We start from the raw sequence: 144179 nt of genomic DNA, 5'->3' as shown, positions 1-144179 counted from the left end.
GTCCATCACATATATCTTCTATCAGTGGATCTCATGGATAGAACACGGACCAATTATCGTCTATAGGGCTGTACACGTGTTCGTGTGGTCAGCAAAAAATAAAGCAAAGAAATGTTTGTTTTTTTCATGAGTCACTGATCAAAATTACCCATACAGTTTGTGAAAAATTACTGACAGCACAGAATGTCATCTGTGTGCTGTCAATTTTTAACATGGTAAAACGCTCATCCGCTATAATTTTATTTTTTATTCAGTCGCCATGACAGCACCAACGAGACGGGATCCGCCCTTCGGGGACAGGAAACCTACAGACATAAAAGGGCGGTACCTCTCTCCTGCATCAGTTGGTTTCCTGTCCCTGACGGGATCCCTTCAGACATACCTTATGAAGAAAGGTGAAGACTGAAGATTGTCCCAGGCCCGGCAGGCCGGCTCAGGAGGCGTGGGTTCCCTTCCTCGATCTGTCCGGTGTGCTGGAGGTGCCACACCACAGAGGGCTGTGGGGGTAGGCAGCAGCAGGAGAAAGCAGCCTTCAGGGGGAGCGCTTGCTTTAGGTGATCCATCGCCGTGTGTACGAGCCTATGGGGAGGGGCCTCCCAGGGGCATGCAGAGTATGTACCGGGCAGATCACCCGGATTGGCCCTGCTGACCCCGTCCAGGGGAGGTACCTTGTGGGGAAGCCGGCTACATAAGGAATCTGGGCTGCCATGTGCTTCTCGGCCATCTTGTAATATGGAGTTTTATGAGCAAGAAGCGCTGCAGCACTCTCCAGAGCAGCAGTGTCAATAGAAACCCCAAGCAACGGTTACCCAGTGGCGGTCTAGTGACAGTAGTCACCCTGGAGGAGATAGAACCAGTCAAATGTCAGCCTGGCAAGTCCTCAAGCCGTAGGGATGAATCACTGGCTGAGAAGGATCCCCCACAGACTACGGTACCATTTGTTACTATGCCATGGGTAAGTGATCTTCGAGAAAGTTCACTTGGTGATATGTTGTCTCCCCTTATGTTCCCTCTCTCCTTATCTATCGGGAAAAAATGGTCCGTTAAAGCTAAACATAGGGAATGTGCTGAATGTGGGGTTCCCCTTCCAGACGGCCATGCTAAGAAGCTATGCAGACCATGAATTTGATAGCGGAGGGGACACCAGACTTTGCTACCAGCCTAAGACAAATGGTCAGACAGGAGGTCAGGGTTTCGGTGAAGTCCCTGTCTCAGGATAGAGGCTTTAAAGAAAGAGAGCCCAGGTCCCCTATTTCAGTTGATGAGAGTGACTCAGGGGAGCTAAGATCAGACTCTCTCCATTCCTCTTCATCATCTTCAGAAGGCTAATCTGGCCATTCTTGTTTTTCTTTTGACCGGATAGATCGTCTGGTTAAAGCAGTAAATAATACTATGGGGATTGAGGAAACCCAATCAGAGAGATCGGTACAGGATAAAATGTTTAAAGGACTAGACCGGAAAGCTCGTAGGTGTTTTCCTGTGGTTGACAAGATAAGCTCCCTTATTACACGGGAATGGAAGAAACCTGAAAGAAAAGGTTCTCTTCTGCCATCCTCTAAAAGAAAGTATCCATTTGAGGAGGCGGCATCTTCTGCATGGGATAAGGCCCAAAACTCGATGTGGCTGTGGCTAAGGCTTCCAAAAAAGCCTCCCTACCATGTGAAGATTTGGGGACTTTAACCCCTTTCTGCCAGCTGACGGAATAGTACGTCAGCTGGCAGATCCCCTGCTTTAAGGTGGGCTCCGGCGGCGAGCCCACCTTAAAGCCGCGACATGTCAGCTGTTCTGTACAGCTGACATGTACGCGCAATGAGCGTGAGCGGAATCGCGATCCGCCCACGCCCATTAACTAGTTAAATGCCGCCGTCAAGCGCTGACAGCGGCATTTAACTAGCGCTCCCGGCCGCGCGGCCGGAGGTGCTCGCACTGCTGACCCCCGTCACATGATCGGGGGTCAGCAGTGCATCGCCATAACTACCAGAGGTCTCCTTGAGACCTCTATGGTTGTTGATGGCCGATTGCTTTGAGCGCCACCCAGTGGTCGGTGCTCAAAGTACACCTGCCTTTCTGCTACATAGAGGTGATCTGTATGTCACCTCTATGTAGCAGAGCCGATCGAGTTGTGCATGCTTCTAGCCTCCCATGGAGGCTATTGAAGCATGACTCCCCTCGTTCCCAGAGCCATAACTTATTTTTCCATCAATATGGTCATGTGAGGGCTTATTTTTTGCGGGATGAGTTGTACTTTTGAACGATACCATTGGTTTTTCCATGTCTTGTACAAGAAAACAGGAAAAAAATTCCAAGTGTGGTGAAATTGCAAAAAAAGTGCAATCCCACACTTGTTTTTTGTTTTGGCTTTTTTGCTATGTTCACGAAATGCAAAAAATTGACCTAATATTATGATTCTTCAGGTCATTACGAGTTCACAGACACGTAACATGTCTAGGTTATTTTTTATCTAAGTGGTGAAAAAAAATTCAAAACTTTGCTAAGAAAAAAAAAAAATGCGCAATTTTCCGATACCCGTAGCGTCTCCAATTTTCATGATCTGGGGTCGGGTGAGGGCTTATTTTTTGCATGCCAAGCTGGCGTTTTTAATGATACCACTTTTCTGCAGATATGTTTTTTTGATCGCCCGTTATTGCATTTTAATGCAATGTCGCGGCGACCAAAAAAACGTAATTCTGGCGTTTTGAATTTTTTTCCTCGCTACGCTGTTTAGCAATCAGGTTAATGCTTTTTTTATTCTGAACTCGGCGATACCAAATATGTGTAGGTTTGATTTTTTTTTTTTATTATTGTTTTATTTTGGATGGGGCGAAAGGGGGGTGATTTAAACTTTTATATTTTTTTTTCATATTTTTAAAAACCATTTTTTTTTTTACTTTTACCATGCTTCAATAGCCTCCATGGGAGGCTAGAAGCTGGCACCACTCGATCGGCTCAGCTGCATAGCAGCGAGTATCAGATCGCTGCTATGTAGCTGAAATGCAGGGTTGCTATGAGCGCCGACCACAGGGGGGCGCTCACAGCAGGCCAGCATCAGTAACCATAGAGGTCTCAGGGACCTCTATGGTTACCATCCTGACACATCGCCGACCCCCGATCATGTGACGGGGGTCGGCGATGCGCTCATTTCCGGCCGTGCGGCTGGAAGCGGTAGTTAAATGCCGCTGTCAGCGTTTGACATCGGCATTTAACAGGTAAATAGCGGCGGGTGAATCGCGATTTCACCCGCCACTATTGCGCACACATGTCAGCTGTACAAAACAGCTGACATGTCGTGACTTTGATGTGGGCTCACCGCCGGAGCCCACATCAAAGTAGGAGACACGACATGTGCAGTACTAGTACGGCGCTTGTGAAGGGGTCACATGAGTACAGGAATTCTTGGTTCTCATCATAGACTCCAGATTGCAGGAATGCCGCCTACCAGAGACCAAGGTGGACAATATTTGGCGGCAGATGCTCAGGGTGGTTAATAATCCGACAGTCACACTAAAGGAGGGCAATGTCACTGTTAGGGCTTGTTCACACGATCCTTTTTTTGCTGCGGATCCGCAGCGGATTTTCAGCTGCGGATCCGCAGCCGTTTTCCATGCAGGGTACAGTACAATGTTACCCTATGGAAAACAAAATCCGCTGTGCCCACTATCCTTTTTTTCCCAGGCAAATCCGCGCGGATTTGCCTGCAGAAAAAAAGAAGTACCATGCCCTATTCTTTCTGCGGATTCCGCTCCTGTTTTCAACATGCACCAATAGGAAAGTGCTGTTGAAAACCCGCAGAGGAATCCGCAGAAGAAACAGTCGGAAAATCAGCAGTGCTGTTTTGCACTGCGGATTTTCCAAATCAGAACCTGAAAAAAAGGATCAAAAAAAGGATCGTGTGAACATAGCCTAAGGCTCACTCACGTCATGCATCCCGGCCGTCTTTTGGGCCCAGTACCACACTAGAACCCTACAGTGGGATGTACTGTGCAATACTAGTCATCTAGAGGGCCACCTTGAGAGCAGATTCTCCTTGTCTGCCTCTACTATACAATCATTACGTTGGTGGTTGCACATACCAAACCTGCGGACAGGGGTTCCCTGGATAAACCATGTAACCCGAGTGATAACTACGGATGCTAGCCCCAGGGGTTGGGGAGCACACATGGTTGATATGAGGGTCCAGGGGATTTGGACACAATCCGAACAAACCTTATCGTCCAACCTTAAAGTGTTATTAGTGGTAGAACAAGCTTTAAGTCATTTCCTTATGTCCCTACAGGGCCAACACGTCAGGCTATTTTCAGACAACCAGGTAACTGTAGCCTACATTAACCATCAAAGGGGAACTCGGTCCAGATCATTAATGGAAGTGGCGGATCGTATCTTTAAGATAGCTGAGGTTCATCTACTGTCACATCTCTTTACATAAAAGGAAACACAACATCTTGGCCGATTACTTAAGTCGCAACAGACTCAGACAAGGAGATTGGGTCCTGAATCAGGCTGTCTTCAATCAGATCAGGCTTTTATGGGGGTACCCAGACATAGACCTCTTCGCCAACAAAGAAAATAGAAAGATACATCGATTCTGCTCCTTAGATCCCAGAGAAAACCCGTATGCAGTAGACGCCCTCCTAATTCCATGGCATTTCAATCTAGCCTATGCCTTTCCCCAATTGAACTTAATCCCGATAGTTCTGAGGAAGATACGGGAAGACAATGCACGGGTAATAGTGTTGAGCGATACTTTCCGATATCGGAAAGTATCGGTATCGGAAAGTATCGGCCGATACCGTCACAGTATCGGAATCCAATCCGATACCGATACCCGATCCCAATGCAAGTCAATGGGACGAAAATATCGGAATCAAAATAAACCCTTTATACACTTGTAGGTTCATTCTACATGAAGGAAAACAACTAAGAATATTGTAGGATGTATTGGGGGACGTGGCGGAGATATTAAAGGGACAGAGGTTTAGCCCAATGTAATAGAATAGCAGGATTTTTTTTTTTTTTTTATGAAGTTCGGCGTTAGAAAGAATTTGACTATGTTTTTTTTTTTTTTTTTATGTCAGATATTGATGTTTCACTACTTCCACGCCCTTCACCTTCTTTTTTACTTCTCCCACGCTTTCTTCTTAATTATCCTCATCATCAGCTTCTTTGACATCAACTTCTTCACCTTATTCATCTTCTTCTTCATCTTCTACCTATTATTTTTTGGGTTACATTGTTCATATTCTTTTTATTTTACTATTATCTTCATCATATTCAACTTCTTCATCATATTCTTATTTGTGACAGGCATTCCCGTAGTTGTTATCTATAAAAGTTTGAAGATTACACCTTCCGTTCTGCCTGTCACAAAACAGTTACATTTGTCCGCGTTCAGTTTGGCCTGCAGCGTCAGGCTTTATCCAGGGGCACCACGAGGAGGAACGGACTCACCCCCATACACTGCTTAGTCTTCTTCTGCTTATAATTTACATAATATTTTTTGCTCTGATATTTTGTGTTATGCTTAATGTCCTTCTGCTCTTTGTTCTGCAGCCTCTTGTTCTTCTGCTTCTCGGTCTTCCAGGTCGTCGTCGTCTCCAGGGTCGTCGTCTCCGGGGTCGTCGTCATCGGGGTGGTCTTCAGGGTCGTCGTCTCCGGGGTCGTCGTCATCGGGGTGGTCTTCGGGGTCATCGTCTCCAGGGTCGTCGTCATCACGGTGGTTGTCGTCTCTGGTGTCGTCGTCATCTTAGGGGTGGTCTTCTGGGTCATTGTGTTTAGTCTCTTGAACTTGGAAATGTAGCAGAAGGTACAAGAAGGCTGAGAAAATGCCGAGAACCAGCTGATGGAACTGGAACTCGGATGGCTACCCGAAGGTCCAAGAGCCAATGGAACTACCGAGGACCAGCTGACGTTACTGGAACCCGGTTACTAAGCAGGAGGTACCTGTGCTGAAAGCACTACCAAGGACCACCTGACGTTGGTGGAACTCGGATACCCAGAGGGAGGCACCTAAGCCAAAGGCTCTGCCCGGAACCAGCTGACGGTACTGGAACCAGGATGGGGAGCAGAAGGTACAAGAGCAAAAGACACTGCCGAGAACCAGCTGACGGTGCTGGAACCCGGATGGGTAGCCGAAGGTCCAAGAGCCAATGGAACTACCGAGGACCAGCTGACGTTACTGGAACCCGGTTACTAAGCAGGAGGTACCCGTGCCTGAAAGCACTACCAAGGACCACCTGACGTTGGTGGAACTCGGATACCAAAGGGAGGCACCTAAGCCAAAGGCTCTGCCCGGAACCAGCTGACGGTACTGGAACCAGGATGGGGAGCAGAAGGTACAAGAGCAAGTGTCTGCGTGGCTTTTGCAGGACACGATGCCGGCTGCACAGCAGGGGAACAGCTGGCGGTGCTGAACCCCACTGACACATTGGCTGGTGTTTTTCTCTGTGCAGCTAGCACATCTGGGCAAAAACTGGCGGTGTTAGAGCCCAGGGTCAGCAGGAGGAGCAGGGGGAGCGGAGTGTAGGCCGAAGCCTGCACTCGAGCAAGTTGAAAGGAAACCTTTAACCCCCCCCCCCCCCCCCCCAGGCGTTTGTAGCTGAAAGAGCCATTGTGTACAGCACTAATGCTGGAAAAGGTAAACTTAGCTCTTTTAATTATGGTCCTTGTACATGCGGAACCTAACATTTATGAAATGTGTCTCCTCACAGCGTTAAACCGTCCGGTAGGTGGAACTTTCCTTTGTCGTGTGACGCAGCACAGCCATCATTTTTACCCCCTTGGCGCCGTGCGCCGCCTCCTCAGCGTTGTTTGAATCTGTCCCGGAGCCTGCGCTGTTAGGTTAGCCCTTGGCCATGCACACATGTTGCGCTGCCCGTCTTCTGACCTCATTTGGTGTCAGGCTGGCTGCGCCTGTGCGGGTGCGCTGGCCGAGATCCCGCCTCGCAGTGTCGTCTAATGTAATCCCACCGCGGGCCTGTGATCCGTGCCCGTGCGCAGTGCATATCCTCTCCTCTCACTCCCCTCCCTACGGCTTTTTCAGACTGTGCGGTGTCACGGCCGTGGCATGCTATTAGGGACCAGCTGACATCGCACAGTCTGAAGAAGCCGTAGGGAGGGGAGTGAGAGGAGAGGATATGCACTGCGCACGGGCACGGATCACAGGCCCGCGGTGGGATTACATTAGACGACACTGCGAGGCGGGATCTCGGCCAGCGCACCCGCACAGGCGCAGCCAGCCTGACACCAAATGAGGTCAGAAGACGGGCAGCGCAACATGTGTGCATGGCCAAGGGCTAACCTAACAGCGCAGGCTCCGGGACAGATTCAAACCACGCTGAGGAGGGGGCGCACGGCGCCAAGGGGGTAAAAATGATGGCTGTGCTGCGTCACACGACAAAGGAAAGTTCCACCTACCGGACGGTTTAACGCTGTGTGGGGACACATTTCATAAGTGTTAGGTTCAGCATGTGCAAGGAGCATCACGAAAAGAGGCACTTTTTCCCTTTGCATCATTACTGCTGCACAAGGTGGCTCCTTCAGTAACAAACGCCTGGGGGGGGGGGGGGGTCAGGTTCCCTTACATTTAACTTGTTGTGTCTGCGTGGCGGTCGCAGTACACGTTGCCGTATACACAGCAGGGGAACAGCTGGCGGTGCTGAACCCCACTAACACATTGGCGAGGTGTTTGGCTCTGTGCGTACAGCACTTCTGGACGGCAACTAGCGGTGTTGGAGCCCAGGGACAGGTGGAGGAGGAGGAGGTTGGAGGAGGTTGGAGGAGGTAGGAGGGATTGCCACACACACAGCAGGGGAACAGCTGACGTTACTGAACCCCAATAACAGAGGAGGGACTGTTGACTGTGCGTACAGCACTTCTGGACGGCAACTGGCGGTGTTGGAGCCCAGGGACAGGTGGAGGAGGAGGAGGTTGGAGGAGGTAGGAGGGATTGCCACACACACAGCAGGGGAACAGCTGACGTTACTGAACCCCAATAACAGAGGAGGGACTGTTGACTGTGCGTACAGCACTTCTGGACGGCAACTGGCGGTGTTGGAGCCCAGGGACAGGTGGAGGAGGAGGAGGTTGGAGGAGGTAGGAGGGATTGCCACACACACAGCAGGGGAACAGCTGACGTTACTGAACCCCAATAACAGAGGAGGGACTGTTGACTGTGCGTACAGCACTTCTGGACGGCAACTGGCGGTGTTGGAGCCCAGGGACAGGTGGAGGAGGAGGAGGTTGGAGGAGGTTGGAGGAGGTAGGAGGGATTGCCACACACACAGCAGGGGAACAGCTGACGTTACTGAACCCCAATAACAGAGGAGGGACTGTTGACTGTGCGTACAGCACTTCTGGACGGCAACTGGCGGTGTTGGAGCCCAGGGACAGGTGGAGGAGGAGGAGGTTGGAGGAGGTTGGAGGAGGTAGGAGGGATTGCCACACACACAGCAGGGGAACAGCTGACGTTACTGAACCCCAATAACAGAGGAGGGACTGTTGACTGTGCGTACAGCACTTCTGGACGGCAACTGGCGGTGTTGGAGCCCAGGGACAGGTGGAGGAGGAGGAGGTTGGAGGAGGTAGGAGGGATTGCCACACACACAGCAGGGGAACAGCTGACGTTACTGAACCCCAATAACAGAGGAGCGACTGTTGACTGTGCGTACAGCACTTCTGGACGGCAACTAGCGGTGTTGGAGCCCAGGGGCAGGTGGAAAAGCAGAGGAACACAATGTAGGCCGAAGCCTGAGAAAGTCGAAAGGGAACCTTTAACCCCCCCCCCCAAGGCGTTTGTAGCTGAAAGAGCCAGCTTGTGCAGCACAAAAGATGCAAAAGGAAAAGGTGGCTCTTTTCATCATGCTCCTTGCAAACACAGAACTAAACACTTATAAAATGTGTCCCCTGAAGCCGTGAAACCGTCCCGGAGGTGGGACTTTCCTTCGTAATATGACGCAGCACAGCCATCATTACTACCCCCCCGCCGCCGTGCCCCGGCTCCTCAGCGTTGTTTGATTCCGTCCCGGAGCCTGCGCTGTTATGTTATCCCGTGGCCAGGCACACTTAGCGCTGCCCATCTTCTGACATCATTTGGTGTCAGGCTGGCTGCGCCTGTGCGGCCGCGCTGGCCGAGAGCCCGCCTCGCAGTGTCTTCTGATGTAATCCCACTGGGGGCCTGGGATCCATGGCCATGCGCAGTGCATATCCTCGCCTCTCACTCCCCTCCCTACGGCTTCTTTTCCAGACTGTGCGGTGTCACGGCCGTGGCATGCTATTAGGGACCAGCTGACACCGAACAGTCTGAAGAAGCCATAGGGAGATGAGTGAGAGGTGGAGGTTCAGATATGCACTGCGCATGTCCATAGATCCCAGGCCCCCAGTGGGATTAAATCAGAAGACACTGCGAGGCGGGCTCTCGGCCAGCGTGGCCGCACAGGCGCAGCCAGCCTGACACCAAATGATGCCAGAAGACGGGCAGCGCTAAGTGTGCCTGGCCACGGGATAACATAACAGCGCAGGCTCCGGGACGGAATCAAACAACGCTGAGGAGCCGGGGCGCGGCGTCGGGGGGGTAGGAATGACGGCTGTGCTGCGTCATATTACGAAGGAAAGTCCCACCTCCGGGACGGTTTTACGGTATCAGTGGACACATTTTATAAGTGTTAAGTTTTGCGTGTGCAAGGAGCAAAACCAAAATAGCTACCTTTTTCCTTGTGCAGCATTACTGCTGCACAAGGTGGCTCTTTCAGTAACAAACGCCTTGGGGGGGGGGGGACAGATTCCCTTACATTTCAGTTGTTGTGTCAGCGTGGCGGTCGCATGACACATTGCCGGCTACACAGCTGGGGATCAGCTGACGTTACTGAAACCCAATAACACTGGGTCGTATGTTTTCACTGTGCAGACGGCACGTCTGAGCCTCAACTGGCGGTGTTGGAGCCCAGGAATTTAAGTTCAGGTGGTAGAAAGATGAACACAACAGGAGACCTGGATAACGTATACAGTGACCTAATTTTTTAATCAGGAGGAGGAGTGGCAAATTCCTGCGAGATCCAGGCCTTGTTCATTTTCAGGAAAGTAAGCCGGTCAACGTTATCGGAGGATAGTCGCATGCGACGGTCAGTTAGTACACCACCTGCAGCACTAAAGACACGTTCCGATAATACACTGGCCGCAGGGCAAGACAGCACCTCCAATGCATACTGGCTTAGCTCTGGCCATGTATCCAGCTTTGAGACCCAAAACTTGAAAGGGGAAGAGCCGTCTGGGAGTACAGCAAGAGGGCAAGACATGTAGTCTGTCACCATCTGACGGAACCGTTGCCTCCTGCTGACTGGAGCCGTCTGTGATGGTGTAGACTTTTGTGGGGGGCACACAAAACTGTGCCACAGTTGGGCCATACTGGTCTTGCCTTGGGCAGAGGCACTGCTTCTGCTCCCTCTTTGTGCAGAGCCTCCACCACTGCCTGGACGCACTGAGCTGCTTTGGAATGCAGTAGCAGCACTTCTCTCAGTTGGAATGGAGAAGATGATGGAACTGACCAGTGTGTCTTGGTACTCCCGCATTTTTCGCTCCCGGTTCAACGGTGTGATGAGGCTTTCTACGTTGTCCCGGTAGCGAGGATCGAGGAGGGTGAACACCCAATAATCAGACATGTTGAGAATGTGGTCGATGCGGCGGTCGTTTCTCAGGCACTGCAGCATGTAATCCACCATGTGCTGCAGACTGCCAACTGCCCAAGAAACGCTGTCCCCAGCTGGAGGCGTGATCTCTGCCCGCTCGTCATCACCCCACCCTCGCTGTACACACTGAGTACTGGACAATTGTGTAACTCCCTCCTCTGGACGGATGTCTTCCTCCTCCATTGACTCCTCCTCATCCTCCTCACAAACTGTCCCCTGCCTACGCGTTTGTGAGGAACCACGTGGCGCTGACTGTCCAGAAGATGATGGAAGTGGTGAATCCTCATCCTCCACCTCTTCCACAACATCATCCCTTAGCGCTTGCAGTGATTTTTCAAGCAGGCAGATAAGGGGGACAGTCATGCTGACTAGTGCATCATCTGCACTCGCCATCCGCGTGGAATAATCAAAGGGACGCAAAACCTGGCAGACATCCTTCATAGTGGCCCACTCTGTGGTTGTGAAGTCTGTACGGCGCTGACTGCGACTTTTTTGCGCCTGATACAGCTGGTACTCCATTACAGCTTGCTGCTGCTCACACAACCGCTCCAACATATGTAACGTGGAATTCCACCTGGTAGGTAGGTCACATATGATGCGATGTTCCGGCAGGCGGTGTCGGCGCTGCAGAGCCGCAATGCGCGCTTTTGCCGTGCTGGAACGCCGCAAGTGAGCACACTCTAGGCGGACCTTGTGCAGCAGTGCATCAAGATCCGGATAGTCCCTCAAAAAACTCTGCACGACCAAATTGAGCACATGTGCCAGACATGGGATGTGAGTGAGGTTGCCGAGGCCCAGGGCTGCCACCAGATTTCGGCCATTATCACACACTACCATGCCTGGCTGGAGATTCGCTGGCTCAAACCACACATCGCTCTCCTGCTTGATGGCATTCCAGAGCTCCTGCGCTGTGTGGCTACGATTCCCCAAAAAAATTAATTTCAAGACGGCCTGTTGACGTTTGGCCACGGCTGTGCTCATGTCGGTCGTAACAGGTACACGTTCATCACGGGTCCATGTGGAGGTGGACTGTGACGGCTCCTGCAGCGATGATTCTGAGGAACTGGTGTAAGAGGAGGAGTCAATGCGTACAGAATGGATTCCTGCAATCCTTGGAGTGGGCAGGACACGTCCTGCGCCACTCGCACGGTCTGTACCCGGCTCAACTACATTAACCCAATGGGCAGTGAGGGAAAGGTATCGCCCCTGTCCATGTTGACTGGTCCACGCATCGGTGGTGAGGTGGACCTTGCTACTGACGGCGTTCAGTAGCGCGTGTTTTATGTGTCCCTCAACATGCTTGTGCAGGGCAGGGATGGCTTGCCTGCTGAAGTAAAAGCGGCTGGGCACACTGTACTGTGGGACTGCCAATGACATCAAGTCACGGAAGCTGTCAGTCTCCACCAGCCTGAATGACAGCATTTCCAGTGACAGAAGTTTGGCAATGCCTGCAGTCAGAGCCTGTGCTCGTGGGTGGTTTGACGAGAAAGGCCGCCTTTTCTCCCATGCCTGTACTACCGATGGCTGTAGACTGGGCTGGGAGTGTGTGGTTGACTGGGAAAGTGGTGCTGCGGGTGGAATGACAGCGGGTCTCTGGACAACAGGGCCAGAGGTTCTTCCACGGCGATCCTGGGAGGAAGCCGAACCAGCTGCGTGTGAGCTAGAGGAAGAGGCAACACGAGCTGAAGAGGTGGTAGCTGCCGCTGTTGGTTGGCCTAGCTCTTCAGTGTGTTTGTCTAACTCCGCCGGGTGCCTGTTGCGCACATGTTTCCACATGTTGGAGGTATTGAGGTTGGCGACTTTTTTACCTCTTTTGATTTTTTGATGACACACCTTGCATCTGACATAGCAAATGTCATCTGCAACTGTGTCAAAAAAGGACCAGGCACTGCAAGTCTTGGGAGCCCCCCTTTTGACTTTTGGAAGAGACATGCTCCTTACGGGTGCCAAAGCGGAGGCTGCAGGATCCGCAGTCTTCCCCCTCCCTCTCCCTCTTTGGGCCGTACGGGGAATCTCTTCCTCAGAGCTGCTCCCACCACCTTCCTGTCCCTGACGCCAAGATGGGTCAAGGACCTCATCATCTACACTACCCTCTGCCCCCAACTGCTCCTCCTGGGTAGTCTCAGCAGCAGAGCACGCACCAGTAAGTGGCACCTGAGTGTCATCATCAGCTGATGCGGCCTGCGAGGTGGTGACCGGAGCCACTGGCCCACCCGCCTCTTCAGAGGAAGACAGAAAAAGCGGTTGGGCATCACTGCACCCTGCCTCTTCTTCCATTTCTCCAATGCTGCTTGGCTGGCCCCCTGTTTCCAAGCCAAGAGATGATTCAGAGAACAGAAGTAGAGACTGCTCCTGTCCTGGGATCTCTGTCTGCCTGGGCAATTTTGCAGGTGGTGAAGAGACAGATGGCTGCTCTCCAGTGCTCTGTGTCTGAGAGGATGTGGCACTAATGGAAGTTGATGCATTAGCTGCCATCCATCCCACAACGGCTTCAATTTGGTCTTGACGCAGCAGCGGTGTACGGCGCTCGGCGACAAAGCTGCGCATGAACGACTGTTCCCTTGTGAAAGTGGGTGCTGATGACTCACCGGTGCCCGCAGCAGGCACAGAATCCCCACGTCCCCTCCCTGCTCCACGCCCACGCCCACGTGCCTTACTCACTGCCTTCTTCATCTTGGTTGACTGATAAAGATAAGCAGAAAAGTACTAACGGCTTTGTGTGCTTATTCCTGAGCAACTCCTCCTAACAGGTATAAGACACACTAATTTTCTAAAGTGTGGACTAGACTTGAATATGAGCTAATGTGGCCTACACAAATGTAAAGTGGTGTAACTGGTGTGTTTGGTGAACTTTATTATTTATTTATTTTTTTGGGGCTGAACTGACAACGGATAGAGCTGCAGTCACACGGAGACCGTGCAGACAGACGTAAACGGCGCTGCAAGGCCCAAAAACCCTCCTCTACTTTATCCTATGTAGTGTTTTTCCACAAATTAGCTGGAGACGGGTGGAAAGACACTAATAGGATTTTTTTAAATTAATTAGCAGCAGACTACACTACTTGAAAACAAAATGAAAATTGATTTGGCGGTATGACGCAGTGAACAACCCTGAGCTGGAGACAACCAAGCTACGGCTGCTCACAGACTACAGGGCGAGCTGCAGTCACACGGAGACCGTGCAGACAGCCGTAAACGGCGCTGCAAGGCCCAAAAACCCTCCTCTACTTTATCCTATGTAGTGTTTTTCCACAAATTAGCTGGAGACGGGTGGAAAGACACTAATAGGATTTTTTTAAATTAATTAGCAGCAGACTACACTACTTGAAAACAAAATGAAAATTGATTTGGCGGTATGACGCAGTGAACAACCCTGAGCTGGAGACAACCAAGCTACGGCTGCTCACAGACTACAGGGCGAGCTGCAGTCACACGGAGACCGTGCAGACAGCCGTAAACGGCGCTGCAAGGCCCAAAAACCCTCCTCTACTTTATCCTATGTAGTGTTTTTCCACAAATTAGCTGGAGACGGGTGGAAAGACACTAATAGGATTTTTTTAAATTAATTAGCAGCAGACTACACTACTTGAAAACAAAATGAAAATTGATTTGGCGGTATGACGCAGTGAACAACCCTGAGCTGGAGACAACCAAGCTACGGCTGCTCACAGACTACAGGGCGAGCTGCAGTCACACGGAGACCGTGCAGACAGCCGTAAACGGCGCTGCAAGGCCCAAAAACCCTCCTCTACTTTATCCTATGTAGTGTTTTTCCACAAATTAGCTGGAGACGGGTGGAAAGACACTAATAGGAATTTTTGGAAAAAATGTGCAGCAGCCTGCACTACTTCAAAAAAAAAAAAAAAAAGGACAGTATGAGGCAATGAACCACCCTCCCTGAACTGAATACAACCAGCTATGGATGGCCTATGTGGCTGCACTCAGACTAGAGAGTGGGCTGCACTCACACACACACACAGAGAGACCTTGCAGATCGCTGTGAAAACAGCGCTACAAGGCAAAAGGAAGGTGATTAGTAGGTGAACACAGCGGTTGCTAAATTAGCCTTTGGAAAGCACAAAGAAGCAAATCGCTATCTCTAAACTGTCCCTCAGTCAGCAAACAGCGTCCTGTCACTAACTGAATTCACAGCAGAGTGATCGCAAAATGGCGCCAGCGACTTTTAAACTGCATCATGACATCATTTAAGCAGCCAATCACAGCCTTGCCAGTAGTTTCATGCCCTCCATGCTAAACAGGATGTGCCCACACTTGGAATCTTTCTCATTGGCTGAATTTCTGAATTTTGAATCATGGAACTTCCGATTCCGGTATCCGATACGCGCCAAGTATCGGAATCCCGGTATCGGAATTCCGATACCGCAAGTATCGGCCGATACCCGATACTTGCGGTATCGGAATGCTCAACACTAACGGGTAATCTTAATAGCACCATTCTGGCCCAAGAGACCATGGTTCCCTTGGCTGAGAAAGATGTCCGTTTCTCAACCCTGGATTCTTCCGGGGGCTTCCAGACCTCCTTTCCCAAGGTCCGATTCTCCATCCACGAGTGTCCAATTTACATCTGGCGGCATGGAATTTGAAAGGGCGTTACTGAGAGAGGGGGTTTTCTCAGGAACTTGTTAATACCTTGCTAAAAAGCAGGAAGGCTTGTACAACAAATATTTATATTAGAATCTGGAAAAGATTTTTGACAGAGGGTTAGTCAAAAAGCCTGTATTAGTAAGATTTTTGAATTCCTGCAAAGGGGTTTAGAGATGGGACTAGCTACAAGCATTCTTAGAGTTCAAGTATCAGCTCTAGGAGCACTATACAGTTGTAATTTAGCTAGCAATTACTGGGTTACTAGTTTCATCAAGGCAGCGGCAAGGTCAAGACCCATTGTCAAACAAAAACTAGCTCCTTGGGATCTAAACCTGGCACTTACAGCTTTAACTGAAGCCCCATTTGAACCTATTGAATCTGCTCCGATAAAAGTCCTGTCCTTTAAAACAGCCCTTTTAGTTGCCCTCACATCGGCAAGGCGGGTTAGTGATCTGCAGGCCCTCTCTAGACAGCCTCCATATATTCAGTTTAGAGAAAATAGAGTGGTGTTAAAAACAGATCCTCTTTACCTTCCAAAGGTAGCGTCAAATTTCCACAGACTACAAGAGAGAGTTCGCTCCTCTTTTTGCCCTAATCCCTCCAATCAAAAGGAAATCAAACTTCATTCATTAGATGTAAAAAAGATGCCCTTGGAGATTTGGGTGCTAAGATGACTTTGACCAAGGTTTCAGACCTTAATTTGTTGTTAGGGTTATGGCTTGTTCACTATCATCGTAAGGAAAGGCTAGGTTGTGCAAATTTCCCAGCTTTATAAAAAATCAGCCTCTTCTAACCTTATGCCAAAAAACAGCAGCCATAAGTTTCTTCTAAGCAGCTCCCTAGGGTTATGTGCCCACGATCCAGAGTTGCTGCGGGTTTGACGCTGTGTACTTATGCAAACCCGCAGCGACCAGATGCTACAGCATAGTGGATGGGATTTCAAGAAATCCAATGCCCACTCTCCATCCACAGACGCCCGCGGCTCACGTGCAGAGACTGACATGTGGCGTGTCTTTCCAGACCGCAGTATGTCAACTTCTCTTGCGGAGAAACTAGTGAACAAAGTGAAGGCTCTGGAGTGGCCATCTCAGTCTCCTGACCTCAATATCATTGAGCCACTCTGGGGGAGATCTCAAGCGCACAGTTCATGCTAGACAGCCCAGGAATTTACAGGAACTGGAGGCTTTTTGCCAAGAAGAGTGGGCAGCTTTACCATCTGAGAAAATAAAGAACCTCATCCACAAAAGACTTCAAGCTCTCATTAAACACTGTAGTTTTACAATAAATGGCTTCACCCAACCACTAACCATGAGTGGAGAAAAGGTTTTGGTGTTATCATTCATATTCTCAATCAAGAAATCAAAAATTAGGCCGGGGTATGTAAACTTTTGAGCATAACTGTATGTGACTGCAAGCAGTAGGAAATTTACTATTTTTATTCTGAGCTCAGTATCAGAAAAAGAGCTTCAACGTCATGTTAAAGTAAACCTCAACAGATTACATACCTAATTTCTTAATTAGTAGTAGTCTTAGGTAAACTGAAGACCGCGCACACGGTGTAAATTTTTAGGTGATTTATTGAAGCCTACGCGTTTCAAGAGCTTTCCTGCTCTCTTCTTCAGGGCATATAATACATAACACAATATAGGGTGTATTTATACACAGGAAGGAAAGGGAAAGGGGGAGGGGCACCAGAACCGTTATACTTAACATATACATGATTAAAACCAATAAGAATACATTTAAAAAACATTCTCATTATTATTTATTCATAACCTAGGACACTAAAAAATATTAATAACAAAAATAGATAACTTAAAATGAATTAAAAACAAATCCTGAATAAAATCACAAATAGTAAAACGGAGTATTCGAACCTGTGAACTTCACATAGTAATTCCATTTTGTAGGTTATTCTAGTCATTGTGCCACGGCATACTGATACGTTCTTTCCAATTTCTCATGAGCAATACTAGAAACCCCCCATGGGATCAAAAGTAAGTTGTTTATTGGAGTGAGGTTTAGTGATTATCACCACACTTTGGTTCAAGATTTTGTTAAGTCATAGAATATCTGACATTACATTTGACCCTCCAGGCTCGGTTCGAGATTTTGTTAGGTCACAAAATATCTGACATTACATTTAACCCTCCAGGCTCAAGGGAATTCAGGGTATATATCCAAAAAACCTCTTTCTTATTAAGTGACTGTGTACGATTGGGGACATGTGCAGGAACATGATCAATAGGGTGAACCTGAAATAGTGAAGGATTGCAGTTATGTGAAATGCTAAAGTGTTTGGAAAGACCATGTTTAAGGTAACCTATTTTAATATTGTGTCGGTGAGAATTCATACGGAGGTGAAGTGGTTGTGTTGTCCTGCCAACATATATCTTGTTGCAAGGACAGGTAATAATATAAATGACATAAGAAGTGATACAGGTGAAATGGTGACTAATTGGAAAAGGGTGAGGGAAAGAGGGATGTTTAAATGCTGTACTGGTATGTGCAATGATACCACAGCACCGACAATTCTTATGAAAACATTTGAAAATCCCTGGTTTTTGTGCAGATAGTGGTTTTTTTCGTTCCTCAAGAAGTCTGCTAGGTGCCAGTTTGTTTTTCAGGCTGGGTGCTCTCCTAAAAATAATTTTAGGATGTTGCGGCACCAGCTTACCCAATATATTATCCCCTCTCACTATGTGCCACAACTCATTAATGGATTTTTTAATGAATTTGTGGTCTGTACTAAAGGTTGTTATAAAACTACAGGTATATTCTTCTGAGCTAGTTGTAATATTAGCTTTTTCTTTTTCTTTGTTAAGTAACAATTCTTGATTAAAATTCTTATCAACGTGCTCAAATGCTCTATTTACCAAATCCTTGGGGTATTTTTGTGCTAGAAATTTATTTTTTAAAATCTCAGATTGGTCCTTAAAGTCACTATCAGAAGAACAATTCTTCCTAATACGCAGAAATTGACTTTTTGGAATATTACAGAGCCATTTGTCAAGATGGTTACTGTTATAATGAACATAGCTGTTACTGTCTACTTTTTAAAAAAAAAATTTTGTATGAATCTCTCCATCTTTAATAAAAAATGTTACATCTAAAAAGTTAATAGTGGTTTTGTTAAAAACAAAGGTGAAATCAAGACCCCAGGGGTTATTTTTGAGCTTTGACATTAAAAATTCTGGAGGTTTAAAAGTTGTGTCCCAAATAAAAACAAGATCATCAATATAACGTCCATAAAAAACCATACTATCAGTAAAAGTACCATTATAAATGAAAGAATTCTCAAAATGACCCATAAAAAGGTTAGCATAAGTTGGTGCTACCCGTGATCCCATTGCCGCGCCACGTGTTTGGTGATACAGTTCACCCAAAAAAGTAAAATAGTTATTTTTTAAAATGAACTCCATTCCCGATATTAAAAACTGTTTTTGTTTGTCTAATAATCTCGGATCTGTATCCATAAATAATTTCATACTTTCAAGTCCAATTTCATGTTTGATATTTGTGTATAAGGAGCATACATCAACTGTAACAAATACATAACTATCTTTCCATTTCACATTTCTAATGAGTTTAATCACATGTGCAGAATCCTTAATGTAGCTCCTCAAATGGGTGACATGTAATTGCATAATGCTATCTATATAGCTGGATAAGTTTGAGGTTAAAGAACCAATACCCGAGATAATAGGGCGACCGGGAGGATTTTTTAAACACTTGTGGATTTTAGGAATATGATACATAAAAGGTACGCTTGGATTCGTTATAGAGAGATATTTACTCTCATTCTCATTCAAGACTCCACTGTCAAAGGCATCTTTAATAAAAGTATTATACTCCTTTTGCATTTCTGAAAAAGGATCATGAGTTATTTTGGAATAGAACTCATGATCAGACAAGATATTATAGGCTTCTTTTATATAGTCACCTCGGTCCTGTACCACTATATGAAAATTACTATGTGAAGTTCACAGGTTCGAATACTCCGTTTTACTATTTGTGATTTTATTCAGGATTTGTTTTTAATTCATTTTAAGTTATCTATTTTTGTTATTAATATTTTTTAGTGTCCTAGGTTATGAATAAATAATAATGAGAATGTTTTTTAAATGTATTCTTATTGGTTTTAATCATGTATATGTTAAGTATAACGGTTCTGGTGCCCCTCCCCCTTTCCCTTTCCTTCCTGTGTATAAATACACCCTATATTGTGTTATGTATTATATGCCCTGAAGAAGAGAGCAGGAAAGCTCTTGAAACGCGTAGGCTTCAATAAATCACCTAAAAATTTACACCGTGTGCGCGGTCTTCAGTTTACCTAAGACTACTACTCTCAACATCCTTGTGGATTTTTGTGGAGACCTGCTGCTGCGGTCAAGCACACATGGGAGTTGTGACCTAGGTTCACAACTCAAATAGGTGAGTACATTCCCTGCAAAGGGTTGTATGTTTTTTCTCAACAGTGTGACACATTGGGGGCGCCTTGTGTTTTTTTCATTTACTATAATTTGTTAATTAGTTCTATTTAGTTGAAGTAAGATATTGGAGGTATTAATTGTGTCACTTAAGGCTTTTTTTTTATTTACCATGTTCACTATATGGTATAACTGACAGGGCAATATGATTCTCCAGGTCAGTACAAGTACTTAGATTCGAAAGATGTATAGAGATTTTTTAAGTGGTCAAAAAAAATCAGAAATTAAAAAAAATAAAAACTTTACTTGTGCCACCATTTTCCGAAACCCTTAACGCTTTCAATGTTCAGGGTATAGTGCTGTGTGATGGCTTATTTTTTGTTCCCTGAACTGACATTTTTACTGATAACATTTTGAGGTAGATACAATGTTTTATACCTTTTATTGCAATGTTATGGAGGCCAAAAAGATGCAATTCTTTGATTTTTATTTTTCTCATTGCGCTATTTACTGATTGGATTCATTTACTTTATATTTTGATGGATCTGACTTTTACGAAAGCAAGCGATACCAGATATGTGTATTTTCAAATTTTTTTCGGCTTTTTTTTTTTTTTTTTTTAAACCTTCTACTGTATTTAATAGACCCCTTTGGGGACTTAAATCAGCCATCGCCTGATCACTTGTACTATAAATAACAGTGCATAATCACTGCTATGTATAGTGAAAATCATGATCTATTAACGCCAGCTACAGGCTAGCTGTCATAGGAGAATTATCATGAAAAGTTCAGCAGACCTCTGACTGTCATGGCAACCTATAGGTGGCCAGCGATCACGTCACGGGTGCACCGATGGGCGCATGGAATGATGCACCCCCTGCCAGCACATATTAAATGCCATTGTCAGAGATTGATGGCGGCAATTAACAGGTTAACAGCTGCAGGCAGAACTCCACTCCCCCTGTGGCTGTTAAAGGCACATGATAGCTGATTAAATCAGCCATCATCCACCAGGAAAGATGCGAGCTTGCACGCCAAGCCTGCATTTTAATCAGGGACATGGCATATGATGTAAATATATGTCACGATTGGGTTAAAGGGTGAAAAGTAGTCATGGTGCTTTTTGGTATGGTGGGTGTGGGTACAACACTGAACATGGACAAAATAAAGGAAAGAATTCTCTCAGGAAAATAGAAAGAAAATGTTATCAAACAAACATGTTAAAGGTGAAGGCTATAAGATCATCTCCAAACTGCTTGATGTTCCTGTAAGGCCGGGTTCACATTAGCGTTTGAGTCCGCAACGTGGTGCTGCGGACTTTCTTCCTTAGCTCCGCCTACTTCCGCATGCATCATGCGTACATATCTTTAACATTGGGTACGCAGGGACAAGCGTTGCATGCAGATGCGTCCACGTGCATCGTTTTGACGTGCCTGCCGAAAGCAACATGTTGCATTTTCTTGCGTTCAGCAGGCATGTCAAAACGACGCACGTGGACGCATCCACATACAACGCATGTCACTGCATACCCAATGTTAAAGATAGGCATGCAGGATGCGGAAGTAGGCGGAGCTTAAGGAAAGAAGTCCGCAGCACCACGCTGCAGACTCAATCGTGAATCTAGCCTGACTATACCTCTTTATACGTTTTATTCAGAAGTTTAAGTACTATGGGACTGTAGCCACCCTCCCTGGAAATTTCATAAAAAACTGAAGAGATGGATAATACGAATATTAACAAAAGAGCCCAGAACATTTTTCAAAGAGTTTAACCCCTTAAGCCCCAAGGGTGGTTTGCACGTTAATGAACGGGCCAATTATTACATTTCTGACCACTGTCCCTTTATAAGGTTATAACTCTGGAATGCTTCAACGGATCCCGGTGATTCTGACAGTGTTTTCTCGTGACATATTGGGCTTCATGATAGTGGTAAAATTTCTTTGATATTACCTGCGCTTATTTGTGAAAAAAATAGAAATTTGGCAAAATTGAAAATTTCACAATTTTCTAATTTTGAATTTTTATGCCCTTAAATCACAGAAATATGTCACACAAAATACTTAATAGTAACATTTCCCACATGTCTACTTTACATCAGCACAATTTTGGAACCAACATTTTTTTTTGTCAGGGAGTTATAAGGGTTAAAAGTTGACCAGCAATTTCTCATTTTTACAACACCATTTTTTTTTAGGGACCACATCACATTTGAAGTCATTTTGAGGGGTCTATATGATAGAAAATAACCAAGTGTGACACCATTCTAAAAACTGCACCCCTCAAGGTGCTCAAAACACATTCAAGAAGTTTATTAACCCTTCAGGTGTTTCACAGGAATTTTTGGAATGTTTAAAAAAAAAATGAACATTTAACTTTTTTTTCACAAAAAAATTTATTTAAGCTCCAATTTGATTTATTTTACCAAGAGTAACAGGAGAAAATGGACCCCAATATTTGTTGTACAATTTGTCCTGAGTATGCCGATACCCCATATGTGGGGGTAAACCACTGTTTGGGCGCATGGTAGAGCTCGGAAAGGAAGGAGCGCCATTTGACTTTTCAATGCAAACTTGAGATGGGACGCCATGTTGCGTTTGGAGAGCACCTGATGTACCTAAATATTGAACCCCCGACAATTGACACCATTTTGGAAAGTAGACCCCCTAAGGAACTTATCTAGATGTGTGGTGAGCACTTTGACCCACCAAATGCTTCACAGAAGTTTATAATGTAGAGCCGTAAAAATAAAAAAATCATATTTTTTTCACAAAAATGATTTTTTTGCCCCCAATTTTTTATTTTCCCAAGAGTAAGACAAGAAATTGGACCCCAAAAGTTGTTGTGCAATTTGTCCTGAGTACGCTGATACCCCAAATGTGGGGTAAACCACTGTTTGGGCGCATGGCAGAGCTTGGAAGGGAAGGAGCGCCATTTGACTATTCAATGCAAAATTGACTGGAATTGAGATGGGACACCATGTTGCATTTGGAGAGCCCCTGATGTGCCTAAACATTGAAACCCCCCCAGAAGTGACACCATTTTGGAAAGTAGAAAGTAGTTCCCCTAAGGAACTTATCTAGATGTGTGGTGAGCCCTTTGACCTACCAAGTTCTTCACAGAAGTTTATAACGCAGAGCCGTGAAAATAAAAAAATAAAAATGTTTCCACAAAAATGTATTTTTTAGCCCCCAGTTTTGTATTTTCCCCAAGAGTAACAGGAGAAATTGGACCCCAAAAGTTGTTGTCCAATTGGTCCTGAGTACGCTGATACCCTATATGTGGGGGGGAACCACCGTTTGGGCACATGGCAGAGCTCGGAAGGGAAGAAGCGCCATTTGGAATGCAGACTTAGATGGATTGGTCTGCAGGCGTCACGTTGCATTTGCAGAGCCCCTGATGTACCTAAACAGTAGAAACCCCCCACAAGTGACCCCATAATGGAAACTAGACTCCCCAAGGAACTTATCTAGATGTGTTGTGAGAACTTTGAACCCCCAAGTGTTTCACTACAGTTTCTAATGCAGAGCCGTGAAAATAAAAAATCATTTTTTACCACAAAAATGTTTTTTAGCCCCCCCAAAAAAAATTTATTTTCCCAAGGGTAACAAGAGAAATTTGACCCAAAAAGTTGTTGTCCAATTTGTCCTGAGTACGCTGATACCCCATATGTTGGGGTAAACCCCTGTTTGGGCGCACGGGAGAGCTCGGAAAGGAAGGAGAACTATTTTACCTTTTCAAAGCAGAATTGGCTGGAAATGAGATCGGACGCCATGTCACGTTTGGAGAGCCCTGATGTGCCTAAACAGTGGAAACCCCCAATTGTAACTGAAACCCTAACCCAAACACAGGGTTAGAGGTGTGTTGGGGTTAAGGGTATGGTTGGGATTAGGGTTAGGGACCCTAATCCCAACCACACCCCTAACCCCAACACACCCCTAACCCCAACACACCTCTAACCCTAATCACAACCCTAACCTTGACACACCCCTAACCCTAATCCCAACCGTAAATGTTATCCAAACCTTAACTTTAGCCCCAACCCTAACCTTAACTTTAGCCCTAACCCTAACTGTAGCCCTAGCCCCAACACTAGACCCAACCCCAGCCCTAACCCCAGCCTTAACCCTAGCCCTAATCCTAGCCCTGACCCTAACCCTAGCCCTAATCCTAACCCTAGCTCTAACCCTAACCCTAGCCTTTACCCTAATGGGATAATGGAAATAAATACATTTTTTAAGTTTATTATTTTTCCCTAACTATGGGGGTCATGAAGGGGGGTTTGATTTACTTTTAAAGCGGGTTTATTTAGCGGATTTTTATGATTGGCAGCTGTGTCACACTAAAAGACGCTTTTTATTGCAAAAAATTGTTTTTGCGTCTCCACATTTTGAGAGCTATAATTTTTCCATATTTAGGTCCACAGAGTCATGTGAGGTCTTGTTTTTTGCGGGACGAGTTGACGTTTTTATTGGTAACATTTTTGGGCACGTGACATTTTTTCATCGCTTTTTATTCCGATTTTTGTGAGGCAGTATGACCAAAAAGCAGCTATTCATGAATTTCTTTTTGGGGGCGTTTATACCGTTCCGCGTTTGGTAAAATAGATAAAGCAGTTTTATTCTTCGAGTCAGTACGATTACAACGATACCTCATTTATATCTTTTTTTTTTTTTTTTATGTTTTAGCGCTTTTATACGATAAAAACTATTTTATTAAAAATAATAAATTTTGCATCGCTTTATTCTGAGGGCTATAACTTTTTTATTTTTTCACTGATTATGCTGTATTGTGGCTCGTTTTTTGCAGGACAAGATGACGTTTTCAGCGGTACCATGGTTATTTATATCCGTCTTTTTGATCGCGTGTTATTTCAATTTTTGTTCGGCGGTATGATAATATAGCGTTTTTTGCCTCTTTTTTTTTATGGTGTTCACTGAAGGGGTTCACTAGTGGGACAGTTTTATAGGTCGGGTCGTTACGGACGCGGCGATACTAAATATGTGTACTTTTATTGTTTTTTTTTTTTATTTAAAGAAATTTATTTATGGGAACAATATATATATTTTTTCTTTACTTAGGAATTATTATTATATTTATTTTTTTTACACATCTAAATATTTTTTTTTACATTATCACATTGTCCCAGAGGGGGACATCACTATATAGTGACAGATCACTGATCTGACACTTTGCAGAGCACTGTGTCAGAAAAGCGATCTGACATACACTGCTCCAGGCTTACAGGCGCCTGCTCTGAGCAGGCGCTTGTAAGCCACCTCCCTGCAGGACCCGGAAGTAGCCCCATGGCCATTTTGGATCCAGGGCCTGCAGGGAGGAGACGCTCGGTACAAGGTGAGCACATCGCCTTGTACCGAGGGTCTCAGGGAAGCCAGCAGGGAGCCCCCTTCCTGCGCAATGCTTCTGTATACCGCCGGAACACTGCGATCATCTTTGATCACAGTGTGCCGGGGGTTAATGTGCCAGGAGCGGTCCGTGACCGCTCCTGGCACATAGTGCCGGATGTCAGCTGCGATAGTCAGCTGACACCCGGCCACAATCGGCCGCGCTCCCCTCGTGAGCGCGGCCGATTGCATATGACGTACTATCCCGTCACTGGGAATTAAGTCCCAGGTCACCTTGACGGGATAGTACGTCATATGGGATTAAGGGGTTAAAGGTGAATTCCAAGGTCAAGGTATATTTCCTTGGAAAAATATTCATTCCGAGAACTTTTCCACATTTTTTTATTTCATACTACACTTACAAACTTAAATGTATTTTATTGGGATTTCATGTGATATACCAACAGAAGGTAGCATGTATTTGTGAGCTACAAAGGAAACCATGATACACGGTTTTCTAACTATAATTACAAAAAATATTTAAAAAATATAAATCTGAAAATTGTGACATGTATTTGTATTCAGCCCACTGTAGTTTCATACCCTTAAATAAAATCCAGAGTGACCAATTGCCTCCTTAAGTCACATAATTATTAAATTACGTCCACCTGTGTGTAATTTATTTTCAGTATAACTGCAGCTGTTCTAGTCTTAGAGGTTTGTTTGAGAACATCAGGAATCAAACAGCATCATGAAAATCAAGGAACACACCTGATTGGTCAGGGATAAAGTTGTGGAGAAGAGTAATGATGGGTGCGGTTATTAAAAAAAAAAAAACAGCTTAAGTTTTCAATATTTCATTGGGCACTGTTCAATCAAGCATCCAAAAATGGAAGGAGTATGGTACAACTGCAAATCTACCGTGACAAGGCAGTCTATCTAAACTAACACCCCAAGCAAGGAGTGCACTAATTACAGAAGCAGCCAAGAGGCCTGTGGACACTCTGGAGGAGCTGCAGAGATCCACAGCTCAGGTGGGAGAAACAATTCACAGGACAACTATTAGGGCGCAGACTTTATTTCTCTTGCGAGGATCGTATCGCAGTGCATAGACTGGCCTGGCACCTCTCCTGACCTGAGCATGATAGTGTGATATATTTCTACGCAGCTGTCACGCTCCGGTCAGGAGAGTCGATGATCAGTCAAAGGATTGCAATGAGATTCTAGTACGAGAAAGACGTCCATTTGTCTGTGCCTTTAGTCATATACTCCACAAATCTGTCCTTTATGGAAGAGTGGCAAGAAAGCCATGTTTGAAAGCAAGCATAAGAAGTTCCATTTGCAGTTTGCAAAAAGCCATATCAGGGACACAGCTAGCATGTGGAAGAAGGTGCTCTGGTCAGATGAGACCAAAGTAGAACTTTTTGGGCGAAGTGCAAAACAGTATGTATGACGGAAAAATAACACTGCACACACACCACCTTGAAAACCCCATCTCCACCATCAAGCATGTTGGTGACAGCATCGTGCTGCAAGGATGCTTTTCTTCAGCAACAATTTGCATATTTCTTTAGCATGGACAGAGAAGCTGGTAAGAGTTTATTGGAAGATGGATGAAGCTAAATACCGGAAGATCCTGGAGGGCAACATATTAGATGCTGCAAGAGACTTGGGACTGGGACATAGGCTTGCCTTTCAGCGGGACAATGACCCTAAGCATATTGTCAGAGCTGCAATGGAATAGTTTATATCCAAGCATATGCATGTGCTTCAATGGCCCAGTCACAGTCCAGACCTAAATGTTATTGAGAATCTGTTGCAAGATTTGAAAATTAATGTTCACAGACGCTCTCCATCCAATCTCACTAAACTACAGCTAGTTTGAAAAGAAGAATGGGCAAAAATTTCAATCTCTAGATATGCAAAGACTGTAGCAACATACCCCAAAAGTCTTAAAGAAGTAACTGAAGTGAAAGCTGCTCCTACTGAGTATTGACTCGGGAGGCTGAATACAAAATGCATGTCACAAATTTCACATTTATGTTTCTAAAACAATTCCAAAACCATGGATAATTTCCTTTATACTTTAAAAATACTTGCTACATTGTGCTAGTATCTACTATATAATTGTCTAAGGGTCACTTCCGTCGGTCTGCCTGTAACGGAAATCACACGTCGCTGATTGGTCGCTGCCTGGTGGCCTCGACCAATCCGCAAAGAGCACAGTCCCGCCGAGAATTAGTCCCTCCCTACTTCCGTCCAGTCAGTGCCCGGCGCCCGCTCCATACTCCCTTCCGGTCAGCGCTGATACAGGGTTAATCGCAGCATTAACGGACCACGTTATGCCGCGTGTAACACACTCCATTAACGCTGCTATTAACCCTGTGTGACCAACTTTTTACTATTGATGCTGCCTATGCAGCATCAATAGTAAAAAGAGCTAATGTTAAAAATAATAAAAAAACAAAAAACCTGCTATTCTCACCTTCCATCGTCTGCAGATGCGTGCGCGGTTGCTGCCAGCTTCCGTTCCCAGAGATGCATTGCGAAATTACCCAGAAGACTTAGCGGTGTCGCGAGGACGCTAAGTCATCTGGGTAATTTCGCAATCCATCACTGGGAACGGAAGCAGGCGGCAGCAGCGCGCGCATCGGGACAGCTTCGCTGGACGCCGGCGGGTGAGTATATAACTATTTTTTATTTTAATAATTTTTTTTAACAGGGATATGGTGCCCACACTGTTATATACTACGTGGGCTTTGTTATATACTGCGTGGCTGCTATATACTACGTGGCCAGTGTTATATACTGCGTGGGCTGTGTGATATACTATGTGGGCTGTGTTATATACTGCGTGGGCTGTGTTATATACTATGTGGGCTGTGCTATATATTACGTGGGCTGTTATATACTGTGTGGCTGCTATATACTACATGGGCAGTGTTATATACTGCGTGGGCAGTGTTATATACTGCATGGCCACTTATATACTGCGTGGGCTGTGTTATAGACTGCGTGTCTACTATATACTACATGGCTCCTATATACTATGTGGCGTGTGCTATATACTATGTGGCTGCTATATACATGCATACATATGCTAGAATACCCGATGCGTTAGAAGCGGGCCACCATCTAGTATCACATAAAATCCCAATAAAAATGCATCTCAGTGTAAAAACAAAACCCCCCAAAAAAAATGCAGAATTACATTTTTTCAAAATTTCACAGCACTTGGATTTTTTTTCCATCTTTCAGTACATTGAATGGTAGAATGAATGATGTAATTAAAATCTACAACTCGGCCATGAAAAAAACAAGCCCTCATATGGCTATGTTGACAAAAAATAAAAAAGTTCATGGCTTTTGCAAGAAGGGGAGGAAAATCGGAAAGTGCAAAAACGGAAAGTCAACCAGTCGGGGATGGATTAAAGCCACCAGAAATGTCACTCGGCTACACAACAGAAAGTACCAGAATGCTGGCCCATTCCTTGATGTCACTTAGCGTTCTATGGATGTTGACTAACATTGAGCATCTTGCTCAGATAAAACCCCTACATTCTTGTCCAAGTGCAAGAAGAAACAGTATTACTAGTATAACTTGCCAAGTAATTTGAGTGAGAAGGAGAAGTCCTTGGAGTCAAGCAACTGTACAATACGTGAGTGATTGTTGTTGTCACGGGTTTACCGCAACAGAGTGGAGCCAAAATACTGCAGCGTCTGATTTCTCCTACACCTGCACTAATTAGAAGCACTTCACCTTCATATTAAACCATGTATATTTATTTTAGTAGAGCAGGGGTTAATCTGATCAGTTGAGAGCTCCTAAATACTTTCCAGTGTTGAGGCTCAGGTGTGCCACTCCCATCTTTTATATAATCTGGGCCCTGGCTGGCATTCATTGTCAGATGTAGCTTTTGCTCCTTGGCTGGAGGTTGTTGATGGTTATTGTTAGAGAAGGCGTTTGGTGGATTTATCTGTGACTGTTGCAAGGTTTTCGGTGTCAAAGAACCACTATAGGACAGAAAAATGCGCAAATAGGGTCTTATCCGATGGTTATTTGTAATTTCAAATCAGTTTGCACTCACCTGATATTTCTTGATATTAGGGCATATAGACTCATCAGAGTTGACAGCTACTGCAGCTCCACAGATAAATCAATGACCAAATCATAGTATTGAAATAGGACAATTCGTGGATACTATCCGTGCTGCTGCGCAAATAACAGTCCAGATGATAAATAGATTAAAAAAATGGTGTATTTATTCTCTCCAGAATAATAATAAATACACCATTTTTTTTATCTATTATACATCTGGACCGTTATTTGTGCAGCAGCGTGGATAGTATCCTAATTCAATACTAGGTTTTCAGTGTGTGATAATTCCCTTTCTTCTCCTACTTTGGTTTAACCCCATCCTCCACTCCCCGGTGAATTATGTTGTCTGCGTGATCATATTTGTATGATTGGTATTTTCCTTTATACCTGTTTGTATTACCTTGTTAGTCTGGTTTGTGTATTACGGCTCACTACTACTTCACTCTTCCCTGGGTGAGAGTAGGGTACAGAGGGCGGATTCAGGAGCTAATGCAAGGTATGTGGCCCCGGCATCTTCACTATCAGAAGTAATCTGGGGATGCTGTCTCTAGCGTTAGGGACAGGGAAGGAGTCCTTGATCCTGGGACACCCGACAACAGAGTTGTGATATTTGTGTTCTGTTAAATAATGCTTGGAACCCCATTTTACCAATTATGAAAATTTGTCCAAGGCTTTATTTTAAGACTACGGTCAAATCCCGTTTGTGATATACAATATGTTAAGCGTGTACTGCAGTAAAAGATTCCCAAATCAATGGCAAATATTTCCATAGGGTGACAGTAATGTGATGGGATCAAAATAAGATTATAGCTAGTATACAACAGTATCATATTATAAAAAAAAGCATTCATATTTGCTATTCTATACCATGGTGTCCAGTTTAATATATACTTTTTCTCAGTGAGACCTGATGGGTGTTTAATGTATACTTTAAAATGGAGGTCGCAAATGTGGTGTAAATGTAACAAGGTGGCGTGGGGTGGTAGTCATAGCCGAGTCCACTAGGTCACAGTCAATGAGCACCCTGGCCTATTGCACATGAAAAGGCAGATCTAAAATGTGGTCGCTCCCAACACTGGACCAGCGTCCTCCGGATAAGCCACATGCCATGCTTCATTTCCATTTTTAACTTTTTTAAAAGGGATGGGATAGATGAGGTGAATTAAGTAAATGCAGTAACAACTCCTGAGCTGTCCCTATTCAAAGATGCTGCTCCATCGGCAACAGCAGCAGCAGCAGCAGCTCCCAATTGGCTTCTGGGAACTAACAGTCTCTTGGAGGGCACCTCCTCTGTCCTAGTGCCCGTTCCTACTGCCCGACAGTCCTGTGGCAATCCTTTCTCCAGTCGGGGGTCCTTTCTGTCCAAAACGGGTCTCAAGTATTACCCAGACAGGGGTTCCATCTGTTTCAGAGAGGGACACACGTCCTGCCTCGGGCAATCCTGCCCGGGCTCTTTTGCAGAAGCAGGAAATTGCTGCTTCTTCCAGATTGCTAACCCAGACCCTTATTGTTAACCCTTACCATCGCTGAACTAGTCATGTTCAATACAGTGAACCTGAAGACCCACCTCTTCCGACAAGCCTACAACCTGCAGTAACCACCGATCCACCAAACCGCTGCACGACCAGCTCTACCCTCGCCTAGCTCACCCATCCCTTGTAGATTGTGAGCCCTCGCGGGCAGGGTCCTCTCTCCTCCTGTACCAGTTGTGGCCTGTATCGTTTAAGATTACTGTACTTGTTTTTATTATGTATACCCCTCCTCACATGTAAAGCGCCATGGAATAAATGGCACTATAATAATAAAAAATAATAATACAACACAAGGACCGGAAATCAGGTAAACATCACACAGTACACGTACAGCAATAAAACAGGAGTTCATAACAGTAATATGTTTATACATAGCCAAACTATCAGAGCACCGCATGGGGAACACGTGCCTGAGATAACGGAGAGAGGAAGCAACTGAGGGTCCCCACCACCTCTTTACATAAACAGAGTTAGCCAACCCTACCATCTGATGGGGCAATCAATTGCTCCTGCATGTTGGGTGATGCAATTCCTGTGGCAAGCTTGTCGCACCCAGGAAAAATGTTCATGGTATAGCGCATGGTACAGGTTACATCAAGCATCTCAGCTTGTCATGTTAAGTTATGTATTTCTAATCAAAGGGAAACAGTCAAAAAGGTTTAAAGAAAAAGAAACACAAGAAATGGAATAAATAGAATAATAAAGTAGGCTGAGTCCAAATCTCGGATTCTTTATTTTTTAACTTATTGTAAGCAGTATGTTTTTCTATACAGAGTTTAATCCGATTTTCTTTTATATAAATGTTAAGTGAATTGTTATCTTTACCCTCACACATCACATCACATCAAACCAATACCAATATTTGCTTCAAGTGAATGATATTCAAAAAAATATATATCGGATTGTTGTCTTGATATCTTGTAGCTTTCCATTATCTTGCTCACATCTACACTCTGTAAATAATGGGCACGGTATCAGATGCTGAAACTTATTGTGACCAGTGAACACGACAGACTCGAGGGACTGCAATCTCCTGCAATGTAATAGAACACAACTCAATATGCATAAAACAAATCCTACTTGCTCGGCTTTAGCTGATAGAATCAACTACCTGTGTAATAACAAAGCAGAAGAAACTATTTCTCTTGTGACTCAAGAATTCTCCTTGTGATCATTAATGTAGCTTACTCTATACATCTTGGTAATTAGTGATGTGGCCACGAGTTTCAAAAGTAATGAGAAAAAAAAATTGATTGCCATTTATGATTGTTGTGTGTTGTATCTACTCATGTAGAAAGAGGATGGCTGTATGTCTTATGAAACCAGATAGAGATTTCTATGTTCTGTAATTATTTTATCTTATAAAATGATGATGGACTCACTGCACCCCATGTCGCAATCCTGTGTCTCCCTGTAAAGGCTCTAAACACATTAGACCAGGGGTGCACAACCTTTTTGGGTCCGAAGTTCACATTGAACCAACCCTAGAGGCCACAATATCACTAAAGTATTACCTCCTGAGACACTTAATGGATAATGAAAGTATGTGCCATAAATATCTAATCGGTATTGTGAAAAGGAAGATGAGAGACACCAGACCCAACAATGCAGATGAGCTGAAGGCTGCTATCAAAGCAACCTGGGCTTCCATAACACCTCAGCAGTGCCGCAGGCTGATTGCCTCCATGACACGCTGCATTGATGCAGTAATTGATGGAGAAAGGAGCCCCGACCAAGTAGTGAGTGCATTTACTGAACATACATTTCAGTTGGCCAACATTTCTGATTTTAAAATCATTTTTTCAGGCTGGTGTTATAGAATATTTTAATTTACTGAGATAATGACTTTTGGGTTTTCATTGGCTGTAAACTGTAATCATCAAAATTGACATAAATAAACACTTGAAATAGATCACTCTGTTTGCAATGATTCTATATATGAGTTTTACTTTTTGTATTGAAGAACTGAAATAAATTAAGTTTTTGATGATACTCTAACTTTGTGAGAAGCACCTGTAAATGCTGATGACACCCAAATATACATGACATCACCCCTGCATTACAACAAAATACCAGTGATTGTCTTTCTGCTGTCTCTAACATTACAGTCTTGCTCATCGTTATTGGCACCCATGAAGTTTAAGTAAGTCTTTTGTGTAGAGCACACCTGTTAAATACATAATGGAAAATGATAAACAATAATTTAAAACAAAAACAATGGGAGGAAAAATAGAAAAACCTAAAGCTTGCTGTGACACTGGTATTGGCACCTGTGATAACACAGCATTTTATCTTAATTAACCAGATGTCTATTTTCAGTAAGGGTACTGTCACACAGTGCAATTTTGATCGCTACGACGGCACGATTCGTGACGTCGCAGCGTCGTATGATTATCGCTCCAGCGTCGTAGACTGCGGTCACACTATGCAATCACGGCGCTGGAGCGATGCCGAAGTCCCCGGGTAACCAGGGTAAAGATCGGGTTACTAAGCGCAGGGCCGCGCTTAGTAACCCGATGTTTACCCTGGTTACCAGCGTAAACGTAAAAAAAACAAACAGTACATACTTACATTCCGGTGTCTGTCCCCCGGCGTTCTGCTTCTCTCCACTGTGTAAGCGCCATAGCCGGAATGCAGAGCGGTGACGTCAGACGTCACCGCTGTGCTCGCTTTCCAGCTGGCAGGCGCTCACAGTGCAGAGAAGCTGAGACGCCGGAGGACAGACACCGGAATGTGAGTATGTACTGTTTGTTTTTTTTACGTTTACGCTGGTAACCACGGTAAACATCGGGTTACTAAGCGCGGCCCTGCGCTTAGTTACCCAATGTTTACCCTGGTTACAAGCGAACACATCGCTGGATCGCTGTCACACACAACGATCCAGCGATGTCAGCGGGTGATCAAGCGACGAAAGAAAGTTCCATACGATCTGCTACGATGTACGATTCTCAGCAGGGTCCCTGATCGCTGCTGCGTGTCAGACACTGCGATATCGTATGGATATCGCTGGAACGTCACGAATCGTACCGTCGTAGCGATCAAAATGGCACTGTGTGACAGTACCCTAAGTGAGGAGGAATAGACTGTAATTTATATCTTGACTTTTGAATTTATGCGTTTGTTCTTCAGTTGGGCAGGAACCAAACACTTTTGTCATGGGTCTTAAACGTTGAGTTTTTATATTTTTAAATGACTAATGTTTGCCTCTTATAACAGCTCCTACAACTTATTGTCTACTATCTTTGCAAAACAGTGATGCATGGTCATTAAGCAATGTATGTTGGCTTAATATGTTGAATGACCACTGTGTGAGTTCTGTGGCTTGTTGACTTGTAAAGCAGAGGAGTAAAAACTATGTAAATTGATTAAATAGCCAAACAATGCGAGTTAATCTCATCACATCTTCCTTTGGAAGCTAGCCTGAAGGACAAGAGTTGTGAGCTATATAAGTGGGATATGCCTCTGTAAAAGATGAGCCAAGAGATCCAAAGAGACAGAGACTCTTTAAAAAACCACAACCAGGAACATTCTACAAGACAGCTGCCAGAAACACCATGGCTCCATCACGAGGGACACAGATTTGATATTCTATAGGATGCCAGCTTAGGGGACCATGGCCCCAGCTGAAAGAATACAGTTCTGCTCCATTGGCCATCAGTGAACCCATGGATACGATTGGGCTAGTCAGGATTTGGACCCACTGGTCACCTAGGTACGGACTGGGACTGAAATTCAGCCCTGGCATTTGAAATCACACAAGCCCATGCTGTACCTGTCCCCTAAGCATCAGATGGAATGTATTATTAATATTACTCTGGATGGAGGAAAGCAAGATTTACTACAAGACCAATATTTCTAATGATACCCATGGCCTGCGGCCTGCTGGGTTAAGTGATGGAGTCAGCGACTTTGTGCTCCTTTACAACTCTTAACAATATGGGTGTCTTGAGAACACCAATTCTGTTAATAACGTAGCAGACAAGGCGGCCCACGACCAGACAGGCCCTTCTGGCATTTGCCAGATGGCCAGTCCTGGGGCCCTGCCTGAGCCCCATGGATATGTTTGGGAAAGTCAGGATTGGGACCCACGAGTCACTTGGTTCAATGGAGCTGTTCGGAGAAGCCAGGTTGTGAGCTTCCGGCCAACTGGCTTTGTACCTCAATGGACTGTCAGCTTCCTAAGCTTGTCGTTATCTCTTCAGGTGGACAGTCGGCACTGGAAGCTCTGAAGTCACAGTTGCTCTTATCCCAACGACTCAGCAGAAGAGTGAGACTAATGTTCTATCTGTGATTTGCCTGGTTTGTGGTTCAATAAAGTATTGCCATACTGTTATACACTCACCCTGTGTTGTCTGAGTAGTATTATGCCAACGGTAAAAGGTGAGCAGGCGTTCGATGAGATGATCCCTGGTCTATGCGGTTTCAGCTAGAGGATTAGAGCACCCACTGACCTCCGTGTCTCTTCTGTTTTACCCTCACCCTGTGTTGTCTCAATAGTATTATGCCCCCCGTAAAAAGTGAGCGGGCCTTCAATGAGATGATCCCTGGTCCATGCGGTTTCAGCTAGAGGACTAGAGCACCCACTGACCCCTGTGTCTCCACAGCACACTTTACATTAAATTAGTAAAGAAACACATTTTGACTCACCTGTGGTAAATCAAAAATGAAAATCACCTGTGATTGTCGGTGCCCATGTGACATGAAATGAGAATGAATGATGACTTCAGTGTTTTAACCACATGGTAGGCCCTGTTCCTTTGTCACAATAGTGAAGACAAAGGAGCTGTCTGAAGACATCAGAACTGCTATTAATAGCAAATACAAGACTTCCAAAGCGTAAAACGCCATCTCCAAAGACCTTGGTATCCCAGTTTCAACAGTGTGCAATGTTATTAAGTAGTTTGCCAAGTATGGAGCTGTCAAGAACATCCCTGGATGTGGGGGAAAGAGAACAATTGCCAAGAGATGTCTTTGAAGGTTGGCACGAATGGTGGAAGAAACACTAGGTTAAACATCCAAAGACCAGAAGGCTAACCTGTAACAGTGTGGGGTTGTGGTTTCAACACGTACCAAACACCACACAATAAACCAGGTAGAGCTTTATGTGCGAAGGCCGAGGAAGAAACCATTGCTGAAGAAAACACATAAAAAGTCATGACTGATCTTTGCCAAAGAGCACCTTGTGAAACCACAATCCTCCTGGGAAAATGTTCTGTGGACAGATAAAACAAAAATTGAGCTCATTGGTTGTGTAGTGAAGCCAGTGAGCTGTCAATCAAGAATAGGAAAGTGGTGATGGGCAGGGGAATAGAGCAAGGGAGGCAGAGACTTCGGATGTGCCCTGATCACGCCCACAACACTTAAATCTCATTTGCTTCTAAGTTAAAACTAAGATTTACCATTACCATTCAATGCACTAAAAATTTGAAAAAATGTCAAATGGGATCAAATTGTGAAAATAAATTCAATTCCATTATTGTTTTTTTGGTATAGTTTTTATGGCAATCATCACATGTGATGTTTTTTTTTTCTCTGAGACCTGTAATGTTTTATTTTTCTGTTGACTAAGAAGATTTAGAACTTTCCTTTTGCGTGGCGACCTTATGGTTTTACCAATTTAGAGTACATACAGTTGTGCTCTAAAGTTTACATACCCTGACAGAATTTTTGCTTTCTTGGCCTTTTTTCAGAGAATATGAATGATAACACCAAAACTTTTTCTCCACTCATGGTTAGTGGTTGGGTGAAGCCATTTATTGTCAAACTACTGTGTTTTCTCTTTTTAAATTATGACAACCCAAAACACCCAAATGGCCCTGATCAAAAGTTCACATACCCTAGTGATTTTGGCCTGATAACATGCACAGACGTTGACACAAATGGGCTTGAATGGCTACTAAAGGTAACATCATCACCTGTGACCTGTTTGCTTGTAATCTGTGTGTGCATAAAAGCTGAGTGAGTTTCTGGGATCCAGACAGACTCTTGCATCCTTCATCCAGCCCCTGACATTTCTGGATTGTAAGTCATGGGGAAAGCAAAAGAATTGTCAAGGGATCTACGGGAAGAGGTAGTTGAACTGTATAAAACAGGAAAGGGATACAAAAAGATATCCAAGGAATTGATAATGCCAGTCAGCAGCATTCAAACTGTGATTAATCGCTGAATAGCGCAGATCGCATGGTCCGAGTGCTGTGCAATATTTTTCCCGCACTTATTGACTTACATTGGCGAGTCTCGTCTGAGAATCGCTGCAATACGCAGCATGCTGCGATTTTTTTCTCAGTCCGATTTCAGCTGAGAAAAAAATCGCAAATGAAATGTCACCTATTGAATAACATTGGTCGGAGTGCAATCCGATTATTTATCGGATTGCACTCGTCCGTTTTTCTCGCAAGTGGAAATGAGCCCTTAGAGTATATATGCAGATTCCAATCACAGGTCAACACATTTTCCCCTCATTTTGTCTTGGAGGTTCTTCAAGGGAATAAGAAAGCAGGACCCTTTTGTCAAGATATATTGGAGGGAATAGGGGCCCTACCACCCAGCTCTGCATTGGAGCTACACTTGGTTCCATGAATATTAGTATTTTTATCCTCCACATTAAAATTATCTTGGTGTTAAGCTTTAGGAATAAGGCTGCTTTCAAACATCAGTTTTTCACCATCAGTCACAATCTGTTGAAAAAAATGGATCCGTTGCAGATTGTGGAAAAACTGAGATTGTGGAAAAACTGATGCAACGGATCCGTTTTTTCACCGGATCAGACTAGCTCATACAGCTAATTGGATCCTAAAAAAATCAGAGCATGCTCAGTTAAAAAAAAAAACAGAATCAGTCCCTGGATTCCGTCATTTGGTAGATCCAGCGCCATAGGCATCCATTTTAGCAAACGACGGATGCGTCGCTGTCCGTTTTTTCGACGGACACAAAATCAGTTACTATGTCTGTTTTCTCCGCCTGCCAAATAAACAATTTTCGACGGATCCGGCGAACGATGGGTGAAACGTGAGGCCATCCGTCGCTAATACAAGACTATGAGAAAAAAACGGATCCGGCGGCAACATTCGCCGGATTGAGACTGACGGCAAAAGACTGATGAAAAGAGGCCTAAGTAATATTTTATAGGGCCGCTTTTTGGGCTTTTTTTCTTTGGCTGATGGGAATCTGCAATATTACTTTATTTTTGGGTTTTTGCCTTGCAGCATGAGGGCTGTGGGGCCAGCCACAAGAAATTAAAGTGAACCTGTCACCCCCAAAATCGCGGGTGAGGTAAGCCCACCGGCATCAGGGGCTTATCTACAGCATTCTGTAATGCTGTAGATAAGCCCCCGATGTATCCTAAAAGATGAGAAAAAGACGTTAGATTATACTCACCCAGGGGCAGTCCCCGCTGCGGTCCAGTTCGATGGGTGTCGCGGTCCGGCGCCTCCCATCTTCATCAGATGACGTCCTCTTCTGGTCTTCACCCTGTGGCTCCTGCGCAGGCGTACTATGTTTGCCCTGTTGAAGGCAGAGCAAAGTACTGCAGTGCGCAGGCCTCTCTGACCTTTCCCGGCACCTTCGCACTGTAGTACTTGCTCTGCCCTCAACAGGGCAGACAAAGTACACCTGCGCAGGAGCCGCAGCGTAAAGACCAGAAGAGCACGTCATCTGATGAAGATGGGAGGCGCCGGACCCGGACCAGCAGTGGGAACGCCCCTGGGTGAGTGTATAATCTAACGTCTTTTTCTCATCTTTTAGGATATATCGGGGGCTTATCTACAGCATTACAGAATGCTGTAGATAAGCCCCTGATGCTGGTGGGCTTACCTCACCCGCGATTTTGGGGGTGACAGATTCCCTTTAATGTATGAGTTTTGCATGTATGGTCCAAGTCTTTGTTTACAGCTATGTATAATCTGACCACCAGATGACACCCTAAACAAGACACAACCTAACACTTTTATGATATTAACCATGTCTTAGTAGACGTATCGACCTACAGTCGTGGCCAAACCTTTTGAAACGAACACAAATTTTGGTTTTCACAAAGTTGGTGCTTCAGTGTTCTTGGATCAGTTAGCCAGATATTTCTATAGTTACTGAAGTAAATGGTCTCCATCACGCTGAAAAAACATTGTTCATCTCCAAATTGCTCCTGGATTGTTGGGAGAAGTTGTTCTTAGAGGATATTTAGATGCCATTCTTTTTTTATGGAAGTGTTCTTTGGCAAAAGTCTGAGTGCACTCACTCTCTTGGATGAAAAGTCACCCCACACATGAATGGTCCCTGGCTGCTTTACTGTTGGTATCTCACAGAGGACTCATAATAGTACTCAATTTTTCTTTTTCGGACAATCATTCTTCCAGATGTCCCAGAAGTCTGACGATCCTAGGTTAATCTCAGGCGAAGACCTATAGACAGGGGGAAGGGGATCCCTGAAAGATATAAGGACTGGGTACAAAACGGGTCGCCTCCTAATAGAAGACACAGAGAAGGTTGCAGAAACCAACTGAAAACAAAAACTAGACTCGCAGAACCAGAGGTCCCAAAACTGCACAAATTATACACACGGAAAACAAAGCAAAGCACCAAGCTAGAACTTAAGCAGATTAACACTGTTGTCCAGCAAGGACTGGGAGGCAGGTGCTGGTTAATAAAGAGATACATACGCCTGAACCAAGACGAAACCAGCACCAGTGGAAAAAGACCAGCAGCCAGAACACCACAAGAAAATGGCAGATAGTCACAAACTAAACAGATTCTAACAAAACCAACATATAATACTCCCTGTCCGACGTAGTCCATCTAATACCGAGTGTCCCATGACAATCTCATGTGAAGAACAGTCACATCGGGAGATGTGATGGCTCTACCCGACCTCCGGCGATACACTGCAGGGGCAATTACGTCCTGTCAGTGTATCACTGAGAGTTCCCGGAGTTCATCAGCCCCGGTGCTGTCACTTACGGCACCGCTGCAAATTTTCTCACGCAGCAGTGGCGCAAGTGAGAACACCAGAGCTGATCAGCTGATGAACTCCGGTGAACTCTAGCGGCGACTCAGTGATACACTGACAGGAGGCAACCCCTCCTGCAGTGTATCGCCGGACGCTGGGTAGAGCGGTCACATCTCCCGATGTGACTGTTCTACACGTGAGATCGTCGTGGGACTCATTATTAAATGGATTACGGTGGAAAGGTTAAGTATATGTTGATTTATTATTTTAGATTGCTTGCAGGAGACGCGGGTGTTGGGATTAGGTGTTTGGTGAGTATTTATATTGTATGTAATTATGTAAATGTTTTTCTTTTACAATTGAATACAGTCGCCGGATTGTGGGACTACTCTCCCATCATCGGCTCATGCTGTCACTCTTATATGTGACAGCAGACTTAGCCGGATGGGAGTAGTGGTCCCATCAGACAACGCCTGGGTACACACACCTGCAGACAGATGCACACACAAACTCCCACAGACACACACACCCGCAGACAGACGTGCACATATTCTCCGCCCACACACTCTTCCTCCTTCTGACATAATTTCCTCTCTGCGTTTTTGGCACGCAAATCCACAAACCTTTTTACACCTGCGGTTTGGCTGTGGATTTGACTGACTCAATGTAAGTCAATGGATGCAGAGACGCTGCAGATCCACAAAAAAGAATTGACATACTGCAGAAAATAAAACGCTGCGAATCAGGACGGAATTTTCCGCAGCATGTGCACACCTATTTTGGATTCCCACTGATTAACATTGCTTGAGCAATCCTTTGCGGATTTGGTGCACTTCCGCGCAGAAAAAATGCTGCAGATCTGCAACAAATCCGCAATGTGTGCACATAGCCAATCTGTCTGGAGTTTTGGAAGGAAAAGTCAAGTGGAATACAGTATGTGCAATGTGGATGAAATTTCTATAATCTTATCCACGTGATGATTTTACTTTTAGGTCATATATTACAACACTGTTTTGTAATTTTTCACTCCACAGCCTGTCATTTCAGTGGCCTATTTTCAGACTCTCCCATTACACATAAATGGAGTTCGCTGAACCAGCAGTAAAAACACAATGCTGTATAGTTTGTTGCAAACTTCATCTGTAAGGGAAAAAATCTTCACTGTGATTCCTTTGGCTTTAGCAGAGGCTTTCATGGTGGTCTTGCTGCATGCTGACCTCATGTCATGAAGTTCTGCCCTATGTGACAGCGACAGCCAATCAGAGGCTGTATGTATCACATTGAGCAAAATCCTGGAACTCTAGGTTGTGCCAAGACCAGCATGGAAACCATACTAAAACCCGAGAAATCACTAGTGCCAGCAGCGCAGAATATTAGAAAGAAAAATTGCGGGTGCTGCTGCAGCGTTGTCAGCACTGGCTTTCCCGAGGCTCGAGTGACATTGTTATGTTACATGATCCCTACAGCCAATAAGCGCTGGCTTCCCTCTCCCTTCCTTGGGACATCCAGGGAAGTGAGAGCAGCTGCAGCTCTCACCTCCTCTGGATGTCAATAGGAAGAGTGAAGCCAATGCTGATTGGCCCCAGCGATTGCACAACAGAGTCAAACAAGCCCCGGAAAAGCCAATGTAAACACGGCTGGAATGGCTCCTGCAACGGAGGCGAGTATAGGTGTCATTATTTTACTGGGAGGAAACAGGGATTAAGAAGTGGTTGTCAGTAGTGGACGACAACTTTAATCAATTACCTCAAATATGTAGATGAGTTTTAGTGGTCGTATGGAGCTGACAGCCACATACTCTTGACATGGTAGATCTTACCACAGACAACAAATTAAAGGTCCTTGATTTTTATATAGCAATATGATATCCAGTGTAACATGCCAGTATTTGTAATGCCAGTCTGATATTAGGGACATACAGGGATACAATAGGTTCAAAGAGATAGCTGTGTACAACGCAAAGATTATACCGAGATAATATATGTGTGTAAATGATGTCTACGTTTTTATTAATAATTACCCAATCTACGCGGAATGAAAATGACAGACACTACGGGGGTAATTATATGAAACCTCAAACTTGAACCATAAGCCTGCTGAAGTAAGGAGCGCCAGATTTATTAAGAGGATCCAGTTGGATAAAACACTTTAGGTGGGCTGCGCTGTTGGAGTACTGCAATTCTTCAACAATAAGGTTTTTCTTTTCAAATTAATTATTTCCAGCAGCGTACCCAATCTAACATGTTTTATCCAACCGGATCCAATATATCCGGAAGGATCTATCCACCAGCAAAGGGGCAGCCCGTCACAACTCCACCAGGTGAGCGTTAACCAAGCACTTACCCACTCTCCCTCCATAGGGTATCACCCTATTGCATGCTTTGTTCCTCGCATCTAGATTTCTTCATATTTATTAAAGAAGTGGACACCTCTTAATAAATTAGTAGATATTTTGAGCTGGATGTGCACAAGAAAATGGGTTCAGCTACAATTTGATAGTTTTCTAACCTACAATATAGAATATTAGTCCTGTGGTTGTTATACAGGCCCCATTGATACAAAAAGTGTGCAGATTGGTGCAAAATGTCAAAAAGTCAGAAAGAGCTCTTGGAAAGTTTTACACATTTTTGGAGGCATGAGACACAATAAAATCTCTCGTATATAAACAAACCACATTTTCTTTATTTCTGTACTGCATGAATTTGATATTAAAACATTTTTAGCCCCTTTCTGCTATCGTCTGAGACTTTTTTTTTCATCCCCGTGCGTTCCATTGACATAGATGGACAAGGGTTTTGTTTTTTTTGTAGGATAGCTTGTATTACAGCACTATATAGTATACAATATAATATACTGAAAAAATCCTTTGCGAGGTGGATTGAAAAAATAACGTTTTGGGGGATTAATTTTATGGTATTTTCTGTGTGGTAAAAATGGAAAAACCACGATAACTTTATTCTGCGGCTCAGTATAATTACAACAATACCAAATGTGTATAGTCTTTATTTTGCTTTTCAGATTTTACAAAACCTATAAATTCATGTTAAAAGTTTTTCTGATATTGGAGTTGCGTAAAGGCTTTTTTTGCTTTTCGTAGTATGAGCTGTAGTATTTAACTTTTTTTTTAGGTTGCATACAACTTATCACTTTTTATTCTATATATTTATTTTTTTCGGGGAAGTGGGGGGTGAAGGGAGGGAGCAGGAAGTTGAGGCAAGAGAACCAAAATGAGTACCCAATCAAAAAAGTCTTAACTTCTGTTAGATGTTTTACCTATTAAAACATTTTTGCTATTAGTCAACTTTTGAAAGTTGCACAAAAACTTCACGACTTTTGGCATTTTCACACCAGTCTTGGCCATCTTAGCCAATTTTTTAAATGTGGGTTGAGCTAGGGTGGAAGGTGGCCAAGTGTACCTGACAATTCATCATGATTTATGCAGCAGAAATACATGAAAGCTTAAGTATATTTCAATATTTCAATTGAAAAATACACCAAATTCATTAAAGAAGAACATATCTGAATGAATTTGGGACATCTTACTCCAGTGCTCCTTTCGCTAAGACTGCCATACAAAACGCCGGTCTTTATAAATCTAAATAAAATCTCATCTTTTATTTAATATTATTTGTGATGACCTTAAGCTAAAACAACATCATTGAGGACATTAATAGGTAACACATAAGAAAATAAAAAAAAATACTTTATTAATCAAGTAATGAGAATGATACATCAACATCAATGTTAATTTACAAAAAAAAAAAAAGAAGAAGAAATGATTGTCATCACTACATGCTAGTCGGTAGTTTCTGATGTCTGATTTTGGAAGGAATTCCGGTCTTTCTATATTCTTCTCGTTCCTTTAAATATTCCTGTTTGCATTCTTCATAGAAAGTTGGGTCATTATAGCTGAAAAAAAGAATAAATAAAACTTAATAAGCATTTTTGGATATTAAACAGTATATTGTAGTAATATTGAAAGCAACTGTACTTGATTTTCACTGTCATTTTACCAACCTTTCCCCATCAACAACTGTCATGTTCAAGACATTTACGCTATTGCACAGAATATTAGATCTTTTGTTACAGGCTCATTATAAGAACCATCGAACAGTAAAAATGAGGCCCCAAAATATTTCCCACTAAGCAGCCTAGAGTTTTTCTGTGTTTTTTTTTAAAGATATAGCAACCCCTTCACCAAAAGCAATTTTCTGTTTTTTTTCCTCCCCTCCTTCTTACAGCCATAACTTTTATTTTTCTGTCAATTTAGCTGTATGAGGGCTTTTTTTTTTGCAGGACAAGTTGTACTTTTGAATGACACCATTCATTTTACCCCATTTTGTATTGAAAAAAGGGTAAAAAAAATCCAAGTATGTTGAATTGCAAAAAAAAGTGCAATTCCGAACTAAGTTTTTTTTTTAAATTTAACATGTAAAACAGACATGGCAATATGATTTTCCAGGTCGGTACAAGTACCAGATGAAAAGGAGAAATTTGAGTTCCAGCTCCGTAAAATTCAAAAATTTAATAAAGTCCAACATAAAATACAGACAAATGACTGTGCTCCCTCCGGTATAATCCCCAATTGTGAGGAGCAATAGGCGACGCGTTTCGATCCTTAGGATATGTCATGTGACTTAATGATTGAATCTGATTGGTGGACCTCTTTATATAGAGGAACACAACCAGACTCAGATATGGCTTTGAGAAAGATCTTCGGATCGAAACGCGTCGCCTATTGCTCCTCACAATTGGGGATTATACCGGAGGGAGCACAGTCATTTGTCTGTATTTTATGTTGGACTTTATTAAATTTTTGAATTTTACGGAGCTGGAACTCAAATTTCTCCTTTTCCTTTGGATTCTACTCGGCTTCCCGCTGTGGAGTTCCGTGCACCTGTGATCATCTTCGGTGAGCTGGCTTACAACCTTTTTACAAGTACCAGATACCAAACTTGTATAGTTTTTTTTATTAAGTGGTGAAAAAATAAGAAAAAAGTAAGAAATCATGATCTATGATGGCCTTGGCCGGGCATTCAAAGATCGTAATGACAGGCACAGGAATCATTAGCAGACCCCTGGCTGTTATGGTAACCCATTGGCGCCCCATGATTACATCATGGGGGCGCCGATAGGAGAGTGGAATGGCGCACTCCCTTCTGGCACATGTTAAATCCCACTGTCGGAGATTGATAATGGGATTTACCAGATTAACATCTGCGGCTGTTAATGGCACATGATGGCTGATTAAATGTCAGTCATGTGCTGGGAAAGATATAGGCTCGGCGTAAGAGCCCGCATTAAATGCAGGGACACCAGGGACAAAATTGTAGACCTGCACAAGGCTGGGATGGGCTACAAGACATTAGGCAAGCAACTTGGTGAGAACTGTTGGTGCAATTATTAGAAAATGGAAAAAACTGTCAATCATGCTTGGTCTGGGGCTGCATGCAAGGTCTCGCCTCGTGGGGTAAGGATGATTCTGAGAAAGATCAGGAATCAGCCCCGAACTACATGAGAGGACCTGGTGAGTGACCTGAAGAGAGCTGCCTGGGACCACAGTTTTAAACATTAACGTTAGTAACAGTACAGGTTTAAAATCCAGCAGGGCACGTAAGGTCCCACTGATCACGCCAGCACATGTCCAGGCCCATTTGAAGTTCGCCCATGATTATCTGGATGATCCAGAAGAGGCATGGGAGAAGATAATGTGGTCAGATGAGACCAAAATAGAACTTTTTGGTATCAACTCCACTAGCCGTGTTTGGAGGAAGGAAGTTGAGTACATACATGCATACTTTGGGAGTGCTTTTCTGCAAAGGGGCAGGACAACTGCACCATATTGAAGTGAGGATGGATGGGGTCATATCAAGAGACTTTGGCGAACAACTTCCTTCCCTCGGTAAGAGAATTGGACATGGCTGGATCTTCCAGGGCAACTAAGGAATGGCTCTAAGAATCATTTCAGGGTCCTGGAGAGGCCTAGCCAGTATCCAGACCGGAACCCAAAAGAAAATATTTGGAAGGATCTGAAACTCAATGTTGCCCAGTGACAGCCCCGAAACCTGAAAGATTTGGAGAAGATCTGTATGGAAGAGTGGGACAAAATTCCTTCTTATTTCATGCAATAAAATGCTAATTAATTATGTAAAAATCATACAATGTGATTTCCTGGATTTTATTTTTAGATTTGGTCTCTCACTGTTGAAGTGTACCTACGATAAAAACTAAAAGACCTCTCTCTCCCCTCTTTGTAGGTGAGAAAACTTGCAAAATCTTGTAGCATATCAAATACTTCTGTTCCCCATTGTATGACATTTGAGGAACTTCACTACTGTTACGTGGAATATACTTTTATAAAAATGAAGGTACTTCGTGCATAAATTGGCCAATTCATCAAACGCCCACCAACCACAACAAGGAGTCCTTCTTAGATGGAACCCTACCATAATATCATGCCTCTCCCAGGCTAAAAGCCTACAAATGTAAAGGACAAGTAGATTCCATCATTAATCAAAAATAGCCTTAGTCTAATGGGAGGAGTGCACAGTCAGAAAAGGAGGTAATCACAACTTCCAATAGTATAGTACAAATAAAGTAATTTTTAGAAGTATATTAAGTATATTCCATATTGCAGTAATGCAGCTCTTCAAGTTCCATAAGTTCAATGTTTCCATACATCTTGGCGCTTGCAGTGTGCTGTTGTATTCTTTTGTTTGTATAGCATGCAATCATGGCAGCTTGTGTCTGCTCACACTATTTTGTCTGGAGGAGCTGGTCAGTTTTTTTGTTTCAATATGAGATAGAGCACAGTACTCAGGGGCCGCTAAAGGCCCCGTCTCACATAGCGAGATCGCTAGCGAGATCGCTGCTGAGTCACTAGTTTTGTGACGCAGCAGCGACCTCAGTAGCGATCTCGCTATGTGTGACACGTACCAGCGATCAGGCCCCTGCTGCGAGATCGCTGGTCGTGTCGGAATGGCCTGGACCTTTTTTAGGTCGTTGAGGTCCCGCTGACATCGCTGAATCGGTGTGTGTGACACCGATCCAGCGATGTCTTCACTGGTAACCAGGGTAAACATCGGGTTACTAAGCGCAGGGCCGCGCTTAGTAACCCGATGTTTACCCTGGTTACCAGCGTAAATGTAAAAAAAACCAAAAACAGTACATACTTACATTCCGGTGTCCGTAACGTCCCCCGGCGTCTGCTTCCTGCTCTGAGTGCCGCCGTACAGTGAGAGCAGAGCGCAGCAGTGACGTCACCGCTGCGCTCTGCTCTCACTGTACGGCGGCTCAGTCAGAGCAGGAAGCAGACGCCGGGGGACCTGACGGACACCGAAAGGCGAGTATGTACTGTTTGTTTTTTTGGTAACCAGGGTAAACATCGGGTTACTAAGCGCGGCCCTGCGCTTAGTAACCCGATGTTTACCCTGGTTACCCGGGTGCTGCAGGGGGACTTCGGCATCGTTGAAGACAGTTTCAACGATGCCGACGTCGTTCCCCTGATCGTTGGTCGCTGGAGAGAGCTGTCTGTGTGACAGCTCCCCAGCGACCACACAGCGACTTACCAACGATCACGGCCAGGTCGTATCGCTGGTCGTGATCGTTGGTAAATCGCTATGTGAGACGGGGCCTTAAGAAATAGTTGGAGATGTTATGTTCTGCCCCATAAATTGCTTAGGTCCAGTGCAGTTTTTAGCTAATAAGTGGGATCTTTCACCTCCAAAATCTCATATTAATGACTTATTCTACAAATATGTCATACTGAAAGGCTGGACATCACTTTTAAGTTAGTTTATAAGGCATAGCCTGACACAAATTTAAGCTATTTGCACTTCATCAAAGGCTGACAGCTGAGACTTAGTAACAGAGCCATTTTAGCTCTTTTTAATTAGGCATGATACCACTTACTATTTTGTAAGGCATTCCTTCAGCGCTGCATTTTCATCTCTGCACTTCACCACCATAAGAAAACCATTTTCTTGACAGCATTTTGAAAAAGCTAAAAGAAAATCAATAAAAGTAGAAAAGCTCAGAAGTTGTGCAAGCTCTATTATTTTTTCAATATCTACTCTTCAGAGATGACTGATGAAACAGGTAAAATATTCCCATTAGAGGTCACTACAGTCAGTGAAAGAAAAAGTTGTTCAATACTGCGCAACTCCTGCTTAATTCAGGGCCCCATAGAAAATGAAAACGTATATTCGCCTCCCGCGGCAGTGCCGTTTCAGCAAGGCCAGTGCTGTCGTGCCTGGCGAGTAAGGAGACCCTGTTGTGTCACATGGCTTCTGCAGCCAATCAGCAGACATTGATTTTTGTGCACACGACCACTGCAGCAATGTCAACTTACCCATCAAAAACAGCAGTGCATTGGTATGCCGGAGCAACAAGTGGTGAGCAGGGGCTGTCCAGTAGTGAACATCTCCTGTAAAGCAGAATCAATCCTCCTATGTAGTTTCAATGAACAGACAGGTCGTAGGAAGCTGAATAAAATGATATCTTGATATCCATGTCTTATTCCAGAGAAATCCACATTTTTTATTCATATGTAAATGAGCTGTTCAGGATTATGGGCAATGATCTGCATGAGAAACATATCATTCATTCCCTGAACTGAACTATCCTGCATGTCTATTGCTCCATTCCCTGACAGCAAGTGGCTTGGATGGTATCTGATTCATTCTATCTTCGGCATTGAATCCTGCATATAGCTATATATGTTAGTCATCTTATTAGGCATTTGTTTGTGTTTATAGATATTTAACTCACTTTTGCTTGTCCCTATGTAGAGAGATCACATAACTTTTTCAAAGGGGTTTATGATCCATGTAGACCTGGACATTTGTTTATCTGATCACTACATTTATTGTGTCCTGCTGTCTCAACTGAGTTAGATTGATTGGTAACAAGAGGGGGAGAAACACCATTTTCCCAAAAAAAAAAAAAAAAAGTGAGATCTAAGAGCTAGCCTTCTATAAATGTGGACATAACTTGGGGATGCATTCATGCAGGGGTGCATTCGTGCACTATTATTCGTATACTTTTTTCAAAGTATATTTTTTTTCTAAGTATGACGCAGTTATAACATGGCAGTTAGACAGGGCAGGAGACAGGTAAGACAATCTAAGCCTACTCCCTATTCACTTGAAACAGAACAAATACACACCATATGTATCTGTATAATCTATATCCTGGCTGCTGCATTCACTCACCGCCCTTGCATAAACTCTTTAAACTCCATCCATATCGGCCCCTCTGTCCTTGCCTCTCCTATGTATAGCACTCATGCTCTGTTCACTTTGCTTAACAGCGCAGATCTATTCAGTCCCACCATCCAACACAAAAGACGCTCTCACAAATCACTTAACCATCTGCTCACTCTTTCTATCCTCCTTCTCCTAGTCGCTGGAGACATCTCTCCAAACCCCGGCCCCCCATGTTATAGCCAGTCAAACCTCCCAACTGCTACACCCAGAAACCCCTCTAACCTTATTAATATTCCATGCATGCCTTCTGTCTCTTTCAATTGTGCTCTTTGGAATTCTCGCTCTGTGTGTAATAAACTCTCCTTCACCCATGATTACTTCCTTTCTAAGGCTCTTAATCTCCTGGCTCTTACTGAAACCTGGATCCAGCAGTCAGACACAACCGCTGCTGCTGCTCTCTCCTATGGTGGACTACACTTTTCTCATACCCCAAGATCAGACAACAGAGCAGGTGGAGGTGTTGGGCTGCTCCTTTCACCCAAATGTACCTTCCAAGTTATCCCCCAAGTACCCTCACTTGTATTCCCTTCCTTTGAGGTACATGCTGTCAGACTCTACGTCCCCTTCTCCATGCGAGTGGCGGTGGTGTATCGTCCTCCTGGCCCCTCTCATCAGTTCCTGGATCACTTTGCCACCTGGCTTCCACACTTTCTCTCCTGTGACACCCCCACCCTTATCATGGGTGATTTCAACATCCCCATTGCTTCTCCCCTTTCCCCGTCTGCTTCTCACCTTTTATCTCTAACCTCCTCTTTCTGCCTCTCGCAGCATACTAACTCTCCAACGCATGAAGATGGAAACTCCCTTGACTTGGTCTTCTCCCGACTTTGCTCAGTGGATGATTTCACAAACACCCCTCTCCCGCTCTCTGACCACAACCTTCTTTCATTCTCTATCAAGAACTGCCATCCCGCTCAGGTCACCCCCACTTTGCACACTTTTAGAAACATACAGGCCATTAACACCCAGAAACTTATGAAGAACTTGCAGTCCTCATTGGCCCCAATCTCCTCCATCTCATGTCCTGATTCTGCTCTGAACCACTACAACGAAACCCTGCAAAGTGCCCTGGATGAAGCTGCTCCTCCTATACATAGAGCAACTCGACACAGACGGCGACAACCGTGGCACACGCTGCAAACACGCTTCCTGCAGCGATGCTCCAGGTGCGCCGAACGTCTGTGGAGAAAATCTAATCTACCCGAAGATTTCATCCATTATAAGTTCATGCTAAAAACATACAACTCTGCCCTTCACCTCTCCAAACAAACCTATTTCAACACCCTCATCACCTCACTGTCCAATAACCCTAAACGTCTCTTCGACACTTTCCAGTCCCTACTCAACCCAAGAGAGCAGGCCCCAACCACAGATCTCCGCGCTGACGATCTGGCCAATTACTTCATAGAAAAAATTGACCACATTCGACAGAAAATCATCTCCCAATCTCTTCATACCAGGCACTGTCCTCCCTCCCCCACTGCATCTAGTTCACTCTCTGACTTTGAACCAGTTACTGAAGAAGTAAGCAGGCTCCTTGCATCTTCTCGCCCGACCACTTGCTGACCCCATTCCGTCACATCTCCTCCAGTCCCTTTCCCCGGCTGTCACCTCTCACATAACAAAAATATTCAACCTTTCCCTCACTTCCGGTATTTTTCCCTCCTCATTTAAGCATGCCATCATACATCCATTACTTAAAAAACTCTCCCTCGACCAAAACTGTGCCGCTAATTATAGACCTGTCTCTAATCTTCCCTTCATCTCTAAACTCCTCGAACGCCTGGTCCACTCCCGTCTTACCCGCTATCTCTCAGATAACTCTCTTCTCGACCCTCTTCAATCTGGCTTCCGCTCTTTACACTCTACTGAAACTGCCCTCACTAAAGTCTCTAATGACCTACTAACAGCTAAATCTAATGGTCACTACTCCATGCTAATTCTATTGGATCTTTCCGCAGCATTCGACACTGTGGATCATCAGCTCCTCCTCACTATGCTCCGCTCCATCGGCATCAAGGACACCGTTCTCTCTTGGTTCTCCTCCTATCTCTCTGACCGATCCTTCACTGTATGTTTTGCTGGTTCCTCCTCCTCTCACCTTCCCCTTACTGTTGGGGTTCCTCAAGGATCAGTCCTAGGCCCTTCCTCTTCTCTTTGTATACTGCCCCTATTGGACAAACAATCAGTAGATTTGGGTTCCAGTACCATCTCTATGCTGATGACACCCAATTATACACCTCTTCTCCTGCTTTCACTCCGACCTTCTTAGAAAACACCAGTGATTGTCTTACCGCTGTCTCTAACATCATGTCCTCCCTCTATCTGAAACTGAACCTGTCAAAAACTGAACTCCTCGTGTTCTCTCCCTCTACTAACCTACCTTTGCCTGACATTGCCATCTCCGTGTGCGGTTCAATCATTACTCCAAAGCAACATGCCCGCTGCCTTGGGGTCATCCTTGATTCCGAGCTTTCATTCACCCCCCACATCCGATCACTGGCTCGCTCTTCTTATCTGCATCTCAAAAACATTTCTAGAATTCGCCCTTTTCTTACTTTCGACTCTGCAAAAACGGTTTCTCTTATTCATTCCCGTCTGGACTATTGTAACTCTCTACTAATCGGCCTCCCTCTTACCAAACTCTCCCCGCTCCAATCTGTCCTGAATGCTGCTGCCAGGATCATATTCCTCACCAACCGTTACACCGATGCCTCTACCTTGTGCCAGTCATTACACTGGCTACCCATCCACTCCAGAATCCAGAACAAAACTACTACCCTCATCCACAAAGCACTCCATGGCTCAGCACCACCCTACATCTCCTCTCTGGTCTCAGTCTACCACCCTACCCGTGCCCTCCGCTCCGCTAATGACCTCAGGTTAGAATCCTCAATAATCAGAACCTCCCACTCCCGTCTCCAAGACTTTACACGTGCTGCGCCGATTCTTTGGAATGCACTACCTAGGTTAATACGATTAATCCCCAATCCCCACAGTTTTAAGCGTGCCCTAAAAACGCATTTGTTCAGACTGGCCTACCGCCTCAACGCTTTAACCTAACTATCCCTGTGTGGCCTATTAAAAATAGAAAAAAAACCCAAAACACATAATCAGGTTCCTTGCATCGTGTTCTCATACACTTTATGCAGTTAATAGCACTCTGTGTCTGTACTGCTACATACTTAGGCTGTTAACTGGTTCATGCAGCTTTACATGAACACCCGAGCCTTACACTATGGCTGGTCCAAATAACTAAAGCAATTGTTACCATCCACCTCTCGTGTCTCCCCTTTTCCTCATAGTTTGTAAGCTTGCGAGCAGGGCCCTCATTCCTCCTGGTATCTATTTTGAACTGTGATTTCTGTTATGCTGTAATGTCTATTGTCTGTACAAGTCCCCTCTATAAGTTGTAAAGCGCTGCGGAATATGTTAGCGCTATATAAATAAAAATTATTATTATTATGAGAATCTGCCTCCAGAGATTCTTTTATATAAAAGGGACGTTACCAGTGTGAGACATGTAACTAACAGAGCAGTAGAGCTGAACTTTGTCTCGTAACACACACATTAGCAGCTGCAGCTCTTCTGAATTGCAACACTGTCTGCCTGTGAGAAGGAAGCAAAAACAACTGAAAGGAACCTGCAGATATGTCAATTATAATCACACTGATTTGTAGTGAGATCAGGAGATCAGAGAGCGGCCATTACACATCACACTGGTAATTCCTTCTTTCACTTACAATAATCCCTGGAGGCAGATTCTCATGCAGATCAGTGTCTGACCCACAGCCCTGAACATCATCTCATTGATATGTAAGAAAAACATGTATTTCACTGCAATAATACATCAGAGTGCAGATATCAAGGTATCATTTAATTCCATTTCCTATGACCTGTATGTCCATATAGATGACTTAGCAGGGTTGATCCTACTGACAGATGTCCTTTAAGGGACACTTGCTGGTGTCCTGCTCTTCCCTATATCAGACAAACTGAACGGGATCTAGATTATAGTTCTGTTGATCACCTACTCTTTCCCAGTTTTAAAGTCATCAACCAGGTCTCCTTGAGCCCAATTCCTGAATGCTGCCCAAGAAGATCTGCTATGATGACTAAAGTTAAGAAAATAATTTTGCAGGGCTCTGCTCCAATAACCATATATTAGTAGCTCATGACTGCCAAACAAAGCCATGTGAATCACCTCCTACTATCTGGCATTTCTTGTGATTAGTAGACCCGCTGCAATGTCATATGTGTCTCACTCTGCAGCAATGACTTCAATCCGGGCCTTCAAATCAGAGGAGTCACCGGGGCGATTCCAGCAGGTAGAAGGAGATTTGCAGGGCTCTATTCTAGTCTGGTAGCTATGGACTACCAACAGGGGTGCTGAACAAGGGTTCTGCAAATCTTTTTGATCTTCTTTACCCCCACCCAAATTATTGACTAATGGTTAAATGACTAGGATCATTTTGAGAGGAAGGGCTCAGTTATCTACTTACTCAACATCTTCATGTTAGACACATTTTTATGATAGTTTGTTTAAACATGTGCTAGAGATGTGTTACAATTATTGATATTCATTGTTAATACCGTTTTTATGGGAACACCCAACACTAGTCTACTGAACACAAAAAAAGTACCGTAACTTCTATCTACTTTGAATAAATATATCTTTTTTAACAAATAGATAATTTTTAAGCTGAAAAATAATAATGCAAGGTTGCAACAACAACAAAAAAAAAAAAATAGGTGAAATTTTACAAGACTAGAAAAAATCTTTTTCAGATAAAAAAAAAAAAAAAACTATAGTGGCAGAATGTGCCATTTCATCATAAAGGGGATCTCCAAAATAAGATTAAAAAAAAAAAAAAAAAAAGTCACAGGGATGCATAATGACTTAAGATAATCAAAGGCCGATACTCCCTTGTTAATAAATCCCCGACGTTCCAGTGGAGTCTTTACTGTGCAGCGGCGATGATCGATTCAGTGACACATGTGACTGCTGCAGTCGATCACTGACCTTTTCTTAGCTTATCATATTGTTTTCTATCCTGTGATCATCTGGTGGTCTAGAATGCTTTATCACCAAGTGCCACATTTACTGAATTAAAGGATTTTTACTGCATGCTGTAAATGTGGACAATACCCAACATTTTACATTGGTGACATTCATACTCAAGTAAGCCTATTCTTTTCCTCCGTCACCAAATGTAACGATTCTGTACAAACAGACATAAATTGTGTTCTTGATGCCAAGTACGACCTCTATAGAGTTAAAGGCTGTAATATTTTACTGAACAAATCCCATTCTGTGCTCACAATATCTGCATCACCCCAATGTATATCCACAAATGGAAGAGAAATATGAAATGTAATTAAATGGAAAGACCAATACATTCTGCTTGATGGCACAGGCTGAATTTATAGCTTCTGAAATTGGTTTACACATGACTAGGGCTTCTAATACAATGTTATAGCTTTGTGATCAACAAATTAATCCTTGTTGTAAGCATTTTCTCACTCGCTGACCAAATCTGATCCTCAAGTCTCGCTATGGCTGGCCTGCAGCCACACTCTGTTTGTAAGGTCTTTGTCGCTTATTTAGCACAAGGATTTAATTAGAATCCTTCCTTTCATATCGCATAACACATAACCCTGCTTTTATTTGCTGCGAATGATAGAACGCCTTTAATCTGTCCTGCTATAACTAAAGAAGTGGGTGGGATGAGGCCCTGTTTTGCCTTATATGTGTACACAGAGCTGCCCAAGCCAGAGAGAAAAATAGTATTATTAGTCCTCAAGCATATGTTCTTATCCTGGATGCTTCATGCTATATACGCAAGTCTTGTAGGCAGCAATATCGTGGCATCATCAGGCAGAATTAACATTCAAGGTTCTAGGAAAGCCAGGAGACAACGCAAAGTAGAACTGTTGGCGATTTGTATTCTCCAAAATCTTCTCAACAACTAAATTTAAAGGGTTACCCCCCCCTCGCAAAAAAAAGTCAATATATCCCCTATCCTAAGAGGATAATTTACTGATCACTGAGGGTCTGACAGGTCGGATACCCAGTGATCGGGGCTCTGGATCCGCGAGAACAGTGTCCTGCAGCCCCATCCTGAATGAAGCAGGGATGCGCATTTGTGGACTCCATTGAGACAGCGGGAAATAGCCGAGCGCTGTATTCAGCAGTCCCATAGCCAGTAAGTAGAGTGAAGGCTGCGCACCGGCACCTTTTCTCATGCCAGGACAGGGCTGGAGATGCCAGTTCTCAGGATAGTTGTAGATCCCAGAGGTTAGGGAATAACTTGATTTTTCAGGTATTATTATTTATTATTATAGCGCCATTTATTCCATGGCGCTGTACATGTGAGGAGGGGTATACATAATAAAAACAAGTACAATAATCTTAAACAATACAAGTCATAACTGGTACAGGAGGAGAGAGGACCCTGCCCGCGAGGGCTCAATCTACAAGGGATGGGTGAGGATACAGTAGGTGAGGGTAGAGCTGGTCGTGCAGCGGTTTGGTCGATCGGTGGTTACTGCAGGTTGTCGGCTTGTCGGTAAGACAGGACCATTCAAACTACACGAAAGGACATAACACACACAAGCAGAGAGACCTGTATGTTTTTTCACAATTTATTTTTTAGGAGTGATTACAGAAATTAATCCCCTCAAGACTGGGCATTTTAGAAGATTCACTAATGGACATTCTTTTGCATGAGTTCCCTTTCAGCCTATGTTCCCACATAATGTACAGGCTGCATTTATATCTAGTGTGGTTTTATTTTCTTAGAAATTCTGCTGAATTTACGAGCTCAGGCATAGCGGATGTGATGTCATGAAAAATCATGGCTACTGTGTGTGTGCATTTTTCTTTCTCATAAAGACTTATGCAACGTCTGTGCACTACAGAAAAAACAAAAAGAAAAACACATAAAATTCATAGCATTTTTGCTGCGAATTTGAAGCTAATGTGTATTTTGGTGAAGATACCTGCAGAAAAAAAGGAACACTTTTGGATGTGGAAACATGTCCTAACAACTATAGGCACTGTCATTTGAGACTTAAAAAAAAAATTCTGAATATAAACTAGTCTTGGGTTTCAGGGGAAGAGGCATATGATAAGGCTAGTTTCACACTAGTGTTTTGCTGAGCTGCGGACTTCCTCCGTGAAGCCCCGCCCACAGCCGCACCTCCACCACTCAGCTCCGCCTACGTCCGCATGCGGCCTGCGTACCTATCTTTAACATTAGGTACGCAGGTTGTGTGGATGTCTCCGCATGCGTCGTTCCGCGACCCGCATCGAACGCAGCTGGTTGGAATTTCTTTTTTTCTCTGCATCGTCAAAACGACGCATGCGGAGGCATCCGCAAACATCTGCACGACCTGCGTACCTAATGTTAAAGATAGGTATGCAGGCCGCATGAGGACGTAGGCGGAGCTGAGTGGCGGAGGTGCGGCCGTGGGCGGGGCTTCCCAGAGTAAGTCCACAGCCCTCTGCAGCTCAGAAAAACGCAAGTGTGAAACTAGCCTTAGTTTGCTATAGTGTGCCAATAAACTAGATTATAGATCAAATAGAAATGTATTTAAGAAATGGAATAGACAGCAGATCTCCATAAATAAAATGTTTCTCATTTCCCTTTATGTTCCAGGTTCTATCATTCTTTTGACAATATAATGGAGATTCATTCACCTCTTATATCTATTAGTGTATAGAGGTCTATAACCTATACCGGGTCCAGCATTTACACGACCAGGGTACTTGGCCACGATCCGGAAGTAGCAGCGCTTTGGAAGCCGTGTATGTTCGCTGTGTCCAAAGCGCTGCCGTCTATTGAACGCAGGTAAATCGGCATGTGGTCACTGAACCGTGTGGATTTACAGCATCCAGAACATTTCTACTGAAATTTCAACAATGGAGTGAAGTGAACACTGTGAGTCCACGCGGTTCAGTGATCACATGCGGATTTACCTACGTTCAATAGATCGCAGCGATTTTGACGCAGTGAGAATACGCTGCTACGTCTGATCGTGGGAACGTGTGTCTGTCTGACACATACCAGGGTTCTCTGATTATTAGAATATATAAAAAAAACAGAAGTTGTGTCTTCTGCTTTATATAATGTTATAACATACGGTAACTAAACTATGGGGTTTTTTTTGTTTGCTTTTTATTTTTTAACTGTAAAGAGTACTGAGAAATACACATAAAGAAACGCATCCAAAATAACAAAATAATGGAACTAAAGATGTATCAACCTTGTATTGTAGCCAGGCAAAAGGTGCAATATTTCAGAGAAAGAGCACGCACACATTCTTCGGCTGTAGGCTAGAGGGGGGGATGATGTGAGGTCCCCACTGAAAAATGACTGCTGAGTTGCTTTCAGTAAAATAAATAATTTCTCTTGACGCTTCTGAAGGCTGCTTTTATTTAGCAAAAGCCATCGGGAGGTCCCTCTCACTTGTTAAGTCACCAGTCTTGTTTGGTTAAAAGGTGTGATGTCCCAGGAAGAGACCCCCGAGTTACAGCAGCAAGCTAGCTCTGCAATGGTGAGAAAAAAGCCCTGCCTGGAACACAGACGGAATCATAGCAAGGTGAGAAAATAACCCCTTCAAGCCATTACCAAGGCTTTATTAGGCTTCATGAACAACACTACTGAACACTAGGACTTTGGATTATTTTATCTGTATTAAATATATTAACTGGATTTCTTTTTATGTTAACTAAGAATAACAGCGAGCACACACTATGGCCCCAAATCATCAAGTCTGGAATTTCTGAACGCAAGTGATGATGAAATGTGCGCTGGAGTAAAATTGCCAAATTCATCCAGAAACCTTATGCTCGGCCCTGCCTCTCTCGGTCGACCTCTGCCCACTTTTCAAAACGTGGATGGAGCTGACCCGAACTGTTGTAAAACGGGCAAAAGTCACAAAATTTCAGGTAGTGTTCGATCAGAAAATTACGTAAACTGCTTGATGACTGTCTCACTATGTATATACGGTAAATATGCACACTTCAATTAAAAGGAATCGGTCATCAGATTTGTGCTACTGCATCTGAAAGCATCATAATGTAAGGGCAGCGACCCAGATTCCAGCGAAGTATCACTAACTGCTGCAGTTTTATCTCTTCCAGATCTACCAGTTCTTTGAATGCAGAGCGGTGTATGACCCCACCCACATAACTGATTGGCATCTTTCTGTGCTTACTGTGCATAGGCAGAAAAGTGATTTCTATCAAAACTACAGCAAGCAGCCCAGTAAGAGACACATCGCCGGAACAGATATATCTGTACATCATGTTGCTCTCATATTAAGTGGCAAATACCCAGTTGCCATAAAAAATAAATCCTCCTCAGAACATCATGACAGTGGATCCTAAATTTCTTTAGGCCAGGAAACCTCAAACCAGTTAAAAATAGCGACCTCCCCTCTGCCAGCCACAGTTAGCCACTGTGATCAGATAATGTGTCATGGCTGACACATCAACACTGATCCAAAAATCATTGACCACCCAAACTTTTTAACCCCTTCATGACCTTGGGATTTTCTGTTTTTCCTTGTTTGTTTTTCGCTCCCCTCCTTCCCAGAGCCATAACTTTTTTATTTTTCCGTTAATATGGCCATGTGAGGGCTTATTTTTTGCGGGACGAGTTGTACTTTTGAACGACATCATTGATTTTACCATGTCGTGTACTAGAAATCAGGAAAAAAAATTCCAAGTGCGGTGAAATTGCAAAAAAAGTGCAATCCCACGCTTGTTTTTTGCTTGGCTTTTTTGCTAGGTTCACTAAATGCTAAAACTGACCTGTCATTATGATTCTCCAGGTCAGTACGAGTTCATAGACACCTAAGGCCATGTGCACACGTTCAGTATTTTTCGCGTTTTTTTCGCAAACGCGAAAAAAACCGCTAACATATGCCTCCCATTATTTTCAGTGTATTCCGCATTTTTTGTGCAAATGTAGCCTTTTTTTGCGCGAAAAAATCACATCGCGGAAAAAAAAGCAACATGTTCATTAAAATGCGGAATTGCAGGGGATTCCGCACACCTAGGAGTGCATTGATCTGCTTACTTCCCGCACGGGGCTGTGCACACCATGCAGGAAGTAAGCAGATTATGTGCGGTTGGTACCCAGGGTGGAGGAGAGGAGACTCTCCTCCATGGACTGGGCACCATATAATTGGTAAAAAAAAAAGAATTAAAATAAAAAATAGTCCTATACTCACCTTCGATGTCTTCCCGCCTCTCCGCTGCATGCTGCCGCTTCGGTTTCTATAGCTGGTGTGCGGTGAAGGACCTGCGATGACATCACGGTCTTGTGATTGGTCGAGACCGGTCATGTGACCGCGACGTCATGGAAGGTCCTGAACCACACCGGCATCTATAGGAACGGACGCCTGCAGGTGAGTATAACCATTTTTTTAATTATTTTTAAACATTCTATCTTTTACTATAGATGCTGCATAGGCAGCATCTACAGTAAAAAGATGGTCACACTTGTCAAACGCTATGTTTGACAAGTGAGACCAACCTGTCAGTCAGTTTTCCAAGCGATGCTACAGATCGCTTGGAAAACTTTAGCATTCTGCAAGCTAATTACGCTTGCAGAATGCTAAAAAAACGGAAAAAAAACGCAAAAAAAAAAAATGCGCATTTCATGCAGAAAATTTCCGGTTTTCTTCAGGAAATTTCTGCAAGAAATCCGGACGTGTGCACATACCCTAACATGTCTAGGTTATTTTTTATCTAAGTGGTGAAAAAAAAATTCCAAACTTTCCTAAAAAGAAAAAAAATAAATTGCGCCATTTTCCGATACCCGTAGCGTCTCCATTTTTCATGATCTGGGGTCAGGTGAGGGCTTATTTTTTGTGTGCCGAGCTGGCGTTTTTAATTATACCATTTTGGTGCAGATACATTCTTTTGATCGCCCGTTATTGCACTTTAATGTAATGTCGCGGCGACCAAAAAAAAGTAATTCTGGCGTTTCGAATTTTTTTCTCGCTACGCCATTTAGCGATCAGGTTAATCTTTTTTTTATTGAGAGATCGGGCGATTCTGAACGCGGCGATACCAAATATGTGTAGGTTTGACCTTTTTTTATTGATTTATTTTGAATGGGGCGAAAGGGGGGTGATTTAAATTTTTATATTTTTTTTCACATTTTTTTTTTTTTAACTTTTGCCATGCTTCAATAGCCTCCATGGGAGGCTAGAAGCTGGCACAACGCGATCGGCTCTGCTACATAGCAGCGATCATCAGATCGCTGCTATGCAGCAGAAATGCAGGTGTGCTGTGAGCGCCGACCACAGGGTGGCGCTCACAGTTACCGGCGATCAGTAACCATAGAGGTCTCAAGGACCTCTATGGTTACTCTGCAGAAGCATCGCTGACCCCCGATCATGTGACGGGGTCGGCGATGCGCTCATTTCCGGCCGCCCGTCCGGAAGCGCCGGTTAAATGCCGCTGTCAGCATTTGACACCGGCATTTAACTAGTTAATAGCGGCGGGTGAATCGCGATTTCACCCGCCGCTATTGCGAGCACATGTCAGCTGTTTAAAACAGCTGACATGTCCCAGCTTTGATGCGGGCTCACCGCCGGAGCCCTGCATCAAAGAGGGGGATCTGACCTCGGACGTACTATCCCGTCCGAGGTCAGAAAGGGGTTAAAGGCCATCCTCCCTACTTTTTATATAGGCCATATTCTCCCCATTTAATGCCTGCAACAATGACTTCAGAAAAATGTATTTGGACCAACAGCAGCTTTGACCTGTGCAAATTTAAGAGGAGAGTGACTCCCGCTGCTCTAGCCTATATTATTATTTATTTATATAGCACCATTGATTCCATGGTGCTGTACATGAGAAAGGGTTACATACAAATTACAGATATCACTTACAGTAAGCAAACTAATAATTACAGACTGATACAGAGGGGCGAGGACCCTGCCCTTGCGGGCTTACATTCTACGGGAAGGTGTGGAAGGAGACAGTATGTTGAGGGTTGCAGGAGCTCCGGTGTTGGTGAGGCTGTAGCTCCGGTAGTGGTGAGGAGGCAGCGGGGTTATTGCAGGCTGTAAGCGTTCCTGAAGAGGTGGGTTTTCAGGTTCGGTCTGAAGGATCCGAATGTGGTTGATAGTCGGATGTGTTGGGGCAAAGAATTGCAGTGGATGGAGGATATTCGGGAGAAGTCTTGGAGGCAGTTGGGTGAGGAGAGAATAAGTGTGGAGGAGAAAAGGAGGTTTTGGGAGGCCCGGAGAATACATGAGGGAAGATATCAGGAGATTAGTTCAGAGATACATGGAGGAGACAGGTTATGGATGGCTTTGTAGGTCAATATTATGCTAATTATGCAAATTGTCTCTTCAGAGAGGAAGAGAGCTAGAACTCTAGTGCCACCTATTGGAAGGTAGCAATCCTACAAGTCAATTGTTGACCCTTTTAGATTATACTCATCCAGGGGCAGTCCCGCTGCGGTCCGGGTCCGATGGGCATTGCAGTCCAGTCCGGGGCCTCCCATCTTCTTACGATGACATCCTCTTCTTGTCTTCACGCTGCGGCTCCGGTGCAGGCGTACTTTGTCTGCCCTGTTGAGGGCAGAGCAAAGTACTGCAGTGCGCAGGTGCCGGGACAGGTCAGAGAAGCCCGGCACTTGCGCACTGCAGTACTTTGCTCTGCCCTCAACAGGGCAGACAAAGTACGCCAGAGCCGCAGAGTGAAGACAAGAAGAGGATGTCATCCTATGAAGATAGGAGGCCCCGGACCGTGACGCCCATCTGACCGGACCGCCCCCCCCCAGGGGAGTATAATCTAACCTCTTTTTCTCATCTTTCAGGATACATCGGGGGCTTATCTACAGCATTCCAGAATGCTGTAGATAAGCCCGATACTGGTGGGCTTAGCTCATCTTCGATTTTGGGCGTGACAGGTTCCCTTTAACAAACCTTGTCACATGACTTAGGATAATAGCCAAACCAGAATCTCAATTTGTAGACACTGTTTCGGGGTACTGCCCCTCGTCAGTGCAAAGCGGAGATCTGGTTTGGCTGTGTGAGAGGCGTCAGACCGTTATCCACGAAGTATTGTTTCTCCTTGCGGAGATTGACATGCTAAGCATGCCGAGATGAGGAGACTTAAAGCCGTAATGCTCCTCTGGGTAATATGCTAATTATGCAAATTGTCTTTTCAGAGGGGAAGAGAGCTTGGATAATGGTCTGACGCCTCTCACACAGCCAAACCAGATCTCCACTTTGCACTGACGAGGGGCAGTACCCCGAAACACAGTGTCTGCAAATTGAGATTCTGGTTTGGCTAATTATTCGTAAGTCATGTGAAAAGGCTGGTTAAAGGGTCAGCATTGAATTGTAGGATTGCTACCTTCCAATAGGTGGCACTAGAGTTCTAGCTCTCTTCCTCTCTAAATAGACAATTTGCATAATTAGCATATTACCCAGAGGAGCATTGCGACTTTAAGTCTCCTCATCTCGGCATGTTTAGCATGTCGATCTCCCCAAGGAGAAATTATACTTCTTGGATATAGGTCAGTTTTAGTAATTTGAACTGGATACGCTGAGGGAATGGGAGCCAGTGAAGCCTATAGAGAAAGGTGCATGTCCAGCCAGTGGGAAAAGTGACCTCTCTCTGGATCTTCTCTCTGAAACTGGTGCAAATGGTGCAGACTGCGGAAATACTGCAGATGTTCTCAGCAGTGTGTAAATGACATTTCTTTAATATGCAGTGTAAATCTGTTGAAGCATGGTGTTTTTTTGCTGCTGTTACATCCGGTCTTCTGCATATTTAGGATCCGTGAAGACAGGCATGTGCATTACTTTCACTTCCTTCTATTCTGGCCATTCACCATAGGTGTTTTATTTGATGTTACATAAAAAATTATGAATATTTGCAGTTTTTTGAAAATACTAAAAGCAAACTGTCTGCAACCAGCAATCATTCCACACTCAATAGCATTCAGATCAAAACCAAACACCGGTAAGAGCAACAGATCTGAATAAAAGCCATAACTACAGTGGCTTGTCAAAGCATTCACCCCCCCACTTGGCTTTTTACCTATTTTGTTATAACATGTTTATTAATATTTTTGTAATCCTATTTGTGTGTGATACCTCAGCACTAAATAGACTAAGTTGGTGAAGTGAAGGGAGAAAAATATAAGCTTACATTTCTGGGGTGAAATAACAAAAAATTGGCAAGTGCATGTGTATTCATCCATTTTTGCGATGAAGCACCTAAAAATTTATTGTGCAAGCAATTACCTTTACATGTCACAAGGATAGTGAAAGGAAGTCCACCTGAGTGCAAGCTAAGTGTCACATGGTCTTTCAGTATCGACAAACCTTTTCTGAAAGGCCACAAAGGCTACAACACTATTAAGCAAAAGGCACCACTAACCAAACAACACCATGAAGACCAAGCAGATCTCCAAACAAGTCAGGGACACAGTTCTTGAGAAGGACAAGTCAGGGTTGGACTATAAAAAACTAGATGTTTCCAGCCAGCTAACGCTCGGGCACGCTCATTGCCATCTAATTAACGCTGCTGGTGATTAAACAAAAGTAAATATTGACAACATTCAATAGCGCTTAAGCAGGTGGTAAATTAACTTAAAATGAAGTTAATAACAATAGTGTGGTGATGTGGTGGGGGGGCGGGATTGTGTGTGGTGACGGGGTGGGGGGGCGGTATTGTGTGTGGTGACGGGGTGGGGGGGCCGGATTGTGTGTGGTGATGGGGTGGGGGGGCGGGATTGCGTGTGGTGATGGGGTGGGGGGGCGGGATTGCGTGTGGTGATGTTTGCGTGTGGTGATGGGGTGGGGGGGCGGGATTGCGTGTGGTGATGGGGTGGGGGGGCGGTATTATGAGTGTTGATGGGGCGGGATTTTGTGTGGTGATGGGGTGGGGGGCGATCTTATGTGCGGTAATGTGGTGGGGGGGCGGGATTGTGTGTGGTAATGTGGTGGGGGGGGGCGGGATTGTGTGGTAATGTGGTGGGGGTGCGGGATTGTGTGGTAATGTGGTGGGGGTGCGGGATTATCTGTGGTAATGAGGTGAGGGGCGGGATTATGTGTGGTAATGTGGTGGTGGGGGGCAGGATTGTGTGGTAATGTGGTGGGGGTGCGGGATTGTGTGGTAATGTGGTGGGGGTGCGGGATTATCTGTGGTAATGAGGTGAGGGGTGGGATTATGTGTGGTAATGTGGTGGGGGGGCGGGATTGTGTGGTAATGTGGTGGGGGTGCGGGATTGTGTGGTAATGTGGTGGGGGTGCGGGATTATCTGTGGTAATGAGGTGAGGGGCGGGATTATGTGTGGTAATGTGGTGGGGGGTGGGATTATCTAGTAATGTGGTGGGGGCGGGATTGTGTGTGGTAATGTGGTGGGAGGGTGGGATTATGTGTAGTAATGTGGTGGGGGGTGGGATTATATGTGGTAATGGGGTGGGGGGGCGGGATTATGTGTTGATGTGTTGGGGGATGGGATTGTGTGGTGATGTGTTGGGGGGCAGGATTATGTGTGGTGATGTGGTATGATGCGTTGTGATGTGGTGACAAATGGGTGAATATGTTGCAAATCACTGTACAGTATATGTACCAGCATTTATCATAAAGAGCAACTATATGCTTGTTAATAATTTGTACATGTTCTTTTATTTAAAAGCAAAGAGTCCTCAGATGCCCAACAAGCACTCAAAAACTTTCTGAGAAATGCGCAACTCAAAAGACAATGAAAGGATTGGTTTTCTATTGCATCCGTACTCCAATCTTTTGCGCACTCAGGCAGGAGCTATGTGCTCCCATCTCCTCAGCGGTACACTTCCCACACTTCCCAGCACTAAGTGACAGGAGCGGTCTCCATCAGCGGAAAAATAAAAATGTTATATAGCTCTCAAAAAAAGCCATGCAAAAATAATTATTTTTTACATAAAATAGATTTTACTGTATAAAAGCGCCAAAACATAAAAAAATGATATAAATAAGGTATCGCTGTAATCGTTCTGACCCGAAGCATAAAACTGCTTTATCAATTTTACCACACACTGAACGGTATAAACGCCCCCCCCCCCCCCTCTCAAAGAAATTCATGATTTGCCTTTTCTTGTTCCCAAAAATCGGAATAAAAAGCGATCAAAAAATATCATGTGCCCGAAAATGGTACGAATAAAAACGTCAACTTGTCCCGCAAAAAACAAGACCTCACATGACTCTGTGGGCCAAAATATGGAAAAATTATAGCTCTCAAAATGTGGAGACGTGAAAACTATTTTTTGAAATTAAAAGCGTCTTTTAGCGTGTGACAGCAGCCAAACAGAAAAACCTGCTATAACGCCTCTTTCACATGTCCTGATATTTCCGGTGCCACAGATGTCAGTGTCTGCGTGTGTAATACTTGTGGCACAAGTGTGGCATGGGTGTGCCGCATCAGTACCACAAGGACGGGTGCCAAGGAAGAAGCGTTACAGTAAGCCCTGTTCCCCGGCGCCGGGTGCTGAACACTGCTCTCATCAATCTCCACTGCTCTTCCGGAGATCGGCACAAGCAGGGGAGAATCATTATTGTTCCTGGCCAATTTCAACACTAATTTATATTCCTTGTTCAACCCCATTTAAAATAATAAGAACGGCATACTCATGTAAGTTAGACAAGAAATGAGTAAATGTTTCTTGCAAGTGACCGTATGTAATTTGACAGATCATTTACACAATGAGATATTAAAATAAGAACTTTGTTTGTAGAGTAATGCAAAATACAGTTTCGGTTCATAATTGCCCTGATCTCCGACCACAGGAAGTTTGACTTACCCAGTCATGTTACGTGCTGCCCCTCCATGGCATCTGAACGGACAAGTGGTATTCTATGTTCACCTGCAATGTATTCAGTGACCACAGAGCTATATCAACAAGGCTCACACTTGTTAAAAACATAACTATAGGCGTCTGCAGAACTTTGCTGGCTTCACCCTGGCTACAGCTTGAAATTCTTTACAATTTTTCTACTTAGTAGCTGGCCCTACTGAGGTGTCATCTCACCATGTATATTATCACAACACTTAAGATATTGTGATCACACTCTTCAAATAAATGAAAGTGTTTGCCATGAATAGGGAGGGCTACTTTTATTTATTTTCTGGATCCTCAACACCTTGCACTGATCTGATTTGCAGGCGTTAAAACAAAGAGCAGCCGAGGAGGAGAACACCACTGAGCACATTGTTCAGTGTAGAAGGATACATTGTTACTACACACTGCTTACCGGAAAGTAAAATATCTCTGATGGCAAACACCGACACTGCAAATATTACAATTCCTAATATCAGTGATGAGAATTCCATAGAAGACACATGCAGGGAATAAAGGACACAACTGTCCAAACTAAAACATATCGGCAAAAGCTGTCGACTATTGCCATTTCTTAGCTGCATGACCCCAGGTGTTATAGCTGGTGTACAACAAAGGTCACACACAGAGACATATGTAAACTACTACAAAAAGATCTGATAGACCCTGGTCCGGTGGACATGCCGGTACGCCTTGGCTAATGGACCTGAGCCCTATGAACCTCCTTTTACCTGCTGGCTTTCCAGGCTCCTTAATCTATTATTTGATCTGGTATGACATAACCGTGGCGCTGGGACTACCAATCAGAAGTGGCGCCAAAGATGCAGATAGGGCTCTTATACGGTAGCCATGGACTAGCGATGTCTTCTGCACTAGAGTCCTGCAAATCACTTTGCTCAACTCCTGTAGACTATGGAGTTATAGGTGAAATAGTTTGAGCAAAATATCATAATTTTTTGCAATTGCTTGTGACAGTTTCTTCATTCTCCTCCTTGATTGATCTTTTACTCTCAATTCATTGGCAAAATCTTCAGTGTTCAGCCAAGACAGATCTTCTGATTACCGAGCGAGAAGATGAAATTTGGTGCTCATGAAGCTCTATGGAAAGGCGAGGAGAAGGAAGAAGAAGGAGACAGACATTCTGCTGCATGTTCCATACAATCAACGATCTCAGTAATGGGAACATTTTTATTCACTGATGACATTTGAATTATCAGGTTTTAGAATAAAAGATCAATCCAGGAGGAGAAATAAGTAGATTTTGGCTTTTTTTTTTTTTTTTTTTTTTTTTTTTAACGTGTACTATAAATTTCTTAAAAATTAAAAAAAATTTGAAAAAAGATAGTTAAAGGGAATCTGTCACCTACTTTTTCATATATAAGCTTCGGCCACCGCCATCATGGGCTTATCTACAGCATTCTGTAATGCTGTAGATATGCCCTGATGTAACCTGAAAGATAAGAAAACCAAGTTAGATTCTCACCCAGGGGCGGTCCGGGTCCGATGGGTGTCGTGGTCCGGCGTCTCCCAACTTCATACAATGACGTCCTCTTGAGGGCAGCGCAAAGTACTGCAGTACGCAGGCGCTGGGCTTCTTGGACCTTTCCCGGCGCCTGCGCATTGCAGTACTTTGCTCTGCCCTTAACAGGGCAGATAAAGTATGCCTGTGCAGGAGCCGCGACAGGAAGCAAGGAAGAGGATGTCATTGCATGAAGATGGGAGGTGCTGGACCGGACAGCGACGCCCATCGGACTGGACTGCATCGGACCGCTCCTGGGTGAGTAATCTAATTTGTTTTTCTTATCTTTCAGGTTACATCAGGAGCTTATCTACAGCATTATAGAATGCTGTAGATAAGCCCCTGACGGCGGTGGCCGAAGCTTATATACGAAAACGTAGGTGACAGATTCCCTTTAAATCAAACCTGTCAGCAGTTTTGGCCGATATAAGATACGGCCACTGCCTTTCAGGGCTTATCTACGGCATTCTATTATGCTGTAGATGAAACTCTGGTCCGACTCAAAAGATAAGAAAAATAAGTTTTATTATACTCACCCGGGGCGGTCTGGTTCAATGGGTGTCGCAAGTCTGGGTCCGGCGCCTCCCATCTTCTTGCGATGCCGCCCTCCTTTTATCGTTCCCCGGCATCACGCTCCTGTGCGTTATCTACCCTGTTGAGGGCAGAGTAAAGTACTGCAGTGCGTAGGTGCTGGGCTTCTCTGACCTTTCCTGGTGCCTGCAGTACTTTGCTCTGGGCAGGGCAGATAAGTACGCCTGCACAGGATCGCGATACCAGGGAACGATAAAGCAAAAGGAGGGCGGCATCGCAAGAAGATGGGAGGCGCTGGACCCGGACCTGCGACACCCATCGGACCACACTGGAACCCCCCCCCCCGGATGAGTATAATAAAACTTATTTTTCTTAGGGTACTGTCACACAGTGGCACTTTTGTCGCTACGACGGTACGATCCGTGACGTTCCAGCGATAGCCATACGATATCGCTGTGTCTGACACGCAGCAGCAATCAGGGACCCTGCTGAGAATCGTACGTCGTAGCAGATCGTTTGGAACTTTCTTTCGTCGCTGGATCTCCCGCTGTCATCGTTGGATCGGTGTGTGTGACACCGATCCAACGATGCGTTCGCTTGTAACCAGGGTAAACATCGGGTTACTAAGCGCAGGGCCGCGCTTAGTAACCCGATGTTTACCCTGGTTACCATCGTAAAAGTAAAAAAAAAAAAACCGTACATACTCACATTCCGGTGTCCGTCAGGTCCCTTGCAGTCTGCTTCCCGCTCTGACTGACTGCCGGCCGGAATGTAAGAGCAGAGCACAGCGGTGACATCACCGCTGTGATCTGCTTTCACTTTACGGCGGCACTCAGTCAGAGCGGGAAGCAGACTGCAAGGGACCTGACGGACACCGGAATGTGAGTATGTACTGTTTGTTTTTTTTTACTTTTACGATGGTAACCAGGGTAAACATCGGGTTACTAAGCGCGGCCCTGCGCTTAGTAACCCGATGTTTACCCTGGTTACCCGGGGCCTTCGGCATCGTTGGTCGCTGGAGAGCGGTCTGTGTGACAGCTCTCCAGCGACCACACATTGACTTTCCAACGATCACGGCCAGGTCGTATCGCTGGTCGTGATCGTTGGAAAGTTGCAGAGTGTGACAGTACCCTTATTCTTCAGGTCGAATCGGGGCTTATCTACAGCATTATAGAATGAGGTAGATAAGCCCTGAAAGGCAGTGGCCGTATTGGTCAAAACTGCTGACAGGTTCCCTGCATTCACAGGCAGAGTTTTTTGCAGCTTTTTTTTTTTTTAATGCAAATTAAAAGCTGCTTTTTACATTACCAATAAAAGCTGAGATTTCAGAAATCTGAGACTGTGCACACGTTCAGGATTTTTCGCGCTTGTTCGCTATAAAAAAACGCATTGCGGTAAAAAAAGCAGCATGTTCATTAATTTTGTGGATTTTTTGCAGATCTCCCACTATATTATTGCATTTCGAACCTCTGGAAAAAAAAAAAAGCAAAAAATCTGCAAAAAAAAAAAAAAAACAACGTGCGAAAAAAACATGCGGATTTCTTGCAGAAATTTCCTGAACAAAACCGGACATTTTCTGCAAGAAATCCTGACATGTGCACATAGCCTCAAGCACACGATTGTTTTATTTCTGACTGAAGTTGAGAACTGCAGAGTTACTGAAATCTGTCTCATGTCAATTGTTTCAGTTTTTGTGGCAGTTTTTTTCATCCAAAACAATAATTGAAAAAATGTAATGGCATTTTTTTTTAATGCATTTTTGGTGAATAATACTAACTTTATTAAACATCTACTGTAGACAAAGCACACATGTAATCTGCACCGAACAAACGCTGCAAAATAATGTGAAAATGCTGAAAAATGGAGCTTTTGAATGCAGAATTCTACTGCAAAGAGAGCAGGTTTTGGCTGCAAAAAAAAACAAAACCACACCAGTGTGAATACAGCCTTACTCCTAAAGAATTGAATCTAGAGGAATTGTGGTATGTGAAGCAATTCTTAGTTTGGTCTTGGTTTTCAAATATTCCTCAAACATTCGCTCAGATGACACTTTTCTACATGTGCCGTACTAGTGATACTTGTACAGGAGGCAAGAGCGCCTTCCAAAAAGCGATTTCATGATAAAGCTAGCATGTCTTCAATTCAGTGCCAGCTCAAGGTTGATTAGTTTGTTATCTGGCTGCCGACAATGGGAAAGTGCTCAGAGAATCTTTAGCGGGTGCATGTAATGAGCCAGGAAGTTGAGAGGATGAGCATGAGAAGAAGATTGCTGTGCATTGTTCAGCGAGCGCCGGGCGCATAAGCTGCTTGGTATTGCCACTACATTGCGTAAAGCAGCCCGGCCTAGATTGATCACGGTTCAGTTAACATCACTGAATATCTAAAACCTCTGACTCAATTAATTCTCACCTGATTAGGATGAGACTTATATTCAAACTAAATCATCTCTCCAGCCAAGTAGAAATCAATATTTCTGATTTTACTTTTAAATCAGCGTTATAAATAATAAAATATCTGCTGCTGCCTCTTCTGTATGATACAAAACGGGGCCCGCTTCTCTTTTTTTTATATTCTACACTGCACGACTGATTAAAAGGAATTATTCTAATTTGAGCAAGGGCATATAGGAGAAGGAGATTAATTTAAATAGTGGTAGATGAAACAAGCTAATTAGATTCACAGAAAGGGGAGGCCCGTTATGTTTTGTTTAACGCTTGCCCTGCCGAAGAGGATAGGAGCACAATGACATTACCATTTCTGCGCCATACTAAAACTCCCAATATACAATAGCAACAGGAAGATAGGCTACAACCGTTAAGGTACCGTCACACTAAGCGACGCTGCAGCGATAGCGACAGCAATGCCGATCGCTGCAGCGTCGCTGTGTGGTCGCTGGAGAGCTGTCACACAGACCGCTCTCCAGCGACCAGCGATGCCGAGGTCCCCGGGTAACCAGGGTAAACATCGGGTTGCTAAGCGCAGGGCCGCGCTTAGTAACCCGATGTTTACCCTGGTTACCAGCGTAAAAGTTAAAAAAACAAACAGTACATGCTCACCTGCGCGTCCCCCAGCCTCTGCATCCTGACGCTGACTGAGCTCCGGCCCTAACAGCAGAGCGGTGACGTCACCGCTGTTGCTTTCACTTTCAGTTTAGGGCCGGCGCTCAGTCAGTGTCAGGAAGCAGAGGCTGGGGGACGCGCAGGTGAGTATGTACTGTTTGTTTTTTTAACTTTTACGCTGGTAACCAGGGTAAACATCGGGTTACTAAGCGCGGCCCTGCGCTTAGTAACCCGATGTTTACCCTGGTTACCAGTGTAAAATATCGCTGGTATCGTCGCTTTTGCTGTCAAACACGGCGATACACGGCGACCTAGCGACCAAATAATGTGCAGACCTTCTAGCAGCGACCAGCAATTTCACAGCGGGATCCAGATCGCTGCTGCGTGTCAAATACAGCGATATCGCCATCCAGGTCGCTGCAACGTCACGGATTGCTGGCGATATCGCCTAGTGTGACGGTACCTTTAGAGACAGCTGTATGGAGTACAAATGTTGTTCATGAACAAGTGCCATATTTCTGGCATGTTCTCAGGATGAATGGCATTTTAAGCTATCAGAGGTGGCAACCTTTATTAAGCGGTTTCAGCATTTGAGACGCTAACAATAAGTACGCCTTGTCTGTATTATGCACCGGGTTCGTAATAAACCAGGATCATAATGCCAGTGGAGTAGAGGGTCGTGTATGTGCTCTGCTGTGCCATTCTAAGAGGATAGCCAAGAGCAGCACAGAGCTCCGTTACCTTACCTTTAAGTGTCAAAGAGTCGCATAGTGCGGAACCAAGGCAAAATTAAAGAACAACCACAAGACGGATTTCATCAACCAAGATATAATTTTAAATCAGTATAATGGCACCAACCTGACTGTGTGTAGGTTATCGTGCACAATCCTGGTGACAGTTTCCCTTTAACAACATAAGGTAATTGGTTAGCTGTTTTTGATCAAAAAGCACAAAAGCCATACAACCACGTCAAGGTGTATCTTTTAAAATAGATGGTACCTAACCAATATATGTCCTACCTTGCCATGTGCAGTCTCGTGTGAATAGGGAGTGAAAAGAAACCAGGCGTAATTCGCATGTTTGTAGAATGGTCACAGAGTATTTGTGTGCAGTACATATTGGGAGGAGTGCACCCTCCAAGGCTCAGCACCCTTGTCTACCATCGAATTAATAATACATTTCACTGAAAGATATATCTCAAGGCACGGTGCATATAGTAATTGTACATGGGAGGAGAAAATATATATCTATATCTATAACCACCAATGTGCACCAATGGAAGGTATATCGGACAATCGGAAACCATATAGAAAAAACAAAGAAAAAAACGAAACAAAGTCCAAAATGTAGTATAAATTACAATATTTATTAAAATATATATAATATAATGTAACAGTGGGAAAAATACCATAAAAGGCACAACACCAGGGACATATAAATAGTAGCACTAAAAATGAATAAATATATAACCCAGTGTGGGGACAACATATACGTGCATACCTGTGTCAATAGGCCATAGAATATATATCAGACAGATTTACCAAATAAAAAATAATAGTAAAGTGCATGTGCAAACTTTAATCAATTGGTGGCTAAAAAAGAGACCAAATAAAGATGCTGATAATAAATATTGGTGCAAACTATTGGCGCTGAATCTAGCCGGTATATAATATAATAGTCATAGTGACATAGTCACATAGTGACCAGTGAGCTATAAAGTACCCAGCAAGGAGACAAAAATGCCCCAAGAAACAAAAATCGAAGTAAAGGTCAAAAGAAAGCCACCTGGTATTACCTGCTGCTGAATAAGATGGACAGGATAAGTGTCCCTGGGATGTGCCAAGCCCCGACGCGCGTTTCGGCGTCTGCCTTCGTCAAATACTGAAAGGACCGACAAAGCAGTAGGGCGGGGAAAAAATAAAGTTTGGTATTTGTAGTATATGTCCTCTACAATCGCCACAGAAATTTAAGAACTACTTACCATTATAGGAGGCACGGGGCAATGTTATGTTAGCCACTACTGTTTTGGTGAGGTTGATGTAAGCTGGATTTTCAGATCTATTTGTGGACATAAAAGTTGCAGTCCATTTTACTTTTTTTGAGCACTTGAGAGCATTTTTCGGCTAAGCAGAAAACCCCATACAATGGGAGATTATCCAGTGAAGTGTGCTACTTGTGAATACCAAGCCTACCAATGAATGGCGTGTGAAACAAACCACAAGATTTATTGAATGACACCTACTCAAAAAAACTGGGAATTACCCTATGAGTATTCATGTGGTAGTCTACACAGTGATGATCTATCAAAGCGACTTGTTGACGGGACCCTAAGGCACTGACTATGGTAACTAGAAACCAATTAACTATGCACGGTAGGGAATAATATTCCTGAAAAATTCACTATTTGAAAAACGCATTGGAACAAAATGTCTCTAATTATACTTTCATGCTTCGTGCATATTGCTAATGATTATGGAAAATATGTCCTTTTTACAATCATATAAAATAATGCAGGACACACGGATTCAGAATGCAATATATTATTTTTTTAATAGCATGGCTGGAAAAGAAGAAAAACGGTCAGCCTGCTGAAATTGATATTCATTAGGGTACTTTTACCTGAATAGGGAACATTTGGGCTTTCTGGTCTTTATGATAGCCCCAGCTGGTTATGGTGGAAGGTTAAGGCTTTACCACATTCTGTTCAATTCTGTATCCTAATTAGTCCAACGAATCTATAGCTGTGAGCACCAAGTGTCCGGGCTGAAAAGAAACTAATTAATGCTAGCAAATTAGATCAACTCCAGAGATCCAACAGCCAAACTCTTAGTTAAATGCTCCTTGTTAATAGGAAGTGTAGCTGTCAATAACTGCTGTTGGTGGCTTTAATGAGGCCCGTTTCTTTCATTGAAAGTGATTTCATGTCTCTTTGTCCTCGTAAAAAGCTGCTCCTTCCCCTTAAAAAAAACACTGTACATAGTAATGGTGGTGCTAGCGCGCACACTTAATTCTTCTGATAAGCTGGGTTGAGATGACATTGAAAATAAAATGGAATAAAAGTTCACTCCCAAATTATATTTTGCATGCTGCACTGAAAGCTTCGGATTGAACCTGCCTCCTCTGTGCAGATATATATGCACATTTAAAAATGGCTTTTGTTGTCTTTGTCTCTCTCTTTCAATGGAAGAATTCAACAAAATATCTGGAAATGTGAGCAGATATCAAAAAGATGCTGGAATCTATATACAAGACACATTTATATACTGGACACTGCTTATATTCCCATGAACATTCAGTGGACTGTACATGGAATAACGGAGAATTTTTAAGAGCATTTTAGGCTCAAAAACCCTAAATTAAATCAACTGCTTTGTGCAGTGAACTCCCTATTGTACAGAAGATATACCGGTCAGTTTTAGCAATTGTGTAGCTATAAATTTGTGCGATTTTTTTTAAATCTAAGTAAGGGAATTATCAGAGGTTGTCAACTGTTCGACGCAATTAAAGCAGATTTGTCAGCAGATTTAACAATACAAAACTTCATATATTATTAATCTTTTCCCACCTACAAAGAATGGAGAGGTCTGTAACTTTTCTCGCAGGTACACTAACTGTGAAAGACAGTATCTAAAATATTATTGCATAATTTTTACATAAATATTTAGCATTTTATTGCATGAAATAAGTTTTTGATACAATAAAAAAACAGAACTTAATATTTGGTACAGAAACCTTTGTTTGCAATTACAGAGGTCAGATGTTTCCTGTAGTTCTTGAGCAAGTTTGCACAAACTGCAGAATGGATTTTGGCCCACTCTGCCATACAGATCTTCTAGGTTTCAGGGATGTCTTTGGGCAACATTGAGTTTCAGCTCCCTCCAAAGATTTTCTATTGGGTTCGGGTCTGGAGACTGGCTAGGTCTGGCTTCAATGCTCTTACTGAAGGAAGGAGGTTGTTGGACAAAATCTCACAATACAAGACCACATCCATCCTTCCTTCAATACTGTGCAGTCGTCGAGTCCCCTTTGCAGAGTAGCACCCCCAAAGAATGAGGTTTCCCTCAACATGCTTTATCATTGGGACATTGTTATTGGGGTTGTACTCATCCTTCTTCCTCGAAAAACGGCGAGTGGAGTGAATACCATAAAGTTTTATTTTGGTCTCATCTGACCTTCTCCCATGCCTCCTCTGGAACATCCAGATGGTCTTTGACAAACTTCAAACGGGCCTGGACATGTGCTGGTGTGAGCAGGGGGACCTTGCATGCCCTGCAGGATTTGAATCCAAGATAGCGTAGTGTGTTACTAACGGTAATGATTGATACTTTGGACCCAGCTTTCTTCATCCTTACCCCACAAGGCAAAATCTTGCATGGAGCCCCAGACCGAGGAAGATTCACAGTCATCTTATGTTTCTTCCATTTTCTAAAAATTGTGCCAGCAGTTGTTGCCTTCTCACCAAGCCGCTTGCCTATTATCTGGTAGCCCATCTCAGCCTTGTGCAGGTCTACAATTTTGTCCCTGGTGTCCTTAGACAGCGCTTTGGTCTTGGTGGAGAGGTTGCAGTGTGATTGTGTGGACAGGTGTTTAATACACAGGTAAGTAGTTCAAACGGGTGCAATTAATACAGATAATGAGTGCACAGTAGGAGGGATTCTTAAAGGGAATCTGTCACCCCATTTTTGGCCTATAAGCTGCGGCCACCGCCATCAAGGGCTTATCTACAGCATTCTGTAATGCTGTAGATAAGCCCCCGATGTAACCTGAAAGATAAGAAAAACAAGTTAGATTATACTCACCCAGGGACGGTCCCGGTCCAGTCCGATTGGAGTTGCGGTCCAGGTCCAGCACCTCCCATCTTCATGCGATGACGTCCTCTTTGCTTCCTGTCGCGGTTCCTGCACAGGCACTGTTGAGGGCAGACCAAAGTACTGCAGTGTGCAGGCGCCAGGAAAGGTCAGAGAGGTCTGTGAGAGCCAGAATTCTTACAAGTTGGTAGGTGATCAAATACTAATTTCGTGCAATAAAATGCAGTTTAATTATTTAAAAATCATACAATGTGATTTTCTGTTTCTTTATTTTTAGATTCTGTCTCACAATTGAAGTATACCTACAATAAAAATTACAGACCTCTCCAATCTTTGTAGGTGGGGAAACTTGCAAAATCGACAGTGAATCAAATACTTATTTTCCCCACTGTATTTCATCTTTTTCCAAAAGCCATGCCTTTTCATTTTTCTGTCGACACAGTCAGGTGATTTTTTTTTTTTTTTGTAGGACGAGTTGTAGTTTTGAATGGCACCATTCATTTTTATAATGTACTGAAAAACGGGGAAAAAAAAAAATCAAAGTGGGATGAAACAAACCAAAAATGTAGTTCCACCATTTCATGAAAGTTTCTTTTTACGGTATTCATTTAGCAGTAAACAATGACATGTAAACACGGTTATACAATTCAAATACCACGGTATGCAGACGTCTATTAAAAAATAATTATTTTATCACAGAATTTAACATGGGGCAAGTATAAACCCGATTACACATCCACCATATTCACCAGAGTGTCGAGACAAAGACAGATAAATAATAATAATAATCTTTATTTTTATATAGCGCTAACATATTCCGCAGCGCTTTACAGTTTGCACACATTATCATCGCTGTCCCCAATGGGGCTCACAATGTAAATTCCCTATCAGTATGTCTTTGGAATGTGGGAGGAAACCGGAGAACCCGGAGGAAACCCACACAAAAACAGGGAGAACATACAAACTCCTTGCACATGTTGTCCTTATAATCCTACTTGCTCAGCCAAGCCAACACGCTGCCTGAAACTGAAGGAGTCTGCACCTTTGGCAACTTTTTGGGAATCCTTCCCTTTTTCGAGCACCAATCTTGAATTACGAGACTACTAGCAGTCCTGGGAATAGCAGCATTGGGTTTATTTTTGACAGGTGTAGATACTTTTAATTTTCTGGAGGTCTGGCTTTTGTCTCACTGCCAGGTAAACATAATTATCCAGGTCAGTCCGATTATGATGATGCCAAACATGCAGCGATTTTTTTTCTATTTAAGCAGTAAAAAAAAAAACATTCAAAATTTTGTAAAAAAAAACCTCAAACACTTTTTTGCTTATTTTCCAGAACCTGTACCATTTTTTAATTTCTGTTGATGGGGCAGAGTAAGGACTTTTTTTTTTTTTACACAGTGAGCAAACTTTTATTGATAATTTTGTGTACATACGATGCTTTGCTTGCCCATTACATTATTTAGGGAGGTGAGGTGACCAATAAAAACATAATTCTAGCATTTTGGTTTTTTTCTCTTTACGATGTTCACAGATCAGGATAATCAATTTTATATTTTTACTAGATGGTGGCCCGATTCTAACGTATGCATGTCCACGTAGTATATTGCCCAGTTACGTAGTATATTGCCCAGCCACGTAGGATATTGCCCAGCCACATGGTATATTGCACAGCCACGTAGGATATTGCCCAGCCACATAGTATATTGCCCAGCACAGACACGTAGTATATAGCCCAGCCACAGCCCACATAGTATATAGCCCAGCCACAGCCCACATAGTATATAGCCCAGCCACAGGCCACGTAGTATATTGCACAGCCACAGAGTAAATAGCACATCCCAAGTAGTATATACTCACCTTCCGTCCGCCGCTGTCACCGCCGCCTGTGCTGCGCTGTTTCCTTCTGTCGCAGCCGTTATAAATAACTGCGGCCGTCATCACTGACCGCGGCCGCAAATTTAGTCCCTGGCTTCTGGCGGCGGTAGGCCCAACAGCGTCCATGGTCCCGGCCGGCTCCGCCTTCCTCACGGCGACTCCGCCCCCTTTGCAGCGCTTCTGACCGGGCCTGTACTGGCTGGCTGCGACCCGCGGCCGCTAATTTCATCCCCGGCTTTTTGCCGGGGTAGGCACAACAGTGCCCATGGTCCCGGCCAGCTCATCCGTCCTCATGGCGACTCCGCCACCTTTACAGCGCTTCTGACCGGGCCTGTACGGAGTGGGTGGGGACTCGCTCTGCATACTTCCTGGCCTCCCCTGCCCTTTTGTCTACGCCCACTGGCTGGCCGTGACCAATGAATATCCGGGACAGACAGACGGAAGTACCCCTTAGACAATTATATATGACTCCGCCACCTTAAGGCCATGTGCACATGCTGCGGATTCCATTGCGGAATTTTCCGCAGCATTTTTGATAAATCCGCAGTGCAAAACCACTGCGGTTTTTACTGCGGATTTATCGCGGTTTCCGCTGCGGTTTTTCACCTGCAGCTTCCTATTGGAGCAGGTGAAAAACCGCTGCGGATTCCGCACAAAGAATTGACATGCTGCGGAAAATAAACCGCAGCATTTCGGCGCGGTTTTAACCGCAGCATGTGCACTGCGGATTTCATTTCCCATAGCATTACATGGTACTGTAAATGCATGGGAAACCGCTGCGGATCCGCAGCTGCGGAAACGCAGCAAAATCCGCAGCGTGTGCACATACCCTTACAGCGCTTCTGACCGGGCCTGTACGGAGTGGGCGGGGACCCGCTCTGCATACTTCCTGGCCTCCCCTGCCCTTTTGTCTACGCCCACTGGCTGGCCGCGACCAATGAATATCCGGGACAGACAGACAGACGGAAGTACCCCTTATATAGTAGATATATCTGACTTTTTTGGACTTGCCGATACCAAATGCCGTATATACTCGAGTATATGCCGACCCGAGTATAAGCCGAGGCACCTACTTTTGCCACGGAAAACTGGGTAAGCTTATTGACTCGAGTATAAGCCGGGTATGCATTATCCCCTCATCCCTGTCCTGCTATGCGTGGCTCCCCCGACCCTGTCCTTGTATGCAGGCCTCCCTGTCCGGGTATGACTGCCTCCCTGTCACTGTCTGCATGCCTCCCCCTTCCCTGTCCTGGTATGAATGCTTCCCTGTCCCTGTATCCATGCCTCCCCCATTCCATCCCTGTATGTATGCCTCCTTATCCCCTTTCCCTGTGTGCATGTTTCCTTTTGAAAAAAAAAAACACACAAAAAAAACATCCTACTCGCCTACCTGCGTGCCCTCGGTGCTGGCACTGCATCTTGTTCCGGGCGCCGGCGCCTGCCTGCAGCTCTTCCAGCCGAGCAATCACGTGGTACCGCTCATTAAGTTACTAAATATGCGCTCCACGTCTATGGGAGTGGAGACGCGTGCATATTCGTTACCTTAATGAGCGGTACCAATTTTTTTCCCATTTTCCAGTAAACAATACGTTAAAACCAATGGAGTTGTTCTAAAGTACAACTTGTCCCGCAAAAAACAAGCCCTCACATGGCCATATTGACCGAAAAATAAAAAGTTATGGCTTTGGGAAGAAGGGGAGCAAAAAAACGAAACCGCCTCCGATCATGAAGGGGTTAATACCAGCGATTAATTGCTTCCCATAACCATCAACAAGCTTCTTACACCTCTCAACTGGAATATTTTAGCATTTTTTTGCTAACTGTTCCAGATCTCTCATATTAGAAGGGTTCCTTTTCCCAACAGAAATTTTAAGATTTCTCCACAGGTGTTTAATGGGATTTAGAGTCTGACTCATGGTTGGCCACTTCAGAACTCTCTATTGCTTTGTTTCCATTTAATTCTGCTGCTTGAAGCATTGTTTGGGGTCATTGTCCTGCTTTCTGACACTGGGCATTATATTGAGACCCAAAATCATTTGGTAATCTAAAGGTTTTATGATACCTTGCACACAGTATAGGCACCCAGTGTCACAGTCAGCAAAACAACCCCAAAACATTTTTGAATCTCCACCATATTTGACTCTAAGTACTGTGTTCTTTTCTTTGTAGGCCTTATTCCTTTTTCGGTACACACTAGAATGATGTGCTTTACTAAAAAGCTCTATCATGATCTCATCTGTCCACACGATTATTTGCCAGAAGAATTTTGGCTTACTCGCATACATTTTGGCAAACTGGAGTCTAGTTTTTTATGTCTTTCTGTCAGTAGTGGGATCCTCCTGGGTCTCCTGCCATTGCATTTTATTTCATTCAAATGTCGACGGATAGTTTGTGCCGACACTAATTCACCATGAGCCTTAAGGACAGCTTGAATTTATTAGAAATTTGATTGGGGCTGCTTAGTCACCATCCGGACTAACCTGCGTTTTCATCAATGTTTCCCTGCCGTCCACGTCTAAGGAGATTAGCTACGGTGCCATGGGTTGCAAACTTCTTGACTATGTTGTGCACATTACACAAAGGAACATCAAGTTCTCTGGAGATAGACTTCTAACATGGAGATTGTTGTTTTTGTTTTACAATTTTGGCTCTCAAGTCCTCAGACAGTTCTCTTCTCTTAATGCTCTCCGTGTTTAGGGTGGCACACACAATGCAGAGATTGAGTCAACTTCTCCCCTTCTTATCTGGTTCCAGGTGTGATTTTCATATTGCCCACACCTGTTACCTGCCACATGTGAGTTTGAACGAGTATCACAATATTGAAAAAAAGTTGTTTACTCACACTTTTGGAAAGCTGCCAACAATTTTGTCCAGACCATTTTTGGGGTTGTGTGAATTTATGTCCAATTTGCCTTTTTTTCTGTTTTTTTTGTGTGTTGTGCTAACACACTCAAAAGAAATAAACATTTGTATAACAAAACGTGTAACTGCAACTTATTTTCTGGAACAATTTCAAAGGTGCCAACACTTTAGGCCATGACACTACTTTGGCTTGGGTCTTGTAGAGGTAAACATACACCAACTTACTGTAATACAACACAAAATGGCACAGAATAAAATACTACATGGCTTAAAGTATGTGAACCGGTTCAGTCACACCCATTGGTAACAGCAAGCAAACCTCAAACACATGTTAAAGATACAATAGATGATTGTGAAGAGAGAAGTGATTCTGAAAATGATACCATCCCAAAATCAAGACTGGACTGCACCTTGAGCTCATTCCCGTAGGAATGTTTTTCAATGAATTAGAGCTTCTCTTTGTGATCATGATCCAAAACCTAAAGGAAAGTCTTCTGAAATGTGTAAAGTTTTGTAAATAGGATATGAGATTTTAAAGAGGAGATACTGGAAAGTAATTTTCAGTAAGCGAATGTGATGTCCACGTGTCCATATACTTTCGGATATATATTTTAAAATTTTTCAAGCCTATTATGCTAGCATTTAATTCCTTGAACTCTTTCTTTGTGTAGCTAGATTTTTACTTCGGAAACTACAAAAGTGAATTTCTTTTTATTAAAAATTATTATATTTTGAAAACACTGTATAGGTATAGGGTTTAACCAATTCATAGTCGTACTTTAGAAGAATAAAATGATAGAGGCGTGCCTTAGGCCCTCTAAAATGTTCTCCACAAACTGATTTATTCAGACACAAGCTAACCTATGTGCTTAGGTTCCAAGACGGCCAGTATCTTACACTTCTCTTATGGTTACACCACATCTAATAGGCCATACCTATTCCACAACTTATTTCTATCTAGTGTCATCTTAATTTGCCCTTCGGCCAATGGAATGCACAAAGTGGTTCTGTAAAAGGGCTCGGATCTTCACATGTCACTTGGAAAATGTCCAATTCTTACTCCTGTGCAACCCTTGAGGGACACAATGGCCCCTGTTGGTGAAGTATTGTTGAACAAGTGCATGTTACTGAAACCATGGTTGACACTGGCCAGGCTTTTCAGAAGGAGGCCTGAAGTTATGTTGTGGCCAATCATTTTTACTAAATATCACTTTGTGCCCAGAGGAGGAGAGGTATAAGAAAACTTAGATGGTGCGAACCAACTGCTTATATTATCCATTTATGAATTTTAGGTTTTTCTAATTAATTCACTTTTAGCAGTTATTTTGTGCTTTGTATGTCATGTTACGGTTTACTTACCTGCATGAAAAGTAACATATAATGATACTACCAAAAGTATACCATATCTTTTTAAACTTAAAAGAGGTTAGACAGTAGAGATGAGTGAATTTGATCTGGTCCCTGCTTATTCGGCAGGCTATAGCGCTTAAATAAGCTACAGCGGGAACCCGGATACATGGAGCACGCCGGCTGATCAGCTGTTCGGCTCCGCAGCTGCATGTGTCACGGCTGTGTCACAGTCACAACACATGCAAGGAGAGCCTATGTTGTGCCATGCATTTCTAGTGGCCGCGGCTGGGTACTGGAGATCCAGACCCTATTCACATAAATGGAGGGTGGATATGTAGTACCGGGTCACGGCCACTATAGTTTTGAAGACTCCTTACGTTCCAACAGCATCCGAGATCTAATAGCTGATCGGTGGGGATGTCGATTGTTGCACCCCCACTGATCAGATATTGATGACCTATCCTAAGTAGTGGCCAAACCCTTTAAGGTTTGTTGTGGTATAAAATGTATGGCCAATAAAGTGTAAAGCTTTTATCTGCATTAAAGGAGTTGTCCTAATATTGATTACCTATCCATAGAACAGACCCATCAATTTCAGATCGGTGGGAGTCCAACACTTGGCACCCCCATGGGTCAACTGCTATTAACTCTGGCAGAAGGAGGTAGAAATTGAACAGAGCCCAACAGAAAGCTCTGTTCAATGTGTAGTGGCCACGGCCATAGCAAATAACATCGGATTGGTGGGGGATGCAGAGTTTCAAACAACCAATGATCTGAAATTGATGACTGGTTTTAAAGGATACATCAATTTTAGATGCCAGAACAATCTGTTTAAACTGCATTGCAATAGCCTTCTTCACATGTACTTCATTAGACTTGCATTTTAGTATTGTGTAGCTTTATTTTCGGATAGTGTCGTTCCTATATGCATCTAGGTAATACCATTCGGGTTAAAATCATGTAGACCCAAAACCATGAAATCCCCCAGGCGAGGACAATTCCAAGCCACTTCTGACAGCACGAAAATGGCTAATCTCACCTTCTACTTGTTCGGCACATCGCACCCTGGCCTTCTCTCTCATCAGTTTAGGAATGAGAACATCTTTCTCGACATGTCGCAGACCATGATCCTCTGCAAGAAAATGAAACCTTGTTAAAGAAAAAAAAAAAAAACTGATTTTTTTTTTTTAAAGTGCATTTACTTGGGTCAACATACGTCCACCGCAAGACAATGCGTCATGGAAAATTTCACTTTGTGGGAAAAGTTTTCTAACTTTAATGTATGTAATTCAGCAAAAAGTAACAAAAGAAACCCAGAAATAAAAGAAGACAAAGCTTAAGACTTTTCATTACTCAGACATTGAGGAGGAATCAATTTGCACCTCCTTCACGGACTGAATTTGTTAGGCTTTATTTTTGCTTTAAGACTCTTGCATTCTCATAATGTGCTAGCACAGAATAATGATACAAATGTGCACACCACAAATATCTAGTGGCTAAGTGACTTGCTTCTTAAACACGAAAACTAATTCAAAGTACAAGCCAGCCATAAAATGGGCTTCATTATAAATCCAGATTGCTAATTTTGATTCACTTTTTTAACCGAGCTCAAGAAATAAATCTTAGGTACCCAGGTAAGAAGAGAAATATTAAAGCGACCCTCCACCCCCGATGTTAAAATTCACTATACCGTACATTTAAAGAGGTGGTTCACCACATTGTATAATGCCCCCATCGATTTACATCTTTTAAATAAGTAATTTTGCAAATACCTTCTGTCGCCATATGTGCCTGTGATCAGCGCTATCGCTGCTTGCTCAGACTGTATCACATGACCCCGGCTGCAGCCGCCGCTGACACCTACTGAGGTCACGTCAACTTCTGGACTTTTTTTGATTCACCCAGGCTTGACCCAGTCGCACCCCCCCTCCCGATTGACTGGGCTGTGGGTGGCATTTCACCACACCTAACAGCCCAGTATCCAGCGTGTGCTTTCCCTCTCTCCTGTCTTCATTGGCCGCAAGCGAGAGCTAGATACTGGGCTGTGACATGAGGTTACACAACAGACCAGTCAGAGGGTGTGTGCAACTGGGTCACGCCTGGGCGAATGACTCAATTGATGAGAGCATTATACAATGTAGTGGACCATCTCTTTAATGTCACTAAATACTATGCCCGATTTTAAAGTCGTCCATAGTAGTAGAATATCCAGCATGCATAAAGAGTAAAAATTCACTTTAAGATAGGTGATAACTTGCTGCTCAGTGTGTTCCCCACCTCTGGGACCAGTGCCGAATCGGAAACTTATCTGGTTAGAATGTAGTGGATGGGCGCATGCTGGATCTCTGGTCCTTTTATCGTCCATGGGGCTACCAAGCGTTGTGTTCTGCTTTTTCTGGCAGCCACATAGAGTTATGGAGCGGTGGTTGGACATCCCGACCTATGGCTCCATTTTATAATGAGGGTAAAAGTTTCCCTGCTGGAGATAATAGTTACTCTATCTGCCGATTGATGCAAGTCCCAGTGGTGGGACACCAAGATCTTGGCTGTCCTGTGGACACGGGATAACTTGTTTTCTCTTTTAAAATATTATTTATCTGCGCGTTTCAGATTGTGTACAGATTCTTACTGACAAGACACCAAACATAGACAGAGGCCTAAATACAACAAAGAGGTGTGGCCAATCTAGTAGGGTCACTAGGGTCATAAGGTCACATGTCAAACATACACAAAATGAATCATCATATTCCCAATAATATTACATAAGATCAGTTCTATAACTCAACCCATGAGGTATGAAAATATTCAATTGTAGAATCCAAAATTCATATCATGATAAAGTTTGGCGATCCAGTCCACCCTCTCCTAGGTTTATTAACCCTTTCAATGTCATACAACCTAAAATCACGGATAGCCTTTGTGTACTTCAGATAAGTTTTTAGAGAAAGACCTGTGTGACAATTGGCTAGTGATTAGTGATGAGCAAGCACTAAAATGCTTGGATGCTTGTTACTCGAACCAAGCAATTCCTAATGATCAGATGTTAGTTTAGAGTAACATAATTGGAGTGTGATGGTGGGATATCATTCTGTTCAGGTTTATATTTTTACTGATTTTAGAAGTGTTGTCTTGTTGCTCTGTATTATTCTGTGACCATTTTATTTTCTGTGTGGTGGATTGTTGTATGGACCTTTTGAATTGCATGTAATAAAGGTTCTTGGGACTGTTCACTCATCTTTCGCTCTGTTGATTGTGCGATACCGGTGTAGGACCCCATGCAATTTTCCAGCAGATCCTACGAGGAGGTCTGTGGGGCAGTGAAAATGTTGAAATGGAAGGGAAAAGTACTGAGTGGAAGGAGAACAGCGCGGGGAAGACCCCTGGAAGCATCTCTGATGAGGTGTCAAACTTTTACTCCACTTAAACGACTGACAATTTAACATTCAAAATCGAAAAGAAATTGAAGTTTACCAGAAAAAAAAAACAAAAACATTCTTTCCTGTATAATGACTTGTATATAAAGCAAAGAATTGAAATTTTTATAAAAAAAAAATTGGAACTGTTGGTGTAATTTATAAAAGAAGCAAAAACACCAAAAAATTAGATGGATGAGGGACTCAGATACACTCTGAATTAGACATAAAGGAGGGCCTCATACACATTCTGTTCAAATTGTCATATAGTGGTACTTCTAGATTCACAAAGGTTATGCACTAAATGCAAAGCCTGACAAACATTACTAGCAGCGTCATTCATACACCTTGAAGGCACCATCTATAGTTCCTAACTCAAATATTAAGAAAGTGTAGTTGTAGTACTTCTACACTCATAAATGCTCTGCACAGTGCAAAGCCAGTAAAAAAAGGTATAAAGGAGGGTCATCCATAGACGTCTGAAGGCAACAACTGGAGGGCCTCATTGAAATATTGAGGATTAAAAACACTTTATGTGCTGCTGTCATCTAGTGGTGTGGAAAAGTCAGGTCATTTTCTGTCAGAGTGAGCATGTCAGCAGTTTCTATTGACAAGTGAAAGCGCATATCTGCTATGACTCCTAAAGCGGCACTAAAAACCCGCTCTGACAAGACTAGCAGCAGGGCAACACAACACCTCCAAGGCATAGAGAGAGAGCTCATGCCTGGTCTCGAGCTTTGAGATCCAATAGTTGAATGCAGGGCTGTGGATTCGGAGTCTGTGTCCATTTTGGTGGAGTCAGAATAAAATGGACCGACTCCTAAAATGCAGGTGACTCTCACAAAAATAGAATATCATCAAAAATATTATTTATTTCAGTTCTTCAATACAAAAAGTAAAACTCATTATATAGACACCAGCTTGAAAAATTACTTTAAAATCTGAAATGTTGGCCTACTGAAATGTATGTTCAGTAAATGCACTCAATACTTGGTCGGGGCTACTTTTGCATCAATTACTGCATCAATGCAGCGTGGCATGGAGGCGATCAGCCTGTGCACTGCTGAGGTGTTCTGGAAGCCCAGGTTGCTTTGATAGCAACCTTCAGCTCGTCTGCATTGTTGGGTCTGGTGTCTCATCTTCCTCTTGACAATACCACTATGGGGTTAAGGTCAGGCGAGTTTGCTGGCCAATCAAGCACAGTTATACTGTTGTTTTGAAACCAGTTATTGGTACTTTTGGCAGTGTGAACAGGTGCCAAGTCCTGCTGGAGTATGAAATTTCCATTTCCAAAAAGCTTGTCGGCAGAGGGAAGCATGAAGTGCTCTAAAATTTCCTGGTAGATGGCTGCGCTGACTTTGGTCTTGATAAAACACAATGGACCTACACCAGCAGATGACATGGCTCCCCAAACCATTACCGATTGTGGACCTGTGTCAGAGCTGTATAGGTCACATATTCACTGCTTCTATTAAACCCTCTTACACCCAGAACGCACAGAGAAAGGCTATGTAAGTGCAGGGAGAACTGCAAATAAGTAGTGTCTCTCCCTGCGTCCTCTGTTCCTCAGTCCTAAAGTGTTATCAGTGACTCTTGTTCTCCTGTGTTTAAGAGTGAAAACCATTTCTTCCCGCCAATAGCCAGCCTTTTTTCTCCTGTATAGTCTATGGTATGCAGATGAGATGTTAAGGGTTAACCCCCTCATATATGGGCCCTTGTCTGTATTTGATGCAATACAATATGTCATCAATGTCTGTCTGGTCTGGGTTCGACAGCAGGCACTCCCGCCGATCAGCTGCTCATCTATTTTATGCAGAATATTTCTATTCGTCAACTGTAGTGATCAATAGTGAACACACACTAAAAATCTTTCTAAAACTTACAAAAAAAAAAAAAAAGACTTCAATAATCTGATGACAATAAGTAATGTATCTCTTCCACACTGTTCCTGCCTTCTGCTTATACGAAAACTTGTCCATAGACTTCCGGAATCAGTAACCACATGGTCTATACATCTCAGACACAATGGCTGTGGGCAGTAACCGCTATTCTGAGCAGCACAGTGGACCTGTCCGATGCAGACATAGGAAGGTTGTGTTGCGCCTCATCATTACTAAAGATGGAAGAACAGGGTGTAAGGAGGGGGCGAGTCTGATGATAGAGTCATGCAAGTAAGTGGAATAAAACCAGATTTTGCACTTGTAAATAATAAGGGACAGTCCGTATAATTTAATTAGGGAAGTTGGTGTAGCCATATGGCCACATTAGGGCTGGGTGATCCAACTAATTCGCTATTGGAAGTTGGGACAATTCTGATTTTTGACTACGGTAAATCTAAAATTTGATGTTGGCTTTGTCCCCCTTGCGCCTGTCAACATTGGGTTTATCAATGATGTAGCGGGCTCTGTAAGAGGAAGAGTAGAGCCGCTGAGCTCCAGGATTGAGAGGAGCTCAAACCTGAGCGGGAGCTGAGTAATGAGAGAGGCGAGGACAAGCTGTTCACTCACCAAGAATGCAGGAGAGAACTTTCAGGAGGCGAGTTGTGTCAGAGCTGTCTAGGTCACATATTCACTGCTTCTATTAAACCCTCTTACAGCAAGAACACAAAGAGGAAAGTTGTGTAAGTGCAGGGAGAGCAGCAAATAAGTAGCAGCTCTCCCCACGTCCTCTGTTCCTCAGTCCTAAAGTGTGTCATCAGTGACTCCTGTTCTCCTTCTGTGTGCAAGAATGATAACCATTTCTTCCCGCCACATCCAGCCTTTTTTTCCCTGTCTATGGTATGCAGATGGGATGTTAAGGGTTAACCCCCTCGCATATGTGTCCTTGTCAGTATTTGATGCAATACAATAGGTCCTCAATGTCTGACTGGTCTGGGTTTGACAGCCGGCACCCTTGCCGATCAGCTGCCCCCGATGTCAGGGCCGAAAATGCTCAATTGCGGAGCTGCTTCGTCTTCCGATAGTGGCCATAGCAGGGTCCTGCACATCCGCCTCATATTGATTTGAATAGGATGTGAATGTGCAGTACCCAGCAGCAGCCAGTATCAGAAGTCGGAGCAGCTCAGCAATCGACCACTTCCTGCTGGCGGATACCATCACCAAGAACAGCTGATCGGCGGGGCTGCCAGATGTCTGACCCCGACCAGACATTGTTGACATCAATGATAAAGTAATGGACAACCTCTTTCAGGTTGAAAATTGTCATAAAAGAATAACCGTCTCTAAAATTTTAGCTTCATAAATCAATATTACTGATAAAAATAAGCATCTTTGTAATATATCTGATCACAGAAATTCGCCTTTTTCCTCCACCAGAACTGATTATTCATTTTCAAAATTCTGAAATCTTAGGTAACATCTGTATTGTGTGAAGACAGATTTTTACATTGAGATAGAATCTTATGAGCACCAAATGCCATGTCCTATGTCAATGATAAGGGGAAAAGAAGGGAAGAGCTAGAGACAGAGATCCTTCCTCCTATCTAATTAGAATATCACCAGTAGAAACTACCATCTATTTCAGTGATATAACTATTTTCTTCACTGATTACAGATTTTACCAAGGAATTGAACATTTTGAAAATGAATGATAAGTCCAGGAGGAAAAAGATAATTTATCTGATAAGAAATATTACAAAGTTGCTCATTTTCACGTGTTGCTTATTTTCATTGATTTATGAAATAAAAAACAAAATGACAATTACACTAAGTTTTAATTAAAAAAAACAACATTTTTTTTGCAAAATTGCCCAGCGTTAGGCCTCATTAACATAAAATTATCAGGTAATCCACTGTATAGCAATATGTCCCCAATGGAATCCAGTGCAAAAAAAATAAATAACTTGCACTGTAAGTTCTTCACAGTGGACTGTGCATGACCAAGTGTAGTCAGTGGCACTTTTCTATACAGTACACTCTTCTGGCATCAGTCAGGTGAATGGAGCTTTATGGATATGTTTGGAGTATGTGCCCGTAAGCTTTTACTGGTTCATATACCAAACATGGGTGGGTGAGTGCAGGGACTGGCTCTTCTTAAGGAGGCCAGAAGTGGAAGACATGCCAAATACCACTCTCCCGGAAGTAAAGGTAAACGATTTTCTTTCTTCCTAGTTTCACTTATTGGAGGTAGACAACCTGTAAGTCAATGTCCAACCTTTTATCGAGCAGCGACGCGATTCTGAATATTAGCCAAACTAGACACCCCTTACAGACGGCTGCTTCAGGGTACTTGTCCCTCATCGGTATAGAGCACAGCTTGGCTAGATGAATAAAATGCCCTTGATTTTAGGTCTGGGGACTGTTTCATCTTAAATCAGTAAAATTGCAAATTGTAAAGACAGGCAAGTTTGCAATTTACTTTCTCTTAAAGAAGCACTCCCTTAGATTTTTTTTCATTAAATGTGTGTATATGTGAATGTAAAGTATTATGTATGTGTGAATATACTCCCCTATTGCTGCTTTTTCCAGGATTCAGCACCGTTCTGCTCCTCTTCTCAGTGACGCCACCGCACTTTAGACTACCCGGCTCACTCTATATGTGATCCGGAAGGCACTTCTACAATCTAAGGCCATGTTCACACTTTGCGGGTTTTACCGCGGATCCGCGGTGATTTTGATTCTGCGGGTCCGCAGCAGTTTCCATAGCGTTTACATTTACATGTAAACCCTATGGAAACGGCAATCCGCTGTGCACATGCTGCGGGAAAAACCGCGCAGAAACGCAGCGGTTTACATTCCGCGGCATGTCACTTCTTTGTGCAGAATCGCTGCGATTCTGCACCCATAGGAATGCATTGATCCGCTAACTTCCCGCAAGGGGCTGTGCTCACGATGCGGGAAGTAAGCAGATAATGTGCAGATGGTACCCGGGGTGGAGGAGAGGAGACTCTCCTCCAGGCCCTGGGAACCATATTTGTGTAAAAAAAAAAAAATTAAATAAAAAATAATGATATACTCACCTCTCAGCGCTGCACGCAGCCGTCCGGTATCAGGGTTGGTGTGCGAGCAGGGCCTGCGGTGACGTCGCGGTCACATGACCGTGACGTCGCGGTCACATGACCGTGACGTCACGAAGGTCCTTCTCGCACAGCATCTTTGGAACCGGACCGCCACGTGCAGCGCCGAGATCGGGACGTCAGAGGGTGAGTATATAACCATGTTTTATTATTTTTAACATTACTATTGATGCTGCATATTGCTGCATATGCAGCATCAATAGTATAGGAGTAAACCCGCAGCGGAAACCGCAATAAATCTGTAGGGATAACCGCAGCGGTTTTGCCCTGCAGATTTATCAAATCCGCTGCGGGAGAACCCGCAGAGGACGCCGCAAAGTGTGCACATAGCCTAAGCCTATGGTGTCTCGTTCTGACGCTCCGTAGGCTTACATTGTAAATGCTACTTTTGGGTCATGCAGAGTGCAGTGTGACTTAGAGTTCCTGCAGATCAGTGAATTCACTGAGAAGAGGACCATAACGGCCCCGGTCAGTATATTAATACACTCATACTTCATTACATGCACATAAACAGAGATTTAAAGGGAACTTGTCACCTGAATTTGGCGGGACCAGTTTTGGGTCATATGGGCGGGGTTTTCGGGTGTTTGATTCACCCTTTCCTTACCCGCTGGCTGCATGCTGGCCGCAATATTGGATTGAAGTTCATTCTCTGTCCTCCGGAGTACACGCCAGCGCAAGGCAATATTGCCCATATGACCCAAAACTGGTCCCGCCAAATTCAGGTGACAGGTTCCCTTTAATGAAAAATATTCATGGGAGTGCTTCTTGGAAAATCCTGTCTGTTCTCAAGAACTGAGGAAAGTTCTTTGTCTAGGGCTTGTTGGCAGCCACCGCTGCCATCCATCAGTGGTAAATGGTCTCTTAGGCAAGGAGCGCAGCACTTTAAAGCTCTTTGCTGTAGAGCTTATGAGTGCTGATTTGAAGTTGGCTGGATCGCTCAATATGACCACATTCAGTGCAACTGCGCTCCTCCGATATTGCAGAGGCAAACTTGCCTTTGCTTGCAGCACCGTTCAACCAGCATCAAAACCATGCAGCTGGTCCAAACTATCAATGTATATGCTCCTGATGACAACATGAGACCACCCATGTGTAGGAAGTTTTACTGGCAATGCTCCATCGGAATTTCAAGCTAATTAGTTAGCCTAAGAAGCAAAGAAAACAAAAAGGTTTATTCCAGTGGCCCTGACATATTTAAGCTTCACTGTTGGGGATAGGGATGACTGGTGTATAACTATGTCTGTTTTTCTCTCTTTTCTCCTTCTGGCCAGCAAACTTCCCTCTCTGTCAACTATCATTTCTACAGACAAACTGCATTGCCCACAGACCCCCAGAATTACCATCTTACCGGAGCGCAGGGTGTGATGGATTTATATAGTCTGCACCTGATTAGTGCCAGGTGAGGCGGAGCTGCAGACAAAAATGTATTTCTTTTGTATAAGTTGTTGCTTTCTTGAGTTTTATAGAGATTGTAAGCGCCTTTTGTACTTCAGGATATAGTACTGACTTAATATTTAGAATGTGTAAAATGTTATTTTATCATTTAAAGCAAGTGTGTATGCCTTTAAGACCGATTCTGCATAATGGAATATGGAATATTTAAGGGCATGTGGGGAACATATCTTAGACGTGTTCAGTTTAATGGGAGTTGAACGTAGCTGCACCTTAACCAATAATTTCCTGGACTACTGTTTTTGCTGAAAATAAATGAGCTGTGATTTAAACAGCCTGAGAGACAACCCTCTATGATGGTAAGTGTGCCCACCCCACAACATTCACGGTGGTGGATACAGCACACTTTTGAATCTGGTAAAAACTGAACTTTGTATTTCCACCCTCTACTAAAACTACCTAAACCTGACATTGCCATTTCCATGTGCGATTCTACCATTACTTCCCAGCAGCTTGCCTGCTGTATTCAGATTGTATTTGACTCAGATCTACCCTTCATTCTCCATATCCGATCACTCGATCGCTCATGTCACTTGCACCCCAAAAGCATCTCTAGTATTAGACCTTTTCTTAGGTTTGACTCTGAAAACATCTTATTGTTGCTTTTATTCATTCTCGTCTGGACTATTAAAACTTTCTACTAGTAGGTCTTCTTCTTGCTAAACTCTCCCCTCTCCAATCCTAAATGCAGCAGCCATGATCTTATTCCTGTCCAACCACTACACTGAAGCCTCTACCCTGTGGCAGTCACTACACTGGTTGCCCATTCTCTTCAAAGTCCAATATAAACTTATCACTCTCACCCACAGTTCTGCACTGCCCTACATCTCCTTCCTCATCTCTGTGAACCACCCTACCAGTGCTCTTCACGACACTAATGAACTAAGGCTAACATCCTCAATAGTCAATTTCTCACTCCCATATCCAGGACTTCTCTAGCGCTGTACCAGTTCTCTGGAATGCACTTCTCCACACAATTTGATTAATTCCCAGTATCCAGTTTTAACCTTGCCCTAAAACGCATTTCTTTAGACAGGCCCATCACCTAATCTAACTATTCTTTTTTGCCCGTCCTAAATTTTCCACAGTATCTGGTCCTCATCTGACCCTTCATGCACTTAGGACTCTGTATCTGTACAGATACTGGCTGGTGACTGGTTCATGCGCTGAACTTAACTAATGGCTGGACAATACAAGCACTTTTTTAACGTTTACCTTTTATATCCCCCCACATCCACTTAGATTGGGTAAGTTTGTGTGCAGGGCCATCAATCCTCTTGGCACGTGCTGAATGTGTTACTCTGTAAAATCTGATCGTCTGTTCAAGTATCCTCTAAATTGTAAAGTGCTGCGGAATATGTCTACACTATAGAAATAAAATTATTATTTTGATGTATTTATTCTGACCCTCAATGGCAAAGCAGAGTTAGGTTATTGTTTTTATATCTGTGAAACAACCATGTTTACATATTAGATGAAATCTATGAGTGGTACTGGCCACATCACCACTATGCGCACAATACATGCAAAAAAAAAAGTTTACCTGCTCTTACAGGATCATAAACTAGCCACTAGCAGTGCTCTTAAAATCTCAATTATCCTCAAAAAGCATTGAAAGGAGAAATTTTACAGGTAAGAGATAGAGCTGATAATGATGACTTAATTAACACATAAGTATAAGGCAAAACTGAGTCTACTGTGGCTTCTTTACAAGGTGACCCAGATCCATTCATTTGCATAATGTGTGGAGTCAGCACAACTCTCTCATGTAAGTATGAATACCCCCTTTGCACAACATATTTATTGCTTACACGCTTGGAAAGTCCTGCTCGTGAAAGTTAAGGTTTTTCCAGTAAAATGTGTTGATTGGAATAAGTTTAAAATGCTGATCACATAACCTTAAAACATAAAGATGTCAAAAGACTGTTTTCCTAGTTTTCAGGCACATGTAATGAACATAAGATACTTAACCTAAAAAGTGTGATGAGTATGCTCCTAATGAGCAGCAAGCACTATGGGATATGGATAGCAATAGGAAACAGAGGGTGGTTATTAATGGAACACATTTTGATTGGGTCACAGTTAACAGTTGGGTACCACAGGGGTCAGTATTGGACCCTCTTCTTTTTAACACTTATTAATGACATTGTAGAAGACATATACAATAAAGTACAGAGGGATATACAGGTGCTTCTCACAAAATTAGAATATCAACAAAAAGTTAATTTCAGTTCTTCAATACAAAAAGTGAAACTCATACAGAGTCTTTACAAACAGAGTGATCCATTTAAAGTGTTTATTTCTGTTAATGTTGATGATTATGGCTTACAGCCAATGAAAACCCAAAAGTTATGATCTCAGTAAATTAGAATAATTAACAAAAACACATGCAAAGGCTTCCTAAGCATTTAAAAAAGATTCCTTATTCTGATTCAGTAGGCTCCACAATCATGGGGAAGACTGCTGACTTAACAGATGTCCAGAAGGCAGTCATTGACACACTCCACAAGGAGGGTAAACCACAAAAGGTCATTACTAAAGAAGCTGGCTGTTCACAGAGTGCTGTATCCAAGCATATTAATGGAAAGTTGAGTGGAAGAAAAAACTGTGGTAGAATAAGGTGCACAAGCAACCGGGATAACGGCAGCCTTGAAAGGATTGTTAAGACCATTCAAAAATTTGGGGGAGATTCACAAGGAGTGGACTGCTGCCGGAGTCATTGCTTCAAGAGCCACCACACACAGACGTATCCAGGACATGGGCTACAAGTGTCGCATTCCTTGTGTCAAGTCACCAATAGACAACGCCAGAAGAGTCTTACGTGGGCCAAGGAGAAAAAGAACTGGACTGTTGCTCAGTGGTCCAAGGTGTTTTCACATGAAAGTAAATTTTGCATTTCATTTGGAAATCAAGGTCCCAGAATCTGGAGGAAGAGTGGAGAGGCCACAATTCAAGCTGCTTAGGTCTAGTGTGAAGTTTCCACAATCAGTGATGGTTTGAGGAGCCATGTCATCTGCTGGTGTAGGTCCACTGTGTTTTATCAAGACCAAAGTCAGCGCAGCCATCTACCAGGAAATTTTAGAGCAATTCATGCTTCCCTCTGCCGACAAGCTTTGTGGAGGTGGAAATTTCATTCTCCAGCAGGACTTGGCACCCGTCCACACTGCCAAAAGTACCAATACCTGGTTTAAAAACAACAGTATCACTGGGCTTGATTGGACAGTAAACTCGCCTGACCTTAACCCCATAGAGAATCTATGGGGTATTGTCAAGAGGAAGATGAGAGACACCAGACCAAACAATACAGACAAGCTGAAGGCTCCTATCAAAGCAACCTGGGCTTCCATAACACCTCAGCAGTGCCACAGGCTGATCGTCTCCATGCCACGCTGCATCGATGAAGTAATTGATGCAAAAGTAGCCACGACCAAGTATTGCGCGCATTTACTGAACATACATTTCAATAGGCCAGAATTTCCGATTTTACAATTATTTTTCAAGCTGGTGTTATAAAGTATTCTAATTTTCCTGAGATAATGACTTTTGGGTTTTCATTGGCTGTAAGCCACAATCATCAATATTAACAGAAAAACACTTGAAATAGATCACTCGGTTTGCAATGAATCTATATAATAACATATATACAGTGGGGCAAAAAAGTATTTAGTCAGTCAGCAATAGTGCAAGTTCCACCACTTAAAAAGATGAGAGGCATCTGTAATTTACATCATAGGTAGACCTCAACTATGGGAGACAAACTGAGAAAAAAAAATCCAGAAAATCACATTGTCTGTTTTTTTATCATTTTATTTGCATATTATGGTGGAAAATAAGTATTTGGTCAGAAACAAACAATCAAGATTTCTGGCTCTCACAGACCTGTAACTTCTTCTTTAAGAGTCTCCTCTTTCCTCCACTCATTACCTGTAGTAATGGCACCTGTTTAAACTTGTTATCAGTATAAAAAGACACCTGTGCACACCCTCAAACAGTCTGACTCCAAACTCCACTATGGTGAAGACCAAAGAGCTGTCAAAGGACACCAGAAACAAAATTGTAGCCCTGCAGCAGGCTGGGAAGACTGAATCTGCAATAGCCAACCAGCTTGGAGTGAAGAAATCAACAGTGGGAGCAATAATTAGAAAATGGAAGACATTCAAGACCACTGACAATCTCCCTCGATCTGGGGCTCCACGCAAAATCCCACCCCGTGGGGTCAGAATGATCACAAGAACGGTGAGCAAAAATCCCAGAACCACGCGGGGGGACCTAGTGAATGAACTGCAGAGAGATGGGACCAATGTAACAAGGCCTACCATAAGTAACACACTACGCCACCATGGACTCAGATCCTGCAGTGCCAGACGTGTCCCACTGCTTAAGCCAGTACATGTCCGGGCCCGTCTGAAGTTTGCTAGAGAGCATTTGGATGATCCAGAGGAGTTTTGGGAGAATGTCCTATGGTCTGATGAAACCAAACTGGAACTGTTTGGTAGAAACACAACTTGTCGTGTTTGGAGGAAAAAGAATACTGAGTTGCATCCATCAAACACCATACCTACTGTAAAGCATGGTGGTGGAAACATCATGCTTTGGGGCTGTTTCTCTGCAAAGGGGCCAGGACGACTGATCCGGGTACATGAAAGAATGAATGGGGCCATGTATCGTGAGATTTTGAGTGCAAACCTCCTTCCATCAGCAAGGGCATTGAAGATGAAACGTGGCTGGGTCTTTCAACATGACAATGATCCAAAGCACACCGCCAGGGCAACGAAGGAGTGGCTTCGTAAGAAGCATTTCAAGGTCCTGGAGTGGCCTAGCCAGTCTCCAGATCTCAACCCTATTGAAAACCTTTGGAGGGAGTTGAAAGTCCGTGTTGCCAAGCGAAAAGCCAAAAACATCACTGCTCTAGAGGAGATCTGCATGGAGGAATGGGACAACATATCAACAACAGTGTGTGGCAACCTTGTGAAGACTTACAGAAAACGTTTGACCTCTGTCATTGCCAACAAAGGATATATTACAAAGTATTGAGATGAAATTTTGTTTCTGACCAAATACTTACCGTATTTTTCTGACTATAAGACGCACTTTTTTTCCTCCAAATTTGGGAGGAAAGTGTGGGTGCGTCTTATAGTACGGATATAGCATGTGGGGAGGGGGGCAGCAGCGAGTGGGATCGCAATGATATCCCACTTCAGGATGTCCCCTCTGCCCGGAATCAACGCTGGGAAAACCACATGGCCCCGCTGATAGTGCAGTGAATATTCATTAGCGGCTCCCCGCCCACCGATCAGCTGAGCGGTGAGCGGGGAGCAGCAAATGAATACTGCACTTAAGCAGCAACACACAGTTTCCCCAGCACTGATTCTGGGGATAATCTGTGTGTCCAGGGGAAAAGGCAGCAGCAGCAGGGGCCAGATCGCTGCATACCTGCCTGTGCTGGACGCTGAGCTGTCTGTGGTGCACAAGCAGGACATGTGTGATGTCAGAAGTGGGCGGGCTGGAGCATCACATGGCAGCTGAGAGCCCTCCCTCTTCTGACATCATCATAGGTCCTTCAGACTCCCACCTAGAATCTGCAGCTTCCGTGCACTGTGGAAAGGCTACAAGAGAGAGGGCTCTGTGTGTGCAGCCATGGGATGCTCCAGCTTTTACCTCACCACAGGCTGGCAGGCTCCCACAATTAAGAGGTTAGTCTTTACAAAACACAATAAAGCACTCTGCCACTCCTTTGGTGAACTATAACTCCCAGCATGTCATAGGATCTGCAGGACATGCTGGGAGTTATAGTTCTCCCATGTGATTTTAAAGCAGCACTCCAGTGTTATTTTGCAGTGCTGGAGTGGTGCTTTCACTATAAGCCCTGTGCCCCCATTCTTATACTCACCCTCCAGTGTCTTCATATAGTACTTTACAGACACCACACTGGTCCCGCAGCTTCCAACATAATAACGTACTATTATATATAACACCACATATAATAGTATGTTATTTATGTTATTAAATATTTTACCACATTTTTTTTGCTTCAAATATTTTTTTCCCTATTTTCCACCTCTAAAACCTGGGTGCGCCTTATAGTCCGGTGCGTCCTATAGTCCGAAAAATACGGTATTTTCCACCATAATATGCAAATAAAATGATAAAAAAACAGACAATGTGATTTTCTGGATTTTTTTTTCTCAGTTTGTCTCCCATAGTTGAGGTCTACCTATGATGTAAATTACAGACGCCTCTCATCTTTTTAAGTGGTGGAACTTGCACTATTGCTGACTGACTAAATACTTTTTTGCCCCACTGTACTAGAGTATAAGCCGAGATTTTCAGCCCATTTTTTAGGCTGAAAGTGCCCCTCTCGGCTTATACTCGAGTCGTCCCAGGGGGTCAGCGAGGGAGGGGGAGCGGCAGCAGTCACATCATACTCACCCTCCCGGCACGGTCCCTGGCAGCTTCTCCGATGTGATGGTCTCCGGGCACCGGCAGCTCTTCCTGTGTTCAGCGGTCACGTGGTACCGCTCATTAAAGTAATGAATATGGACGCCATTCCACTCTCATAGGGGTGGAGCCGCATATTCATTACTTTAATGAGCGGTACCAGTGACCGCTGAACACCGGAACAAGCTGCTGGCACCCATCGCATCAGAGAAGCTGCCAGGGACTGCGCCAGGAGGGTGAGTATGACGGGGGAGGGTGAGCATTGCGCGATATTCACCTGTCCCCGTTCCATCGCCGGACTCCATCTTCCGCGTCCTCTGGCTGTGATGTTCAGGCAAGAGGACACAGTGACTTGTTTAGTGCAGGCCCTCTGCCTGAACAGTCCAAGTGCCGGGGCCTGAGCGATGAGAGTAGAGCATGTCTTTTTTTTTTTTTTTTTAATCGCAGCAGCAGAATATGGGGCATAATATTCTATGGAGCATCTTATGGGGCCATAATCAACCTTTATGCAGCATTGTATGGGGCAAATGTTTCTAAGGAGCATCTTATGGGGCCATAATCAACCTTTGTGCAGCATTACATGGGGCAAATGTTTCTCTGGAGCATCTTACGGGCCCATAATCAACCTTTGTGCAGCATTATATAGGGCAAATGTTTCTATGGAGCACCTTATGGGGCCATAATCAACCTTTGTGCAGAATTATATGGGGCAAACGTTTCTATGGAGCATCTTATGGGGCTATAATCAACCTTTATGCAGCATTATATGGGGCAAATGTTTCTATGGAGCACCTTATGGGGCCATAATCAACCTTTATGCAGCATTATATGGGGCACATTTTCTATGGAGCATCTTGTGGGGCCATAATCAACCTTTGTGCAGCATTATATGGGGCATATTTTTTGTATGAAGCATCTTATGGGGCCCATCAAACTTTATGGAGCATTATATAGGGTGTATTTTGTATGGAGCATTATATGGGGCTCCTGATTCAATATGGATATTCAAAAACACTTAACCTACTGATGATTTTTATTGGTATCTTTTTAATTTTGAAATTTACCAGTAGCTGCTGCATTTCCCACCCTAGGCTTATACTCGAGTCATTAAATTTTCCCAGTTTTTTGTGGCAAAATTAGGGGTCTCGGCTTATACTCGAGTATATACGATAGATGAGTATCACTTTTTGTATTGAAGAACTGAAATAAATTAACTTTTTGATGATATTTTAATTTTGGGAGAAGCATCTGGAAGTCAATGGCTGAACCTTTACAGAGTCTTGCAACATGACCAGGGATAAATACCAGGCCAGAGACTCATCTACATGCAGCCATTTCTGGGAAAGATTGTTTGCCTCCCATTACTATAGAGCAGAGTCAGACTAGCTGAGTGCTTTACCCTTGAGATAAAAGTAGGGGAAAATAATTGTTTGTAATTGAGATTTTGGATTGCCATTTACTCTGGTCATGCTGCAAGTCTCGGTGAAGGGTTGGACAATAACTTACATTTCCTACGAGGAAATTCCAAGATAGTTTATTTTATTCAGCAGCACATACATAGTATGAGCATGAGCTTGTGATCCTCTGAAGCACCACAGAGCTGTATTACAAAAAAATCTGGTCAGAGTATAATTAGATATGCCTAAGAAATGTGGACAAACAAAAAGGGAAAGTTCCAGGTCCTGGTAAAAATATTTTCTTTGTCGAAGCTTGTTTGAAATGTCTGAATGTTAGCTGTAAAATTGTATTTAAGACTAACATTGTCATTTCAAACAAGCTTTGACAAAGAATGGTCATGTTCGAAACGCATGACTTTATGAATATCCTGCCTTGGATACTATTATAATCTCTATGAATAAAGTTTGATACAAATGTTTTTACAAGAAGCTGGAACTTTAATTTTGTTTGTCCACATTATGCATGACTGGTCGGATCGCGATTTCAGTAAAGACTGGACGTTTCCTTTTCTTTTTCCTGACAATGCCTAAGAAATAGATGGGGTCTAAAGGGGTAAGGTTTCTCCTTGTGGAGAGTGACATATCAGCTCTGGCTTGTCAAGGTAAGGAGGCTTATTCACCATGCAATGCTCCTCTGGGAAATGTTATATGTAAATTGCCTTTTTCAGAGAAAAAGAGGACTTGAACTCTATAGCGCCACCTATTGGAAGTAGCGAACCTACAAGTAACAATCAACCCTTTAACGAGTCGTGCAATATGACAGGATAAAAGCCAAATCAGAATCTCAATTTGTAGACATGGTGTTTGGGGCTGTTGGCCCTCGTCAGTGCGAAGCATGAGAACTGATTTGGCTAGGTGAGAGGCTCTGGACTGGGGTCTAAGGGGTAAGGTTTCTCCTTATGGAGAAATACATACCATAAGAAATCGCTGTATGCTATGAAGCTTAAAAATTTGCCTGGAAAATCCATGTAAGAATAGTTTTATCATGATCATCCTTACATCAGAATGATACAGCCACTCCAACAGATTGTCACAGCAAGTACAGAAGCCTCATCAGATCTAAGAGATTGATCTATATAGTCTGTATTTTGAAATCCGGTGACAGATCTGATTTTGTTTCCTGAAATACACTGGGAGTTATCTTGTACACTTTCCTCAGCTGTCGAGATATAGTTTGTCCCTTGGTTAGACCAAGACTCGATTTTCACAGGATCCATGATGGAAGAGTTAGGGGGCAACAGGCTGAACCGCTTGGCGCTCTCGCTAGAAAGGGGGGCATGAACTTGAAGACTAGGCAATCTCGCTAGTGGTGGGACACTAGCTGAACTGCAGGGTGAGATCACTAATGGGGGGGAACACTACCTCTACAGCAGGATGAGCTCACTAGTGGGGGGCACTAGCTGAATGGCAAGATGAGCTCACTAGTGGATGGACACGAGCTGAACGGCAGAGCGATCTCACTAGTGATGGGCCACTACAAGAACCGCAGGGCGAACTCGCTAGTGAGCGGACATTACATGAATGGCAGGGCGATCTCGCTAGTGGGGGGACACTACATGAACGGCAGGGCGATCTCGCTAGTGGGGGGACACTACATGAACGGCAGGGCGATCTCGCTAGTGGGGGGACACTACATGAACGGCAGGGCGATCTCGCTAGTGGGGGGACACTACATGAACGGCAGGGCGATCTCGCTAGTGGGGGGACACTACATGAACGGCAGGGCGATCTCGCTAGTGGGGGGACACTACATGAACGGCAGGGCGATCTCGCTAGTGGGGGGACACTACATGAACGGCAGGGCGATCTCGCTAGTGGGGGGACACTACATGAACGGCAGGGCGATCTCACTAGTGGGGGGGACACTACATGAACGGCCGGGCGATCTCGCTAGTGGGGGGACACTACATGAACGGCAGGGTGATCTCGCTAGTGGGGGGACACTACATGAACGGCAGGGCGATCTCGCTAGTGGGGGGGACACTACATGAACGGCAGGGCGAACTCACTAGTGAGGGGACACTACATGAATGGCAGGGCGATCTCACTAGTGGGGGGACACTACATGAATGGCAGGGCGATCTCACTAGTGAGGGGACACTACATAGGAGGCAGGGCGATCTCACTAGTGGGGGGGCACTACATGAAAGGCAGGGCGATCTCACTAGTGGGGGGGCACTATATGAACGGCAGGGCGATCTCACTAGTGGGGGGACACTACATGAACGGCAGGGCGATCTCACTAGTGGGGGGGGGCACTACATGAAAGGCAGGGCGATCTCACTAGTGGGGGGCACTACATGAACAGCAGGGCGATCTCACTAGTGGGAGGACAATACATGAACGGCAGGGCGATCTCACTAGTGGGGGGGCACTACATGAACAGCAGGGCGATATCACTAGTGGGGGGGGCACTACATGAACAGCAGGGCGATCTCACTAGTGGTGGGACACTACATGAACGGCAGGGCGATCTCACTAGTGGGGGGGCAGTACATGAACGGCAAGGCGATCTCACTAGTGGGGGGACACTACATGAAAGGCAGGGCGATCTCTCTAGTGGGGGGACACTACATGAACGGCAGGGCGATCTCACTAGTGAGGGGACACTACATAGGAGGCAGGGCGATGTCACTATTGGGGGGACACTACGTGAACGGCAGGGCAATCTCACTAGTGGGAGGACACTACATGAACGGCAGGGCGATCTCACTAGTGGGGGGGCAGTACATGAACGGCAGGGCGATCTCACTAGTGGGGGGGCAGTGCATGAACGGCAGGGCGATCTCACTAGTGGGGGGACACTACATAGGAGGCAGGGCGATGTTACTATTGGGGGGACACTACGTGAACGGCAGGGCAATCTCACTAGTGGGAGGACACTACATGAACGGCAGGGCAATCTCACTAGTGAGGGGACACTACATAGGAGGCAGGGCGATGTCACTATTGGGGGGACACTACGTGAACGGCAGGGCAATCTCACTAGTGGGAGGACACTACATGAACGGCAGGGCGATCTCACTAGTGGGGGGGCAGTACATGAACGGCAGGGCGATCTCACTAGTGGGGGGGCAGTGCATGAACGGCAGGGCGATCTCACTAGTGGGGGGACACTACATGAACTGCAGGGCGATCTCACTAGTGGGGGGGCAGTGCATGAACGGCAGGGCGATCTCACTAGTGGGGGGGACACTACATGAATGGCAGGGCGATCTCACTAGTGGGGGGGCAGTACATGAATGGCAGGGCGATCTCACTAGTGGGGGGACACTGCATGAACAGCAGGGCGATCTCACTAGTGGGGGGGGGGCACTACATGAACGGCAGGGCGATCTCACTAGTGGGGGGACACTACATGAACGGCAGGGCGATCTCACTAGTGGGGGGGCAGTACATGAATGGCAGGGCGATCTCACTAGTGGGGGGACACTACATGAACGGCAGGGCGATCTCACTAGTGGGGGGCACTACATGAACGGCAGGGCGATCTCACTAGTGGGGGGACACTACATGAACAGCAGGGCGATCTTACTAGTGGGAGGACAATACATGAACGGCAGGGCGATCTCACTAGTGGGGGGGCACTACATGAACAGCAGGGCGATCTCACTAGTGGGGGGAAACTACATGAACGGCAGGGCGATCTCACTAGTGGGGGGGGCAGTACATGAACGGCAGGGCGATCTCACTAGTGGGGGGACACTACATGAACGGCAGGGCGATCTCACTAGTGGGGGGACACTACATAGGAGGCAGGGCGATGTCATTAGTGGGGGGACACTACGTTAACGGCAGGGCAATCTCACTAGTGGGAGGACACTACATGAACGGCAGGGCGAACTCACTAGTGGGGGGCACTACGTGAACGGCAGGGCGATCTCCCTAGTGGGGGGACACTACATGAACAGCAGGGCGATCTCACTAGTGGGAGGACAATACATGAACGGCAGGGTGGTATCACTAGTGGGGGAACGCTACATGAACGGTAGGCGATCTCACTAGTGGGGGGCACTACATGAACGGCAGGGCGATCTCACTAGTGGGGGGACACTACATGAACGGCAGGGCGATCTCACTAGTGGGGTGGCACTACATGAACGGCAGGGCGATCTCACTAGTGGGGTGGCACTACATGAACGGCAGGGCGAACTCACTTGTGAGGGGACACTACATGAACGGCAGGGCGATCTCACTAGTGGGGGGGCACTACATGAACGGCAGGGCGATCTCACTAGTGGGGGGCACTACATGAACGGCAGGGCGATCTCACTAGTGGGGGGGCACTACATGAACAGCAGGGCGATCTCACTAGTTTGGGGGGCAGTAAATGAACGGCAGGGCGATCTCACTAGTGGGGTGGCACTACATGAACGGCAAGGCGAACTCACTCGTGAGGGGACACTACATGAACGGCAGGGCGATCTCACTAGTGGGGGGGCAGTAAATGAACGGCAGGGCGATCTCACTAGTGAGGGCCACTACATGAACGGCAGGGCGATCTCCCTAGTGAGGGACACTACATGAACGGCAGGGCGATCTCACTAGTGAGGGGACACTACATGAACGGCAGGGCGATCTCACTAATGGGGGACACTACATGAACAGCAGGGCGATCTCACTAGTGGGAGGACACTACATGAACGGCAGGCCGATCTCACTAGTGGGGGGCACTACATGAACAGCAGGGCGATCTCACTAGTTTGGGGGGCAGTAAATGAACGGCAGGGCGATCTCACTCGTGAGGGGACACTACATGAACGGCAGGGCGATCTCGCTAGTGGGGGGCACTACATGAACGTCAGGGCGATCTCACTAGTGGGGGGACACTACATGAACGTCAGGGCGATCTCGCTAGTGGGGGGCACTACATGAACGGCAGGGCGATCTCACTAGTGAGGGGCACTACATGAACGGCAGGGCGATCTCACTAGTGATGGGCCACTACATGAACGGCAGGGCGATCTCACTAGTGAGGGACACTACATGAACGGCAGGGCGATCTCGCTAGTGGGGGGCACTACATGAACGTCAGAGCGATCTCACTAGTGGGGGGACACTACATGAACGTCAGGGCGATCTCGCTAGTGGGGGGACACTACATGAACAGCAGGGCGATCTCACTAGTGGGGGGCACTACATGAACGGCAGGGCGATCTCACTAGTGGGGGGCACTACATGAACAGCAGGGCGATCTCACTAGTGGGGGGCACTACATGAACAGCAGGGCGATCTCACTAGTTTGGGGGGCAGTAAATGAACGGCAGGGCGATCTCACTCGTGAGGGGACACTACATGAACGGCAGGGTGATCTCACTAGTGGGGGGGCAGTAAATGAACGGCAGGGCGATCTCACTAATGGGGGACACTACATGAACAGCAGGGCGATCTCACTAGTGGGAGGACACTACATGAACGGCAGGGCGATCTCACTAGTGGGGGGCACTACATGAACAGCAGGGCGATCTCACTAGTTTGGGGGGCAGTAAATGAACAGCAGGGCGATCTCACTAGTGAGGGGACACTACATGAACGGCAGGGTGATCTCACTAGTGGGGGGGCAGTAAATGAACGGCAGGGCGATCTCACTAATGGGGGACACTACATGAACAGCAGGGCGATCTCACTAGTGGGAGGACACTACATGAACGGCAGGGCGATCTCACTAGTGGGGGGACACTACATGAACGGCAGGGCGATCTCACTAGTGGGGGGGCAGTAAATGAACGGCAGGACGATCTCACTAGTGAGGGACACTACATGAACGGCAGGGCGATCTCACTAGTGATGGGCCACTACATGAACGGCAGGGCGATCTCACTAGTGAGGGACACTACATGAACGGCAGGGCGATCTCGCTAGTGGGGGGCACTACATGAACGTCAGAGCGATCTCACTAGTGGGGGGACACTACATGAACGTCAGGGCGATCTCGCTAGTGGGGGGACACTACATGAACAGCAGGGCGATCTCACTAGTGGGGGGCACTACATGAACGGCAGGGCGATCTCACTAGTTTGGGGGGCACTACATGAACGGCAGGGCGATCTCACTAGTTTGGGGGGCACTACATGAACGGCAGGGCGATCTCACTAGTTTGGGGGGCACTACATGAACGGCAGGGCGATCTCACTAGTTTGGGGGGCACTACATGAACGGCAGGGCGATCTCACTAGTTTGGGGGGCACTACATGAACGGCAGGGCGATCTCACTAGTGGGGGGCACTACATGAACGGCAGGGCGATCTCACTAGTGAGGGGACACTACATGAACGTCAGAGCGATCTCACTAGTGGGGACACTACATGAACGTCAGAGCGATCTCACTAGTGGGGGGACACTACATGAACGTCAGGGCGATCTCGCTAGTGGGGGGGCACTACATGAACAGCAGGGCGATCTCACTAGTGGGGGGCACTACATGAACAGCAGGGCGATCTCACTAGTTTGGGGGGCAGTAAATGAACGGCAGGGCGATCTCACTCGTGAGGGGACACTACATGAACGGCAGGGTGATCTCACTAGTGGGGGGGCAGTAAATGAACGGCAGGACGATCTCACTAGTGAGGGACACTACATGAACGGCAGGGCGATCTCACTAATGGGGGACACTACATGAACAGCAGGGCGATCTCACTAGTGGGAGGACACTACATGAACGGCAGGGCGATCTCACTAGTGGGGGGCACTACATGAACAGCAGGGCGATCTCACTAGTTTGGGGGGCAGTAAATGAACAGCAGGGCGATCTCACTCGTGAGGGGACACTACATGAACGGCAGGGCGATCTCACTAGTGGGGGGGCAGTAAATGAACGGCAGGACGATCTCACTAGTGAGGGACACTACATGAACGGCAGGGCGATCTCACTAGTGATGGGCCACTACATGAACGGCAGGGCGATCTCACTAGTGAGGGACACTACATGAACGGCAGGGCGATCTCGCTAGTGGGGGGCACTACATGAACGTCAGAGCGATCTCACTAGTGGGGGGACACTACATGAACGTCAGGGTGATCTCGCTAGTGGGGGGACACTACATGAACAGCAGGGCGATCTCACTAGTGGGGGGCACTACATGAACGGCAGGGCGATCTCACTAGTTTGGGGGGCACTACATGAACGGCAGGGCGATCTCACTAGTTTGGGGGGCACTACATGAACGGCAGGGCGATCTCACTAGTTTGGGGGGCACTACATGAACGGCAGGGCGATCTCACTAGTTTGGGGGGCACTACATGAACGGCAGGGCGATCTCACTAGTTTGGGGGGCACTACATGAACGGCAGGGCGATCTCACTAGTGGGGGGCACTACATGAACGGCAGGGCGATCTCACTAGTGAGGGGACACTACATGAACGTCAGAGCGATCTCACTAGTGGGGACACTACATGAACGTCAGAGCGATCTCACTAGTGGGGGGACACTACATGAACGTCAGGGCGATCTCGCTAGTGGGGGGACACTACATGAACAGCAGGGCGATCTCACTAGTGGGGGGCACTACATGAACGGCAGGGCGATCTCACTAGTTTGGGGGGCACTACATGAACGGCAGGGCGATCTCACTAGTTTGGGGGGCACTACATGAACGGCAGGGCGATCTCACTAGTGAGGGGACACTACATGAACGGCAGGGCGATCTCACTAGTGGGGGGCACTACATGAACGGCAGGGCGATCTCACTAGTGGGGGGCACTACATGAACGGCAGGGCGATCTCACTAGTGGGGGGCACTACATGAACGGCAGGGCGATCTCACTAACGGGTGGAAACATGATGGATCTCAGGTAAGGGTTTGGCCCTGGTAACTAGAGGTCAGCCAGGAGGACGGAGAGCTGCACACTGATCCCACGGTACACTGCTGGGGTATTTACAGGCAGCGCCGTGTCCTCCCGGCAGGGCTCCCTGTCCCACCTGCACTACACGGTATGACTGTGACAGCAGCAGGCGCAGCGCCTCCAGCAGGCGGAATACTTCTCACTGGCGGCTGTGACAGGACGTGCAGACTGCAATGTGTGTACAGCCTGGGAGCACAGCCTGGAAACCTGTGTAATAATAGTGGGGCACACGGGGAGGCGCTGTAATGATTTCTGCCCACGCAGCATGCAGACGGCAGCGCTTACCCGCTGTGGCAGGGTCCATGGCATACGAGACAGACAAGCACGCAATCTACAGAGCCGCCGGCATGTGACCTTCCCAGGGTGAGAACGCCCCGCCCCGCGATGTGCTCTGTACTTCCGGGTAGTGTAGAAAGGGCGGGGCTGAGAGTGTAGCACGTGACTAGCTAATGCAGCTTTGGGGATGGCTGTTGTTTTGTGTACACAGCACAGTGACTGCACAACACTGTAGTGCTCAGAGTGGGCGGTCCAGGGCAGTGTGCTGGTCACAACAAGAACATTGTGCTAGCCACATATGCCAGTGTGTTGGTCACAAACAGCAGTGTGCTAGCCTGATATGCCAGTGTGCTGGTCACAAGTAACAGTGTCCTAGCCAGCTATGCCAGTGTGCTGGATACAACAAGTAGCAGTGTGCTGGTCACAAGTACATTGTGCTAGCCAGATATGCCAGTGTGCTGGTCACAAGTAACAGTGTCCTAGCCACATATGCCAGTGTGCTGGTCACAGGTACCAGTGTGCTTGCCAGATATGCCAGTGTGCTAGTTACAGGTACCAGTGTGCTTGCCACATATGCCAGTGTGCTGGTCACAGGTACCAGTGTGCTAGCCATACAGGTCCTTCTCAAAAAATTAGCATATAGTGTTAAATTTCATTATTTACCATAATGTAATGATTACAATTAAACTTTCATATATTATAGATTCATTATCCACCAACTGAAATTTGTCAGGTCTTTTATTGTTTTAATACTGATGATTTTGGCCTACAACTCCTGATAACCCAAAAAACCTGTCTCAATAAATTAGCATATCAAGAAAAGGTTCTCTAAACGACCTATTACCCTAATCTTCTGAATCAACTAATTAACTCTAAACACATGCAAAAGATACCTGAGGCTTTTAAAAACTCCCTGCCTGGTTCATTACTCAAAACCCCCATCATGGGTAAGACTAGCGACCTGACAGATGTCAAGAAGGCCATCATTGACACCCTCAAGCAAGAGGGTAAGACCCAGAAGGAAATTTCTCAACAAATAGGCTGTTCCCAGAGTGCTGTATCAAGGCACCTCAATGGTAAGTCTGTTGGAAGGAAACAATGTCGCAGAAAACGCTGTACAACGAGAAGAGGTGACCGGACCCTGAAGAAGATTGTGGAGAAGGACCGATTCCAGACCTTGGGGAACCTGAGGAAGCAGTGGACTGAGTCTGGTGTGGAGGAAATGGGCTACAGGTGCCGCATTCCCCAGGTAAAGCCACTTTTGAACCATAAACAGCGGCAGAAGTGCCTGACCTGGGCTACAGAGAAGCAGCACTGGACTGTTGCTAAGTGGTCCCAAGTACTTTTTTCTGATGAAAGCAAATTTTGCATGTCATTCGGAAATCAAGGTGCCAGAGTCTGGAGGAAGACTGGGGAGAAGGAAATGCCAAAATGCCTGAAGTCCAGTGTCAAGTACCCACAGTCAGTGATGGTGTGGGGTGCCATGTCAGCTGCTGGTGTTGGTCCACTGTGTTTCATCAAGGGCAGGGTCAATGCAGCTAGCTATCAGGAGATTTTGGAGCACTTCATGCTTCCATCGGCTGAAATGCTTTATGGAGATGAAGATTTCATTTTTCAGCACGACCTGGCACCTGCTCACAGTGCCAAAACCACTGGTAAATGGTTTACTGACCATGGTATTACTGTGCTCAATTGGCCTGCCAACTCTCCTGACCTGAACCCCATAGAGAATCTGTGGGATATTGTGAAGAGAAAGTTGAGAGATGCAAGACCCCACACTCTGGATGAGCTTAAGGCCGCTATTGAAGCATCCTGGGCCTCCATAACATCTCAGCAGTGTCACAGGCTGATTGCCTCCATGCCACGCCGCATTGAAGCAGTCATTTCTGCCAAAGGATTCCCGACCAAGTGTTGAGTGCATAACTGAACATTATTATTTGATGGTTTTTTTGTTTGTTATTAAAAAACACTTTTATTTGATTGGACGGGTGAAATATGCTAATTTATTGAGACAGGTTTTTTGGGTTATCAGGAGTTGTAGGCCAAAATCTTCAGTATTAAAACAATAAAAGACCTGACAAATTTCAGTTGGTGGATAATGAATCTATAATATATGAAAGTTTAATTGTAATCATTACATTATGGTAAATAATGAAATTTAACACTATATGCTAATTTTTTGAGAAGGACCTGTATATGCCAGTGTGCTGGTCACAGGTACCAGTGTGCTTGCCAGATATGCCAGTGTGCTGGTCACAAGTAGCAGTGTGCTAGCCATATATGCCAGTGTGCTAGTCACAGGTACCAGTGTGCTTGCCAGATATGCCAGTGTGCTGGTCACAAGTAGCAGTGTGCTAGCCATATATGCCAGTGTGCTGGTCACAGGTACCAGTGTGCTAGCTAGATATGCCAATGTGCTGGTCACAAGTAGCAGTGTGCTAGCCAGCTATGCCAGTGTGCTGGTCACAGATACCAGTGTGCTTGCCAGATATGCCAGTGTGCTGGTCACAGGTAGCAGTGTGCTAGCCATATATGCCAGTGTGCTAGTCACAGGTACCAGTGTGCTGGTCACAGGTAGCAGAGTGCTAGCCGCATATGCCAGTGTGCTAGTCACAGGTACCAGTGTGCTAGCCAGATATGCCAGTGTGCTGGTCACAAGTAGCAGTGTGCTAGCCACATATGCCAGTGTGCTGGTCACAGGTACCAGTGTCTTAGCTCGATATGCCAGTGTGCTAGCCTAATATGCCATTGTTCTGGTCACAAGTAGCAGTGTGCTAGCCAGATATGCCAGTGTGCTGGTCACAGTGCTTGTAACAATGGCAGCAACAGAAGCCCAGGTTCATTATTGCCTTGAACCATCATTTTTTGTCTTGCCTTTTGGCTCTGACAAATTTTGCGCCAAATTCAGCAAAACGATGCATTAAATTTGTTCAATTTTGCTTATAGACAAAACTGCTTTTTTTTTGCTTGTTTTGTTCTTTTTAGAGTTCAAAGATCTTTTAAAATGTCGCCTGCTAGTATTTAACTGTGGAAAAAAAAATGAGAAAATCACAAAAAGGCACAAAATCACTGATGAACTGGCTCCATGGTGCCCAGATTATGTCCTGTATAAATGTGTTAGCTACACGTGCCCCAATAATAATCTGCCAGCAACACCCAGCCTCATAGCAGTTGGCCATAGATGCCCCATAGCAATGTGCCAGCCGCCGAGTCCCTACACAAGCATAAGTGCTGGCAGAGGCTTCACCCATCACAGCGTGCCAGCCACAGTATCCATGTGTTAGACTAAGATGCCCCTACAGTATCGCCAATAACCCTGGTATCTCTGTCAGAAACCGATATCTCAAAACCAGTATTAAAGTCACAGGCGCCTCCTTTGACCTAAAGACGTTTTGTCGCGTAAGTGTTATAAATATAGGGCGGCACTTCTATAGTTGTCCAAACAAAGAAGAAAAATGAAGGAGAGTACTCACCGTCCATAAAAATTCCAGTCCTTTATTGTGACATACAAGTCATAGCAGAAAAGCGAGGGCAAACGTGAACTACAACTGGACGACGGCCGTTTCGCGCTACCGCGCTTCCACCCGGTTCCTTTTTGGGCAGATAGTAGCAATTAGCTGGCTCCTCATGTGTGATCTTTTGGCCCTTTCATTGCGGTTGGTGCGGAGATAACTTTTTTTTTTGATCTACGGTTGTGCCCGGGTAGGAGCCTTCTCCATCTTACATTAGAAAACCTGGCACTAGTTAATGCCTAAAAGGTTTTGATTTTTTTTTCAATGCAGTCACATAGATTGTAATGGGCACAGATTGTGTAGGTCATGCGAAAAATGTTCGGCAGTAGAACTTGTCACTTTTTGACAACATTATTGTTTTAGCTACCACACGTGAAGACCTCTCGTTCGTACCTCTTACATATTGCCCTAGAGAGCTGTCATTTCAGTCTCTATGTGTGACATGATGAACTTGGAATATGTCCAGACATTACAATGAACATTTGAAGTCCAGAATCATAATCACTGTGAGCAGAGGGCTCAGCTCAGGTGACCTTTACACCATAGTTATGATAATCGGCATTTTTTATGGCACAAATTAGATTTTTGTTCAGATTGATCATAGCTGCAATGTCTTTTTCATCACTCTTAAAAGGGTTGTCTGGTCCAAATCAATAAGTCTGCAGTCACTCTGTGTGACTGCAGACTTATGAATCCCCCCAGCGCACGCACTGTACGCTGTGGGGATTCGCCGGTTTCTGAGCCAGGACCGGAGGGTATGTATTCGTTATACATACTCCAGGCCAGTGGTCACAGCTTTGCTCTCTACAAGTGTATGGAGCGCGGCAACACCCACAAGACAGGCTTTGACTGGGAAGATGTATAACGCATACATACCCCCCGGTCCCAGCTCTGAAACTTACTTATGTTAGTAAGTTGCTGCCACAGTTCCAGCCCTCAGTGAGTTTGGGGTGCAGTTACTGACTTCTCAGCTGTCCAATCTGGTATAGGGGCATGCTGAAGCTGTCAATACTTTGATTGACAGCTCAGTCTCCCAGTCTGGTGCAGGGGCGTGCTGAGCTATTAGTTTGTTGATTGACAGCTCGGCTGTCCAGTCTGAGACTGGGAGGTGCTGTCTGACTCCAAGTGTTCATTTTCCCAGGTGATTGACAGGCTACGTAACTGGACTGTTACTCCCAGACCTCTGCCAGGTGCACATTCAGCTACTGTGTTTATCTCTCTATGCTTTGCGTTATGTTTGTAGATCTTTCATTGCCTGACCTTAGACCTCGTTCTGTTTATCCCCTTCTGCTCTGATCCGCTATCCTCAAGGTATTCTGACTATGACCTTTGTATCTTCCTTCTGTTTATGATGTACCTTCCTGGCTTTTGACCTCAGACTCCTGACTATCCTGTCTCACGGCTTGGCAGTGAGAAGTGACTCAGTGTCACAGTTGCACAATTTACTAATCTAAGGACATATGACTACAGTTTTTTTTGTTAGCTGGACAACCCTATTAAATGAAAATTCCACTTTTTCCTTAGTGATCAGTTATATTTTCAACTCTATTAAATGAATTAAAGATGCGTCTCTGTGCTGGTGTTCATTAGATGCATTGCCCAGTGAGGCATATTAATGACTCAGATGTGGCATTGGGTAACTGGATTCCATATTTATATATTTATGTGCTAATTGTGAAAAGTGAATTGAGCACCTTTGTAGTTTATGACATTCGAAGGGGGATGTTATGGCTGTGCTTCTGTACTTTCTCCCTACCCCTAATCAAAAATATCAAGTTTGAGATAACCAACTACACCTAAATCCTGGGGCAAACTAATCAAATTTACAAAAAAAACTGATGTCCCAGGCAAAATTTTAAATTCTACTGAAAAAGGCTTACAATTGTTTCTTTAAGTCTGGTAACATTCTAGAATAACAAACAAAGGTACACTAACTGGCATTATAGGGGTTTTCTCAAGTTGTGTCTTCAGGAGCGCAGTGCTCTCAGCCTCCGGCTTCCTGTTTGCGCTCCTGAAGACTGACAGCAGAGGCAATGGGATAAATGTGCTGCTGGTCTGAACTGTACTTTTGTAAGGAGATGGACATGTTGCCCTGTTCCCCCTTGCAGACACCAATGTTATTGTTATAATGTAAAATGTAATTTGTATAATGCCATGCGTTATTGTGATGGAGATGTGTTGTAATGTGCTGCACTGTACTGTGAGGAAACTGTTCTGTCCAGCAGGATAGTTTAAGAAAGAGTTAATATCTGAGACTAGTCCACAGTGGGAAATGCTAGTGCAAGGGACAGTGACTGTTTTCCTTCTAGAAGCAGGGACAGGGCCTAGCTTACAGCTAGATCAGACATTTGGTCTGAGTGCTCAGCAAGGCCGCATGCAGTGGGTGTTCTGTAGCAAGAAAGAAGGTAGGTCGGGGCAGAGATAGCGTGATTCTGAGAAGCTGACTGAGACAAGGAATGTGGAAATACATTGAGTCTAAAAACCAACCTTCAAACGGAGTGGCCCCCAAACAGAAGGGTCCTGAGGTTGGGACTTTAGCGTCAAGACCCTAAGCCTCAAAAGTAGCGGGTCGAGACAGACTGGTACGTGAACTGAATCAACTTTCTGGGCGGAATTTTTCTAAGCATCTGAGAGCACAAGGCTCTACTTGGACAGTACTGGATCCCCCTTACCCCTCTCCTCTACGAGGAGAAGAGATGTGGATACTGCTATTTCTGGGAGCGCAGGGCTCTTCTCTGGCCATAGTGACCAAATCCCTTACCCCCTTTTCGGAGAATAGACCTGGAGGAGCTAGGCTGGGTTGCGCTGGGACTCACAGGACCTAGCTATTGTATTCCTCCCAGAGATCATCGCCCTCCAATAAAGTACTTTTCATTAACAATTACCTTTTTCAGGCTAACAAAATGACGAACTGTTTTAAAAAAGCATGGCCAATCCTACTGACTGACTGCACTTTAGTCCGTTATCTCACTAAAGAACTGAACATTTCTTTTTGCTGCACAAAAACATCAACAAGATGTTTTAGTCCCCAGCCATTATCAAAATGAGCCACGTATTTTTTTTGAATGAGACCCTACCTTGCAGAGGATGTTTACCCTGTGGTCGATGTGTAGCTTGCCCTAACATTGATTGCAAAAACACTTTTCACAATTCCTCTGGGTCCAAGTAGTATAACATCAATTATTACATCACTTGTGACACCAAAGCAGTGATATACTACACTGTCCCTGTCCAAAAATATATGTTGGGCTTACCACCCGCCAACACAAGGTTCGAGTAAAGGAACACAGTAATGGAATAACTGCAGCCCAAAAAGAAAACGATATATAATTTCTCAAAACTATACTGAAACATTTTAAAATGTTTCACTTCTGTGCTCCATCTTTACTGAGTGTGAGAGGAATCGTTAATATCATTCCTCTAACCCCTACCAAACATGAGCTGTATATGTACCGTGCTGCGGAAGTTGCATTCCAGCAAACCACTGTACATATACTTCTTCTCGATCGCGCGGACTCACGCTGATCGGGTACGGGTGTCGGCTCTATATGAGAGCTGACACCATGCAGCAATGCCCACGATGGGTGCTAGAACCGATCGCAGACATTTAACCCCTCTGATTCCGCTGTCAGGAGCATCAAGGAGCATCGCACTGAAAGTGAGCTTCCTGACTGCTCCCAACAGCACAACGCCATGTGGTCACGTTGCGCTGATGGCTTCCATGGTACTCTGATGCCATGCAGTGTAGAAGCATTGCAGAGTACCAGATCAGTGTAAAGATGATGTCCCATAGTGGGACAATGTAAAAAAGTTTTAAAAAAGTTATTAAAAATAATTAACTTCTTTCCAACATCGGGCGTAAATGTACGCCGATGTCGGATTCCCTTTGATGTGGGCTCCGGCGGGAAGCCTACATCTTTGCCAGCACATGTCAGCTGATTTGAACAGCTGACATGTGCCCAGAACAGCCGCGGGTGGAATCGCGATCCATACGCAGCTATTAACTTGTTCAATGCAGCTGTCAAACTCTGACAACGGTATTTAACATGCGCTTCGAGCAATCTCGCTGGAAATCCGCCCATTGGTGACCCAGTCACGTGATCGCAGGTCACAACCAGAGGTCTCCTGCAGACCTCTATGGTTGTCACTGCCGGATTTCTATGAGCGCCGCCCGTTGGTTGGCACTCATAGCAAGTGAGTAATTCTGCTACATAAAGGCAATCTGATCATCGCCTGTATTTAGCAGAGGCAATCGGGTTATGGCAGCTTCTAGTCTCCCTTGGAGAATATTAAAGCATGCAAAAAGTAAAGAAAAAATGTTTTTAAAAACATAAAAAAATAAAAAATAAATATAAGTTCAAATCACCCTCCTTTCGCCCCATTCAAAATAAAACAATAAAAAAAATCATCATACACATATTTGGTATCCCCGCGTTCAGAATTGTCCGATCTATCAATAAAATAATGGATTAACCTGGTCGCTAAACGGTGTAGCGAAAAAAAAGTCAAGACGCCAGAATTTTAACTTCAATATGACTTCTGCTTTGCACTGGTTCACTTACAGTTGCACTTTTTATATATGTGTCCTTACTTTTTATATTATTTTATCATAATTTTATTTTACTTCACATATACACTTTATATTATGCATAGCAATAGCAAAGAAAGGAAAAAAATTCCAGCATCAGGCATCTCTTCATTAAAATCTTCAATATCTTATTTTCATGGCAAGAATAAAAAATCATGCGGGGACGCAGCCCCTAAACGCCTGATGCGTTTCGATCAAAGTTCTTAATCATGCCTATAATCATAGGCATTATATTATGCATGCCCATTCCAATACATTCATACCTACTGTTTTATATATAGTAGCTATTCTCCTCCTTTGCTTATGTTTAGTGATAAGCAAACGTGCTCAGATAAGGTGTTATCCAAGCATGCTCTGGTGGTAATCGAGTATCTTCGACGTTCTCGAAAAATATCTGCAAGTCCTTGTGGTTGCATGTCTTGCGGCTGTTCGATTGCCGCAACACATGCAAGGATTTCCTGTTTGTTAGGCAACTGTCATCAATAGGAAAGGCCTGGTGATGCAAATTTCCCGATTTATAAAAACCCGGCCTCCTCTAACCTTGTGCCAAAAAACTGCAGCCACAGATTCTTCTAAACAGCTGCATAGCGCTCTGAAAATGAAAATGGTGGAGGCCCACACAGCAGTAGAAGGCTATAAGAAGATAGCAAAGCATTTTTAAGTTGCCCTTTCCTCAGTTTGAACTGTAATTAAAAAAAGGCAGTTAACAGGAGCAGTGGAGGTCAAGATAAGGTCTGGAAGACAAAGCAAAATTTCAGTGAGAGCTGTTAATAGGATTGCTAGAGAGGCAAATCAGAGCCCAAGCTTGACTGCAAAAGACGTTCAGTAAGATTTAGCAGACTCTGGAGTTGTCGTAGATCATTCTACTGTTCAGAGACATCTACACAAATATGGCCTTCATGGAAGAGTCATCAGAGGAAAACCTCTCCGGCATCCTCACCTTAAAATTCATTCAGCATCAGAATTATGCATTATCTCATAAAATATTCCTTGCATGCCTTCTGTATCTTTTAATTGTGCCCTTCGGAATTCACACTCAGCGTGTAACAAACTCTATTACATCCATTACTTTTTCCTTTAAAATTCCCTTAAACTTCTGGCTCTTACTGAAAGCTGGATCCAGCAATCACTGCCGCTGCTTCTCTCTCGCATTGTGGCCTACATTTTTCACAAACCCCCGACCTGAGAGCAGACAAGGTGGATATGTTAGCCTACTCCTATCAGCCAAATGTACTTTTCAGGCTATCTTCCCTTCGGTACCCTCTCTTATCTTCCCTTCTTTTGAGGTCCACATTGTCAGACTCTACCAGCCCTTCTCCCTGCGAGTGGCGGTTGTATATCACCCCCAGGGTTCTCCTGTCAGTTCCTGGATCACTTTGCCACCTAGCTTCCTCACTTTCTATCCTGTGACATCCTCACCCTCAACATGGAGAATTCAAGATCCCCATGAGTAATCCCCTTTCCCCATCTGCCACTTACATTTTATCTCTAACCTCCTCCTTCAGTCTTTCACATCTTAGGCTGCTTTCACACATCAGGTTTTTGCCGTCAGTCACAATCCGGCGAATTTTGAAAAAAAACGGATCCGGCAAAAGTTGCCACCAGATCCGTTTTTTTCTCATAGACTTGTATTAGCAACGGATTGCGACGGATGGCCTCACGTTTCATCTGTTTTTCGCCAGATCCGTCGAAAATTGTTTTTCTGACGGCATGAGAAAACAGAAATAGTAAAGTTTTTTGTGTCCGTTGAAAAAACGGACAGCGACAGATCCATCGCCGTCCGTCGTTTGCTAGAATGGAACTCTATGGTGCCGGATCCGTCAAATGACGTTTTTTTTAACGGAGCATGCTCCGATTTTGTAAGATCCAGTTAACTGGATCAGCTAATCGGATCCATAAAAAAACAAATCCGTCGCATCAGTTTTTCACAGTCTGCGACAGATTTGTTTTTTTCAACATTCGATGCATTGTGACTGATGGCAAAAAACTGATGTGTGAAAGCAGCCTTACAATCACTGCTATGCATGAAGATGGAAACACACTGGACCTGATCTTCTCCCGATTCAGTGTATGACTTTACTAACTCCCCTCTCCCATTATCTGACCACAGCCTTCTTTCATTCTCTGTCAAAAACTCTCACCCCGCTCAGGACACGCCCACTTACCACACATATAGAAATATACGTGCCATTAATACCCAGAAACTTATGAAAAATCGACAGTCATCATTGGCCCCAACCTCCTGCCTTTCATATCTGACTCTACACTGAAGCATTATAGTGAAACATTGCAGAATGCCCTGAAAGAAGCTGCACATTCTACACATAAAAAACTCAGCACAGATCTGTGAAAAGACTGTAAAATGCTGGATATGTTCTTCCAGTCCGTTGTGGCAAGCGCCATTTTTTTTGCTATCATATGCTGGGGCAGTAGTGTGCAAGTATCTGACGCTAATAAGCTCAACAAACTTATCAAGAAGGCAAGCGTGGTTGTTGGCCTCCATCTGGACTCTTTTGAGGAGGTATTGGAGGATAGAATTCAGAAGAAGTGTAGGGCTATAATGATCAATAATACACACCCACTATACGAGCTGTTCTTGAAGCAGAAGAGCACATTCAGCAGCCGTCTAATCCTACTAAGGTGTAAGAAGGAGAAATTCAGGAAATCGTTTGTACCTACTGCTGTGGGGATGTATAATAATTTCCCAAGGGTGCTAGACAACAATAACTGACTGCAGGTGTACTAATGTCAATTAACAGTGACTTGTATATCTGTACTACCCACATTTATTTGTTATGAAATGTTGGTATATTTGTGCAAGATTTGTGTCCTAATATTTTATGTACTGTAATACCGTAATTCCCCCCCGTAATCAATAAAGTGTATCGTATCGCGACAACCCTGGCACACCCTGCAAACATGTTTTCTCCAGCGGTGCTCCAGGTGCACCAAACGTCTGTGGAGAAAATCTAATTTAGCTGAAGATTCCATCCATTATAAGTTTATGCTTAAAACATACAACTCTGCCCTTCACCTCTCCAAACAAACCTATTTCAAGACCCTCAGGATCTCACTATCCAACGATACTAAGCGTCTCTTTGACACTTTTCATTCCCTCCTCAATCCAAGATTGAAGGCCCTGTCTACCAACAGGAAATTTTCTCCCAATCCCTTAGTACCATGCACGGTCCTCCCTCTCCCATTGCATCTAGCTCACTTTCTGTCATTGAACCAGTCACGGAAGAAGAAGTGATCAGGCTCCTTGCATCTTCTCGCCCTACCATTTGCACCACTGACCCTATTCCCCCACATCTTCTCCAGTCCATTTCCCCAGCTGTCGCCACTCAGCTGACTAAAATATTTAATCTTTTTCTCATCTGGTATCTTTTCCTCCAGCATACATCCTTTACTTAAAAAAAATCCCTCAATCAAAACTGTGCTGCTAACTACAGACTTGTCTCTAATGTTTCTTTCATCTCTAAACTCCTGGAACGCTTGGTCCAATCCCATCTGATGTACTATTTCTCAGATAACTCTCTTCTTGACCCTCTACTATCTGTTTTCCATTCTTTAGGCTAAGTGCACACGTTGCAGAATGGCCGCGGAAATTTCCGCGGCAATTCTGCAACTCCTGCCGCGGGTATATCGCATGCGGAATTGGCATGTGTATTCCCGCTAAACACTAGCGTTTTACAAACGTAATTAGCTTGCAGAATGCTAGCGTTTTCAGAGCGATCTGTATCATCGCTTGGAAAACTGATTGACAGGTTGGTCACACTTGTCAAACATAGTGTTTGACAAGTGTGACCAACTTTTTACTATTGATGCTGCCTATGCAGCATCAATAGTAAAAAGATAGAACGTTAAAAATAATAAAAAAAAGAAAAAATCATGATGTTCTCACCTTCCGGTGTTTCCGACAGTCTTCCTGCTCCTCGCGATGCTCCGTTCCCAATAATGCATTGCGGCAATGACCTCAGATGATGTAGTGGTCTCGCGAGACCACTACATCATCACAGGTCATTTTCGCAATGCATTATTGGGAGCGGAAGCATCATGAGGAGCGGGAACGCTGCGAGGGACGCCGGAAGGTGAGAATATCATGATTTTTTATTTTAATTCTTTTTTTTTTTTAACAATTATATGGTTCCCAGGGCCTGGAGGAGAGTCTCATCTCTTCCATCCTGGGTACCAACCGCACATGATCCGCTTACTTCCCACATGGTGGGCATAGCCCCATGCAGAACGTAAGCGGACCAATGCATTCCTATGTGTGCGGAATCCCAGCCAGCGATTCCGCACAAAGAATGAACATGTTGCCTTTTTTTCCGGAATGCGATTCTGCCGTGGAAAAAAACGCAACATCTGCACAAAAATTGCGGATTGCATTCTATTAATAGGATGCTTAATGGATGCGTTTTTTTCACCGTTTTATCGTGTTTTTATAGCGGAAAAAAGCAAAAAATCCGGAACGTGTGCACACAGCCTAGCACTCAACTGAAACTGCCCTCACTAAAGTCACTAATGATCTACTAACAGCTAGATCTGATGATCACTTCTCTCTGCTGATTCTCTTGGATCTCTCTGCAGCATTCAACACTGTGGATCACCAGCTCCTCCTCACTATTCTTCACTCTGGCTCAAGGACACCATTCTCTCCTGGTTCTCCTCTTACCTCTCTGACCACTGCTTTACTGTATCTTTTGCTGGCTCCTCTTCCTCTCCTTTTCCCCGTACTGTTGGGATTCCTCAAGGATCAGTCCTAAGCCCCCTCCTTTTCTACTTGTATACTGCCCCTATTGGACAAACAATCAGTAAATTCAGTTTCCAGTACCATTTTTATGCCAATCACACCCAATTATACACCTCTTCTCCTGCCTGCATTATTACAAAACACCAGTGATAGTCGTTCTGCTGTCTCTAACATCATGTCCTCCCTCTATCTGAAACTTAACTTGTCAAAAACTGAACTCCTAGTGTTTCCTCCCTCTACTGTCCTATATATGCCCTATATTTTCATTTCTGTGTGTGGCTACACCATCATTCCCCAGCAACATACCCACTGTCTTGGGGTCATATTTTATTCAGAGCTTTCATTCACTTCCTACATCTGATCACTGGCTTCCTCATGTCGTCTAAACATCAAAAACATTTCTAGAATTCAACCTTTTTTTTACCTTTGACTCTACAAAAACTGTTATTGTTGCTCTTATTTGTTCACATCTGGACTATTGCAACTCTCTACTAATCGGCCTCTCTTACTAAACTCTCCCCTCTCCAATTCATCCTGAATGCAGCAGCCAGGATCATATTACTCACCAACAGCTATATCGTCGCCTCTACCCTGTGCCAGTTGTTGCATTGGTTACCCATCCGCTATAAACTTATCTCTCTCACCCACAAAGCGCTCCATGCTTCAGCACCACCCTTCATCTTCTACCTCGTCTCAGTCTGCCACCTTAGCCGTGCACTTCATTCTGCTACTGACCTTAGAGTAACACCCTCATTAATCTGAATTTCCCATTCCCGTCTCCAAGACTTCTCACGTGCTGCGACAGTTCTTTGGAACACACTACCCAGGACATTTCAATGAATTCCCAATACCCATAGTTTTAAGCGTGCACTAAAAATGCATTTCTTTAAATGGCCTATTGCCTAACCACATTTGTCTAACTACCCCTGTTTTTCCCATACAAAATTTATTTCTGAATCAGGACACTCGTATCATCAGTTCACACCCCCCTTGCACTTAATAGCCCTCTGTATCTGTACTTGTACACATTTGTTGGTGACTGGTTCATTCATCATTATGTGAACACCCTATTTATGATATTGATGGTTGACCATACGATATAAGCCATCCACCTTTCATGTCTCCTCTATTTCCTATTAAATTGCAAGCTTACGAGCAGGGCCCTCACTCCTCTTGGTACCTGCTGATTGATGTAATTATTGTTATTCTGTAATGTCTTTTATTGTCTGTACAGTTCCCCTCTAAAATGTAAAATGCTGTGGAATATGTCGGTGCTATAGAAATAAAAAATATTGTTATTATGCAAAAGAGCATCTTAACAAGCCTGATTCATTTTGCAGTCAAGCAGGGGGTCTTATTTTCCTCTATCAATCCTACGAGCAGCTCTCACTGAAATTTTGCTTGGTTTTCCAATGTTGACCTCCACTGTTCCTGTCAGCTTCAATTTCTTAATTACGTTTTGATCTGAGGAAAGGGCAACTTGAAAAAGCTTAGCTATCTTCTTATAGCCTTTTCCTCTTTTGTGGGCCTCCACCTTTTTCATTTTTAGAGTGCTAGGCAGCTGCTTAATTTCTGTGTTTCAATAAATTCAATGCTATCAAACCCGATCAAAACATTATATATATCCCAAAATAATGCCTATAAGAACTACAGTACTCCATAGAGCTCTATTGACGGAAAAATAAAAAAGCTACAGGCTTCAAAAAATTCCAACACAACCAAATTATTTTGCAAAGTTCAGATATTTTTTAAATGATTGATATAAAACCTTCTTTCTCACCCCCAATGCTGGAGGTCTTTGTTGTCCTTTCTCATTCTCGGGTCCTCTACCAGAGGCCTGGGAATTTGGGGATCTTAGTTGCTCCCTCCCTTGCACTTTTCTGGACAGAGAGTATGTATACAGTATATATATATATCTACAAACACATAAAGAGCCCAGAGCCCTAATAGAGGACTTAGAGACTTAACCCCAACATATAAAGGTGTGTCTCAATGGTCCATCATATAGGTCTAGGGACATGATGTAATTGATCCAAGCAGGGTAGCCTGCAAAACTTGACGTGCAGCACAACAGAGGGCAACGGAAGAATGGGAAGGGAGTGGAGACACAGATACTCAGAACAGGTGTGTAACAGAAGTGGCGTGCGGTCTGTGAAGGAAACTGCACTAACAAGAGTGCCGACATATTCACCTGAAAAGCCGTCAGTGTGCTCTTTTTGTGAATCTAACAGGACAGTTTGTAACTCTTTACAGTCTGTCTTTTTGTGAGTTTCCCTCAGCTGATTTACACCATTGACTACATTAAATTTTATTGTGCCTGAAACAAAAAGTGGTAAAAGCAAAATGGTGCAAAATTTTTAATGAAGCCAAAATGCAAAAATGATTTTTAGCCCCAAATACATACATTTAACAAAAAGCATTGTCCCTAAAAGAGGCCAAGCCCTTTAATTCCTGGCGCAAGTTACCGTATTTTTTGGCATATAAGACGCACTTTTTCCCCCCCAAAAAAGGGGGGAAAATGGGGGGTGCGTCTTGTATTCGCAATGCAGGCTTACCGTGGACCGTGGCGGCAGAGGTGCGGCGGCAGAGGTGTGGAGATGAGGAGGCGCAGTGAGCGGGGTCCCTTTCCCTGGTGAGATGATGCAGCAGCCCCGGTAATGCAGCAGGGCCGGGTGAATCCTGTTGTTATCGGTGCGCGCGGCCATCTTCCTGAGGCCGCGCGTTCGCAGATGGAGCTCTGCTGCCCGGGGCTTCAGGAAAATGGCCGCGGGATGCCGCGTGTGCGCAGATGGGGATCGCGGCGGCCATTTTCCTGAAGCCCCGGGCAGCAGAGCTCCATCTGCGAACGCGCGGCCTCAGGAAGATGGCCGCGCGCACCGATAACAACAGGATTCACCCGGCCCTGCTGCATTACCGGGGCTGCTGCATCACCTCACCGGGGAAAGGGACCCCGCTCACTGCGCCTCCTCATCTCCACACCTCTGCCACCACGGTAACAACAGGATTCACCCGGCTCTGCTGCATTACCGGGGCTGCTGCATCACCTCACCAGGGAAAGGGACCCCGCTCACTGCGCCTCCTCATCTCCACACCTCTGCCACCGCGGTAACAACAGGATTCACCCGGCTCTGCTGCATTACCGGGCTGCTGCATCACCTCACCGGGGAAAGGGACACCTCTAACGCCATACCTCTCACTGTGCCTCCTCATCCCAACACCTCTGCCGGTAACCACTGCTGCCACCCTCCCATGGACACCAGGCTGTGGCGTCGCCCACCTAAGCAGGAAGGGACCCTGCTCAGGTGCACGCCGTACCGCCTCACCCCACCTCTGCCGACACCATGCCTCCTGTGACCTTGCTCTGCCACCACCAGCCCACAGGTAAGATACTGTAAATTCGGACAATAAGACGGACCCCCATCTTATAAAAAATCTTTTTTTCTGCAATTTTCACCCCAAATTTGGGGTGCGTCTTATGGTCCGGTGCGTCTTTTAGTCCGCGAAATACGGTAATTTTATAGTATGAGCTGGACAGAGTTGGAAGTGAATTTGCTGGTATGCTGGGCTACTTGTTTCTGTTATATGCTTATGTTTTTTTATTTGTATTTTTCTCACAAACCAGAATGAAAACCATAAAAGTATTGAATGGTGTTAATGAGGTTGCATATAGTATAGTGTTTGTAAATTCTGTTCTTTTTAACATATCATCATTTAGTTATGCCATACCATGTAACTATATGCTCTAATATTAAGAATGGATTTTGCATTGTGTTACCAATTAACATATTTTTTCAAATAAAATGAAAATAAAATGTATAAAAAAAGTTTTGCTTTATATTAAAAAGTCAGCATACTTACGTTACGACATATTACTAAATGATTCCTTTCTATGCTAAATTCCAACATCCTCAATATAAAAAGCCTGATCAGGTCAAGGGTATGCTAAGACTATTGATATTTTATATTTGTAAATTGAAGATTAACCATTTATACTGTATAATAACATATTCCTTTACTCACTATTTGGTACATGAAACATTTTTTTAAATATGTAAAAAAACAAATGTATGTGAACTGAAGGCAATGAAACATCATGTCAAGACTTTCAGAAAAAGAAAAAAACTGATATTTTTTCTTTTTGCAATACAACATTAAGAAATTAATAAAAATAATAGTGTAATAAAAAACTTACATTTTATATTACAAGAGACATTATCTGTTTATTTTTTGAGAAATCCACAAACTCTTGGTATAAGATTCATTCCAAAGCTCTAGTCAAACATCCATATTGTCATTTGATTAGCTAATCATCTGTTTGGTGAGGTGTGAATGTGTTTTTGCACTTTTAAGACAGTGTTAACTATGAAACTATAGATAGCAATACAGATTAATTATCTGTTGCAGAAATCCCACACCTTTTGGTTATCAAAAAAAGAAAGGGAGGTTATGGCTGCCTACAGGTGTGACACTTGATTAAAAGGATTTTTTATTATTTAAATAGCACCTTTTAAAGATATAAACTTGACATTGCACCTTTGATATTTTTTTATTCAATATTTGATTGTCAATTGCAAAATTTCGAAAATACTAGAGAAAATGTTACAAGGGAATATGTAATTTATTGCTTATTCAGAAATCTTTATTTTTTTTATTTATTATTATATTTCCTTATTACCTTTCCTTCATTTTCTCCCTCTCTCCAATTGTAAACATTAAAGATGGTTTCTCACATTGTACTTTGGAAAAATTCCGTTGCAGTTCTTGAGGCAGTTTTTAAGCCTAAGCCAGGAGTGGATCCATCAGGAACTATAAGTTCTTTATATTCCCCTTTTAAATCCACTTCTAGCTTTGCACTGAAAACAGCATCCAACACTAAAATGGTAGTTTTTATTGGGATTTTATACCCCAAACTAAGGGCATATATGTCATGGTGCTGATTAAAGCCTGTAGAAACCAGATTTGCTGTTTTTGAGAAGTCCATAGTTGGAATTGTATGTTAATGAATTCTAAGTGCATTGGGCGGGCACAGCATTTACAGCTTTCCTACATCTATCCCCATTATGCACCAGCTGCTTGTCTCTGACTGACAGGTTATTCATGTTTCAGTGACCTGTCAGTCAGAGTCAGGAGGCAGGCAGTGGATGGGGAAAAGGAAAAGAAGCAGGAGAGCTGCAAGTGCTGTAACCGCCCACTGCACTTTCAACTCATTAGCATACTATCCACCAGTAATGGAAAAAATGCAAGCCACATGGCAATGACCCCGTTTTGGAAATTACCCCCCCCCTCCCCAAGAATTGTATCCAGGGGTATACTGAATATTTTGAACCCAAAGATACTACACAGAATTTGATAACATTAGGTCATCATTAGCGTTGAGCTCAAGTGCTCTCTACTCAAGTTGGCATCTGGTACTCAGGTGTGCACCGAGTATCGCTCGAGTCCCTGACCTGCATGTTTCATGGCTGCTGGACACCCAAGAAAAAATGCTGGATTTCCAGTGTATGGCAGGTGATCCCCGGATGATTTTTGGTTGCCTAACAGCAGCGAAACATGTAGGGCAGAGACTCAAGCATGTCATACGAGCACCCGCTATACTTGGTGCATACCTGTTATGATCCGGTGACCTTGGAGCCGCATGAGAGACTTTCTCAGGAGTAGGTGGTACCTGTACTGACCGCAAACCCTAAACTAACACCAAAACTAGAAGTAGCCGTGGGATGTACCTAACACGTCCTAGACACCTCGACACAGCCGGAGGACTATATACCCCTATAGATGGAAATGGGAATTCTATCTTGCCTCAGAGCAGAACCCCAAAGGATAGGCAGCCCCCCACAAATATTGACTGTGAGTATAAGAGGAAAGGCACACGCAGGCAGAAAAACAGGATTTAGCAAAAGAGGCACTTCTAGCTAAACAGAAAAGGATAGGACAGAATTCTAAGCGGTCAGTATTAAAATCCTAAAAATATCCACAGCAGATAATACAAATATTCTACATCTAAAGACATAGAAAGTATATCTGCATCTCCTGAAAATCCAGCATGACTGAAAAATCCAAACAAAGTCTAAGCTGGACAAAAACACAATGAATTGCACTGAATTGCAAAGCACACTGCATGTGTGCACAGAGACAAAAAAACAGAAACTTATCTTGGCTGAATTGGCAGCAGGGCATGAGGAACCAGAGAGAGATGCAATCCCTACAAGAACAATGGACAACTGGCAAGGACTCATGGATCCTGCACACCTAAATACCTATTAGAGCTGCAATCAGCAGAAACACCTGCCCTGGATTACAACCCCAAGACAACTGCACTACCACCAACAACCACCGGAGGGAGCCCAAGAGCAGAATTCACAACACATACCCGAACACCCTGATGGAAACTCAAGTTTGCGAGCACTTGTGCTCAACACTAGTCATCCTATCATCATAGTCATTATACCTGAGAGTGTAGCAGGAGCGACCGGGGGATAGCAAAGGTGGGGGATTGGGGGCATCATTTCTCTCTCCTCTGACATGTATATCATGTCAGAAGGGATAGAAATGATGTTAATACCGGACTTACTTTTTTTTACGTGGTGGCCGTTATTCATTTAATAACTGCAATTACGTGATCGGGGCCCGGAAAATCCAACCCTGACCGCGTTCCCCAAGGTCTCAGCTATCGCCGGTAGCTCAGAACACGGAAATTTTCAGACTCTGGGGTGCGCTATAGACTTATTCCCAATCTCCATTTTAAAACGGTGATAAAGCAATAAGGGTCCCTAGCGGCCGCTGGTTTAATGCGTATCGGCATTCGTTACGGAGTTAAACCTGCAGTGGCAAGAGGGTGGAGCACTTGCACTCTTGTTCTCCACCTGACATGGAGGTAACTATGAAGATCAGTATTACGCTGTGGAAAATTCCGCTGTGTTTTTGGTGCATTTTTACATGCCTTTTTTTCCTCTGCATTCAATGGGTCAAAAATGCAGGCAAAAAACCCACAAAGAATTGACATGCTGCAGATGTAAACACACAGCATATCCTGAAAGGATTCTCATTGACTTTGCTGGCATAAGGATTCCATAGCATTTTTGGGCCGATTTCATGCGGAAAAAAACGCACATCAAAAACGCATTGTGTGCACACAGCCTTATAGTTCAACAAGTGGAAATTCTTAAAAAAAACCATTTTTTACCTAAAATGGTCTTTTTATCCATTGGAAAAGGAAACTTTGTATTTGATCCTTAATAAAAACTCCAGTATTGCTTTTTTTCAGACTTTAGTTTATGTTAGTTATTTGCAATGCAGTTTTCATGTTCCAAATTTAAACTTGACACCTAGACAGAAACCTGAGAAACAGGATATCAGAACAGGGGAAGAGACTCTTCCTGCCACAGTTGATTTGATCTAAACACTTTCCTTCATTTATTTCATTTTTAACCCTTAAAATTAATTATAACATAGGAAGAAGCTGATAACCTAAATGGATACATGCACCTCACATGCAATAGTTTAAAGGTTTGTATTAGACTAGGAAAATAGTTTTTTTTGTGGAAGAATAGTGCCGCTGTTGTCAATAGACTGTGCCTGGCATTGCAGCCCAGCCATATTCCCTTGCTTGGGGATTAGATCCAATATGAGACCCACATTTTTGTCAAGAATTGTATTGTTCCTGGAAAGAAACAGACCGTGATCCATAAGCGATAACAATCAAGTCAAGTCAGAGCACAAACTCCCCCACCAGTTGTTCCCAGGGAAATACATGGATGTCCGCTGTATCCACGGGGACACCAAGGACTATCCCGTCACCAGAGAGTTAAATAAAGTGTGAACCTGAATGGGTACCTGTGAAACAGGTCAGTTTTTTTAAATTTGTATTCACTAGCCTTCTGACTGAGCACTCCGCCTCTTAGCCACAGGTGTTTTAATCGCAGCAGGTCTATTACCCCTCCACGGAGAGAGAGAAATTTAGTCTAAGAAGAGGTTTCACAGGTACCCATTCAGATGAAGACGTTTATTCTCAGCGAGGAAAGGAAAGTCTAGGACCTGGTATACGAGAGATGCCCTAATGTGGCTACCTAGTACACATAAATTGGCCATTTTATGCGCTAAACGCTCTCATTTTTTTATATTTCTAGTGCAGTAATGCAGTTCAAATTTCATGTTTGCATATTTTAGCGCTACAGTGTGCTGCCTTATTTATTTGACTGCCCACTGACAAAGACATGAACAGTCTATAATTTAAAGGGTAGGTTAATTTTAGCATTGAGAGATAGAATATCAAAAATTAAATCCAGAAAATCACATTGAATAAATTATATAAATGTATTTGCATTTTGCAGTGAGAAATAAGTATTTGATCCCTCTGGCAAACAAGACTTAGGCCGGGTTCACATTTGCGTATGTGTGCGCAGCGTATACCTATGTACTGATCCGCATGCGTCTTGCATACATATATTTAACATTGTGTACGCAGGGACATGAGTTAGTATGTGTTCGCCTGCAGATGCGTACGCATGTGTCATTTCGTGGTGTGCGGCGAATGCAACATGTTGCATTTTTTGAGGCAACAATTTAGCGCAGACATATGCATGCGGATGGGTGCGTCAAAACAACGCATTACTGTCTATGGGAACGCATTGATATGCAAGGACATGCGTACCCATACGTTCTGTACGCATGCGTACTTCACACTACACCACCTACAAAATCCCTGATGTATAAAAGGGGTCTGGAGACAGGTAGTCCATTACTCTCAAGACTCTGGATGCAAGCACAAGACTCTGGACAAGACTCTGGATGTAAGTATAGAAGCTTTGAAAATGTATGTCTGTCTCACTGCATTTTGTACTTATGCTTTGTTTTCTGTTCCTTCTAGACTGTGCTTTTTTCCTGTCCTGGACTCCTTGCCTGGCTTGTCCTTCCTTTTCCATGATTACCTGTTGTGGATTGTGTAAGTATGAGTGTGTGTACTATGTTGCTCTGCCCAGTCTCACACTCAGTAGACTGTGCGGTTCTGCTGTCCCTGTGTTGAGATGCTTTTCCTCTGCAGTGCTGCTGTTCCCGTGTTGAGCTGCTGTTCCGGTGCTATGTTGCCTGCTGTGCTGTTGGACTACTGCCTGTAATGTACGTATTGGCCTTCAATTTTTTTTTGCTTAAACTACATTGTGTTTGTCTCTTTTAAACAAGTTCAATTTTTCTGTTCTTTTCTGTAGTGTTTCACTTGACTGCTGCCTGCTCTTTAAACATATCCTCCAGTGAAAACCTGACTGCTTCCAAGGGTGGACATGACACTGATTATGTAATCACATTGGATATACTGATTGGTATGTATTGACTGGCAATAATACACATGTGGTAAATCATGTATTTTCTTTACAGGAACCTTCCAGTGCAAAAGAGCAGGAGCAGTCAAGTGGAAATGAATCTTCCCAGGGTCGTCGGGTTCAAATTCGTGAGGAAGAAAAACGGGGTGTAAGTATTCTTTTCATTATCAGACTTGTAATTTGATTTTTTTTTCAGTTTTGTCTGCTTAAAACTGTAGTACGTTTTTTTTTTTTCTTATTTTATATGATCTATTGATCTATAGGTTTGACAACGTGAGAAAGGTCAACATGTTATTGACAATGACCTACTCATTCCACTGGTACAAGAGCATGCAGCGTTGTGGGACCCCCGTGATCTTAATCATTCCGACTCAGTATTGATTTGTCGACTCCGGGAAGAAGTGCCAAATCGCTGTTGATTGATTGGGACCATGCAAGGCCAAAAGTCAGAAAGGATTTTCGTAAGTATTGCAATGTGGTCTCTGTTTTGCTGTAAATGTTTTTGTCTTTTTTTTTAATTATTTTTTTTCTTCCCCCTTCACAGTGAAGAGAGTAAAAGTTTGTTGGCATTCGATGAAGGATCGCTTCAATAAGGATATCAGACAGGAATGCAGGTTAAAAGTGGTGCTGCTCCAAAGCTTTCGAAGTACAAATACAATCGTATGCTGTCTTTTCTGAGGCCTGCACTTGCTCAGTGAATGTGAGTATCTTTTCTGTTGTCCGACTTTTATATAAACTTAAAAGAAAAACATTACTAATTTTTTTTTTTTTTAATTTTACACACAGAACCTGGAGCAGCACTATAGAACCCGGGTCCCTCTGTTGGAGCAAGTCCTCATCGACCAGCCAACGAACAGTCCCAATCATCCACCAGCATTGCAGCAACCGTGCAGGCTTCACAGGCTGGGGAACAGGGAGCCGGTCCATCAGGTTTTCCCTTCTCCCAGCCCTCTGCCACTGCTTTTATTGGGACTTCTCGTCAGCGGCAGAGGGCCTGGGAGAGATCAGTTATGCCTGAGTTTATTCATTTAAGCTCGGTCTTCCAGGATGGGATGAAGGTGATTGGAGATAGACTGGACAGTGGGTTCACTCAGGTGAACACACCTTTTCCAGGATGTCCACAGACACCTTGACCGTCTGGAAGCCGACCTTCAGAGACTGGCGAGACATTTTTTTTCAGCAATAGGGCATGTCGGAAATCCTTATGCCTGAACTCCAGCTAAACGTCATACAGGCCTGCCAGGCTGCCAACAGCCAGGCATTACAACAGCAGCAGTTCCCGAAGCTATCAGATGCAGGCTGGATTTTACCAGCAGCAACAAGCACAGCATCACTAGCCTGTTCCCCCAGTTCACAGCTATGCCATGCTACAGAGTGCAGCACCCCTGCAGCAAGCAGCATCCATGCTCCAGAGTGCAGCATCCACCACGCTCCAGAGTGCAGCACCCCTGCAGCAAGCAGAATCCACCTTGCTCCGGAGTGCAGAACCCCTGCAGCAAGCAGCATCCACCACGCTCCAGAGTGCAGCATCCACCACACTCCAGAGTGCAGCACCCCTGCAGCAAGCAGCATCCACCACGCTCCAGAGTGCAGCACCCCTGCAGCCAGCAGCATCCACCTCTCTCCAGAGTGCAGCACCCTTGCAGCAAGCAGCATCCACCACACTCTAAAGTGCAGCATCCACCACGCTCCAGATTGCAGCACCCCTGCAGCAAGCAGCATCCACCTTGCTCCAGAGTGCAGCACCCCTGCAGCAAACAGCATCCACCACGCTGCACAGTCCAGCACCACGTTCTGCTACAGAGGCCAAAACAAAGAAACTCAGACAGACTCCAACTATTGACTTGGTGCTGCACTGTAAGATCAGGAGCAAGAAATCTCGGCCAAAAATTCTCCTACCACCTCCACCCTCACCTCCCAATGTGTCTCTGTTGTCTAATATGTCACTATCTTCCCTTGGTTGTCCCCCTTCTAATTTGTCTATCCCTTCCCACAGTTCAACTCCTAATGTGTTCTCTACCCCCAATGTGTCCAGTCCCATCCAGGAGCCAATCCTTCAATTAATTGCCCCTTCCCCTGTAACCCCTTCATCATCAAATGTTACTCAGTCATCACAACTCAACACCCCCAAGGTCCACAATATTTTACAGTCATACAGACCCCGAACACAAAACCCATTGTTTGTTTGTTGTTAAACAACATTTTTATTTTGTTTGCATAATCCCTGTTTTCTTTGTCTCTTTATGCGAAAACACACACGTGTGTATTGTATTGTTGAGTCAAGTTGTAACCGGTGTTTAACTGGAGGTGTTTTATTAGAACATAAAAAGACACCAAAAAGGAGAAAGCTGGTGGAAGCAAAAGTTGATCAAGATAATAATGCAATTGTGTCAAAAAAGTAGCTAAATCAGGGCAGCAACCACCAGCAATGGACCGTGTGAAGAGAATCACAGACAATCGGAAATAGACCAAAAAAGAAAAGAAGAACCAACCGACCAAAAAGTCTAAAAAATAAAAAGTACTTTATTAGATAATGTTGACAATATTAAAAATATTAAAAACAATAGGAGCCAAAAAGGACAATGTGCGTAATAAAAGTTTGTAAGGCAGCACATTCGTTACAATACTAAATACTGTATATAGAAAAGTTGCCTTTCATGATATATATATATAAAAAGCGTGAAAGTGAAACAAATGTTAAAAAAGAAAAAAATAATAACAATAAAAAAGTTGTAAAAGTATGATATTAAAGTGTGTTTCGCATAAATAGTGCAAAGAAAAAACACAATCTTTGTTTAGTGCTCCACGAAAAAACGTGTTGCAAAATGTGAACAAAACCACGTTTGCTGAGCAAGGGTGGAGAGTGTACTAATATAATGAAGGCAAATCTGTATAATAAAAGGATCGGGACGCAATGACATAAAGAACAATGTAGTAATAAAACAAAGAAATGCTTACAGGAGTAGTGCAGTCCCTCTCACACCAGGATGCACGCCGGTTGGGGGAGGAATTCTGCATGCAGAACGTCACATAAGGCACAGCAGGTTTCTCCAACAATCCCAGAAAGGGTGGACACTCCAATCCGGAATTAGAAATATAGAGATCTTAAGGTCTGTCTGGTAGCCAGGAATCTGACGAACAGAAAATGGGGAAAAAATAAGTACATAGCTTTTCTAACAATAATACAAATGACGTGTTTATTTTTCAAAATTACGTACCTCAGGGTAACCAACAGACATTCCTCAACAGTAATTGCGTGTCCTGCCTGGTGATGGATGCTCGCGCAGGTTGCAGCAATTCATTGAAGCTCTGTTCAGACATCCTTGTGTAGTGGAAAAACTTCCCTGGGTTTGCACACAGCTCGGTGTACAACGAGTCGTAGGCTCCACGGCTCTCTCTGACTTCAATGATGGAGTGTTGCCAGTAGCGATGACGACGTCTTCTCCGCCTTGCTCTTCTTTCTTCTTTCTTCTTCGCAAGCCACACCAAAGGCAAAAGCCAATATCAGTTCCAAATCCAGATTACGATAGAAGCTTTCCATGCCAAGATCCATCTTGTAGCTGTATACAGCAGCAAAAGATAAGGATTTCATCTGTGTAGGGTCTATATATACAGAATCCCCATGAGACACGCTTATTGGGTGTGGCTTTTGTCAAAGAAATTCTCCTGGAACAGCATTGCCGCATAACAAAATTCTTTCATGTAGATTGTGAGCCCCATCGGGGACAGCGATGATAATGTGTGCAAACTGTAAAGCGCTGTGGAATATGTTAGCGCTATATAAAAATAAATATTATTATTCTTTGAAACTCGAACGCATGAGCTGAAAAAACGCAAATGCATGCAAAAACGCATACTAACGCATGCACACGCAGCAGTTTTTTGGCATAATGCATAAGCTGATGCAGATAAAAATGCTGCGTAACCATGCGTTTGCATGCGTTTCCGTATGTAGATGATACGCTGTGCGCAGAGACGATAATGTGAACTTAGCCTTTATACTTGGTGGCAAAACCCTTGTTGGCAAACACCGCAGTCAGACTTTTTTTGTAGTTGATGATGAGGCTTGCACACATGTCAGGAGTAGTGATAAGCAAATATACTCGTTACTCGAGATTTCTCGAGCACGCTCGGGGGTCCTCCGAGTATTTTTTAGTGCTCGGAGATTTAGTTTTTCTTGCTGCAGCTGAATGATTTACATCTCTTAGCCAGCATAAGTACATGTGGGGGTTCCCTAGCAACCAAGCAACCCCCACATGTACTTATGCTGGCTAACAGATGTAAATCATTCAGCTGCGGCAAGAAAAACTAAATCTCCGAGCGCTAAAAAATGCTCGGAGGACTCCCGAGCATGCTTGAGAAATCTCGAGTACCGAGTATATTCGCTCATCACTAGTCAGGAGCAATTTTGGTCCACTCCCCTTTGCAGATCATCTCTAACTCATTAATATTTTTGCTTGGCAACTCAGAGCTTTAACTCCCTCCATAAATTTTCTATGGGATTATGGTCTGGAGACTTGCTAGGCCACTCCATGACCTTAATTTTGCTTCTTTTTGAGCCACTCCTTTGTTGTCTTGGCTATATGTTTTAGGACATTGTCTTGCTGGAAGACCCAGCCATGACCCATTTTTAATGTCCTGGCGGAGGGAAGGAGGTTGTCACTCAGGATTTTACTGTACTTAACAAAGAAACACCCCCAAAATATAATGTTTCCACCTCCATGCTTGACAGTGGAGACGTTGTTCTTTGAGTCATAGGCAGCATTTCTCTTCCTCCAAACACGGTGAGTTGAGTTAATGCCAAAGACCTCAATTTTTGTCTCATCTGACCACACCACCTTCTCCCAATCATTCAAAGAATCATCCAGGTGTTCATTGGCAGACTTCAGATGGGCCTGCACATGTGCCTTCTTGAGCAGGGGACCTTGCTGGCACTGCAGAATTTTAAACCTTTATGGAGTAATGTGTTACCAATGCTTTTCTTGGTGACTGTGGTCCCAGCTGCCTTGAGATCATTAACAAGTTCCCCCTGTGTAGTTTTAGGCTGATCTCTCACCTTCCTCATGATCAAGGATACCCCATGAGATGAGATTTTGCATGGTGCCCCAGATTGATGTCGATTTTTCTTACGATTGTACCAACAGTTGTCTCCTTCTCAGTCAGCATCTTACTTATGAAGGGACAAAAAAACGGTCATAGGAGCGCATGCGAGACGGTGAGTTGATATAAAATCTTCATTTATTAGTTTCCATAACGCGTTTCAACGGAATACCTCCGTCTTTCTCAGGTGGCAGTTATAGGTAGAGTGGGGTGGGGAAAGTATATAAAGGGAAGGCAGCCTATGCACAATCAGAAACAATTCCACAGACCGCCCACATAGTTAAAAAGGCCAATCAAGGCTCTACTAAAGGAATATAACAGGGATGATACAAAATAAAACGCATAATTTAAAAACAATCTAAGATTAAAAGACAAATAAGAACAGTGCACATAAAATATACACATAATTAATATATAAATAGTAGCATGCATATATTATATTTTCTCAATAGTGAGGTTTAACCCTTCAGGGGCCAGTGTGCCAACCTTAAAAATCCAGAAACTCTCCCTTCTTAGTAGATTATTATACCGGTCAGGCCAATCATCTGGAATCTGGTCGATAACAGTAAGTTTTAATGTATTCCAATTCTTTTGACGCACTAAAGAAAAGTGTTTAGAAAGACTATGTAGCATGAACCCATTACGGATGTTTTGACGGTGCTTGTTGAGTCTGGCATGCATCGTCTGTATCGTCCGACAAATGTACTGCAAACCACAACCACACTCAATTAAATAAATGACGTAGCAGGATTGGCAGTTAACATGGCAGTTGATTTTGAAGCTGGCACCTGTAGTATGGGACTACCTGAGGACGACAAAGGTATTCCGTTGAAACGCGTTGTGGACACTAATAAATGAAGATTTTATATCAACTCACCATCTCGCATGCGCTCCTATGACCGTGTTTTTGTCCCTTCTTGTTTGATCCTCTTGCGATGCATCCGGCTGGAGCTGCAGCGTATCTTCCGTTTTTAACCACCCCTAACACCAGCTTGGCTCTCCTGTGAAGTCATTCGTCATTTTCTTTTTCTCTATAAGCATCTTACTAAGGCTAGGTTCACATTGCGTTAGGGCAATCCGTTTAGCGCTAGCGGATTGCGCTAACGCAATGTTTATTTAGGGGCCGCATTCAGGGGTCACGTTAACGTCCCCGCTCTCGCAGATCCCCGATCTGCGAGAGCGGGGAACGGACCTCGGGCACGCCGCGGACGCTGCAAGCAGCGTCCGAGGCGCGTCACAGAAGAACGGCACATCACTAGCGCGAGCCGAAAAAGGCACGCACTAGTGATGCGCTGCAGGCGAAATTTACATTGCTGTCAATGGGTGCGCTAACGGACCCGTTGCACGGCGTTAATTGCGACATTTTCGCCGTGCAACGCTGTCCGTTAGCGATCACCCACTAACGCAATGTGAACCTAGCCTTATGGTTTTGTAGCCCATTCCAGCTTTGTGCAGGTCTATGATCTTGTCCCTGACATCCATATAAAGCTCTTTGGTGTTCCCCATGTTGTGGAGGTTAGAGTCTGACTGATTAATTGAGTCACTAGACATTAGTCTTTTATAAAGGTGACTATGTAAGACAGCTGTCTTTAATGCAAGTAATGAGTTGATTAGGAGCGTCTAACTGGTCTGTAGGAGCCAAAACTCTTAATAGTTGGTAGGGGATCACATACTTATTTCTGACTGCAAAATGCAAATACATTTGTATAATTTATACAATGTGATTTTTGGGATTTTATTTTTGATATTCTATCTGTCAATGTTAAAATTAACCTACCCTTAAAATTATAGACTGTTAATGTCTTTGTCAGTGGGCAAACTTAAAAAATCAGCAAGGGATCAAATACTTATTTTCCGCACTGTATATATGATTTATCTGTACTTGAGTGCTATCGCATTAAGCCATTTTTTTAATTGCACAGTCTAATGGGAGATTGAGAAAATGCAGGACACCTTGCTGTTCCTTTTCGACAGATGGATTTCCGACATATACGTCACCACTAGGGTTGAGCGAAACGGATCGGTCATTTTCATAAATCGCCGACTTTTGGCAAAGTCAAGTTTCGTGAAACCCGACCCGAACCTAGTGTGGGGTCGGCCACGCGGTCGGCGATCTTCGCGCCAGAGTCGCGTTTCGTATGACGCTTTCAGTGCCTTTTCTCAGCCAATGAAGGTGGACGCAGAGTGTGGGCAGCGTGATGTCATAGGTCTCGGTCCCCACCATCTTAGAGAAGGGCATGGCAGTGATTGGCTTCCTCTCTGCGGCCTCACAGGGGCTATAAAGGGGCGTGCATGCCGACCGCCATCTTACTGCTGCTGATCTGAGCATAGGGAGAGGTTGCTGCCGCTTCGTCAGAAGCAGGGATAGCATTAGGCAGGGTACATAAAGCCACAAACCGCTTGTGCTGTAGCGATTTCCGCTGTCCAACACCACCTTTTCTTTGCAGGGACAGTGGAGGCTAGATTTTTCTTCATCAGCTCTGTAGCTTATTGGGCTGCCTTATAAGGCTCCCTGATAGCTGCATTGCTGTTTGTACGCCGCTGTGCAAACCAACTGCTTTTTTAAAAGCACAAATCCTGTTGCTCCTTCCTTTCTGCACAGCTATCTTATTTGTTTGTCCACACTTTTGTGTGCAGCAGTCCTTTTTATTGCTGCCTGCCATACTTTTCTGAGATTATTGTAGGGAGATAGTAATTGTAGTACAGTCCCTTTTTTTTTTTTTTATATATATCTTCCAGCCACTTTCCGCCCCTGAAACTGTGTAGTGTAAAACAGTGGGCCTGTATTTTTCTGCACTGTCCCACACCTAAAAAGGGAGATTTATATTGCCAAATCTGTGCATCTGCGCCAGTCCTGTCTGTGGTATCTCTGTCAGTCATTTTCTGCCACAGAAACTATACTGTAATACAGTGGGCCTGATTTATTCAGTAGTCTCCCACACATAAAAAAGGGAGATTAATATTGCCAATCAGTGCATCTGCGCCAGTCCTGTCTGTGGTATCTCTGCCAGTCTTTTTCTGCCACAGAAAGTATACTGTAATACAGTGGGCCTGATTTATTCACTAGTCTCCCACACATAAAAAGGGAGATTAATATTGCCAATCAGTGCATCTGCACCAGTCCTGTCTGTGATTTCTCTGCCAGTCTTTTTCTGCCACTGAATGTATACTGTAATACAGTGGGCCTGATTTATTCACTAGTCTCCCACACATAAAAAGGAGATTAATATTGCCAATCAGTGCATCTGCGCCAGTCCTGTTTGTGGTATCTCTGTCAGTCATTTTCTGACATAGAAACTGTGGTGTAATACAGTTGGCCTGATTTATTCACTAGTCTCCCAAAAAAAAAAGGGAGATTAATATTGCCAAATCTGTGTATCTGTGCCAGTCCTGTCTGTGGTATCTCAGTCAGTCATTTTTTGCCACAGAAACTATACTGTAATACAGTTGACCAGATTTATTCAGCACTCACTTACGCATAAAAAGGGAGATTTATATTCACAACAAGTTAACATACACCTTCTACCTTGTTTTTCAGTACCATATAACGGTTGTTAGTTTGGTTACATTTTCCCAAGAATGAGGAAGGCTGGTGGAAGAGGTCGTGGCCGTGGGCGGTCATTGCCATCTGGTAATGCTGATGGTGGTGGTGGTGGTGCTGGTGGAGCATTGGGTGGGAGAGGGAAAATCAAAATAGCACCTAAGTCTCGAGTTGTTGAGCCATCGTCATCGTCCGGCTACACAAGGCCTCGAACGCTACCTTTTCTGGGAGTAGGAAAACCGCTGTTAAAGCTGGAGCACCAGGAAATAGTTTTGGCTTTCCTTGCTGACTCTGCCTCTAGCTCTTTCGCCTCCTCTTCGGATAGTTCAAAATTGAAGAGTAGCCAGTCGTCGGTGGATGCTCCCGGTCAGGAACAAGTTGATTCCTTGTGTCCTTCCCCCAAAACAACAGTGAAGGATGCGTCAGGCGACACAACAGTTTACTCCATGGAGCTCTTTACACATACGGTGCCTGCGTTAGAAAGGGAAATAGTTTGCAGCCCACTGGAAGATGATTCGGACATGGAGTGCACTGATGCACAGCCACAGCTAGATTGTCATGCTGTTCCATCGACTCACATAACTACATTGCCCTCGCAGTGTACTGAGCCAGAAACTGACCCTGATGAGACGATGGTGCCCATTCCCGAACGTTATAGCATCTTACACAGTGACACAGAGATAGCTGAACATGAGATTGAAGAGGAGGTGATAGATGACCCAGTTGTTGACCCAGATTGGCAGCCATTGGGGGAAGAGGGTGCCGCTGGCAGTAGCTCAGAAGCGGAGGAGGAGGATCGGCAGCAGCCATCAACATCACATTTGCTTTCATCTGGCAGGCCCGTCTCTGGCCAAAAAAGTATGGCAAAACCAAAACCAGTTTTAGGACAGCGTGGCCATCTGGTGAAAGTAACACAGCGTGCAATGCCTGAAAAGGTATTCCATAGTAGGAAGAGTGTAGTGTGGCAATTTTTTACCCAAGATGCGAATGATGAGTGCAAAGTTATCTGTAAGAAATGCTCAAAAACATTTAGCAGAGGGAAGAATCTCCACAATTTAAATACAACGTGCATGCTCAGACATGTAACCAGCATGCACTTGCAAGCCTGGAATAACTCCCAAACGTCCCCTACCGTTGGCGCACCTGCTCAGAATCCAGGTAGTCAGCAACGCTACATCGCTTCCCCCACTGTAAGCCCACCGGTTAGAACAACAACAGCAGCAAATGTGGAGGTGTCGTCACTAGGGCAAAGCAGTCAGGGAATCACAAGTTTATTGGTAGGAAACACAGCATGTAGGCCTACATTGAGAATACCATCACCAACCCTCTCTCAATCTGCCATGTCCACCACCACCACCACCGCAAGTCCCACCATATGCACCTCGCCAGACCAGCTCACCCTCCAAGAGACTCTCATTAGGAAAAGAAAGTACTCACCCTCTCATCCGCGTACACAGGGTTTGAACGCCCACATTGCTAGACTTATATCATTAGAGATGATGCCCTACCGGATGGTTGAAAGTGAAGCTTTCAAAGCCTTGATGGCCTACGCAGTACCACACTATGAGCTACCTAGTCGACACTTCTTTTCGAGAAAAGCCATCCCATCCCTCCACCAGCATGTCATAGACCACATTCTCCATGCACTGAGGCAATCAGTCAGTAGAAAGGTGCACCTCACAACTGATGCATGGACCAGTAGGCATGGTCAGGGACGTTACGTGTCCATCAGGGCACACTGGGTTAATGTGGTGGATGCAGGGTCCACAGGGGACAGCCACAGTGGGACAGTTCTGCCTAGCCCACGGTCTAGGAAACAGTCGAAGCGAAAGCTCATCCACAGAGCGCAGTCGCACGACCACTCCATCCGCAGCTGCCAGTGTTGCACACGAGGTGTCCCATTATGGAACAGCTAGTGGTAAGCGTCAGCAGGCTGTGTTGGAAATGAAGTGCTTGGGCGACAACAGACACACCGCGGAAGTTCTGGCCGAGTTCTTGCAGCAAGAAACTCAGTCATGGCTGGGCAGTGTACATCTTGAGGCAGGCAAGGTAGTCAGTGATAACGGGAGGAATTTTATGGCTGCCATAGCCCTTTCAGAACTGAAACACATACCTTGCCTGGCTCACACCTTGAACCTGGTGGTGCAGTGCTTCCTGAAAAGATATCCGGGGTTACCAGCCCTGCTCCTCAAGGTGCGACGACTTTGCTCACATCCGCCGTTCGCCCGTACACTCCAGCCGTATGCAGAACCATCAGCGATCGTTGAAGCTTCCCCAGCACCCCCTAATAATCAACGTTGCAACAAGGTGGAACTCTACACTGCACATGCTTCAGAGGTTGTGCGAACAGAGGCGTGCTGTCATGTATTTGTGGGAGGATATACATACACGGGCAGGCAGTTGGATGGCAGACATGGAGTTGTCTGGTGCGCAGTGGTCGAAGCTCCAAGACCTCTGTCAAGCACTTCTGTGTTTTGAGGAATGCACACGGCTGGTCAGCGCAGACGACGCCATCATAAGCATGAGCATCCCACTAATGCGTCTGCTGATGCAAAGTTTGACGCACATTAAGGAGCAGGCGTCTGCAGCCGAGGAGGAGGGAAGCCTTGATGACAGTCAGCCATTGTCTGCTCAGGGAAGTCTCGGGGACGAGGTTGCGGATGAAGAGGAGGAGGAGGCAAGGAGGAAGATGGGGATGATTATGGGAGGAGGAAGCTTCTCAGGGGGAATAGAAACTGTTGGTGGTGCAAGGTCAGGTACAGGTTTTTTGCGGGAGACAAGTGATGTGGATTTGGCAGAAAGTGCTCCTCAACCCAGCACAAGCATTGATTTGACACTTGGAACATTGGCCCACATGGCTGATTATGCCTTGCGTATCCTAAAAAGGGACCTTCGCATTATCAAAATGATGACCGATGACGATTACTGGTTGGCCTGCCTCCTGGATCCACGCTATAAAGGGAAATTGCAAAATATCATGCCACATGAGAACTTTGAGCAAATATTGGCTACCAAAAAAGCAACTCTTGTAGACCGTTTGGTTCAGGCATTCCCAGCACACAGCGGCGGTGATGGTTCTCACACGAGCTGCAGGGGGCAACATGCAAGAGGTGGTAGAGGGGCACAAATCAGAAGTCGCGTTGGACAGAGGGGTTTTCTGACCAGGTTGTGGAGTGATTTCGCAATGACCGCAGACACGACAGGTACTGCTGCATCGATTCAAAGTGACAGGAGACAACATTTGTCCAGTATGGTTACTAACTATTTTTCCGCCCTTATCGATGTTCTCCCTCACAAGTCATTCCCCTTTGATTACTGGGCATCTAAAGTAGACACCTGGCCTGATTTGGCAGAATATGCATTACAGGAGCTCGCTTGCCCAGCTACTAGTGTGCTATCAGAAAGAGTATTCAGTGCTGCTGGTTCAATACTGACAGAAAAAAGGACTCGTCTGGCTACCCAAAATGTTGATGATCTAACCTTCATTAAAATGAACCAATCATGGATTTCTAATTATTTTGCCCCACCTTCCCCTGCTGACACGTAGCTTTCCTGTAAAAAGGTTTTGCTTTTGGACTCCTCTTAGTGACTGATCCAATTCCTCCATTTGCAGCTGCAGTATGTCCATCATAGGCCATTTTAACACCTCCCTAAATGGCCTGACTCCCCCCACGGGGCCGTGGTCACCACTTTGCGCAAGCACCCGTGCGAGTGCCGTTTGCCTGGACAGGTGGGTGTGCCCACTTTTGGGCAACGGCACTGGCACAGGGTCCCTCATAGTACAATGACTTGTCTCTGGCGGTGGTGGTGCACACCCAACGTCAGACACACCGTCGTAACATGAGGGGCCCTGGGCCAGTACCGCCGCCCACGAGAGTGTTCCCCCCAGCTCAAACAGTGCTCTACCACTTGCAAAATTACCTCTCACTGCTCCACCACTGTTTAGTCTGTGCTGTTAAATCCTTCAATGGCACTGCCAATACCAATTTGTTGACATGATTGCTGCTAGTAAAATATTCAGGGGCCCTGTCCTACATTTACACCAGTTAATACTTTGCGCCAACTACCACTGTCTGCAAGTCAGCAGGAGAGCCCACCCCTGTACCTAGGTATGCCACCTGTTTATTTGTGAAAATTTTTTTTTGCAAGACATTAACCTCACTTTATTATTTTGGCCTACTAACTGTGTCAGACACTCCTTACAGTTGTCCACCACTGAACAAAGCTAGGCCGCCTGCGTACTCCTGTAACCTATTTTTAACTGCATTTTGCCTATTACTTTTTTGGCCTTACTAACTGTGTCTGCCCCTCGGTGCAATCGTCCTCCGCTGACCACACCAATGCTGCCTGTGTACCCCTGTAACCTATTTAAACCTGCATAGAGCCTGCTTTTTTATTTTAGGTCTAGTAAGTCTGTCTGCGGTCCCTCCTTGCAATCGTCCTCCGCTGACCACACCAATGCTGCCTGTGTACCTCTGTAACCTATTTAAAACTGCATAGAGCCTATTTTTTTTATTTTAGGCCTAGTAAGTCTGCGCCACTCCTTCCAATCGTCCTCCGCTGACCACACCAATGCTGCCTGTGTACCCCTGTAACCTTTTTTAAACTGCATTGAGCCAACTTTTTGGTTTAAGGCCTACTACCTGTGTCTGTCTGCGCCACTCAATACAGCTGTCCTCAGAAAAAAGCTGAGCTTCAATTGTCAGGTTTTCAGCCTATAGGAATTTGAAAACTGCATTGGGGCTACTACTTGGGTTGGGCCTACTAACTGTGTCTGCCGCTTCTTGGTGTTCTCCAGGTTTTTTTTCTTGAGCTTCAATCTTCGGGCTTTCGGCCTATATTTTTAATATTAAACTGCATTGGGCCTAGTAGTGTGGTTGGGCCCTTAAAACGGTGTCTGCCGCTCCTGGGTTTTCTCCTGTTTTGTTTTCCTGAGCTTCAATCTTCAGGCTTTCGGCCTATTTTTTTAATATTAAACTGCATTGGGCCTACTAGTCTGGTTGGGCCCTTAAAACAGTGTCTGCCGCACCTTGGTGTTGTCCTGTGTTATTTTCCTGAGCTTCAATCTTCAGGCTTTCGGCCTATATTTTTAATATTAAACTGCATTGGGCCTACTAGACTGGTTGGGCCCTTAAAACGGTGTCTGCCGCTCCTGGGTTTTCTCCTGTTTTGTCTTCCTGAGCTTCAATCTTCAGGCTTTCGGCCTATATTTTTAATATTAAACTGCATTTCGGCCTACTAGTGTGGTTGGGCCCTTAAAACGGTGTCTGCCGCTCCTGGGTTTTCTCCTGTGTTATTTTCCTGAGCTTCAATCTTCAGGCTTTCGGCCTATAGTTTTAATATTAAACTGCATTGGGCCTACTAGTGTGGTTGGGCCCCTTAAACGGTGTCTGCCGCTCCTGGGTTTTCTCCTGTTTTGTTTTCCTGAGCTTCAATCTTCAGGCTTTCGGCCTATATTTTAAATATTAAACTGCATTTGGGCCTACTAGTGTGGTTGGGCCCTTAAAACGGTGTCTGCCGCTCCTGGGTTTTCTCCTGTTTTGTTTTCCTGAGCTTCAATCTTCAGGCTTTCGGCCTACATTTTAAATATTAAACTGCATTTGGCCTACTACTTTGGTTGGGCCTAGTAAAGGTGTCTGCCGCACCTTGGTGTTGTCCTGTGTTATTTTCATGAGCTTCAATCTTCAGGCTTTCGGCCTATATTTTTAATATTAA

General features: G+C 44.5%; 1 protein-coding gene across 1 annotated transcript; it reads right to left on the bottom strand.

Moving 5' to 3' along the window:
* Positions 1 to 43310: 43310 nt before the first annotated feature.
* CMC1 (C-X9-C motif containing 1) lies at positions 43311 to 107801 on the bottom strand. Its single transcript, XM_077268951.1, has 4 exons — positions 107666 to 107801; positions 82800 to 82892; positions 47537 to 47627; positions 43311 to 43534 (listed from the first exon to the last, which is right to left on the bottom strand). The coding sequence occupies exons 1-4, from the start codon at positions 107682 to 107684 to the stop codon at positions 43414 to 43416; spliced, it is 324 nt and encodes a 107-aa protein (XP_077125066.1). The 5' UTR covers positions 107685 to 107801; the 3' UTR covers positions 43311 to 43413.
* Between the last annotated feature and the right edge of the window lie 36378 nt (positions 107802 to 144179).

The sequence above is a fragment of the Ranitomeya variabilis genome, chromosome 6 (genome assembly GCF_051348905.1).
Source record: "Ranitomeya variabilis isolate aRanVar5 chromosome 6, aRanVar5.hap1, whole genome shotgun sequence".
Classification (NCBI taxonomy): Eukaryota; Metazoa; Chordata; class Amphibia; order Anura; family Dendrobatidae; genus Ranitomeya; species Ranitomeya variabilis.
This window is presented reverse-complemented; position numbering and strand designations above follow the sequence as displayed.

What these genes read in the sequence shown, in the direction of transcription:
- CMC1 (XM_077268951.1), bottom strand. An exon ending in ATGTGCCGAACAAGTAGAAG is followed by an intron (nt 47,628 to 82,799) that starts GTGAGATTAGCC and finishes ATTTTCTTTTAG; the next exon opens with CTTTTTCAAAATGCTGTCAA. An exon ending in AAGGAATGCCTTACAAAATA is followed by an intron (nt 43,535 to 47,536) that starts GTAAGTGGTATC and finishes TCTTTTTTTCAG; the next exon opens with CTATAATGACCCAACTTTCT.